This window comes from Sesamum indicum, linkage group LG8 (genome assembly GCF_000512975.1).
Source record: "Sesamum indicum cultivar Zhongzhi No. 13 linkage group LG8, S_indicum_v1.0, whole genome shotgun sequence".
Taxonomy (NCBI): Eukaryota; Viridiplantae; Streptophyta; class Magnoliopsida; order Lamiales; family Pedaliaceae; genus Sesamum; species Sesamum indicum.
The window spans coordinates 18,347,441-18,470,773 of NC_026152.1; the positions used below are offsets into that span (position 1 = coordinate 18,347,441).

General features: G+C 34.3%; 17 protein-coding genes, 1 long non-coding RNA gene and 1 other non-coding gene across 23 annotated transcripts in view; 14 read left to right on the forward strand and 5 right to left on the reverse strand.

Annotated features, from left to right (window-relative positions):
• Positions 427–1,151, forward strand: LOC105169256 (sulfated surface glycoprotein 185). Its single transcript, XM_011089622.2, has one exon. It carries the CDS (start codon positions 537–539, stop codon positions 927–929), a length of 393 nt encoding a protein of 130 aa, XP_011087924.1. The 5' UTR covers positions 427–536; the 3' UTR covers positions 930–1,151.
• On the reverse strand, positions 2,523–3,942 carry LOC105169257. 2 transcript variants are annotated; one of them, XM_011089624.2, is made up of 6 exons: positions 3,673–3,942; positions 3,507–3,575; positions 3,243–3,325; positions 3,079–3,104; positions 2,840–3,016; positions 2,523–2,737 (listed from the first exon to the last, which is right to left on the reverse strand). In XM_011089624.2, exons 1-6 carry the CDS (start codon positions 3,885–3,887, stop codon positions 2,645–2,647), a joined length of 663 nt encoding a protein of 220 aa, XP_011087926.1. In that variant the 5' UTR covers positions 3,888–3,942; the 3' UTR covers positions 2,523–2,644. The 2 variants fall into 2 exon arrangements, with proteins under 2 accessions (XP_011087926.1, XP_011087925.1); XM_011089623.2 differs by lacking the exon at positions 3,079–3,104 and having other exon boundaries at positions 2,840–3,042.
• On the forward strand, positions 7,878–9,577 carry LOC105169258 (RING-H2 finger protein ATL54-like). Its single transcript, XM_011089625.2, has one exon. The coding sequence runs from the start codon at positions 8,076–8,078 to the stop codon at positions 9,318–9,320; it is 1,245 nt and encodes a 414-aa protein (XP_011087927.2). The 5' UTR covers positions 7,878–8,075; the 3' UTR covers positions 9,321–9,577.
• LOC105169259 (protein DMR6-LIKE OXYGENASE 2-like) lies at positions 10,825–14,776 on the forward strand. The gene is made up of 4 exons (XM_011089626.2): positions 10,825–11,289; positions 11,387–11,622; positions 13,544–13,871; positions 14,396–14,776. Exons 1-4 carry the CDS (start codon positions 11,029–11,031, stop codon positions 14,639–14,641), a joined length of 1,071 nt encoding a protein of 356 aa, XP_011087928.1. The 5' UTR covers positions 10,825–11,028; the 3' UTR covers positions 14,642–14,776.
• Positions 22,747–27,556, forward strand: LOC105169261 (protein DMR6-LIKE OXYGENASE 2-like). Its single transcript, XM_011089627.2, has 4 exons — positions 22,747–23,097; positions 23,195–23,430; positions 24,787–25,114; positions 27,159–27,556. The coding sequence occupies exons 1-4, from the start codon at positions 22,837–22,839 to the stop codon at positions 27,408–27,410; spliced, it is 1,077 nt and encodes a 358-aa protein (XP_011087929.1). The 5' UTR covers positions 22,747–22,836; the 3' UTR covers positions 27,411–27,556.
• Positions 32,333–33,849, forward strand: LOC105169263 (protein DMR6-LIKE OXYGENASE 1). Its single transcript, XM_011089628.2, has 4 exons — positions 32,333–32,641; positions 32,718–32,959; positions 33,105–33,432; positions 33,510–33,849. Exons 1-4 carry the CDS (start codon positions 32,387–32,389, stop codon positions 33,753–33,755), a joined length of 1,071 nt encoding a protein of 356 aa, XP_011087930.1. The 5' UTR covers positions 32,333–32,386; the 3' UTR covers positions 33,756–33,849.
• Positions 36,934–38,680, forward strand: LOC105169264 (protein DMR6-LIKE OXYGENASE 2). The gene is made up of 4 exons (XM_011089629.2): positions 36,934–37,243; positions 37,349–37,590; positions 37,710–38,037; positions 38,122–38,680. The coding sequence occupies exons 1-4, from the start codon at positions 36,998–37,000 to the stop codon at positions 38,401–38,403; spliced, it is 1,098 nt and encodes a 365-aa protein (XP_011087931.1). The 5' UTR covers positions 36,934–36,997; the 3' UTR covers positions 38,404–38,680.
• Positions 42,255–43,898, forward strand: LOC105169443 (protein DMR6-LIKE OXYGENASE 1-like). Its single transcript, XM_011089833.2, has 4 exons — positions 42,255–42,589; positions 42,687–42,928; positions 43,024–43,351; positions 43,453–43,898. The coding sequence occupies exons 1-4, from the start codon at positions 42,341–42,343 to the stop codon at positions 43,705–43,707; spliced, it is 1,074 nt and encodes a 357-aa protein (XP_011088135.1). The 5' UTR covers positions 42,255–42,340; the 3' UTR covers positions 43,708–43,898.
• On the forward strand, positions 53,438–55,024 carry LOC105169444 (protein DMR6-LIKE OXYGENASE 1-like). Its single transcript, XM_011089834.2, has 4 exons — positions 53,438–53,750; positions 53,848–54,089; positions 54,256–54,583; positions 54,685–55,024. Exons 1-4 carry the CDS (start codon positions 53,502–53,504, stop codon positions 54,937–54,939), a joined length of 1,074 nt encoding a protein of 357 aa, XP_011088136.1. The 5' UTR covers positions 53,438–53,501; the 3' UTR covers positions 54,940–55,024.
• LOC105169265 lies at positions 63,251–68,132 on the reverse strand. Its single transcript, XR_848403.2, has 3 exons — positions 67,528–68,132; positions 67,200–67,244; positions 63,251–63,539 (listed from the first exon to the last, which is right to left on the reverse strand). It is a non-coding gene; the product is annotated as an uncharacterized LOC105169265 (long non-coding RNA).
• Positions 68,142–68,225, forward strand: TRNAL-CAA. The gene has a single exon. It is a non-coding gene; the product is annotated as a tRNA-Leu (tRNA).
• LOC105169266 (pentatricopeptide repeat-containing protein At5g09450, mitochondrial-like) lies at positions 68,218–71,947 on the forward strand. The gene is made up of 3 exons (XM_011089630.2): positions 68,218–68,383; positions 68,484–68,760; positions 70,863–71,947. Exons 1-3 carry the CDS (start codon positions 68,349–68,351, stop codon positions 71,763–71,765), a joined length of 1,215 nt encoding a protein of 404 aa, XP_011087932.1. The 5' UTR covers positions 68,218–68,348; the 3' UTR covers positions 71,766–71,947.
• On the forward strand, positions 72,809–77,811 carry LOC105169267 (serine/threonine-protein kinase PEPKR2-like). Of its 2 annotated transcripts, XM_011089632.2 has the most exons (4): positions 72,809–73,144; positions 73,279–74,280; positions 75,699–75,995; positions 77,154–77,506. In XM_011089632.2, the coding sequence occupies exons 2-4, from the start codon at positions 73,530–73,532 to the stop codon at positions 77,504–77,506; spliced, it is 1,401 nt and encodes a 466-aa protein (XP_011087934.1). In that variant the 5' UTR covers positions 72,809–73,144; positions 73,279–73,529. The 2 variants fall into 2 exon arrangements, with proteins under 2 accessions (XP_011087934.1, XP_020551761.1); XM_020696102.1 differs by having other exon boundaries at positions 72,810–74,280; positions 77,154–77,811.
• On the forward strand, positions 78,302–80,270 carry LOC105169268. The gene is made up of 2 exons (XM_011089633.2): positions 78,302–79,694; positions 79,819–80,270. Exons 1-2 carry the CDS (start codon positions 78,612–78,614, stop codon positions 80,209–80,211), a joined length of 1,476 nt encoding a protein of 491 aa, XP_011087935.1. The 5' UTR covers positions 78,302–78,611; the 3' UTR covers positions 80,212–80,270.
• Positions 81,620–84,719, forward strand: LOC105169269 (root phototropism protein 3). Its single transcript, XM_011089634.2, has 4 exons — positions 81,620–82,142; positions 82,245–82,314; positions 82,436–83,740; positions 83,989–84,719. The coding sequence occupies exons 1-4, from the start codon at positions 82,030–82,032 to the stop codon at positions 84,526–84,528; spliced, it is 2,028 nt and encodes a 675-aa protein (XP_011087936.1). The 5' UTR covers positions 81,620–82,029; the 3' UTR covers positions 84,529–84,719.
• LOC105169270 (transcription factor bHLH143) lies at positions 85,563–89,231 on the reverse strand. Of its 2 annotated transcripts, XM_020696133.1 has the most exons (5): positions 89,076–89,229; positions 88,415–88,455; positions 87,673–88,293; positions 87,353–87,509; positions 85,563–87,260 (listed from the first exon to the last, which is right to left on the reverse strand). In XM_020696133.1, the coding sequence occupies exon 5, from the start codon at positions 87,241–87,243 to the stop codon at positions 86,077–86,079; it is 1,167 nt and encodes a 388-aa protein (XP_020551792.1). In that variant the 5' UTR covers positions 87,244–87,260; positions 87,353–87,509; positions 87,673–88,293; positions 88,415–88,455; positions 89,076–89,229; the 3' UTR covers positions 85,563–86,076. The 2 variants fall into 2 exon arrangements, with proteins under 2 accessions (XP_020551792.1, XP_020551791.1); XM_020696132.1 differs by lacking the exon at positions 88,415–88,455 and having other exon boundaries at positions 89,076–89,231.
• Positions 96,658–97,887, forward strand: LOC105169445. Its single transcript, XM_011089835.1, has one exon. It carries the CDS (start codon positions 96,658–96,660, stop codon positions 97,885–97,887), a length of 1,230 nt encoding a protein of 409 aa, XP_011088137.1.
• LOC105169272 (transcription initiation factor TFIID subunit 1) lies at positions 101,124–121,133 on the reverse strand. Of its 2 annotated transcripts, none has more exons than XM_011089638.2 (21): positions 120,957–121,133; positions 120,668–120,774; positions 117,543–117,605; positions 117,324–117,369; positions 116,241–116,501; positions 116,036–116,139; positions 115,483–115,651; positions 114,175–115,276; positions 112,706–112,908; positions 112,340–112,577; positions 111,250–111,586; positions 109,777–109,986; positions 109,409–109,501; positions 107,345–107,551; positions 106,526–106,729; positions 105,067–105,544; positions 104,165–104,355; positions 103,935–104,054; positions 103,540–103,596; positions 102,468–103,469; positions 101,124–101,826 (listed from the first exon to the last, which is right to left on the reverse strand). In XM_011089638.2, exons 1-21 carry the CDS (start codon positions 121,033–121,035, stop codon positions 101,476–101,478), a joined length of 5,622 nt encoding a protein of 1,873 aa, XP_011087940.1. In that variant the 5' UTR covers positions 121,036–121,133; the 3' UTR covers positions 101,124–101,475. The 2 variants fall into 2 exon arrangements, with proteins under 2 accessions (XP_011087940.1, XP_011087939.1); XM_011089637.2 differs by having other exon boundaries at positions 115,483–115,654.
• The window catches only part of LOC105169446 (periaxin-like), a 3,017-nt gene continuing 2,634 nt past the window's right edge, over positions 122,951–123,333 (reverse strand). Inside the window, exon 2 of the mRNA XM_011089836.2 lies at positions 122,951–123,178. Coding sequence (XP_011088138.2) covers positions 122,951–123,178 — 228 coding nt within the window. The remainder of the gene's footprint in view (positions 123,179–123,333) is intronic.

Below are 123,333 nucleotides of genomic sequence, written 5' to 3' on the forward strand. Positions count from 1 at the left end.
TGAGTAAATTCAGTACCCAAACTTGTTTTTTTTTATAATTACCAAAGATATTATACTTATATTAACAAACACCTAATCTTTTATTTTTAAAAGAAAATAATTGTTAAAATTAATCTCATTTATTACTTAGTGGAGAAGCACTAAATCAATTAGAATTAAATCAACTGGGGAAGGGGGGAGTTTTATACATACATACATACATATCACACACGTTGTTCTACAGCTATACAATAAAGCGTGTTTTCCTATACTTGGAAATTATTATTAATTGGAAATACCTCTCATCACATCTCCACCGTCCAACAATTCCCCCTTTTACACAGAAATTTCATCCAACGACGACTGTCATCAGAGGATTCCACAACTCATGCCTACTCGTAACTCTTCCTTTTTCCTATAAATACCGTATCCATACTACTCCCATCCTCGTACTCACAACCAAAGATCTTCTCTCTCTCTCTCTCTCTCTCTCTCTCTATATATATATATATATACTTCTCTCCAGCTTTTTGGGTTTCAAGTTTCCGAGTGTTACAATGGCAGTTTCAAAGGTTTTCTCGATGTTGATGGTGGCATTGCTGTTGGGATCCGCGGCTGCGCATTCGCCTTCCTCCGCACCGTCCCCGTCTCCTGTAGCCTCAGCACCCCATTCCGGTTATCTTGCACCGTCTCCTGTGTCGAAGCCGCCGAGTCACTCTCCATGGTCAAGTCCTACGCACGCTCCGGGAAAGTCCACCACTCCACCGCCCTCATCTCCTCCGGTTGCGGTCAAGTCCCCTCCTCCACCGCCGTCAGCCGCATCTCCCGCTCCTTCCGTCGCATTACCCCCGACCACCGCTCCAACGCCTTCTCCAAACGGCGCCATTCTCAACAGAGTAGGCTTCGCAGTCGTCGCCGCTGGCTTCTTCGCCGTCGCTTTGGTGGCGTGATCGGTCGGATAGTTGGCTTTCCTGCCTACTTTATTGAGTCTTTTTTCGGTTTCTTATTTCTAATATATTATCATTAACAGAGAGACACTTGAGTTTCATAGGGGGGTGTCTGATTGTTATCCCTATTAACTCCTTTGTGCGTTCGTGTGTGTGTGTGTGTCTGTAGGGGGCTGATCTATTATTTAATATTTATTTTTTCAGATCATTTGATGTGCTGAATCATTGTCACCAGTGTGTGGTTTCGTCTGTTGATTTACTATTCTTTTTTGATAGATATGTGTTTTATTTATATTGTGTTTGAATGGGTAATTTTTAATTTATAATAACATATTTATGATACTTATTAAGATATTCAATAAGCTTTTAAATTTTAATTTTGAATAAAGCTTTAAATTCATTTAATATATAATAATTTAAATTTATTATTTCAAATCCTCATGGAAATGCAATCTTAATTATCGGTTGATTTGATAATTAAGCAGTAATTACAGACAAAAAGATACAACTATAAAAGAAGAGATTAAAAAATTATAGATAAACAATAACAATGGTGATAAAACTAATCTTGTATTAAATCGTAACACTCAATTTCGTAAAATTAAAATAAAAAACACCATTTTAATTTGAGAACACACACATATGCATAGGACAAAAATCTCCGTATAATGTAGTTATTTGGAATGATTAAAATTGGTCCAAGAAGATGAAAATGTGAGTGTCCTACTTTTGACTGGTTATCTTATGTTGCCTTTATGGGCAACAAAAATTGAGGACCCGTGTCCATGATGATGGTCGAATTCCCATATTGCCAATTTCGATAATCTTTTGATGACTAATAGTCTGAATTTTAATTTAATTAAAGGTATGAGAATGAGCAGCATATGGTGAGTGTGTGTGTGTGTGTGTGTGTGTGTCCTTATCTTTTTTTCTGAAGGCTAATACTTTAATGTGTTGCAGTGAATATGAGTGGATTGAAATTGGTGTTGCAATCCAATGACTGTAGAATAATTTCATATCTATTGGCTATGGGCTTCATTTGTTAGATGATGGGCCCTTTGGATTCTGAGTTCAGCCTATTATTCTCCTTTTCCACTAGCTCCTACAATATTTCTATGGATAACTTATGGCAAATTTGGTAAAATTATAAATATTTACTCGTGTTTGAAAAAGTAAAAATATTTTTTTAAATAAAAAATAATTGTGTAGTTTTAGATGATGAGGCGGACATTAATTTTTTTTAAAAAAAATTGAACGTGGGTAAAATAAATAATTTATTGAGCATGTTCATATTTTAAAAAATTCTAGAAAATATATAAAATTATAATTTATAATTCAAAAAATATTTTGGGTGGTTCACCACACAAGAAGAATAAAAATTTAATGGAGGCATGCGGAATTAGTTTGTTGTTGGGATGTTGAATCAAATGAATATTTATAATTTTTCAAGTCATGAAAATATATTTAAAATTATGTTAAATTTTAGAAGATGTGACTGTAATTTACCCATATTCGTTATATGATTATTGATGAGTGGTTGAGATTACGTATGAAAGTTCTTATTCCAATATTTCTCCAAGAAAATAAATGCAGGTATGTAGGTAATTTACAATTTATTTGTTATTTGCTCCAAGGTGAAGAAAATATAATTAATTGGAACATTGAAGAATTACAGGTCGGTGACTCCCACCATAACTGGGGGTTCCTTCCATATCCTTCTAAGTTTTTGGGTGTTTCCCTTGCACGATCTTATCAACAATTGGCTCAACCATTCTTTCCAGCTCTTCCAAATCTTGCTTCACGTCACCAACCTGTTACCCATTAATACAATTAGAACAGCCACTGTAAAAATTGAACTTGCATAGACCATGTTTTCTCCTAGATTAATAGATCATATATATATATATATATACCTTTTCGATTATATTTTCAATGAGTTGGGCATCATGGGAAGCTACGTTGGATACATGTTCCATCACCTGAGCTGCTTCCTTGAGTTTACTCTTGTCTGGAAGCTGATTTGCCACCTCCGTCAGCGCCTTGTCCGCGGTGGTCGCCACCTTTTCCACCACTTGTGCCACTGCCTCCACCTCCTCCGCCACCTCTGCCGCCTCTCCTGGCATTCAAATTCAAATTCAAGGACTTTCTAGACCTCCTCCGCCACTTTTGCCGCCTCTCCTGGCATTCAAATTCAAATTCAAGACTTTCTACGCACAACATGCATGTATTATATGAAATGCCAAATGGAACTTTCATTCACAATAAGATTCCATCTATTACATTATGATACGGATGACAAACTATCTTCTTTATTACCTTCCAATGTCAGCAAGTAGTCCCATTTGTTCTTCCAAAATGGCATCAGCAATGATACAACAGACCCCAAAAGCCATTTCACCCTGAGCAAAACAACATCATTTTTATTAATTCCGACAATGATGTCATAATTTTTGACAAATCAATGATATTTCCAATACCAATTAATTGTCTGTTAACGTTGTTTATATAATTATATATATGCTATTCATCAGAAACTACTAGGTCAGATATTTGCTTTATTGTGCAAGAATCAATGTGTACCAATTAGAGAAGCCAAATTTGGGAGGAGCTGGTAATGGTGGTTGATCACTACTACTTTCATCCTTTTCCCTTCAAGAATTACAATTAAAACAAAGTGAGTATATAGTATTAAAAATAAAAGAAAAACCTCAATAATGCACTAATTATATGCATGAAATAGACCTACATTCCCAACTGGGGTTGGCTATACGCCCTGGAGTCTGCGCTTATGAACCTTAGCCCTTGATCCGCAGAACCTTCACCTCCCGGCTTATACGGTGGCAGATCGCGGTGGTGGAACTGGCGGCACCGCCACGAGCTGCCACTCATACCTCTGTAGCGGTACAGCAGCTTGACCAAAGTTTGGAATTTGTACCAGGATGATGGGTTTCTTGCAGCCATGCGCTGAACAAGTATTATTTCGTTCTCCGATTTTCAAAAGTCTGTTCCATGTACGTAGTGGTTTTATAACAAGTAGCAAGAAGTTTTGACACACACGTCTGAGGATGACTGAAGCCAATTCTACCTTTGCAATTACGCTAATAAAACGTTTGCATTGCTAGAATGAGCTGATGAAATGCCTGTAGAGGACCCTAACACGGCAAGAAATGATGTGGCGGAGTCTAATTGGTCACACTTTAAGCCAAAGATTATGGTTTATTTGGCCTAACGAAAAAGCTAGAAGAAGTCACCTGTTTCTTGCAAGTTTAAGCTTCAAAATGTGCCGCCTTCTTTCTTTTATTCACTTTTGTTTTATGAATTTCGGTGGAGGTTTAATTGCGGATTGAATTTTCTGTTGTAAATTATATTTCATGATTCATCTTTTACTTTATTTAATGTACACACTCATATGTCTAAGAGGACATCATATTTGATTTAGAAAAAGAGTTTATGTTGGAAGTAAACCCCTTCACTAGAGAATCCAGCAAAAAAGATTCCTAACTTAACTATTACAAGGAATCGTGAGTTATAAAACCCCAAATATTACAAACTAATATACAGAAATATAAACAGATTTTAAACAAAAAATATATATTTTACAAATCTAATAAATAATATAACAAAAACAAAAAAAGGGGGGTTTGGCTCAGAGAGCCAGATCCGAAGAGAAAAAGCCGACGGCCACAAAGACGGGCAACTTCTCACGGTTGCTTAGTATCCAAACAACGACAATAAAAAAACCCAGGCCACACAGACTCACTTGAAACCACAAAAGTTTTCCACACAAAAAATGATTCACAAAGAACGTTTCAAACGGAGCAGAAGAAGGAGAATGATAAAGAGATTTCTAAATGGTTACTCAAAGACCAGAAGCCATGGGAGGCTTTTACAGAGGCACAAAATTGAAGACAAAGGGAGAGAGAGGCTGCGGATATGAAAATCGATGGAGAAGAGAAGTCAGAGAGAGAGAGAGAGGAGAAGTCAAAGACAGAGAGAATAGGCCAGAGAGAAATGTTGTGGAAGAAATGAGGAGACAGAATGAATTAGAATTAGGATTTTAAGGTATAAGTATAATACAAGTGGGTCGGATCTGTGGGTTGGGTGTGGAGAGTGGGATGAGCCTTCCAAGTGTGAGGCTTTGCAGCAATGGGCTGGGCCTACCAATAAGGTTATGAGTCATTTTGCTCAATATTTTATAACGTAGTATATGTGTATATTGAATGAAATAGGAGATGGAATCCAATTTACAGTAAAAAAATTCACTCTTCTTTAAACATTCTATAATAATTAGACTCTTGGAAGGAGTTTTGGGTGAACTAAATGGATTTAACTTTTAAGAACAAGTTTGGGTTTTAAGTTTATGAGCATTATTAATGTACTTTGAGTTGATATAAAGCTATGATGAACTTAATGCAAACTATATAGGCCTTTATTTAGTCTGACTGAGTTTGAAATCATCTTTAATTTGACCCAATTTTTATTTATTTTGTTTTCAACTGGCCCATGATTCGAGTAGGCGGGTCGACATTAATTGGGATTTTGGTGTGATTAACATTCGAGCCAAATGGCTTGAATTTTGTTCCTCATATTTAGCTTTGGCCAATTTCCTCTTATTTACACCTCTTAATTGATCAAATAACCAGGCATACCAAAGTGCAGAACTTATGACATGTCAGTAGCTTTTTGTCTAAAATGATGCATCATTAATCAGTGTTCTTTTTCCTGTCTTCCATTGTTGTTGGGTAAGCGGACCGCCTCTCTTACATCAAACGGCGAGTCTCCGACTGAGAAGGTTTCACCGCTTAGGCGCAAAATTTCGGATATACATTATAAAAGTAAAAGAAGAAAATTGATTTTACTGTTGAAAGTTCTGCTTGTACTTATTAAATTCTGCTCGTACTTATCATTTTGTTCTCAGTATTTGTGTTTTTATTAATATTCCAGTATTTAATTTTTGTTGAGTCTGTTGCCAACTAGAGTTCAAAGTGAGTTAGTTTTCTTTTTTAGCTAAAACTAGTTTTCTTTTTTAGCTAGAATTCTATTCTTTATATATAGTTTCACACTTCTGTAATTTTAGAACGAGAGAGTTTAGATAAATAAAGTACTTGAGTTTTTATATGAATAAAGCCTAATTTTTCTTTTTCTAATTTATTGCCATGAATATACTCTATTCCCCCCACTTGAAATTTTAACATTGACGAGCTATCTTCTCTGGGTTTAGGGGCAGAGTAGGGTAGGTAAAGGTGGTGCTTGAAGCTGATCATGGTAAGTGTTTTTTTAAACGGTAATTACATACCTGATTATATCAATATCTCAATATTATCAAACAATACATAAATTTAATTAATAAATCAATACAATTAAAAAATAAATAAGTAATAATAATTCACAATAAAGTGAAACAATTAACCACACATCTGGTGAGACTTAGACCCATAACCTTGAATTTATTTATGGTACCTCACCTTTAAATACTAGACTAGACATTATTGGTGGTTCATGAAAAGTTCTGATCCTGTCAAAACAAGGAGGTCTAAATATAAGACAATATGAGATGAATTTTGAGTCGATACTAGGAGTTGGCGGGGGCCAAACCTTCTCCAAACCTTCCCAGATTTCAAGTTTAACAATTTGCTATGAAAAAATATTTATAGTTCGAGTTTTGAAGGAATACAATCTGTTTAGTTGAAAGAATCGGACAACCAAAGCTTAGGTAGGCTTTTCCATCAAGTGCTAACTCTTGTAATTGATTGAGCTCAAGTGCTACAACAAAATGTCGTTCTTGACAACAACATTCTCGAGTTTTTATATCCTTAAAACGTGCGAACCACAATAATCAAAATAAAGTGAAAATAAATAATCGACAAATTATACATCAGCAAGTGATGGACCTTCATTATTGTCACTTAATTGATAAATTTTTCTATGCAGAATTCTGCTAATGACAATCATTAGCACCAATATGAAATATGCCCGATATTTGATAATAGCTCAAAATCTGTAGTGCTTTAATTATTTTTAATCTTGTTTTTCATCAAACAAATATAAATAAACAAGGTTCATTATAAAACATATTCATCTCACTAGACTACTTTTACAACCCATACGAAAAAAAAAAAAATGGTCACAACTCATATTTGTTAATTAAAAAAATTAAAAAACAGTAATTCCACAGTTACTGATCTGAATGGTATCAAATTAATATATTTTTTAAAAATTATATTTCATTATTAATACAAGTTGATTTGCAGCTCATTGTAGAAGACTTTGATTTATGATCCTCATCTTCATTTTGAGATCCTGGTTTTGGTCCCACTCCCCAGGAAAACCAATCCAAGGAAAATCACAACTGTAGAGGAACCAAAGCCGTGAGTCTAGTACGAACTTCTTGTCCAATTGGTCGTGTATGAAACCTTTCCTAACAAAACCAATGAATGTGTGAAAACAAACATGGTTTCTTCTTGTTGACCAAACCACACCTGCCCTCGGGCCCCGACCTTAACTACAGCCATTCATTAAAAATTCGTACTCGTCCTGGAACTTAATATATTTCTCACCAATATTTGTCTTCCTATTATTACTACAATTAATGTTGCTACAGAATTCGCCAAATCCAAATGTTCCGTGAGGGTTCAGTGTGTTTGATCCACACGGGAAAAAGAATTCCTACCCATTTCAACACCAGGGTGTACGTTTCTAAGATGTTATTAATTAACAAACGCTGGTAATAAATAATTAGTTTTCGTCTTACGAAGCAAATATTTTCTGGATGATAAAAATGAAAGAAAGAACCAAAACAAGAAAGTAATGTGTTGCAGTTACGAATTAAACTTCAAGCTGATGTAAAATCATTTTCTTGATAGTGACTGGAGTTTTAGGTTCTATCTATTATTCAACACCAACCACGACCAAATTATGGCCGGGCCGGGTTGTGGAGGCCCAGTCCTAGCCCGAAACTGTCAGCCGCCAAGGATTTTAAGACCTCACATACAAGTCAACAGGAAAATTTGCAAAGGAGGAAAAAAACATCCAACCCTCGGCGCCTCTTCATTATCGTCAAGAAGAATTGGCTGGTTCTTCCACAATAAAGAAAACCTGAATGAGTCTCTCTATCTCTCTCTGCAAGAAAACCAATTTCACTCTCTTCTGATGGCCTTTCATCACAGAAAGCTGCTGAATGAATCTGTGTTCGATACAGTTATAGATAAATTTTGTCAACCATATTGTGATGGCATAACGAAGCCCGAAGGCGTCTGCCCGGTTACGTGTATAGATTTGTGCTTTCCTGCTTGTAGCATGCCGCTCTTGCAAATCCCACCACCGCCTCCTCCTGTTCCTCCTCCGCCTCCGCCTCCGTCGCCTCCCTTCAGCGAGAGTCCACTGGGCAAATCTCAGATGCTTTCTCTTCCCCTGACCATCTCCCTTGCCGTCCTAGCCACCGCTTTTTTTTTCTTTACTTGCTACACCATCTACAAGTTCTATTCCAACTGGTACGGTTCGAGGAGGAGGCCCCCACGACGGGGCCAGCCCGGAGAAGAACAGGGTCGTGATGATTTTCTTGATGAAGATCACGGGCCCGTGATTGACCACCCAATTTGGTACATAAGAACCATCGGGCTTCAGCCATCAGTCATCAGCGCCATCACAGTGGTTAATTACAAGAAGGGAGATGGGCTTATCGAAGGCAGGGATTGCTCAATTTGTTTGAATGAATTTCAAGATGATGAGACTCTTAGGTTGTTGCCTAAGTGCAATCACGCTTTTCACATACCCTGTATTGATACTTGGCTCAGATCACACACCAACTGCCCCATGTGTCGGGCCGGAATTGTGAACAACGCAGCAGCGCTGCCGTCAGAAGAGCTTGTTGTTCAGAATTCGGGCCTGGTGGAGGAAGCCGGAGTGCGAGTATCAGGGAGTGACAGGGAAATCAGAAGGGATCAAGAAAATGAGGCTTCTGAGTTGAGAATTGGGATTGAAGACCACGGTAGTGCATCTCTTGCTGAAACCGGGCTCAAGATGAACGAAAATCTTGGAGAAGACGAAGGTAACAGAGATAGACAAGGCTTAGATGGGGTACAACCTATGAGAAGATCAGTGTCGGTGGATTCTTTATCTGCATCTATGATCAGTGCTGCCGTAGCCAATGCTTTTTCAGGACAACCCAACAGCAATTCAGGTAAGCAAATCGTTGAACTGAAAGAGCCAACTGTCGGAGTAATTGCAAAGAGAGCTGGATTCAATCAAAGCTTGTTAAGATTAGTCGGGAGCCCTTCTATTGGAAGGTCCACGCAAACAGGGGATTCTTCTTTGAAGAGATCACTTTCATGTAGCGCAAAGTTGCTTCTATCAAGGGATAGCAGCAGGCATCGAAACTCAGTTGTTCCTGAGTAATCTTCAGGTACATACAACCTTGATTTCTGGAGAACTCTCAACAAGATGAGTTTTTCAGGCCCGAATAAATAGCGTAAAGATAAGTGTGTAAGAGAATTGGGAATGCCTAATTGAAGAATAGGCCTCTTCCGAGATTATCTGAGTGTCATAGGTGAAGTTGCCTGGTGATCAATCAGCAAGAAAATGTAAGTAAAAGTTTTGGAATTGTTCTTATAAAATGGCAAAAAGAGGAATCTTTGTGTATGATTTTCACAGTATTTGATTCGCAAACCGGGCTGTATCTGTTGGCGACTATACTCACATTATTTTCTTAACAGACATTATGGGATCACCAGAAACAGCAAAACATGAACATGTGCTTGTTCCTCTGCCTTGTCCTAAACTTTACATATTATCATCCTTTTCAGCAATCACACACGTTTTGAATTGGATTCTTATAATCAACACATTGACAGACGGGAAAATTAACATTGCAGGATCTGATAATTCTTTTGCCTCCATTGCAAGAACAAGAACAGATAGGAGTTTAATTATAACTTCAGTTGAGTTACTAAAAACCTTTTTAGAGCAGATTCCTTGTCCGAAGGCAGAAAAAAACCCATTGGTTCCAAGTCGTGTCAAGTCTGTCTGTTATCGCAAAACTGTTATTTGTGTTCTCGGCTTGCACAATATAGCTGAAAAGATCCAATCCGCAGTCCAAGTTCAAGGTTGAGACAATGTTTTGAACGATGATCAGCGTAATCCCCCATGGATTCTTGAGCAAAATATGGCAGGATCCTTTGGTTTTGTTCAAAGAGATTAATATAATTTTCTGGACAGCTGAAAATCCTACTTCCTTGTTTTCTGCTTCCAGTAATTGACAACAGAATTATGCACATAGATCAAGAACCTAATTTTTTTTTTATTTATTTATAATAGGATTTCAATTAGTGAAACCTGGAAATGCTTTTTCTTGTGATCATACCAAGTTTTCCCTCTCATAACTGAAATTTTTTTAGGATTTTCTCCAGATAAATATAATTTTAGCCCTCAAATATAGACATACTTATGCCATTTTTGTTCTCAAATAATTTGAGACTGCAATTTTGGTTCTCAGAATTTTTGTTTTTTTGGCATTTTTAATCCTTCTACTAATAAAATCGTTAACTAATGTAAGATGTGTAGATATTTAGCGGAGTTGCAGTTCTTGATTCTTTCTAAGATTTTGACTCATAAATTATAGGTTTCCTTGTGATATTGAAAATGAGTAAATTGGCCCTTATAAAAATAAATAAATAACAATTTTTATCCTGTGCTTATTAAAACGAAGCAATTTACTTTCTTAGACAGGAAAATAATTACTTCATTTTAAAAGATACAGATGATAAAATTGATATCTTTTTGTTTGTAGGGAGGTAATTTATTGCATTTTGTCCTAATAAACCTATAGGATGATGATGACTTTCTAACTATTGCTGAAATAAAAGCATGAAATTATTTATTGGAGTGAATGCTTAACTTCACTTACTAATTTTAATATGCTTGCAAATGGGAATCGTAGATGACGACAATTACTGAGGTTTCATGAAATTAGATAAGTGGAATCCACCGACTGATCAGCTTCAATCTATTGCAGATACGTTCAACTCCTGTCGTATACCTACACCCCACATTCATTCAAGAATAGATAATCTCTCTCTCTCTCTCTCTCACACACACACACACGAAGATGGCAGAAACATCTCCTCAGCTCGGTCAGCACTCAGCCGCAAGCATTACATGCGTGAAAAAGCTTGCCGAATCACCTGATCTCGACTCCATCCCTTCGTACTATGCCTACTACACCAATCCCGCTGAAACCATGGCTTCAGACCCCCATGACTCAATCCCCATCATCGATCTCTCGCTTCTCTCCTCCGACAACCCCGACCATAGGTCCAAAGCCATCCACGACCTCGACAAAGCATGCGAAGAATGGGGTTTCTTCATGGTAATCTATCATCATCAGGAATACATAATTATAACACCAAAGTTGTCAAATTCCCAAAACTAAACATCATATTTCCTTTCCCTGTTACTATATATAGGTCGTCAATCATGGGATACCAGAACAGCTGATGAGGGATGTGATTGATGTTACTAACGAATTCTTCAATCTGCCGGAGGAAGAAAAGCCAGAATTCCAGCCTGAAAACGTCTTGGAACCAATCAGATACGGAACCAGCTTCAATACTGCGAAAGAGAAGGTGTTCTGGTGGAGAGATTTCTTGAAGGTTTGTGTTCATCCTGAGTTTCACTGTCCTCATAAACCTCAATCTCTCAAGTAAGTTCACAACTATGAAAATTCTTACATATTTTCTCATTATTAGTGATTTTTTACGGGTTTTCCGATCAAATAAATCAATTTTCTCGTTCAAAATCCCTTACGTAAATGACTCAGCAAGGTTAATAGATAAGCTATTTATTCTTCAGGTTGGATAATTACAGTTTTTCTCTTCATCTATTTAATTCCACCATATTTTGCTTCATCCACTGATTTCCAATCGACAAGTTACATATTTCTTCCGGCATCTTCTTCTGCTTGTGGTTTTCTTGATTCTATCCGTTTCTGGTATAATAATAATTCATTGCATTTAATAATTAATAATATTGCAATGGTTTGATATGTCCTTTCACGTTAACAATGACAACATTAATGCACTGGTAAGAACAAAAGGCCAGGTAAGGTCCACAAAAATCGTCAATTGTTGCTAAATTTCGATCCTCCATTATGAATAATTATTGGGGTTGTTTATTTTTATGCGTGGGATAAATGGTTGTCATGGTTCAACAGAATAAATTAATAATTTTTATTGAGTGTTACCCAATTAAATAATATGTGAGATGAAATCGGAATTACACTATATACCCTAAGATCAAGGGCAAAAGATAATTTTTGTCCCATAACTATAGGCCATTTTTGTTTTAGTCCCGTAAGTATCTAGGGTTTCAATTTGATCCCGTAAAATTGAAAAATTCGCAATTTCAGTCCAAATTTCGCCGGAAAATTTTGTGGGTCGCCGGAAAAAGTCACATGCGATGCATGTGACTTTTAAAATTGGGGGCTCGATCCTGATTGGCTGGGGAAGCTGATGTGGGGCATATGTGGAAATTAAAAAAAAAAAAAACGACTGACGTGGATTAAAAATCGCCCGCCAGTCGCCGCCACCTTCTCTCTTCAATTCCGCCGCCGTTACTTGGAATTTCTGGCCACCACATATACCATTCAATTCCCCATATCAAGGAGAACAAAACCCCTCAACCAATTTTGAGATCCCACCACGACAGCGACTGGGCTTTGAAATTGACCGCCGCGGACAATTCCTGTCGATTCGCCGGCGACAGGATCGCGGATTGGTACCATTGGATTCGTCTCCTCACTGCGGTTTTAATGGGACTAGTCTCATCCATTTTCATCAACTAGGTGCAAAGATCCATCGTTTTGAAGATCTCGGTCGTCGTCCGCTTTGACTGGACCTTCCGCCGGCGTATTCTCCTTCGTCTGAACGAACCACCTACTCGGAATACCATCGTTGAACGCCTCTCGTTCTGGCGAATCTTTTGAGACCAGTCCCATCAATTTTGGTCACCTCTGTGCAAAGATTTGACGAAAGCCATCCTCCGCCTTTGCTGACTGTCGCGAACTCGATTTTCGTCTTTTTTTTTTTTTAATTTCCACGTATGCGCCACATATGCGCCACATCAGCTTCTTCAGCCAATCAAGATCTAGCCCCCAATTTTAAAAGTCACATGCATCGCATGTGACTTTTTCCAGCAACCCACAAAATTTTCCGACGAAATTTGGACTGAAATTGCGAATTTTTCAGTTTTACGGGACCAAATTGAAACCCTAGATACTTACGGGACTAAAACAAAAATGACCTATAGTTGTGGGACGAAAATTGTCTTTTGCCCTAAAATCAAATAAGTAATTATCGATCTTCATCCAATGTTCGTACTTGACCTTATGAATGACTAGCGAAGTGCTATTTTTTATAGTAAATTATGAATAAGGGTGAATTGGAAGCTCAATCCATCCTTATCCGACATTATAAACAACCCTAACATGATATGATATATGAAACAACAAATTGCGGCAAACCCAAACCGTGACATGTTTCCCATAAGCCTGACTACTAAGAAAAATATATATAGCAGCACTAAACAAAGTCAAATATTATTTTGGGTAATTCAAATGAATGCAGAGAGGTGGTGATGGAATACTGCAAAAAAAGTCGACAAGTGGTGAGGAAATTGTTGAAAGGTGTTTCAGAAAGCCTGGGGATTGAAGAGAGCGAAATGGAGAAGTGTTTAGGGTTGGACTCTAGTTTACAGATATTCGCTGCGAACTTGTACCCACGTTGTCCAAATCCTGATGTCGCAGTGGGCGTAGCACCACATTCCGACCATGGACTTTTCACACTTCTCATACAGAATCAGGTTGCTGGCCTGCACATACAACATAAGGGCAAGTGGGTTCATGTCAATCCCCTTCCCAACTCTATTTTGGTTAATACTGCTGATCATCTCGAGGTAAATTCATTTTTTGTTTCTCCAGATTATGTAAGTTTAATATTTTAGTAAATTACATAAACGTTTCAGACTGAAGATTGAATATAGTATTGAAGAAAAGAAAATTAAATCTTCGAAAACTCTGTTTTGATAATTCTGCAATCAAATTTTATATTAGATGTTTGGTCTTTTTAAAAAAATAATCTTTTTATTTGTACTATCTATACCTTTATATAATTGAAAAGCATTATTTTGGTGTCTTCAATATTTATGGTATGTCATTTTTTAATTATTTTTCTCTCTCTTCAACTTTTCAATCTCCTCTCTTCTCAACCTCCCCATTCTTTTTCCTCCTCAGAATCTTTTCCCAATAATTTTCATAAGTTAAAATTAATTATTTATTTTACTTTTTCTCTACATTTAATTAAATAAATATTATTTAAACACGTTAAATGTGCTTCATTTATTAACAAAAATATATATGACTACAACATGTGTAGCGTAATCTTTTCAGAAAAAATCGATGATTTTTCTTTTGCCCCCAGATATTTAGCAACGGAAAGTACAAGAGTGTATTGCACAGAGCAGTGGTGAATAACATGAAGGCAAGGATTTCCATTGCCGTGGCCAACGGCCCATCAGCCGACACAGTTGTCTCCCCTGCACCACATCTTCTCAAAACCCAAGGCTGTAGGCCTGCATATGTTCCGATGAAGTACAAGGATTACCTGTTGACTCAACAGGGCAGCCAACTCAATGGGAAATCTATTTTGAGACGAGTTCAGATCTAAGACTAGTGCATTTCTCTTCCATCATGTCCCAGGGAATCGGTCGTGTATTTTGCTGTATAAATACTGATGTAACTGTATAGTATGTTTGGTTTCGTTTATACACATCGATGAAGATCAGTGTGGTCTTTAGAAAAATTCTTATCCAAACAAGTTTTAACCGAACCAAATAAATTACGCAAGTGTGATTCACTTGCTATGTGATTGCCACTTTTCTTAAATTGTATGTTGGGAAAATTTGGCCCAAACCAAAGGTGAAGGGCCCTCACTTCGGACGGCCAAATCACACTTGGCCCAGTGGGCCATTTACTCTCTTGACCCGACCCACTAAAGGTTCGACCCATTGATCCTACATACTTATACCTAATCCCGGTCTAACCCTAACTCATTTCTGCCTCTTCCTTCTCCCTCCCGAACCCCTGCTCTCTCTCGTCTCTTCGGGTTCTTCCCATAACCCCTGGAGTCCTGTGTAACCTCCCCTTCCCAACAATGGCCGTTACCCGGCCATTAATAGACAGCCCTTTTATATGGCTGGTCTGTTCTGGTTCGTGGGGATAAGCCGAATACCGAACTCTCTCTTCTCCTCTCTCTAATACTCTGATATAGCCTTTGTGGCATAAACCTCCGTGGTTATCTTAAAGCCTTTGTGGCATTCTCCTTTGTGGGTTGAAATAGAACCTTTGTGGTTCGGTTTGCCTGAGTGGCTTGTGTGATTTGAGCAACCAGTGAGGTGCTCAACCTTTGGCCTTGTGTAGGCCTTAGGTTTTACGGCTCCTGAGCCTTACAGTTGTCTATGACCCCGTTTACTGTTATCTTATTGTTTCCTGGTTTATTTCTGGTTTCTGTTTTGCTATTCCTTAGATTACTTGTAATTTGTTATAGGAAAGCCTGTAATATTAAGTTATTGTAATTTCTGTAACTGTGTAACGAGTTGTAAGTAAGTCGGAGATCGGTCCACTCCTTACAGTGGTATCAGAGCACCAGGGTGTGTCTCTGGCTTGAAAAGCCAAAATGGTAAACTCGCTTCAACTCTTAAACTCCTTTAAATATCGGTCCCAGTTCCCGACCCCTTACTGCTAACCTCCCTTGGCCGGGCTCGTGAAGCCGTCGGGTATTTAGTGGAGGCGTAGTCAAGGTCCCAGTAATATTATCTGTATATTTATTTTCTGCAGTTTTTTGAAATATTCTGTGTTTGGGAATTTGCTGCTGTTTAAAAATCTCTTTCTGTTACTTAAACTGTGAATTTCTGTGACATTACTGTGAAACTTGCTGAAAATGTCTGGTTATAATCTACAACCGTTTGATGGAAAAACTGATTTTTCTATATGGCAACAAAAAATGAAAGGCATCTTAATACAGCAGAAAGTTTTTAAGGCTATTGAAGGAAAATATTCTGAAACTATTTTTGAGGAAAAACGGCTTGAAAATGATGAGTATGCTTACAGTTCCATTATCTTAAACTTATCTGATTCTGTAATAAGGAAAGTTGGAAAACAGAATTCGGCTAAAGAACTTTGGAATAAACTTGAGGAACTCTTTACTGAAACTTCACTTCCTAGCAAACTTTTTCTGTTAGAAAAATTTTTTAGGTATAAACTTGATATTTCTAAAAATATTGAGAAAAATTTGTATAAACTTGATATTTCTAAAAATATTGAAGAAAATATTGATGAATTTACTAAATTAGTTCAGGACATTAAATTAACTGGAGATAAAAACATAGATGATTATACACCTATTGTTTTATTAAATGCTATACCTGAGTCTTATAGTGATGTTAAGGCAGCGATAAAATATGGCCGTGATAATGTGACTCTAGAAACTGTCATTAGTGGTTTAAAATCAAAAGAAATGGATTTAAAAACAAATACTCCTAGTACTAGTAATAATGAAGTAAACTTTGTAAGGGGAAGAGCTAAGTCTAGGAGTAATAATGATAATAATAATAAAAATCACAGATTTAAAAGACACAGTAAAAGCCGTAGCAGAAGTAGGGGAAGAAGTCCATCTAGGAATAAGTACCAGAATAATAAGAGGACAGATGATAAAAACACTAAAAAGGATTATAAGTGTTATAATTGTGGGGGTAGAGGTCATTTTATAAAAGATTGTAAGAAACCAAAGAAGAATAACCAAAATGACTCTGCAAATGTTTCTGAAGAAACCTCTGATGAAGTTTATATGATTTCTGAAACTAACCTTGTTAATAATTCCAATAAGTTTGAGTGGCTTGTAGATTCAGGGTGTACCTTTCATATGACTCCCTATAAAGATATTCTGATGAATTTTAAAACAGAGAAATTAGGATCTGTTTCTATGGCAAATCAAAAACTTTGTAATGTTCTTGGTTTTGGGGATATTTTTCTGAAATTTGAAAATGGTTCTAAACTTACCCTTCGAGGTGTTAGATATGTACCAGACCTTGCCCATAACTTATTATCATGTTCAGCCCTTGAAGAGGATGGGTTGGAAGGGAAATGGGGTAAGGGGGTAATGAAAATCACCAAGGGGTCCTTAACCATTTTTAAAGCAGAAAAGAATAGAAATCTCTATCTTTGCAAAGTACAATATGATTTATTCTCTGGAAATGTGACTGAAAATACAAAGTCTGATTTATGGCATAAGAGATTAGGTCACATAAGTTTAAAAGGTCTTGAACTGCTGCATAAAAATGGTTTTCTGCATGATAAACCTGCCACTTTGAATTTCTGTGATGAATGCATTCTAGGAAAACAGCATAAAGTTAGTTTTCCTACTTCCTCATATCCTGTTCCCACATCTTTAAAATGCATTTTAGACTATGTGCATACAGACGTATGGGGTCCTGCAAACATTGATACACATGGTGGCAATAGGTACTTCTTGTCCATTATAGATAACTATTCTAGAAAAGTTTTTGTTTTTCTTATGAAACAAAAATCTGATGTTTTTGAGAAATTTCAGAACTGGAAAAACTTAGTTGAAAATCAAACTGGCTTCAAACTTAAAGCCTTGAGGACTGACAATGGATTAGAATTCTGCAATAAATAATTTTCTGAACTTTGTGATAAGTATGGCATTAAAAAACATAAAACTACACCTTATACCCCACAACAGAATGGTGTAGCAGAAAGAATGAATAGGACCTTGCTGAATAAAGTCAGGTGTCTTTTAATAAGTTCAGGATTACCTAAAACATTTTGGGGTGAAGCTTTATTAACTGCAGCATATTTGATAAATAGATCACCATCTGTGCCTTTGTCTGGAAACATTCCTGAAAAAGTATGGTCAAACTGTTTATCTTCTCTTCGCATTTTTGGATGTTCTGCTTTTTGCCTTGTAAATGGTGATAAATTAGATCCTAGGTCCCAAAAATGTGTATTTATTGGTTATCCAACAGGTGTTAAAGGTTATAGACTTTGGTTAAGAAACCAACCAGGTTTTAAAGTAGTGATAAGTAGAGATGTAATTTTCAAAGAATCTGAAATGCCTTGTTTGAACACTACTTCTAAAACCACTGAAGATTATAACATTGAAAATACCTTCAATAAGGTGGAATCCAATGACCTAGATAACCAACAAGAGGAAGAAATAGAAAACAGAGAAGAAAATCAGGAAGTTCATAATGAGACAGAAACTGAAAACTCTGAAAACTCTTATCAACTAGTAAGAGATAGGGAACCGAGACATCGTAGAATTCCCACTAGATTTAGAGACTATCACTTAGCCTTAAATGCTGAAACTATTGAACCAGACTCTTATGAGGAAGCTTTAGAAAGTCCATATTCAAAAGAATGGTTATCTGCTATGCATGATGAACTTAAAGCTTTGAAAGAAAATAAAACATGGGTTTTAGTTCCTAAACCTGAAAATGTCTCTGTGATTGACTGCAAATGGGTTTTCAAAGTAAAAGAAGAAGATAACAACAAAAGGTTTAAAGCAAGACTAGTAGCTAAAGGCTTTACTCAAAAAGTAGGAATAGATTACACTGAAATTTTCTCACCTGTAGTTAAATTCACTACTGTAAGAATTCTGCTTGCCTTGGTTGCTCAATTTGATTGGGAACTTAAACAAATGGATGTGAAAACCGCCTTTCTGCATGGAAATCTTGATGAACAGATTTATATGTCTCAGCCTTATGGTTTTATTGATAAGAAAAATCCAAATCTTGTTTGTCTGCTTAAAAAATCCTTATATGGTCTAAAACAGTCACCTAGGCAATGGAACAAAAAGTTTGATCAATTTATGCATTCCTTAGAATTTAAAAACAGTGCATATGATCCTTGCCTGTACTATAAGTATGTCAATAATGTGCCTATTTTTCTTGTCCTATATGTAGATGACATGTTAATTGCTAGCTCAAGTCTAAGCATGATTAAAGAGGTACAGATAAATTTGTGCAAAACTTTTGAAATGAAGAACTTAGGAGATGCTAAAAGGATACTTGGAATGAACATTGAAAGAAATAGGTCTAATTCATCTATTTTCTTAAATCAAGCACCTTATGTTCAAAGTATTCTTGAAAAGTTTTCAATGTCAACTTCTAAACCTTCTCCTGTGCCTCTTGCTGCTCACTTCCAGTTAAGTAAGGATCAGTGTCCAAAAACTGATTCTGAAAAGGAAAAGATGAATAATGTGCCCTATTCTAATGCTATTGGCTCTGTCATGTACTTAATGGTTAGTACCCGACCTGATATTGCTTATTCTGTTAGTTGCTTGAGTAGGTATATGTCAAACCCTGGTTCCCCCCATTGGGAAGCCTTGAAATATCTTTTAAGATATCTTAATGGTACAAAGAATCTTGGTATACACTTTTCAAAAAGCCCTAATGGAGCTAAACTTGTTGGGTATGTAGATTCTAACTATGCAAATGATAGGGATAGCAGAAAATCTACCACTTCATACATTTTTACTTTATGTGATGCATGCATAAGCTGGAAGTCTCAGCTACAAAACATTGTGGCCCTCTCAACCACTGAGGCTGAATATATTGCCACTACTGAGGCAATAAAGGAAGCCATTTGGTTAAAGGGATTACTTTCAGAAATTGGTTTTCTAAAAGAAAAACTCACTGTTTTCTCTGACAGTCAGTCAAGCATCCAACTTTGCAAAAATCCAGTTTTTCATTATAGGACTAAGCATATAGATGTAAGATACCACTTCATTCGAGATGTGATAAATAAAAGTTTGATAAATCTTGAAAAAATAAAGTCTGCTGATAATCCTGCTGATATGGGCACTAAAAGCTTATCTTTGGAAAAGTTTAAAAACTGTCTTGATATACTTAATATCTGAACTGTTATTCTGTAACCAGTTTCTTTCTTGCAGGAACCATCCTTTAGGCAATGATGAAAGCCTGAAACCCACCATCTTGGTTTGGACCAAGGTGGAAATTGTTGGGAAAATTTGGCCCAAACCAAAGGTGAAGGGCCCTCACTTCGGACGGCCAAATCACACTTGGCCCAGTGGGCCATTTACTCTCTTGACCCGACCCACTAAAGGTTCGACCCATTGACCCTACATACTTATACCTAATCCCGGTCTAACCCTAACTCATTTCTGCCTCTTCCTTCTCCCTCCCGAACCCCTGCTCTCTCTCGTCTCTTCGGGTTCTTCCCATAACCCCTGGAGTCCTGTGTAACCTCCCCTTCCCAACAATGGCCGTTACCCGGCCATTAATAGACAGCCCTTTTATATGGCTGGGCTGTTCTGGTTCGTGGGGATAAGCCGAATACCGAACTCTCTCTTCTCCTCTCTCTAATACTCTGATATAGCCTTTGTGGTGATTTGAGCATGAGGTGCTCAACCTTTGGCCTTGTGTAGGCCTTGGGTTTTACGGCTCCTGAGCCTTACAGTTGTCTTTGCTTTGAGCAACCAGTGAGGTGCTCAACCTTTGGCCTTGTGTAGGCCTTGGGTTTTACGGCTCCTGAGCCTTACAGTTGTCTATGACCCCGTTTACTGTTATCTTATTGTTTCCTGATTTATTTCTGGTTTCTGTTTTGCTATTCCTTAGATTACTTGTAATTTGTTATAGGAAAGCCTGTAATATTAAGTTATTGTAATTTCTGTAACTGTGTAACGAGTTGTAAGTAAGTCGGAGATCGGTCCACTCCTTACATTGTACACCATTTTTAATAAGTATATTGCATTACTCGTATAATTAATTTAGATTTGATCAAATCGAATGTGAGTTATGTTGAGGAAGGAATTCGTGAATGGCATCCTGGTTAACTTGGCAGCAACATTGCAGCAGAATTGAAGCAGAACAGAGCAAGCTCCATTTCTGTGAAGAAGAAGCGTTCTTTGTGATTACGTTTTTTGATATAGCACTTTTATAAGTTATTGACTAGGCATTTGGTGCTTACGTGTACAACCAGTTAATTTGTTCAGGAGTTTGTTTATTTTCTGTTTTCTGTCATTTTTCTGTATTTAAACATTGGCTATGGCTGTTGCTTGGCCGAGAAATACAGAAATCATTTTTGCTCCTGAAATCAGTTTTGTACAGATCTTCACTCTCTTGATTTGCTATTTCAACAAGTTAGAATCTCCCATCATATTTATATTTATTTTTCGAATGATTGTAATTCCATTCAACAGATTTTGTCCACACAGTAACTCTTACCATATATATTTGCTAAACATCAACATCATAAGATGTCAAGAAATTTAGTGCAGTCGCGGTTCTATTCTAACTCATATAAACTATATCTAACTGTTGGAGAATTAGAAGTTATGCTGTGAACAAACATCTGTTGAAAATAAAATTCCGATGCTACTGTGGTGTAGATAGCGTAAACAATTCGATCCCTAAGATTAACACAATTATAACTCTCTAATACGCACACTCGTGGTACAAAGCTTGGAACAACGAACTAAAAGACACTCAGAAAAGAGGAGGAAGACGAGAGAAAGAGTATAGGAGTGCTTAGATGAGAAACAGTAGAGGAGAGCTCAAAATGAATCAGAAGTGAGGCATATTTAGAGGAGCCAGCTCGATTGGTTTTGAAAAATAAGCAACATGACTCTTATCAGCAAAAGCACGGCAAGTGAGGAAGATTTTCCACAACCTCCAAGACTTGGTCATCTTAAGAGTCCAAAAAACAAGAAGAATGAATGGTATCAATGTAATTTTCCCAAAAAAATATATAACCGCATGTTCCCACCCAGACCAAGACGAGACGGGCTGGCGTACATGTGTGGTAATTTTACCAAAATCCACTTACACACATTTCTCATTTCAAAGATAATAAGTTAGCTCAATATATATAGGAGAAAATGAGCTTATACTATCCATGTGGAACAAGAAAAATTACATTAGTCATTCCCAACAATAACTAAGCATGCAAATAAGATAGTTGACAGACAATTAGTGAGGTTTCGTGAAATTTAAAGAGAAGTGTAAATCTCCTAATCAAACTGCGTGTTTATAATTCTGACCACACAAAGGACAAAAGTAGCTATCACTACAGGACTTAGTTCGGAAGCAGAACAGCATTGTTGATAGGTTAAACGTCTCTTTTTTGGGATAAGTTAATTTTAAAAAAAAAATTTAAAATTACAAGCTGGATGCATTTAGACACATTATATTTATGTCCTCTCTAATAATTGCAAGACAAAGTAAAAATAACTTTATTTATATAAGTACGTTGCATTAAAATTCAGCCGACTTAGGAATTGAATATAAAACAATACACTATTACGCCCAAGAATTCTATTTTTAATTTTCCGCAACTCAGTGGAATTCCAATGTTTTCACGACAACACACATGAAGCAGTTGAAAGAGAAAAAAGAGTGGAAGACCATTTTATTTAGTCAAAAAGTTGTCGGGTGCATTGGTTGCACCTGACAGAAATGTCTAGTAATTTTTTAAAAAAACTAAGGGGCATATACGACATTGGAAATCATAGATTGAGGACAAATTAGGCAAACAAAAGAACTCAGCCTAGCGTCGGCCCATCCATAGATTGCAATCCGTATTGTGTTAGGCGGATTAAAATTAGCTCTCAATCCACAGTTGTACCAGGCTAGCAACCATATCACGGGCTCAACTAATAAAAACTAAATGGATCACAGGCCCAGATTGGTCGGCCAATTCAGCCTAATCAAATCTATTAAAGTTATTTTCAAATTTGGATACACCACACAATCCAGGAAAAGCTAATTAACTTGCAAGCCTCTCTCTCTCGCTCTCTCTTACACAGCACACATACACACGAAGATGGCAGAAACATCTCCTCAGCTCGGTCAGCACTCAGCCGCAAGCATTACATGCGTGAAAAAGCTTGCCGAATCACCTGATCTCGACTCCATCCCTTCGCACTACACCTACTACACTAATCCCGCTGAAACCATGGCTTCAGACCCCCATGACTCAATCCCCACCATCGATCTCTCGCTTCTCACCTCCGACAACCCCGACCATAGGTCCAAAGCCATCCACCACCTGGACAAAGCATGTGAAGAATGGGGTTTCTTCATGGTAATCTATCATCGTCAGGAATACATAATTATAACACCAAACTTGTCAAATTCCCAAAACTAAACATCATATTTCCTTTCCCTGTTGCTATATATAGATTGTCAATCATGGGATACCAGAACAGCTGATGAGGGATGTGATTGATGTTACTAACGAATTCTTCAATCTGCCGGAGGAAGAAAAGCCAGAATTCCAGCCTGAAAACGTCTTGGAACCAATCAGGTACGGAACCAGCTTCAATACTGCGAAAGAGAAGGTGTTCTGGTGGAGAGATTTCTTGAAGGTTTTTGTTCATCCTGAGTTTCACTGTCCTCATAAACCTCAATCTCTCAGGTAAGTTCACAGCTATGAAAATTCTTACATATTTTCTCCGGGTTTTTAAATAATGCTACTCAGAAGATATTCAGATGGATAATTACGGTTTGTTGCTGCATCTTATTTCCACCGTATTTACCTCTAGCTCATCCCACAAATTTTATTCTATTTTCTCTGATTTCCTGACATGCGGCAGATCATTTCCAGATATACCTTCGCTTGTTGATAAATGATTCTAATATCATCCTGAGATATATCTTGCCTTCTGCGCATGCAGCCATGCACAACCCTCTGAGGCCTAAACACACTTTAGACTGTCGACAAGTTGCATCTTTCCTCCGCCATCCTCTTCTGACTTATTGGCTTTCTATCCCTTTCTGATATAACAATAATTCATTGCAACGTTTTGATATGTATGACAACATTAATGGACCAGCTAAGAACAAAGGACAGGTAGGGTCTACAAAAATCGTCGGTTCTTGCTAATTCTTTTTTAATCTATATATGTATACAAGTCACATAAGTCGAGAGCGAGGATGGGAATGGGAGAAAGGCAAAAATCAAATTTCACAAATGCATGCAGGAGGGTCTTAGAGTGTCTATCATAAAAGAATTTTAAAATATATTATATGTAATAAAATTCTCGAAAGATAAAATATTTAAATAATTTAAGTAGATCTATAGTTAAACACAAAATACATTCCATAGAGTAATATATTAAGTAAAATTTGATATTTTTAAATAAAAAGAAGTGGTCCGATAGTTTGTAAAGCCCATGGTCCAATATGAAGAGAGCAATATTTAAATTGTATTTGTACTTATCTATGAATCCCAAATAAATAATTAATCGAAGATATTTTTACAAAATAATAAAGCGTGACTAGTAAATTTTAGGACGCCACCGTCACCCCAAAGTCGCAAGAGTGCTGCCACCAATAACGAACTATGTTATTAGGGGGTGATACATTTAATTCAAATATCGTTAGGAGAAAATTATAACATCAACAAAATTAACCAAATAATAAAAAGAAAAAAATAAACTCCAAATTAAATAAGTTACACATCAATCTTGTGTTGATTCTCGATAAATTTAGCACCTTTTAATGACGTCTAGACAAAATGTGCAATGTTTGTTTTTTTATTATAATCCTCAATTTTAAATTTAAGATCGAAGAGAACAAAATAGTGTTGCCTCTCCTATAGTTACATGATTAAAATTGCATTTTTCGCTCTTTATTCTCTATTTGGAATAATTCTTTACAATATAGTTGGTACAAGAATTACAAGTTTTTTGTAAACCTAAAAACCACGACTTTTTGGATCGACATTTTTTCTGTAATTAAGTCTGACTACTGACCTAATTAATTGATGTAGAGAGGTGGTAGTGGAATACTGCAGAAAAAGTAGAGAAGTTGTGAGGAAATTGTTGAAAGGTATTTCAGAAAGCCTGGGGATTGAAGAGAGCGAAATGGAGAAGTGTTTAGGGTTGGACTCTAGTTTACAGATATTCATTGCAAACTTGTACCCACGTTGCCCCAATCCTGATGTTGCTGTCGGCATAGCACAACATTCCGACCACGGCCTTTTCACACTTCTCATACAGAATCAGGTTGCTGGCCTGCACATACAGCATAAGGGCAACTGGGTTCATGTCAATCCTCTTCCCAACTCCATTTTGGTCAACACGGGTGACCATCTTGAGGTAAATTACATTTTATTTGTTTATGTAAGTTTAATTGTTTTAGGAAATTACATAAACGAATCTAAAGATTATATATATATAAATTACACCCATGACCGAATTCCTCAAATCGCACAAAAGTTGAAATCTAATTTAACTAAACTGACACCTTCACAATTAGTATCATGAACGTGTCACCCCTAATATATTGGATGAAAATTGAAATTTAACCCGCATTTGCTCAGAAAAATAATTTGTTTTAGGAAGTGTAGGTAAAAATTTCTCTTTTTAAAAAAGTGATTTGTCAAAAAAGTTGAAAGTTGTAACAGAATTAAAGTAGATAGTATTTGTAAAAAAAGTAAAAAATAAAAAAAATCTAAATTGGATAGTATTTGGAGAAAAATCACTTCTGAAATAAACTTAGGGAGTTTTTGCAAGCGCTTTTCAGCTTCTGGCTCCCTAAAAGCACTTTTCAAGTTTCTGGGATGCCCGTTTCTGCTTCTGAAACGACTAAAAAAAGCACTTTTAGACAAAAAACTAGAAGCACGTTGATGGGTGTTTTTAGCTGCTTTGATTTTTTTGTAAATAAATTCAAATTTACTTTTTACCCTTATTATAATAATCTAGTCAAGTTTACCATTTTTCAATTTATTTTTAAAATTGTATATTTAGAGTCAAATAATTTTAATTTTAACAATAACTAAATTTACACTTTCATATGTTTAATGTTTTAAGTTTTTTTTTTTATATATGTGCTATATCATCTAATTATATTATTTCATTCACATATTTTTATTTGATAAATTAATAAAATAATTATTTTTGGCAATCGTATAAGTTTAAATATTGTGTATGAATGAACAACTATATCACTTACTGGGAACATTATTAAATTAAATATATTTTTTATTATTTTTAAAACATAAATATGAAATACTAATCGAAATAAAAATTTATGATTTTTTGTGGAAAAATAATTATTCGTGACAAACAACAAGTGAAATAATAAGCAAAAGAACAGTATCTTTTTAACACATAGAAACAAAATAGTCTTTTATCAATTAAATATATTTTAGAAGTGATTTTTTCTCAAACACTATCTAATTTAGCTTTTATATGCATTTCACTTTTTCTACAAAGACTACCCACTTTTAATTCTACTACAACTTTCAACTTTTTTTTTTAGAAAAATCACTTATCTAAAATAGAAGATTTTGCAAAATCCTCCCTTAATTGATGAAAGACTGTATTGTTGCGATGTGATGAAAAAATATTATCTTTTTGCTTATTATTTCATTTGTTGTTTGTCACTATTAATTATTTTTTCATAAAAAAATTATAAATTTTATTTTGATTAGTATTTTCATATATTTTTCTAAAAATATATTATAAAAATATATAATTTAATAATGCCCTCATTAAGAAATATAATTATTGATTCATACACAATAATTCAACTTGGATGATTGCAAAAAATAATTAATTTATTAATTAATCAAATAATAACATATGAACAAAATAATCTAATTAAATGATATTAGCACATAAAATATAAAAAACTTAAAATATTAAATATGTGAAAGTGTAAATTTAACTATTATTAAAATTTAAATTATTTAAAAACTCCGATATCAATTTTAAATATATAATTTTAAGAATGAATTAAAAATAATAAAATTAAATTAAAATTATTATAATAAAGGTAAAGTAGTACAATAAAGTTGGATTTATTTAGAAAAAAAATCAAACCAGTTAAAAGCACCCTGCAATGTGCTTTTAGTTTTTGGCCTAAAAACGTTGTTTTTAATCGTTTTAGAAGTAGAAACTGATATTCCAAATACTTCAAAAATATGTTTTAAAACTAGAAATTTAAAAAAAAAAAAAAATTGAAACGTGCGCAAAAACTCCCTTAATATGTTTAAACCTCATGAAATGCCAAGGTAGGATCCCATTGATTGAATAAATATGTTGTCACGATACTACGTTTTTTTCAATTCCATAAGAAGAAATTCATATTAGATCCGTTTTTTTTCTTTTGTGGTGCGGTTCTCTCTTTTTTCTTCAGATATTCAGCAACGGCAAGTACAAGAGCGTATTGCACAGAGCAGTGGTGAATAAGATGAAGGCTAGGATTTCCATTGCGGTGGCAAACGGCCCATCAGCCGACACAGTTGTGTCCCCTCCACCACGCCTTCTCCAAACCCAAGGCTGTAGGCCTGCATATGTTCCGATGCAGTACAAGGATTACGTATTGGCTCAACAAAGCAACCAGCTCAAGGGGAAATCCATCTTGGAACGAGTTCAGATTCGAGACTAGTGTCGACTCTCTTCCGTCACGTTTGAGCTGTGCAATACTATGCCGTATAATTACTGTCGTTTTGGTAATTAGCAGTTGTCACTATATATTGCTGATATTTCTGAAACTGTTGTTCCGAGATCGCCCATGCATGGGGCTGTGCTTCATTTCAAGCTTCCTTGGCTTTATATATCTTTCCTCAAATTGTAATTGGACTGGGCCTTGAATGGTTTTCACGCTGTTCCTAAAAGCCCAAAGATAAACTAAAACGCCCAAACAATTGTCTGAAATTTCATAATACAAAAAGTATTATTTAAAATTATTTTATTAATTTAAGTTTTCTCTAAAAAGATATATTTATATGTAGAGTAAATTAAAATATTTTTTTCTAAAATTTATCATAATTACAAATACACGTGTCTTCATACTATGTTAGGTTGACAGTCAGTTAACGTAGTTTCTACCACAATTTTCTCCAAATTTGGTATATTTCTAAAAGGTAGTGTCTTCTAGAAAAGTAGTTAATGTGCGAGTTGTTCACCCACCCTACAATTCTACCTTCCTTATTATTAATTACAAGTGATTCATCTTTGAAATTTATTGCATTATAGTTCTTGATATCTGGCCTACCAATGACCATTAACAAAGTTACCCATAAATTGATATTACATCAAATTCACATTAATTAAGACATATATCTATTATAATAATTACACATTAAGTGAGACAAATACCGATACATCTAGTGGACTCACACCTATAAACTCGAATTTATTCATGCGACATCTGTCTTAATTATTAAGTTAAGATATTATCGATAAAGTTACCATATTTTTAATTAAATGTATTAATGTGGGACGTTTATTAACACCAACAATATTAAAATATTCAAATGAAATGTATAGATTTCTAAAAAGTTTTTAAATAAATATAGAGGAACACGAGCACCCTCTTTAAGTCAATCTTATTTTCTTTGCTACCCCGTTTCTGAATTCCTTCTGTTGCTCGCTTTAATGGCGTGCTTCTGGAATAGAGTTGTTCTAGAATGCTTACATTGAAAACGTGCAGGCGCCTTTACCCATACTCCATTTAATATGACAAGTGACAACTGTTTTGGTTGTTGGATCAGCAATAATGCTCATCAACATCATCTGCCCTTTTATTTATTTTGATACTATTATAATAACAACGGAACCTTTATTTATTTTTATTTTTTTTTAAGTTTTGGTACTTAAACATTTAATAATTTACAGATCTGCTAAAATATTTGATTGGTCGCTTAGAAGCTTATAATTAGCAGCAAAAATTAAAAAATAAAAAAGAAATTTATCTATTATCTTTTGAATGTTAATATTTTATTTAAGTGAAAACAGCGAACTATTATATATTACAATCATTAATATCAAGTATTAATATCTAACGAATATCAATCATATACTATTTATCAATATCAATTAAAGTAGAATTATCCGTACATTGACGGGATCCAAACGCACAACCTTAGAGTCATAGGACTTTAACTTCACTACTTGAACTATGACTCGTCGATTCTTGAGATTACTAGTGTAAGAGTTATATTAATTGTTAATTTGACAATATTAAAAAAAAACAAAAGTGAAATAAATCAAAAGTAGTAAGTGTGGCACATCCCATGTATGTGTATAAAATATTTATATGAATTGTATTATTAGTTTTTGTAAGTTTTAAAAAGTATCTAAACATATATATTAAGATAATAAATTAATATAAATATTCTGATTTATAACAAAAATTGACAAACAAAGATAATAAATAGTGTATGAAAACTATAAAAAAAAATGTATGAAAGAAAATACCCACCAAAAGGTAGTTATGACCATTAATTAATTAATTTAAATTTTTAAAAATAAATAACATATAAAAATTAAATGAGACATCAAAAGGGTACTCTCGTTTAAAACGAAAGAAAGCGTGGTCTCAAGTTTGTTGACCAAATTTACCATCTTCGATGGTGGTCGGAGTTGTCCCTCTTTGCCTTTCCAAGCTTTCTTCTATAATTTATTTCCATAATTTCAACGAATAGATACGAAAATTGTGATTCATTCATAAAAATAGCTTGTTTTTGTCACTGTATTAAATATTTGTTTTTAAAACACTTCGAATTAATAAATAATAATCATGTAAGAAAAGAGAATGTCCCTTTAACACGTCATCAATAAATTATGTTTATGTCTAATTCCAAGTCCAATTTCGAGACTTTTTTTTTTTTTTTTTTGGTAAGGGAGATGAATTGTTATTAATTAAAATAAATTAATTATAATTATTTTTGTTGGATGTCAATATTTAATAAACCATTACAACAATCATGCACTGATCAATAATATCAAATACACTAAACGCCTACTATTGTAATAGAATCATCACCTAATATCGGACCCAATATGAATATAAATTATAAAATAATCAAAGTTTCCAATGTATTTATTTATTTATTTATTTTTGTGAATGATGGTTAAATGGAGTGATTTTGAGCATGAGACCAAAGCAAAGAGATACAATCAAATACATTATTGAAAACATTAGTTCAATTTAGTTGACTCATGGAAGCGTAGTATTTTCAAGATGACATCATCTTTGAAATACTGAAAGCCGTCCATCATACCTCGTCTTCCAAGCACAAGGGTCGGATCTAGAAGCCTCGCATGAACACATTCATTTTAAATTTGGTAAATTCCAATTATTACTCCTAAAATTTAGTATAATTATAAATATTTTATATTATTTTAAAAATTATAAATACTTTGTTTCGAATGTAAAATAATTATATAGTCTCTAGATGATAAGATTATCACTTTATTCTTACTGATTTATTTTAAAATATATATATGTTTGAGAAAATGTGAAAAAAGAAAATTAAGGCTAAGTTAAACAAATAATTCATTTAGCACTCCTGAAATTTACTCCCGTTTAAAAAATAAGTCCCCCCATTAATCAAAATTTCTCGAATTTATTGATATTAATAAAATAGAAAAAAATATATATTTCCCTCCGATTGGCTTATTACTGATTTATTGCAGGCAAATAAGTATTTTTATAATCAAATTACCCTCATACGTCATTACGCATTAATGTATGATATGAGGTATATTTTCATTATTATAAGGGTAGTTTAGTTATAAAAAAATTATTTGACCTGCAATAAATCAATTGAGGGTAAATATAAATTTTTATTCAAGTTTTTTTTGTTAATATCAACAAATTTAGTGAATTTTGATTAATTGAGGAACTTATTTTATTATAAGAAAACAAACTTTAAAAATATTAGATGTAATTTTTTAGATTATAAAAAATCTATGTATAATTATACGAAAATTCAGAGATGGTAAATCAAATTATCCCTTAATTTTATGACCCTTACGGCCACGACAAGTATGGTAGTTGGTGTATCAAAATTTGAGCCCATCAGCTTCAATGTGCTCTTCTCTCTATAAAAAAAAGAAAAAAAAGCTTCATGTGTTATTTTTCCTATTATAATAACATGCAGTGACGGAAGCACCTGTTCTTTTCATTCCGTAGTTAGGTGTACTTGTATTAATTTCAGCATAAATATATATGTTGAGTGCCTTAAGACATTATTATAATAAGAAAATAAATTATTTATACATGGTCTTGCTGGAGTTCTAATGTAATTAACGCATTATTCTTTCGAATTCCAACTCGATTTAAGAGTTATTATAGGAATAAATGCAATTTACTTTAAAAAAGAGCGAAAAATCCTGTTAAAAGAAAAGGGCAAATAGCTATTATTAGTCGTAAAAATAGACGAATGAACTACACTGTCCAGCAAATGTGTAATATACTTTTTTATTACAAGATTGAGGAGGTTTTTTGTCCTTTTATTTTTTTTAGGAGATTTTTTAGCCATTGTTCTTATAAAACATATGAATACAGGTAATTCTGAAATACGGTCTAACACAGATCATAATTCAAAATCGTGTCCAATTTTTTGTCTTGAGGGGTGGGGGGCAACCTTAGTTTTTTCAAGAACACATGGTATTAATGTCCATGGTGGTCGACTGTACCTCATTTAAATTAGGGCACGATAACCATTGGTGGGCGTATCGGAATTGGAGCGCATCAGCTTCACCATCTCTTTTCCTATTATAATAAGCGTCAGGGAATCTCTCGTTTTTCTTATTTTCTAATTTACGTAAAAGTGAAATGAAATTGTTACCCATGCATTTTTAGCCTAATAGTTAAAGTTCAAATTTCATGAACAAATTTAAAATAATGAGTTCGACTCTAGGTATTTATCTCACTTTATGTGAGTTTATTATAATTTATTTATTATATTACTGCCAACTTTATTGAGTTTATATATTTTTATTCTTTTATTTTTTAAAATTAGTTATTACCGAAGTCCTAGCAATAGGAATAGGAGGGGGTACGAGCTTCTAGAAGGGAAATTAAAAGAGAGGGTATGATTTAATGGTCTTCAGCTAATTTTTGTGGTTAACCCGAGTCAACAGCAGACAGCTCCACGTCATAATTCATTTTTGTTAGTTTCTGTAATCATGAGAAAATTACCAAAAAATAAATATTAATTATATTTTTTTCCTTTTTAGAGTTTGGGAACATTGTTTTTTGGGCAATTAATGAGATAAGTGCATGTGATGTGAGTGGGTCTCCATCTGTCAAAATTTATTCCAAAATTAAATTATCCGAAATACAGATTATAATTTTTATTAGGGTTCTTAATCAAATTTCGATATACGTGCCCACTTTTAAAATTTTAAATTTAATAAATAATATAGATATAAGTCATTAAATCAAATTGTATCACGAGTAGAAAAAGAATATTTTTAATACGAAAAAGAGGGGGAAACAACAAAAAATATGCTTGGTGGACGTCATGTCTCTCAATTCGTCTATGGTCTGTGTCTATATAATCCAAAGCAGGATGCATAAAGCACGTACACTTGACAAGTTCCATCTCTCTCTCTCACACACAAAGAGAAATGGCATTACCATCAGTTGCAGCGGCTTCAGAACATCATCCGTTTGAGTTTGAAACTGCCCTCAAAGACTTGGCTAATTCTTCTAACGTCAAATCCGTTCCTTCCAAATTTAACTTCATCAATCAGCCCACTGCTTTAACTTCTGATTCTATCCCCATCATTGATTTCTCCGCCCTCACTGCCGACGACCCTCATCCACGCTCCAAAGCCATACACGACCTCTCTAAAGCATGCCAGGAATGGGGCTTTTTCATTGTAAGACAATCACATTAAATGTTTCCTAATTTCCTCCTTCAAATACATAAGGTTTAACGTGTTCATGTGGTTGCAGCTGGTGAATCACGGGATACCCGAGGAGTTGATGAAGGCAACTTTTACCGCAATTACGGAATTTCTCAGTCTGCCTGCGGCGGAGAAGAAGCAGTATGAAGCCAAGAGCGCTTCGGATCCCATAAAGTGTGGCAATTTCAACGTTGCCAATACATCGAACCAGATAATCACCTTGTGGAGGGATTACCTCAAACTCTACGTGCATCCTGACTTTCACTGCCCAGAAAAACCACACCTCTTAAGGTAATTATTAATTAGAAACATCCTTATTCAAATTTTATACAACTAGCTCCATCATTCATTGATCATATACTACTTTTCATGCTATGGGTCACTCTCAGGCAGCTTTTTTTGTTTTTAACAATTATAGTTGTGTACGAAATTGTAGGGAAGTTGTGCTGGAATACAGCGAAAGGACCCGAAAATTGGCCAGGATACTACTGGAAGCAGTGTGTGATGCCCTGGAATTGGAACAAGACTATGTGGACCAAGTTTTGAAACTGGGCTCCAGCTTTCAAATGTTTGCCGCAAATTACTATCCGCCTTGCCCTGAACCCGACCAGGCAATTGGGCTCCCACCACACACGGATCCAGGTCTCTTCACCTTTCTCATTCATAATGGAGTGGCTGGCCTACAGATCGAGCACAATGGCCACTGGTTTAACGCTGATTCTCCACAAAACTCTATTTTAGTTAATGCTGCTGACCAGCTTCAGGTACTTCATCAATAATCCCCATACACACGAAAATTTGATTGATTAATTTCTACTATAAATTAGTATTTCATTTTCAGATTTTAAGCAATGGGAGATACACAAGTGTGAAACACAGAGCTGTTGTGAATAGCGAAAAAGAAAGAATCTCAATTGTCGTTGCCAATGGTCCGGCAGGGGAGGCGGTGGTCGGCCCTGCCGCGCCCCTCGTGCAGAAAGACGGACATCCATTGTACCGTTCGATGAAATATTTGGAGTACCTTGAGTCACAGCTGCTGAAAGACCGAGTCGGCGGCAAATCCCTCTTGGAACAGCAGAAGATATGATACCTCAGACTCAGAGGAGAATCTTTAATTTTAAATGACTCGTTAATTAATCTTTTTTGTAAAATTTATATATGGAATAAAAATTTATTTAATAAGAGGAATAAAAATTTGTTTAATAAGAAGATGATGATCATCATTCTCAATTTCTCCTTATATTTGGGAGAAATTATCAATGTAATTGCAGACTTACTCTGCTTCTTTTTTATATTAATGACTGCTGTTAATTATGGTGATCTTTTTATTATTTTTTTAATTGTTGATATGCTTAATTTGTTTGCTAATTTTTCCATATAAGGAAAAAAATCCCAGAAAAAGAAATTTTCTTTCTTCAATTTTAGTTTCTTTCTTAAATTGTACCTTCCAGAAGGAGAAGGAGACTATTTTTTATTTATTTTTTCCTTTTTTACTCCTTGGACAAATATGTTAATATTTTTCCTTATAAAAACTAATTTATATAAATATAACTTAAATAAAATATATAATAAAAATATAACGAGATGCGAATTACATCCGCAATTCGAATTTAATAATATATATTTTTTTAAAAAATGATCAAGTCGTGAATTGGGACCACGACTTCTTTTTTTTTTTTTTTCAATTAATTTGATTTTATTTAAGTTAATTATATAAAATTAATTTTTAACAATATATTAAAGTTTAAAAAATTATAATATTAAAATTATATTAATTTAAAAAATACTATTAACTATATAAATATAATAGTGTATATATATTTTTATACAATTTTAAAAAAATCAATAAATTATAATTTTTGTACACAAGAAAGATTATGTTGTTGAAAATGGTTCCAAAGATTATAGTTTATTGTATTTTTTACAATTATATAAAAAACATATACACCATTATATTTGTATAGTTAAATATAAATTTTTAAATTAATACAATTTTAATATTATAGTTTTTTGAAATTTAATATATTATTAAAATATTATAAAATCAAATTAAATGAAAATAATAAAGAAAAAAGAATCGTGGATTAGAACACGACCTGAACATTTTTTATATATATGGTATTATCTTTTAGTTTTGGTCAGTCCTCTTAATGTTCTTTCGAATTGATTATACCTTCTAATAAATTTAATTAAAAAATTCCGAAGCTTTTTAAACATATAGTAAGCTGACATCCCTTCTAATAATCCTTAATTATAGATACGACCCCTAATTAAGCACGTTATGATCCTTAAAAAGTCTGAAATATTAAAAGCCACGTCAAAAAGGGGAACAATAGATTTTCAGTGCAATTTGGCTTGCGTCAATGCTTTATGTGCCAAGATTAACTTATGGGATCAGTTTTAATGATAAATGATACCTTTGTGTGTAATTATTTAAAATTGAGGGATAATTTGTATAATTTAACTATCATTAGGGTGTTTGATATAACTATTCTTAAAATTAATCAATGATATTAGTTTCTTTGAGAGCCTGATAAGGTTTTATTTAATTGCAGTTCATGAATAACGGGATATGCGATGAACTGATGAATGCGACTTCTAAAATAATTAGGGAATTTTTCGATCTACATAAGGTAACGAAGAAGTAAGATGAAGCTACGAGCATTTGGGATCTCATAAAATGTGACAAATACAAAATCATCAATGCTTCAAACTAAATATCAACAATGTGGAGGTATTATTTCAAACTCTAGGTGCACTCTGAGTCGGGGAATGTTTTGGGCCACTTGAAATGTTTAGGCCTTTCTTTGTTAATCTGTTCTTTGAGAGATACCCGTAAAGGTCGTCTGCTAGGTCTCCTTAGGCATTCTAATGTGTTACAGGACTCTCACGACCTGGGCCATTTTGGAGCATTATGAGCGTGGGACCTAGGCCTCCTGGAGGGTACCATATGCATTTTGTTTCTTTTTTCATTTTGAGCCGCTTATTTTTAAGCATATCACCTCTAATATTCGATAAAATTATATAATCTTGACGTGAAGGTATAAAATAGACAACTATGCATTACTATTATTGAAGTCCTAGCAAGAGGACATGAGGAAAAGAGAAGCCAAAATGCAATTTTAATTTCTTTGAAAAATAGTACTTTCTAGTAGGGAAAAGAACATATTACAAGGTAATGGTCCCTCCACAAGAATGGTCCCTCCACATATTCTTGTGGCTAGCCTGAATCTGCCGATTTGGATCAGGTTATTTTAGAATATTAAGTAGGCAATGTGGTTCGAAACTAAATAGAACCATTAGTAGATGGCTATACATCTTAAATTTTGTAATGGTTTTTTCCTTTTCTTTCCTTTTTATAATTTTATTTTATTTTATTTTTTGTATAATTAAAGAGTACATCGTTTACAACATCAACTCAAAAATATATACAATTCTAAAATTACATACATACAGCAAGTCAATGCACATAACAAGTGAAGACGAGAACTACAAAACCAAATCTCAAACTTGTAATTATGACCAAGTGCCGCGGCCACAAAGATTATTCATTTTCTTTTGTCGTCACTCTCAAGCATTTATATCAAATTTCAAAATCGTTTGTCATCTCTTTTTTACCTTTTTAAAATGGGCTACTATTGTAAAATCGTGTCGTTATTTTCAAAGTTAACTTGTAAGAATTTTCATTTAAATTTATAAAATTAATTTATCTATATTTTTCTAATCTTGTAATTTTTTGGGCATTAAAAAAATTTATGTGAATAATAATATTATGAAAAAAATGTTGATGTTATATAATTAAGGGAAAATTATTTGTTCCGTCCTTTAAATTTGTTTATTATTAATTTTAGTTCTTTAAGTTTATCCATTTTAGTTTTAGTCCAATAACTTTTAAAATTACTTAATTTTAGTCATTCGATCCAATATCGGATAATTTTACTCTTACACAGCTTTTCAAGAGCAATTTTAGTTCATATATATCCATTCATTTTGATTTCGTACTTGATACTCGCCTAAAATGATAAAAGAGTGATTTTATTCAATTACATTTAGAGCATTAGCATTGATTATTAATCTTTATCATCAAAAGGACATAAAAATCATAAATTAGACTAAAGGACGAAAATCTACATAAAATTAATAGATAAATTACTAAATCTAATATTATGAAATATAAAGGACCAAAATAAAAATGTGTCCAAACGTATCTTAAATTAACATACCTCCACTTAAAGATTATATATATATATGAGCCATCATTGGCACACAAACTCAGAGTAAACTTATCTATCTTCTTTTCCTAGATCTGAACACACACTGAGCATAGAAATGGCGGCAACAGCTCCTACGAAGCCATCCAATATTGCTCAGAACTCATTCGTTAAGGCTTTGGCCGAGTCTTCTACCCTCAATTCCGTCCCTTCTCAGTTCTCTTTCGCCAATGATTCCAAAGCCTCCCACTCTGACTCTATTCCTATAATTGATTTCTCCCTCCTCGCCTCCGGCACTACTGATCGACGGGCCAAAGTTCTCCGGGACCTTGACAACGCATGTAGGGAATGGGGATTCTTCGTGGTAAGCAAACAGATAAACGTAATCATGACGGCATAAATTAGTAGTGTAACTGTGTGTAGAGGATATATGTAGTCATTAATTATTTGGATTGATTAATTCTTGCAGCTGGTGAATCATGGGATTCCCGACAGTCTTCTGAAGGCCATAATAGAGGCGAGTTTGGAGTATTTCGAGTTGCCGGAGGAGGACAAGCGGCGGTACGAGGCCAAGAGTGCGTCGGACCCCATCAAGTCCGGAAGTGGCAGCGTCATTAATACGGCTAACCAGAAAATTAACTTATGGAGGGATTTTGTCAAGTCCTATGTCCACCCCGAATTTCACTGCCCAGATAAACCTCATAAGTTAAGGTAAAGATTAAAGAGACAATTATATAAAAATTTATAAGCAGCGCTACTAGCTAAAGTCCCATGCCCATAGTTGGATGAAAATATTTACTAGAGTGATTCTCTTTTTAATGTTATTACAGGGACGTTCTAGTTGAATTCTCTGAAAAAACTCGATCCGTGGCGAGAAAACTACTCCAGGACATCGGAGAAAACCTTGGACTGGAAAAAGGTTATATGGATGAAGTTTTGAAGCTGGACTCTTGCTTTCAACTGTATGCCGCAAATTACTATCCGCCCTGCCCTCAACCCGACCAAGCTATTGGAATCCCAGCGCATACCGATCACGGCCTTTTGACATTCCTCATACACAATGGAGTTGCTGGGCTACAGATACAGCACAACGGAGATTGGTTCAACACTAACTCCCCTCAGAATTCTATTCTGGTTAACACCGCCGATCATCTTGAGGTAAATTTATTATCTAGACAATTGGTTATATAAATTCTCAAGGGACAACATCAAACACTTCAAGTCTGGTTATTTGACTTCCAGATATTCAGCAACGGGAGGTACAAGAGCGTGAGGCACAGAGCCGTGGTGAATAATAAGGCAACCAGGATATCCGTGGTCATGGCTAACGGTGCAGCACCCGATGCTATTGTGAGCCCGGCCGTTCCGTTGGTGGAACGCGATGGCCGTGCATTTTATCGTCCGATGAAGTTTATTGAATACGTAGAAACAATGCTGAGCAATCGTTTTCAGGGGAAAAGCAACTTGGATTGCCTCAAGATCCAGGATGATACTGAATTGAAGACTCACTGTTCAACTTATTAAACACGTATAATTCATTCTTGTGGTTGAGAACTAATAATTGTGGTGGGATCTCCATCCTTATCTTTAAATTTGTATTTTGAGTATTTTGTTTTATATTTTGAAGATAGGCCATAAAAATAGAAATAAATAAGTGTGTATTGAAAATAGATGGTATGTTTAGATTTCTTTTTTGAGGTAATTTAAAATACTTTAAAATAAGTAGTGTAGATTTGATGTTGAAATTTAGGAGACAAAAATCACTGTTCATTGTCAAATCATATCTCTTTTGTATGTTTAATATTGTATTTTTTGGAGAAAAAAATCACTGTTTATTGTCAAATCATATCTTTTTTATATTATATATAGAAAGTTGAAAAATAAGAAAACATACAAATAAAGTATAAAAACACAAAAATAATATTTTATTTTGTCTCAAAACATGAATCCAAACATTACCTATATGATTTACTTCTTGTACTTTTGTTCTAAATTACATATATATATATATGGGATAATTTATGTCATCTGAATTGTCTATTTATGGAAAAAATATATATTTGAAGTACAAGTCAATACTCGTACAGAAAACATATTACATCACCTATAATCATTATGTTTTCTCCTTACCTAACACCTTCTACACATCAATCACATCAACTTTTACGATGACCTAAAGTTGGGGTTATTAGAGCTCTCGTTTTCTAAAACTAATTGAGGTTAGCATTTTGCTTGAAGATATGATGGAAGAATTTGAAAAAAAAATATTTAAATTGAAGAATTTAAAATCTTTTAAATTTAAGATTATTAAAATAAATTAAAAAAAATCATTACGAAAATTTCAAATCTTTCAAATGCCTTGTTGTGTGTAAGTGGCCTTACATAACATGATTCCAATTATAATTAGTACTCACTAACACCACTAATGAAATACTTCTTAAAATCATGCATGGCTGGTATTTTTTTACGCAGATATCAAGGAAAAAACTAGCACAAATTAAAATATATGTAAAAATCAGTCACTGTGTTTGGTTTTATTTTTAACTTATTTTGGTGTGTTCTATGGAGATACAGAAAAAAATAAAGATAAATAAGTATATGTAAGAGATAGTGTGTATGTTTGGATTTGTTTTTGGAGATAATATAAAATAAGTATGGTATGTTTGATGTTGTTTAGTGGGAGATAAAAACTACTATTCATTGTCAAATCATATCTCTTTTGTATATATTTATATATATCTGTGCGTATGTATATAATCTTTTTAGTTGTATTTTGACAAAAAACAAATGAGACACTGTTTCAAAACATCTCAAAATACCACCAAAACTTCCAAAACAAATCAAGATGAACATTGTCCATATTTTGGCCCAACTCATAAATGGGTCAAAAATGAAACCAAACACTATGAGTATTTGTGTGGAGGGCTTTGATCATTTCGCGAAAAATCAAATTATAATTTGAATATACGTTAAAGATGTAAGGTTATTTTTCAACTGCAATATTACTCTGATTTTCGTGGCAAAAGATCAATTCAGAAAAAAAATCAAGAGCATAGGTAGGAATTAGTTTGTTAATGATTATTTATCTTTGTAATAATACACAAAACAATGAAGGGTTATCTATACACTTTTTGGAAATGATGGGGCATCAATTAATGTCGCTCGTATATTTGGCGGAATTTAAATTTATGATCTCGAATTTATTTGAGAGATCTCAGACTTAACTATCAAGTTAAAACATTATGGGTGAAGTGGAGTCTATTTCAATGTTATATTTATGCACATCAACTGTTGGCCCAACTATTTTAATAGAAATTGATATGAAGCAATCAACTTGGCAAATATATATCAACAGGAATTAGCTTATTGACTGCCCGAACAATACTATAAGAATCAATACTGAGCATCCCTCCTGCAATTGTACAGGCTCCCATAGCAATATATGTATAAGTAATGCATATTTTAAAAGTTTTAATATTTAAAATTCTAAAATATGCACAAATAAAATTAACTTTAATTAATTTTATTTGTTGCATATTTATAAAGTTGTGATAGTATTATTCTTTTAAAAAGTATATTTTTTAAAGTGTCAAATAGATTAAATTGGATCTATTGGGTCCACCCTGTCGGGTCATGATTTCTTGGTAGGTCGGATCTCAAGTTTTGGCAAATTTAACCTAACCTATTGACATCCTACACATAACATGTGATACCATTAGCATGTTGATTAAACCACAACAGCGCGCTTTCGGCACTTGAAAAAATATAATTTTTCATTAGTATTAATTATTATGGTTAAAAGTTAAAAATTATGGCAAATCATAATTAACATGGTTGCGCAACAACTTAATTGTTAATTATTTGCAAAGGTGACCAACACATTAACTATAATTAAAAACTATGGTTAGTTACAATTAAAACCCATCTGAAAATGAAAAAAAATAAATAGTCATCTTTTGTTTTTTTTACTTACTAAAAATATTGCAATAATGGTGTTGACCTCACCTATATATAGAAAGTAAAAAAGGTACTAAAAAATGACTAATTTTTGCATTTGTAAGTAGCTACCTTTTGTTCAATTGCTATAATTGGGAATAATATATTATTATGATTACACCCTTTGACTTTATATATATTATACTCCCTTATAAAAATAAAAAAATTATATTAGAATATTGAATAAGGGATAAAATTAAAAAATTATGTAACTTTTTTGCTGATATCAATACTTTCCGTTCAAACCCTAATGTAAGTAATTTTAAATTTTTTTGAGGGAAGTATAATTTTGCAAATTTAGAGGCGATCTTACTGTAATTAATATTAAAAATTATGATAAATAATTTAGCTGTAAAAGTAAAGTCATAACAAATATTGATTAACTCTTGTCAAAATTAAAGTTTTTACATTAGTTTATTTAATTATGAAAAAAAGAAAATTTTTGTCCTATAATTTTTGTTTGAATTCATTTGGTCCTCTATCTTTAGCAATATTAGATTTAATCCTTTATCTATCAATTTTGAATAAATTTGGTCTTTTCACTTAATTTATAACTCTTTTGCCCTTTTAATGATAAAGACTAATAGTCATCATAATGCTCTAAGTATAATATAAATAAATATATATTTTTTCAATAAAAATAGACTCTTATACCATTTTGGGCGAGTATTAACTACGAGATTCAAAATGAAATGATATATAGACTAAAATTGTTCTTAAAAAGTTGCGTAGGGGTAAAATTGTTCGAAATTCGATCAAAGGACTAAAATTAAGGAATTTTCAAAGTTATAGGACTAAAACTAAAACAGATAAATTTAAAGAACTAAAATTAGTCACAGACAAATTTAAAAGACTGAACAAGTAATTTTTTCTTTAATTATTTAAGTCGCAGCGATTTATATATATATACATATATATATATATATATGTTTTTGTCTTTTGTTAATCATAGTACTAACCAAAGATGACATCTACTTTTCTAGCGATGAGCCATTCCAAACACGTTGTCCTAAAACCAACATTAAAAAATCAAATTAACATATCTAACTACCTACTATCAGTCCCAACATGTGCTCGTAGTCAAAATTTGCACGCTCAACACTTTTTGCCATCTTTTGGAAACTTCCGTCTTGAGCTAATTCTAAAATTTTAGTATAAATTTGAATACATAATTATGCATAATTGATTTTCTAAATATATATAACGTAAACATTACATACATACTATAATAGAATATGCAACATGTACACTGGCGTGGCCGTCGAGTGCGGCCCCAGATGCGTCCTCTAATTATATCCATTTTATTACATTGCCAACCAAAAAATAATTGAGGACAGGAGACTACACTATTCCCCTTTCACTATATATACACCACCACATCACATACTATGTCGCAATAAACTCATCCTCTCTCTTCTTCATTCATCTTCTTCCTCTTCCGTCACACACACACATATACATACAAATGGCGCCGGCAATAGCTCCGATGAAACCATCTAACATTGCGGAGAACTCATTCGTTAAGGCGCTGGCTGAGTCTTCCACCCTCAATTCTGTCCCTTCTCAGTTTGCTTTCGCCAATGATTCCAGAGGCTCCCACTCTGATTCTATTCCCATCGTTGATTTCTCCCTCCTCGTCTCCGGCACTCCTGACCAACGCGCCAAAGTTCTCCGGGACCTTGACAACGCCTGTAGGGAATGGGGATTCTTCGTGGTAAGCATGAGAAATCATGATGGGATTCAGTAAAACTGTAACTCTGTGTACAAGATATATGTAGTGATTAATTTTTTGGGTTGGTTAATTCTTGCAGCTGGTGAATCATGGGATCCCCGATACTCTTCTGAAGGCCATAATAGAGGCGAGTCTGGAGTATTTCGAGTTGCCGGAGGAGGACAAGCGGCGGTACGAGGCCAAGAGTGCGTCGGACCCTATCAAATCCGGCAGTGGCAGCGTCATCAATACGGCCAACCACAGGGTTCACTTGTGGAGGGATTTTGTCAAGTCCTATGTTCACCCTCAATTTCACTGTCCAGAAAAACCTCATAAATTAAGGTAAAATCAAAAGGACTATTATATAATCTTAGTATAACTATTATCGCTACCTAAAAATTATAGGTGCTTAAGATTGTTTTTCAATGTTGTTGCAGGGACGTTCTAGCTGAATTTTCTGAAAAAACTCGATACGTGGCGAGAAAACTACTCCAGGACATCGGAGAAAACCTTGGACTGGAAAAAGGATACATGGATGAAGTTTTGAAGCTGGACTCTTGCTTTCAACTGTATGCCGCAAATTACTATCCGCCTTGCCCTCAACCCGACCAAGCTATTGGTCTGCCAGCACATACCGATCATGGGCTCTTGACGTTCCTCATACACAACGGAGTTGCTGGGCTACAGATACAGCACAACGGAGAGTGGTTCAACACTAATTCCCCTCAGAATTCCATTCTGGTTAACACAGCCGATCATCTTGAGGTAAATTTATTAGCATCAAATTTTAAGTCATACACAATTAGTTGTACAAATTCTGAAAAGGGACAACATCATCAAACACTTGAACGTTGGTGATTTACCAGATATTAAGCAATGGGAGGTACAAGAGCGTGAGGCACAGAGCGGTGGTGAACAATGAGGCAACCAGGATATCAGTGGTCATGGCTAATGGTGCGGCACCTGATGCAATTGTGGAGCCGGCTGGGCCGTTAGTCGAACAGGATGGTCGTGCATATTATATTATCATGAAATTTATTGAATACGTGGAAACAATGCTCAGCAACCGGCTTCAAGGGAAAAGCAACTTGGATTGCATCAAGATACAGCAGCATGACTGAATTGAATAATCACTACTGTTGTTTATAAGATTACTGCGTATGTATGATTAAAAATTCCCATATATAGTTGTTAAGGTGATGGTAATAAAAGTTTACTATGTCTGATGAATATGGGTTAGAGAAGTTGTTCATTGGAATCTTTCTATGATTTGATATGATATGATATGCTGCGGCTTCTACTTTTATAATTCTTTATTATATGATAAAAATTCTCTGCTCTTTAAGTTTTATGTTTCCTTTGGTAATATGATATATTAATCCTAAATTAATATTCTACTTTAAACCCATTGTATTATTTTTTTACTGCAAAAGAAAAACAATTAATTTAAATTTGTAATGTAAATTGAATAAAAAATTCAAAGTTGTTTTGCGCTCCTAATTTCTAAGCCCTTCTCTTTTCTCGTGGCCCGAAATCAAAGTAAAAAATTCATGGCCATCAATCTTTGAAAACAATATTCCTCCAGCAGGCTACACTTATGTGAATAATATAATATTATAAGCATTAATTATAATTCAAGTCCTAACTTAAAGTCGTGGGAAGACACGAACATTGAAATTTAAATTATGGTCGAGACAAATTTTGTTGTCTCCTGTCGCAATCGAGAATATTAAAATTGTGTATAAGTTGTAAATTAAAACTTGTATTTTATGGTAAATTTTCATCCTGAAATTCTATTTAATGTCATTTTCATTAGAGTTTTCCTTTCCCACCTACTTCTTCCCCTTTTATTTCCCGCATTTACAATTCAGTAGATATAATAATTAGAACAAAAGGACCCATAAACAAAGTAAGATAACTCCGAACTTGCATCTATAATATGTCAAAGAAAATAAAATAAAAACCACAAGTGTTAGTAATTTTTGCCAAGAGTAGTGGTGGGTATATATATATATATAGGTGAATAGCAATTTACTCCCTATGATATTGAAAATGATCACATTATCCTCTATAAAGAAATATAGCAATTTACCCCCCTATACTTTTTAAAATGAAGCAATTTACCTCCTTATACAGGGAGGTAAAATGCTCCATTTTAAAAATCATAGGGGGATAAATTGTTATATTTTAAAAAATACAGAGAGGTAAACCACTATTTATTTTTTCATAAGGGGGTAATTTACTCATTTGCAATATCATAAGGAGGTTGCTTGAATTTTTTCATATATATATATATATGTACTGTGCAATAATTACTGGAGTTCAAGATGGAATTAGGTTGCTTCGTTTGATAATAGTATAGATGAACAACAATTAAAAATGTATACTTTTCATATTTATATTAAAGCGAATAATTACTATTACCCTGACAAAATATTCGAGAAAAGTTCAATAAAGGAATCCCCATTAATGGAACAAGAAATTCCAATGTTGACATTAATCTAGAAATAATCCTATCTACGACCAAAACAAAAAACATATAATAATTTATAATTCTTTGTTTCAACTTATGAACCAATCATATTTTTTGGGGCTAAAAACATGTAATATTGAATTTTATTCAACTAAAAGCGTCACCTGCCATAGTTGTGGTACCAAAAGAAATTCTACTCTTATTTTATAAGACTAAAAAAATATTTTAATCTAAAATTTTAGTAACTTAAAATTATTTTAGTATAATATTAACTTATTTAGTACAAAATGATAATATAATCAGTAAAATTTCAAAAATTAGTCATTCATTTTCAATCTATTTTCCGCAAATCAAACAAAAAAAATATTTAAAATTACTCTCCTTTCAATCATATCAAAGAAAAACTATTAATTTTTTCCTCCTCTTTCTCTCCCTTTTACATTTCCTTTCATCTCGTCGAACCAAACCAACACTTAATAGTTGATGTTCTAGACACCTTAACCTTATAAAAATATACCCATCCCACTACTAAATTTAATATTTTAGGAGCTCCAAAAAATTGAAAAATAAGACGAGTATTCATTTTCTTGATCAGATTATCTTGACCTAATTAAATACCCCAACATGAAAATTTAATTTCACATCTAGCTATAAACTATATCCAAACTCATTTATATTATTTTATTTTATTTTAAAGAAAGAACAACAATCCCATCCCTAAATAAATTTTTAAATTTTATAACACTTGTGCCCCGAAAATGAAAATTAAAAATTCATGGCCATCAATCTTTGAAAAACAATATTAGCAGGGTACACGTATGTGAATAATATAATATTATAAGTATTAATTATAATTTAAGTCCTAACATATGTCAAATTAAAGTCCTAGGAAGACCCGAATATTGAAATTTATCCTGTCACGACCCGAAAATATTTTACACGTTTTATACGTCGCAAATTAATATTCTTTTTGAATTTTATGGTAGAGACTAGAGAGACCAAAAATTCTAATTGATGTCACGTTAATGTTGACTCTCTACATGTAAAATAATTGTAATTTCTAACGTAGATCGGTTTTAATCGAATTTGAATAAATTATACAACAAATGCAATATGGTGACCAATCACATAACAAATATATCACACTTATTTTATAATTGATTTAGTTTGGTGTTATCTAATTTGAATAAAAAATTTTCATGAATGACATGAAGAAATCTAGTTCTGATTTCCCAGGTACTTCTTCAACTACAATAAAATAATATTAGTGATAATAACTCCAAAAAATATATATCAAATGATAATAATTTTATTTTTATTATAATATAATTATTAGTGACAATAATTATATAACCTCCGGAAAAAACTTAAAGATAATTTTAAAGTCCAAACTGAGCCTTAACCATAGTTAGTTCAACTACTTGAGAAAATGAGGGAAACAAGAAGTCCAATTAATGTAGGATTTGCCTATTCTTCGTGAAAGTTAAGACAAATTTTGGTAACTTAAGGACAAAGTGGAAAATGCATGTAAATGGACTTTAGTACTAGTAATAATTGGAACATGAAAAGCATGTTAATATATATAATAATCCAAGAATATAATTAAATAAAGAATTTATAGTTGTAATCCCACGACTGTTTGAAAATCGTATTGAACTCATAACATATTCATACATACTAAATAATATTTTGATTAGTAGTCAAGTTCTATGAGCCCGACTGTAAAGAATAAAATCAAATTGGAACTACAAAATGCGTGAGGATTCAGAATAACAAAGAGGGTGTTCGGGTGAGTATATAAACTTTTAAAAACATCTTATAAGATATTTCAAAATTTATAGTTAGGATACTGAAAAGTGCTTGGTAATCTTTTTCTTAAAAAACGACCTTATAAAATTTAAAAATGAGATGTTAATTGAGAGATTATAAGTTGGAGATATCATGACCTTCAATTTTGATTATATAAATTACAAGAAATTGTTATGAACAACGAGTTATAATCTATAAGATTATAGCTGTCCTAATTTGCTTTTCGCACGTCTTTATGACTAAATGCAATGTCCGTGTCCGAGATTTTAATGAAAAATTAAAAAATATTACTACCCTAAATTCTATATATATATATATATATGTATGTATCATGGTCAACATATACAGCTTGTTTATTGTAAGTAGCTATCTGGCATGCAGCAATAGTTAGAAATTATTATAACAACCTTGGTGACAACATTATTTAGCTGGTACACCATAATGTGAACATTTGAATATGTGCGAGAAAAGATGCAAAAAGTGTATTAAGTCAATTTCTGTCAACCAAAAATAATAAATTAGATATGATAGCACATTGCACATGTTCTAGAATCTCGTAAAAAAAAATATGATGCTAAAAAAATTAATATATATGGACATAATATATAATCTATAGGACGGGTGGGTAGACCACCTCGTACAAATGGAACCTCACACTCCAACACATATTAATATATATTACATGTTGGTGCCACACATTAATGTCTCATTAAATAAATAAATAATAAAGATATTGAAATCACATATAATATTTGTATAAATATGATATTAATAAATGATATAAAATCATTTACCGTTTCTTGAACAACCACTAGCCAGCACTTGGGGTTTTTGGTCCCAATATTTGGAACTTACCACATTATATTCAGATAAAAACATGTAATTTCAGTGAGTTTTGACATTTATTTATGCTTTAAATTTTGTTTGATTTTTTTGTTTCTTTCCTGTTTTTTTTTTCTTCGCTTATTTCATCTGAGCAATATAAATATATGGAATTTAGAGTTATAATACAAACGTATTTAAGAATTTAGAGATTAAAAATGATTATTTCATTAATGTATAAATTTAGAAACGAATGAAATATGCGTATATTATTTACATAAATTTCAGCAAATCATGACATTTTAATTTTCACTAAACATATAAAATATTTAATTACATTAGAAAAAAATATATAAATTATTTGAATAAATTTTTTTTTATCATATATATATATATAACTTTATATTTATTATCATACTTTAAAAGAAATTGACGTAAAAATATTTTGAATTTATATGTAGAACAATAACCATGAGATCTTTGAAGGGAAAAATAATGTGAATTAAGGCCTAAAAATATAAATTCAACTGAAATACATCTCCAACAAATCAAGACACTTGGGAAAATTTTATGAGTATATATATATATTATTATAGAATCTTTACTTATATCTACAAAATATTAAAAGTTTATGATTATTTTAAATATTTGCTTTTAAGTTATTTAGTGATTTGTTATATATTAACCAATATTTTGTTTTTCAGTATTGCTATTTCATAATAGGACTGAAAAATTGCATATTTTATTAAAACTTGCACATGTTGATGTTGCACATTAGGTTGGTTCATCGTACCAATTCTGTTAAAAAAATTAATCAAGTATAAAAATTGTGCTAAAATTGCACATTTTTAAAGCTACAGCGCCTAGTATAGTGGGTCCCATAATATTGAGACCAAAATTGCAAAACGAGACTTAATGCAATCTATTCTGTATTGCAAATGAGCAAATTAACTTTTTATGATGGAAAAAAAATAATAATTTATTTTTATGTGCTTTTTATTTTTAAAATAAAGCATCTTACCTACATATCTAAGGAGATAAATTATTTTATTTTAAAAAATACAAGTAAATAAATCATTACATTTTAAAAAACACAGAAACGCATATTGCTATTTTTTTGTAGAGACCCCACTTACTTATTTGCGATATTACATAAAGTTACATGCATTATTTTCCTACAAAAAAATCTTATTTTATAGGATAAAAAGTGCAATTTTTCCTATAAAGTTGAGTACTTCTCGACCAATCAGCCACAAACAAACATGTTCGCACAAAAGCAACATTCAGAAATCAAATTTTCACACCTAACTACTGTCACTCCCAAGTACTACTGCGACAGCTACATCTCCTCACAGTCAAAATTTGCACGCTCGACATTTATTGGCCTCACCGGAAAAATTCCGTCTATTCTCTTGAGCTAATTCACACACTTTACTGTTACATATATTCTAAATTTTATTTCGTCTTCTCACTATATAATTATTAATTAATGACGAAAATGTGTACAAATTTATTACTATATATAATATTATTAGTGATAACACAATATAATGATATTAGTTATTTGTTGTCGTTAAATCGTCACTATATATTTCTCACTAACAATTTTTAGTGATACTTAAATGTAACTTTTTATTATTATTTATAGTAATAACAACTTGAAGGGTATTTTAATAAAACATATATAATTTTTGGTATAAGTGGTATAATTAATAACCACACTTTTGTATTGTATCTATAAGTCCCCTTCTCTTTATAATAGTATAGATGAGCAACATTTAAAAATGTATAATATTAATTTTTATATTAAAACGAATAATTACTATTACCCTAACAACCTTTTTTTTTTTTTTTAATTTTTTTCTTCAGTTTTCAGTTTTGGACTATTGCCACAACAACCTTAAAATCGAAGGTGGTAGTTTTTTTTGTGGGAAAAAAGCTTTGTTGTGTGATCAAAGAAAAGATGAGTAAATGACTGAGGGGTATATCGGAACTCTAGACTCAATGTTAAAAACTAATAGTTATATATAGCTCAACAAAAATTATAAATGTAAAATTTTCGTAGCCCATTTATTAAGAAAATTTGTACAGAAACTAAAGATCATAACATGCTTTTGAATAATTTATAATTATAATGATAATTCTCGATCCAATTTATAATATGAAAACTTTAAATTTTCGTCGATATTATTGTCACTGATCATTAAATATGCTAAATTAAAAATTACTTTTGAAGAAAACAAAAAGAGGAATTTCAAGAAACGTAAGTTTTAATATTTTCAAAGACAAAATATTCGAGAAAAGTTCAATAAACGAATCCACATTAGTGGAACAAGAAACTCCGATGTTGACATTAATCTAGAAATAATCCTACAATTTTACAACTTGTGACGTGGGTTCTATGACCAAAACAAAAAACATATAATAATAATTCTTTGTTTCAACTTATAAATTAGGTACAACCAATCCTCATGCTGCAAAATGTTGTTGAACTCATCATCTGGCGTCGGAATTTGCTCATTCTCCAAATCAAAATCGTAATGCCTACGTACTCCATTCTTCCCACCTTATTTCTCACTCATTTTACAACTTTGTTTGCTTGGGAAGAAGAATAAGTGTATAAAAAAGGCTAAAGTAAAAATGAATATATAAGAAAAATATTTGGTGTTTGGTTAAAGAGAATAGATAGAGGCAAAATAATTATAATTGAATGTATATGAAATTCTCTTGAGTCCAATTTTATTTTCGTTTAAAATTTGGGGGAAAAATGAATATTTTATTTTTATTCACTCTATGTATCATATAATTTCCCTCTATTTTGTTCTTTTTTTCCTTTTTCTACTAATAACACGTGTACCTAAAAGATCACTTCTGTTCCTGTTTGCTGAATAATTTTATTAATAAAATTTTGGACAAAATACTTTTTAAGTCCCATAAATTATGGAAAGAAGCTATTTTGGTACCACAATTTTGACATGCGTCGCTTTTAGTCCCATAAAACTCATAATCACGTATTTTGAATTTCTATTCTTCGTGAAAGATAAGACAAATTTTGGTAACTTAAGGACAAATTAGACAATGCATGCGAATGGACTTTAGTACTAGTAATAATTGGAATATGAAAAGCATGTTAATATATATAATAATTAAATAAAGAATTTATAGATGTAACCCCCACAACCATTTGAAAATCGTAATGAACTCATAACATATTCATACGTACCAAATAATATCTGGATATAAACATTTGCCTTTCGCATGTCTTTATAACTAAATGTAATGTCTGTGTCCGAGATTTTAATGAAAATTAAAAAATATTACTACACTAATATATATATATATATATGTATGTATCATGATCAACATATACAGCTAGTTTATTCTAGCATGCAGCAATAATTAGAGATTATTATAACAACCTTGATCACGACATTATTTACCTGGCACACCAAACTGTGAACATTTGAATATTTGCCAGAAAAGATGCAAAATTAAAGTTAATTAAATCAATTTCTGTCAACCAAAAATAATAAATTAGACATGTTAGCACATTGCACATGTTCTAGAATCTCGTAAACAAAAATATGATGCTAAAAAAATATATATATATATATGGACATAATATATAATTTAAAGGACGGATTGGTAGACCAACTCGCTCAAATGGAATCTCACACTCCGACACATATTAATATCACATCGTGCCACACATTAATGTTTCATTAAATAAATAATTGGATATAATCTTTTTTAGATATAAAAATGTATAATTAAATGAAAGTATAATTAAAAGGTATTGAAATCACATATAATATATGTATAAATATGATATTAATATGTGATATAAAATCATTTACCGTTTCTTGAACAACCACTTGCCACCACTTAGGGTTTTTGGTCCCAATATTTGGAACTTACCACATTATATTCAGATAAAAACATGTAATTTTCAGTGAGTTTTGACATTTATTTACGTTTTATTTTTTTTTTATTTTTCGCCTATTTCATTTGAGCAATATAAATGTATGAAAATTTAGAGTTATAATACAAACTTATTTAAGAATTTAGAGATTGAAAAATGATTTATTTTATTAATGTATAAATTTAGAAATGAATGAAATATGTGTATATTGTTTACATAAATTCCAGAAAATCATCACATTTTAATTTTCGGTAAACATATAAAATATTTAATTGCATTAGAAAAATATATATAAATTATTTGAATATTTTTTATCGTATATATAAAAAAACCTTTATATTTATTACTGTACTTTAAAAGAAATTGACCCAAAAGTGCATTTTAAAATTCATTAAGACTTTTGCGAATAAAAATATTTTGAATTTATATGTAGAACAATAACCATGAGATCTTTGAAGGGAAAAATAATGTGAATTAAGGCCTAAAAATATTTTTAATTTATATCTACAAAATATTAAAAGTTTATGATTATTTTAAATATTTGCTTTTAAGTTATTTTGTCATTTGTTATATATTAACCAATATTTTATTTTTCAGTATTGCTATTTCATAATAGGACTGAAAAATTGCATATTTTATTAAAACTTGCATATTTTGATGTTGCACATAACGTGCATCATACCAATTCTGATAAAAAAATTAATAAAGCATGAAATTTGTGCTAAAATTGCACATTTTTAAAGCTACAGCACCTAATATACTGGTCCCATAATACTGAGACCAAAATTGCAAAACGAGACTTAATGCAATCTACCCTATATTACAAATGACCAAATTAACTTTTTCTATGATGAAAAAATAATAATAATAATAATACTAATTTATCCTCATGTGCTTTTTAAAATAAACCATCTTACCTACATATCTAAGGAGGTAAATTATTTTATTTTAAAAGTATTTTAAAAAATACAAATAAATAAATTACTACATTTTAAAACATGCAAGAATGTAAATTGCTATTTTTTTATAGAGACCGTACGTGCTTATTTGCAATATTGCATAAAATTACTTGCATTTTTTTCCTACAAAAAAATCTTATTTTATAGGATAAAAATACAATTTTTTCCATAAAGTTAGAATACTTCTCGACCAATCAGCCATAGACAAACATGTTCTCACAAATGCAACATTCAGAAATCAAATTTTCACACCTAACTACTGTCACTCCCAAGTACTACTACTACAGCTACATCTCCTCATAGGCAAAATTTGCACGCTCGACATTTATTGGCTTCACCGGAAAACTTCCGTCTATTATCTTCAGCTAATTCACACACTTTACTGTTACATCTTATATTGTATATTCCACAAAATCTATATTATTACATATAAATTTTATTTCATCTTCTCACTATATAATTATTAATTAATAACAAAAATGTGCACAAGGTTATTACTGTATATAAATTACTAGTGATACATGTACGATGACGACTTAGTGATAATATAATATAATGATATTAATTATTTGTTGTCGCTAAATTGTCACTATATATGTCTCACTAACATTTTTCAGTGATACTTAAATGTAACTTTTTATTATTTTTTTTTTTTGCTAATAACAACTTTACAAAATAATAATCACTATTAAAATTATAAAATTCACTTGTGTGCCTCGTGTCCTCTGATTATATCAAAAGCGGACATCTGACCAATTTTGAATTACATAGCCAGCCAAAAAATAATTGAACGCCAGAAAATTGAATACTTCCCATTCGCTATAAATAGCACCCCATCACATACTATGTTGCAATAAACTCATCTATATATCTTCCTTATTCATCGTCTTCCTCTTCTGTCTACCCTCACACACACACAAATACATAGAAATGGCGCCGGCAATAGCTCCGATGAAACCATCCAACGTTGTTGAGAACTCATTCGTTAAGGCGCTGGCCGAGTCTTCCACGCTCAATTACGTCCCTTCTCAGTTTGCTTTCGCCAATGATTCCAGAGGCTCCCACTCTGATTCTATTCCCATTGTTGATTTCGCCCACCTCGTCTCCGGAACTCCTGATCAACGCACCAAAGTTCTCCGGAACCTTGACAAAGCCTGTAGGGAATGGGGATTCTTCGTGGTAAGCATGAGAAATCATGATGGGATTCAGTAATACTGTAACTGTGTTTACAAGATATATGTAGTGATTAATTTTTTGGGTTGGTTAATTCTTGCAGCTGGTAAATCATGGGATCCCTGACACTCTTCTAAAGGCCATAATAGAAGCGAGTTTGGAGTATTTCGAGTTGCCGGAGGAGGACAAGCGGCGGTACGAGGCCAAGAGCGCGTCGGACCCCATCAAGTCTGGCAGTGGCAGCGTCATTAATACAGCCAACCACAGGGTTCACTTGTGGAGGGACTTTGTCAAGTCCTATGTCCACCCTCAATTTCACTGTCCGGATAAACCTCATAAATTAAGGTAAAATTTCAGGGACAGTTGTATAAAAACTAGTGTAACTACTATCCCTATATAAACCTCATAAATTAAGGTAAATCAAAAGGGCTAATTATATAAATCTCAGTGTAACTATTATCCCTACCTAAAAATTATAGGTGCTGAAGATTGTTTTTTAATGTTGTTGCAGGGAGGTTCTAGCTGAATTTTCTGAAAAAACTCGATCAGTGGCGAGAAAACTACTCCAGGACATCGGAGAAAACCTTGGACTGGAAAAAGGATACATGGATGAAGTTTTGAAGCTGGACTCTTGCTTTCAACTGTATGCCGCAAATTACTATCCGCCTTGCCCTCAACCCGACCAAGCTATTGGTCTGCCAGCACATACCGATCATGGGCTCTTGACGTTCCTCATACACAACGGAGTTGCTGGGCTACAGATACAGCACAACGGAGAGTGGTTCAACACTAATTCCCCTCAGAATTCCATTCTGGTTAACACAGCCGATCATCTTGAGGTAAATTTATTAGCATCAAATTTTAAGTCATACACAATTAGTTGTACAAATTCTGAAAAGGGACAACATCATCAAACACTTGAACGTTGGTGATTTACCAGATATTAAGCAATGGGAGGTACAAGAGCGTGAGGCACAGAGCGGTGGTGAACAATGAGGCAACCAGGATATCAGTGGTCATGGCTAATGGTGCGGCACCTGATGCAATTGTGGAGCCGGCTGGGCCGTTAGTCGAACAGGATGGTCGTGCATATTATCATCCAATGAAATTTATTGAATACGTGGAAACAATGCTCAGCAACCGGCTTCAAGGGAAAAGCAACTTGGATTGCATCAAGATACAGCAGCATGACTGAATTGAATAATACTACTGTTGTTTATAAGATTACTGCGTATGTATGATTAAAAATTCCCATATATAGTTGTTAAGGTGATGGCAAATTGGTAATAAAAGTTTACTATGTTTCAACTTTGGTTAGAGAAGTTGTTCATTGGGATCTATCAGAATATGATACGGTGCTGCGTCTACTTCTCGTCTATATAATATTATATATATAATTGTTGGACGCAGTCCACCAGTAGCCAGCCCAAAAATAAATATAAAATCTAAGCAACTATTACAGAGGAATGTGGGTTTAGAAAACCCTTATACAAAATAATATCACAAAACAAGAGATTAAAAGAACAATATAAACAGATCTAAAGTAGATAGTAAAAGAAAATGACACAGCAAGATCAAAGCGAAAATATGGCTCAGGGGCCAGATTCGAAAAAGGGGAGCCCAAAGCTACCAAATGTCGGCACGACAACCACTCACGGTTGTTTAACCCAAGAACCACACAGTCACCATCAACAAAGGGCCACTCAAGTTTCCACTAAAGAAATGTTCACAAAAAACTTTTTAATTGGGAGAGAGAGGGAAATAGTATTTTTTTTGTTCGGTGTGTACTTCATCAGAAGTCACTGGAGGCTTAAATAGAGGGAGAGACATTGATTTCGGAGATATAGAAAAACAACGGTGGAGAAATTTGAGAGGAGAGTGATGAAAGAGACGAGGAGATGAAACATACTAGGGTTAGAGTTAGATTTTGCAGAATGAGAAAACAATATAAATAAAGGAGTCAGGACCAATGAGGAGTAGGCCGAACAAGAGAAAGCTGGCTGAGACTGAATAATGGGTCAAGCCATCCATGTGAGTATAAGGAAGAGTTTGGCTGGGCTAAAAATAATAAGGGACATAGGCATGTTTATTTTATCAATAATTGGTCTAATATTTAAGTTTTATATTTTTGTTGCTGATGTAAGATTCTATCTCTTTGAATTTCATGATGGAAATTATTGTTTTTAGAGATACAAGTAATGTGGAATATGGATATACATAATATGTGTATGTGAAGGACAACATATAATGCTTCAAATATGGACACTTTGCTAAGAATCACATGTGGATATACTGCTAATTTATTATTATAAAATTTAAAATTCTTAGCTCTAAAAACATCAATCCAAACACAACCAAGGAAAAACGAAAAACCACAAAGTTTAAGGTTAAAAAATTAGGATTAAATGTAATAGTCCTTCCTATAAAAATAATGATCGGCAAAAAATTTCTCTAAATAACAAAAAGAAAAGGCAGCGCAGAAAAGCAACACGACCCCCTGACGTGGGATGCAACAAATAAAATACAATTAATTAACCCTGAAAAAACTAATAATTATAGCTCACATAATAGAAATTTAATTAGTGATATCTTGTGCTAATTAAGAAAGACAAATTCTCGTGGCCCTTTGATTAAGAAAATTTAAAAACCTTATTTTCAACACCTTATAATTATAGCCTTTAAAAGAAATTAATTAAATATTTATATTACTTATTTAGCATATATATATATATATATTTATATAAATAAACCTGCATTCAAGTTATAAAAATGCAAAATTATTTGTTTGAAAAAATAAAATAAATGTAAACACAGCCTTAAGTTAAATAAAACATTCAATCATAAGATGATAGTGAAATTAAATTCAAACATACATAGCATGCACGTCGTATATATTTATGTTGTAATTTGTTTTCAATAAACCAAATTTTAGAATACAAAACGGTACAAACTTTGTCTTGTTAGCATAATAAATCCATTAATTAATAATATGATATATATCCAAATAATTACAAACTTCCCATTAGTGGGACATGAAATTCCGAAGCCCTATTTTATATCCAGACATTCTAGAAATAATCCAACAAGTTTTACAACTTGTGTCGTGAGTTTATGACCACAAGAAGTTAATAATTAGGTAGAAGCGGCTGCAGCAATTGTCCTAATTGCAGAAGAGTTGTTGAGCTCACCATCGGTCATAGAAATTTGCTCATTTTCCAGATTTCCCATAATGGCTAATTGGCTATCTACATATATACTCCATTCTTCCCCAGTTTTTTATTTACATGCGATGTTCTAGATGCCTTCAAAAAAGTATAACCAACCCCCCCCCCCCCCAACAAATATTATACTATCAAGAATGGTCGGCTCGTTATTAACCCATTAGCTTCCTCATGGCTAGTAAGTGACTAAGTGGCACGAACGTGTGAACAAAAAATTCTAATTCATTTTATTATCTATCTATGCTATATATTAAGTGAGGATACCTTTTTGGTACTTCTCTTATTTTTGGGTATGCTATTTTTTCCAGCCACTAACATCCTGTTTTTCCCTATTATCTATAAGTAGTAAAACTTGTTTTTTTAGATAGTTATTTATTTTTAATTAATATTTTTTTAAAATAATACTTATTTTTTTATAATAATATTTTTTATATTATTATTTTTATAATAAAAAAATAATAAATAATACTTAATATTATTTTAATTTTTCGTATAGATACGAATGTGTTACGTACAGCTAATTTGTAATTACTGAAGAAGGCTGGTCACAATGCACAGTTCTTTTTCATACCCATCTTTTCATGTCACTTCACAATCCCCTTCAATATAGTCATTATCTCTTACTTTTTGTACGAGAAACTTTTCAGCTACTTATTGTGCCGATATGTCATGAAATTAGGATCATAAATTATTCAAGTCGATCCAAATAAATTATTGTGTGAATTATTATTGAATATTTATTTGAATTTAATTTAATTATTGAAACTTAATTAAGGTTAAATGAATTTTAATTGAATTATTCGCAAATTGAATTCAAATAATTTAATTTAATAAAATATCTTTTGTTATTTTGAATCGAACTAATCAAATTGAGCTTAAAATTTCATCATACACAAAATTTTATTCAAATTTAATTTTTAAAATTTAACAAAATAAGTTCTAACAAACTTTTATCAATCGATTTTAATCAAGTATCAAATTATTTGATTTATTTTTCAGCGTTACGTGAAACTACCACACTGTAATATTAGCTTCATAAAACAACTAGATGCCTCACAATTATTAGGTGTGAGTGCAAGTTCCATTAATATGAGTAAATATCTAATTTTACATATTATTTTTGTTCTTTAAATTATTTTTCTAGTTTAAAATTATTAATATACGCTTAACTATTTTAAATATCTAAATTTATCAAATAATATACTAAATTTTATTAATTTAATTAATTAAAAATATATATATTGAATTCCCAATCAAGTGCAAATGAGGGAAATCGACAAGGAGCAAGTACGAGGAAACCAAAAGTTTTAATTTCTTCATGTTATTTAATTGTTAGAAAAATTGACCAAATGTTGAAATTTGAATATCCCGACCAAAGCATTAATTAAGTCAAATTTGTATCTACCATAAATTATACATTTTAAATGGACTTCATAAGATTTGCGGACATGTTATAAGCAAAAACAGATGTATTAAATTGAACGTCTGGTTGGTACGTATAAGTGTAGACCTTCGATTCTAACACATACACACACGTTGTGTGTTTATATAAACTAATAATTGTGAGAGTCACAATCACACATATGCGTAGTTTTTTAATATTATTTAAAATAAAATATTTATTGTTTAATTAAGAATATATAAAATAATAAGTTATTATCATATTTATTAAAAAAAGATAATAATATAATATCAAAGAGAAGAAGAATAGAAAGTTAGATAATAAATAAAAAAAACTAAAAATTAAATATTAAAAAAATTACACACTATAAAAATGAAATGCCAAAAGGTCCATCTTTTTTAATAGTAAAGTATCAATAAATACATCTAGAATTTATAATAAAGTACGCAAACACGTGGTGTCTTTCAACACAATTTAATCCCTATTTATAAAAATTTGAAATCCCTATTTAAGGTTTTAAAAAATGGGAGATAAATTAAGAAATATTTAAATAAGATTATCAATTTTGATGCAAAATTATAGAAATCTAAACCCCTAATTATATGTTCTTTACAACCTAGCGTATTTTTATGGAATGTTTTCAATATTAAAATATTAATTGCTAATTTAAGACATTCACTTTCTTTAAAATCATATAATAACTAATAAGAATTAATCAATAATCAACTAATGAAATTATTGAGTATTGTTGACCAATCATGATCCTTCCCTCTTTGATTATATATATATATATATATATATATATGATAATAGAATTAATAACTAAATATGGTTGATGTGTGTTAGATTTTTTTTCCATACTACAATGTCGAAGGATCTTTAAGAAAAAATTCTAAGATTAACGAGGATTACCCCTACAAAATAAAGATTAGCACTCTAATGCTTAAATCAGTAATGATTTGTTGAAGAAATAAAGAAAAAACTTGAACTAAAGTGAGAATCATGGTGAAATATGATGTGAGAGTGATAAATATTCGTGTGAAGTGCAAAATATAAACTCAAAATAACTTAAAAACCGAGAGAATGAGTGGGAGTTTGAGAATGAGGGGTGATGTTATCAAATAAATATATAAGAACTCTATTTATGAGCATTTACAGAGCAGGACAGGGGGTTGTTGCAGGGTGTTGTATGCGGTTGGAAAGCCCTTTGAGTTGGCTATCATTTAAAAAAAAATCGTTTATGATATTTATACTTAATTTGATTGAGATACGTTATGTGGACTGAGTCTTGCCATGTCTGCCGGAAAATTTGAGAATTGATTACTTATGGATTCCCAGCTCATTTTCCATCTATTTATAAGGAACTTGTGATTTTTATGATGATGTGTCCTAATATGTTGGCAAGCTATATGATCACGTGTCCGACTAAAATGAGCTCATTTCTTGGGCCTGCCAATTTAGTAAAACGGAAAGTAAGTTTGTGGGCCTAACCTCCCTACTGATAGGCTCGTTGGGCTGGTGTGCCTTGTTTTAGGCTTAATCTATGAAAAGTTTAAGGGGCATCATCACTTCCTCCCCTTCCCTTCCACTCCAGGAGTGGAAATCGTAGAGCTGGATTGCTGGTGTAGGCAGGACATCCTGCAAAAATAAGGGACCTTTCATGCTCATTAGTAGGACGAACCCCGCTGGGTTTGTTGAGTAATGCTGACCGGTCGAAGGATCCTAATAGGTGAATCCTTCTACCCAAAGGAACTAGAGCGTGTGGATCTAAGGGTTTTTTTTTTTTTTATAATTAAATTGGCTACTTGAATTTTCTGTTATGCTTTGTTGTTTCCGCTATAGGGCAGGGAATATTGACGTACTTTGTCTAGTTGATGCATGCCTACTTGTTTTATTTACTCCTATCATTTACGAGGAAAATATGATTTTGTTAGCAGAAAAGAATATATCTCACAGTAAATCATTAAGGATATAACTCAAGTAGAAAGTTAACCTAAGTAGGTTTTGTTAGCATGATAATGAAATAGATGTGCCAACAGAAGGCGGTTGGAAACTAAAGTGACTGAGTCATTGGTAGCTATTTCCATGTTGTATATGCTAGCTGGTGATGGCTGAGTTGGATGCATGCGCCAACTAGTAGCGGTTCATGCATGCACCAGCTGGTGGCAGCTTATGTAAGTGCGTACTCTAGCTGGGTCGACTTATTCGAAATGTGCGCCAACTAGGGGCGACTTATTAGGAGGGTGGCCGATTGGTGGTGACTTATTAGGAGCGTGTGTTGACCGGTGAAATCTTACGTAAATGTGTATGCCAGCTAGGATTGACTCATGTAAAAATATGTGTCAGCTGGTGGCAACGGATTATTTAGAGTTAGTTAGCAATTGAAAACTGATTCTGCAAGTAACACAAGATAGGAAGTAAGAATTACCTTTATTAATATAATATAATACTTGATTACAAGGATAGTGTAGATAGAGATTAGGGATTTCAAGAATAAAACTTTCTAAGGTTAGAAACATTCCATGGTCAAGAAAAGCTTCTAAGATCCCATGATTGTTCCTTGCCCTTGCAAGAGTTGTGGTGCGGGAGCGTTCTTCCTTTTACTTGTACCTTTATTCTTTGTAGTTTTTTAGGTAGCTGGTTTGTATAAGCCTTCTTATCTCTTGCCTTAGCTGGCGGCACCAGTTGGTCTCGTGCCTTTACTCTTTGTGATATCTGCAAAAATATTTAGATTTCACGAGCTAGGGACTTTCTTCTGAGCCTTTAGGCCATTGTAAGGCAGGATGCTGGTCAATTGTCAAGGGCATTCTAGCCGAGCTGCTAATGAGCAAGGTTGGAATAAGGGAATTGAAGCATCCTCTGGCTCTCTCTGCTCTTACTGGAGGAAGACAACTCGTTCTCCCTCGCTTATCACGACTGCTCTTCTTCACTAGCCAGACACCTCTATATTCATGTATTTTCCAGCCCGAGCCAACATGGCTAGGAAGTCGGTTATTGGTTTTTTAGCTAGATACTTAGAAAGAGGGCTTCTATGGAGTCTTTGGGTGAAAGCACTTACCAGTACATCCTAGTAAGTTGTTGGGACCTCAAATATGGTTGTGTTGAACTGTTGAACGTAGGCCCTCAAAATCTCGTTATCTTTCTGCTTCACCCCGAAAAGGCTGATAGCTAATTTTCGATACTTCTTGCTGCTAGGGAATTGGTGCTGGAAAAGGTAGCTAATTTTTTCAAAAGATCTAACTTATCCAGCTGGAAGTTGGTTGAATCATTTTTGAAAAAATTTTAATAGCATAGTAAGGAAAGCACGACATTGAATGCCTTTATTATACCTATGCTTTTCAAACTTACAGATATGTGCAACTAGATCAGTGGTACCATAATAAGCATGTAAGTACGAAGGTGCTAGAAAATGAGTGAGAGTTCCTCTACCGTGATGCGCTCATTGAAAGAAATGCCACGCTCAGCAGACCTGGTCTCTTTTGTTACTTGCTGATTAAGCTTGACTATCTCTTTTTTCAGTGATTCCCATATTCCAGGTGGATGTAAGGTGGTTGCTTACTTGCTGGCAAAAGTCAGGAGGCGTGGATTGATCCCGTTGAGAGCCCAACAGGAATCTGCTCGTCAACGCCTCGGCTTCCTGGTGTTCCACCTCTTGCAAAAAGGGATGGAAGTCCTGCTCCGCTAGCTTGAGAACCGTGGAGGGTTGAGTTGATGATCTTCATGATGAATTTACGAAGTTGCTCACAGAAGAAAGGGTTCGTAGCAGCAGATTAGCTGTTTGATCGAGAGTTGCAGCTGGAGCATTGGTGGCTCCTAAGGTTGGATTTGGAATGGGAGCATTAGCGTCTCTTGCAGTTGTATTTGCAGGTGGAATGGTAGGACCTGCTGCAACGGGTAGGGAAGAGTTTCCCTAATAGGATCCATTATCACCTCCATTTATTGAATTAGCCATTTCTCACCTCTTAAGCTCAAGTTCCCACAGACAGTGTCAATGATTCATACCAAATTTATTGCCATACAATTTAAAAAAATATTAACCCTATAAAACAAAGGTTAGCACTCTGATGCTTTAGTCTTTAATGATTTATGGACGAAATAAAAGGAAAAACTTGAACTAAAGTGATAATAATGGTGAAATAATATGTGTCCGACTGAAATGGGTTCATTTCTCGAAGTTGCCAGTTCAGTAAAACAAAAAGTAAGTTTGTGGGCCTGACATCCTTACTGATGGGCTAGCTGGGCTGGTATGCTTTGTTTTAAGCTTAATCATGAAAAGTTTGGGGGCACCAACGGTAGTGTATCATATTTAATATTGATGGTCTAAATTAACTACAATTGCGTATTAAAAATACACTTATTAACTTATTGTATTCAATTTGAAAAAGTATAACTTTTCAAATTTAAAGCAACAATGGATATATTTATCAATAATTAATAAAGAAATCAAAATTCTAAAATAGCTTAATAGAAGAAAAATAAGGGAGTCACCTAATTTTAATTTAAATAATTAAGTGAACAATATTATTTATATTAATTATGTATAGATTTGTCTCTAATTTGTATATAAGCCGTTTAGATATAATTTTTGTTTTGATTAATGTATAAAATAATATATAAAAATTTAAGGAAGATAAATTTTTTTTTAGAAAATTAAAGAATAAATTCTTATTTATTTGATCTATTACTCTAACAAAAAAATTCAAAATTCTAGAAATTAGAATTGAGTCAAAATTGCTCAAAAACATCCTTCAAATATATATATATATATATATATATATATAAATAGATTAGATTAATAGATGATAAAAATCTATCAATAATAAATGCATATATAAATTATAAAATCCCACGTTTAATGTTAATGAGTTTGCTAATACATAAGTGCTATAATAACATTAATTTGCTAATACATAAGTGCTATAATTGATTGTTCTTGTTCAATAGTGTTGTTTCAATAATTATGTTCTTCATAGCAAAGAGTCGGTACTTGTTTCTCTTTGAAGAAAATTTTCATTTCTTTGGATAATTTACAACAAAGTATACAAAGCTCCCTTGCACAAAGTATTCTAATTTACAACCAAGTATCTTTACATTAGACAGCTGCAAATGTCTCACAGGATAAAAAATTCTTCTCTTGTGTTGAGGCATCTTCAACTTCAATTTAATGGCTGCCTGAAAACGACAAAAGAAAAAGAATGAAACATGAGCAGCAATCGGTCTATACTCGTCTATTAAAGCTTGAGGGACCCTAAGTCTGTCATTGATTTGCCATGTGTGCTTACCTAAATAACCTCGTACTTCTAAGACTTGTGTAGAACATCTAAGGTTTATGTAAAAATTTAAACACTCTACTCAACACACGGGCTAAGATAATGTACCTTAACATCATTTAGAACCAAATTGCAACCTATGTATCGATCCATTTCTCTCTCTCCCTCTTCTTCTATCTTAAAAAGTATTCTATGTTCCTATACAATTCCTCTCTGTCAATTTCTCTTATGTTTGAAAATCCAAAAAGTTGAAAAACCATTGTTTTCCTCTTTGTACACTTCAAAACCAAAAGTCTGCTATAATTTCTATAAAAGCTCCACGTTCTCACTACTCTAATTTGAAAAGAACAAGTACATAAATTTTTTAAGCCTCCAAGAATACGACGGATGCAGAATAGTTAAGAATGCCTAAATTGGAGAACAGTTCTCCAACCTTTTGGCAAATTTATTCTCAATTGATTCATTGCGTTGGGTTTTGTTTCAAGGATTGCTTCTTAAAACTTTTCGATGTCATATATCTAAAATTTCGTACGAATTTTACAGATCACCATATTTGTCATGCCATTCACATCCGATTTTTGCAGGTGTATCATAGTAAAGTTTGTAGGAAAAACATTATTATACAAAACACAACTCAGTTTATTTATGAACTTCATTAATAAAACATCTGATACTAAAATATTGACGATTGTCTACATGCCAATTTGATTCATTTATTTCTCGAATACATATACAATTATCATAATTAACACACACCTTTTCAAAAGTGCTACGAACAATTTCAAAAACATTTGAGAATCAATCACCAAAACGTATGAAATTCATCAATTCAATAGGGAAAAAGGTCCCCTAAAGTGCTTTTTTTAAAATTATAAAAACTATTCCGTTGAAAATTATAAAAATCATTTTGTTATCAAAACAAAAATGAATTGGGCTTTTTGAAGAGTTCTGAACCATTTATCCAAAAACATTCATCACAAGATACTAAGAATTATCTGGATAAAAAAATTTGTGCACCACAAGCTGATTTGAGAAGAAAAAAATTGATCAAAAGAATATTAATTCATAAGCAACTAAATGCATGTGCAAGTGAAAAACTTGTTGAATTAACAAGAGAAAGAAAAAATTGAAATACTTGTGGTAAGTATAGGTTTTTTATAAAAGAAAGCATTTAATAAGAAAAAAGAATTGTAAACAATTTTCTAAATACAAAAATCATAGTACTTCCCATGTTTAAGATTATCAATTTGCCAAAACTGTATGTTCCTTGAAAATCACTCCTCAAATTTAAGAATTATATAATATTGAAGAAAGAGTTATCAAATCCCATTATAAAAAAAATAAAATAAAAGTGGCATGTAGACAATCCAATATTTTGGCATAGAGTTCTATTATCAAAGTTCACAAACAAATAGTTTATGATTGTATAGTAAAAGATTTCTAACAAAATTTTCTACAATACACCTGCAAACATGAAGATGTCAAGAACATGACACCATGATTTTCTGCACATTCATACAAAACCATAAATAAACAACATCAGAAAATTCTAAAGCAAGCCCATGAAGAGAACCCAACAAAATGAATAAACCAAGACTAAATTTGCAAAAAGAATGAAGTTCTGTTCTTCATATTGGCATTCAACACTACACATGCATCCTTCAGATTCTTAGCAGCGTAAAAAATTCATATTCTTGTTTCTTCCAAATTACAATGGTGAAAACGATAACACTTAACAGAAATCACAACAGGGCTTTAGGTTTTGAAGTTTACAAATTGTAAAACACAATGAATTCAACATCTCTTGATTTTCAAATGTGGGAGAAAAATCAATAGAGTAGAACGGAAAGGAACATGGATTACTTTTCGGATAGAAAAACAAGTCGAGAGGAAACTATAGATACATCGGTTACCATCAGGCTCTAAATATTGTTAAAATGCATCATAGTAACAGCTAATGTGTGTTTCAGTCGAGTGTTCAAATTTCTACTTAACCCTTTTGAATTCCACACAATTCATAAGAATATGAGATTACTTTAGTTCACACAAATTTTGACAAACTAAATTCAAGCCCCAGGCCCTCAATCTTCCAAAAACGAGTATAGATCACCTACACTGATCACATAATTTGATATCATAAATGCTCGTTTATCAATATATCAAAATAAAATGCTTGTTATGTGTTATGGGCAAACAAAATCAGATATTGCCTCCATATCCTGTAATATGCATTAGAACAGAATTGTGAAAGAAACTAGGATATGAGAAAAGAACAGGGAAAATCATTGTGTGCCACAGTGTAAACCTGTGACTCAAACCGTAGCTCATAGAATACTCCAGTGAAAGGGCATAACCAATATACCAATGATACTTCATAAACAAGAAACTTCCTATGCAGACATAAGAAACAGCGAAAATACTTCAAATTCAAGAAACCTCTCCAAAATGCACTTAAGAAAAGAATATTGCTGATCAATTTGCAAGCTTCTAATGATTTAAGAAGATTATTAAACTCAAGCTAAAATAGAAGTAAAAGAGAGTGGTTGAATGACACTTACATTACAGTGAAACCATATATATTAAGATAGGAGAAAGGCGAACCTAATTGGTAATATAGATAATAGTAGGAAAACAAAGGTTACTATGGCTCCAAAATTGGACCCGAGTCACCGACCAAAGTCAAGATATCACAACATGAGTTCCCATTAGCTTCGAGCAGTAGTCTCACTCTAGATTGTGTTAAACCACCAACATGGTGTAACCAACAAACATTAGTATATTTGCTAGTAACAAGTCATATATAGAATTAGACAACAAAGCCAGATTTATCATAACCAAAGTCTACATGAACCAAGGACAATTAGTTCCGAAATTTTGAGAAAATACCACTAACCTCTAACAAAAAAGGAAAATCAGTGTATTATCATAAACACAAAGGTAAATATGTAACTATAATGCATACAACAGTTATATTTTCCTGAGTTTCCTATCCCAATCCAGGGGGATCGCAAATTCAAGCCAATCCATAGCATCAATTTCAATAAAGAGCAAGAGTCGCGTATTATGAATTCAGGTGAATATGCTTAGCATTAAGAATAAGAGAAAAATATAACTAAGATAAGGAAACTAGTGACGGGGGATAGAATGAAACTATCATCATCTTCATTTCCCCCAGAAGTTCTTGAAGAACTTTGAGCCTGAAAATAGTAAAATATCTCCTGCACTTTTGTAACAAATCCACAACCACTAACAATCTCATATTTAATTCACAACAATTTGGTCACTGTACACATTTCTTCAACCAAAGATGAAAGTAACAGAGAAAGACACCTACATACAAACAGGAAAGTGAAATGGAGAAATTCAACACAAAAATGACAATCAACATTTTTTAAAAGGAATAAGCCGGTGAAGTTAAAATAAGCTTGACAATGAACAAAATCGTGTCCAAAATGATGTCTCACACCAAACTTTTCAAAAACATGTTGCTTTTCTCTCTGCATCTAGAAACATTCAACACACTTGAAACAAAAATAACAACAGGTCAATTAGGAACACAAACCTCCAGAATGCTTGAAGATCCAACCAAAATGAGCACTACAACAATCTGGTAGGCAAAAGAACTGCATTAGTGGACTTTTCAAGATTCAACGTGTCATCAAGAAACAAGCCAGAAAAAAAAGAACAAGAAAGGGAAAAAGAATCGGTTCATACAAGAAAATGACAAAAAACAAAAAAAAGAACCGGGACATTCATCAGACCAAGATAAGAGTTCACATGTTCAGTAATCAATTCGTAGTGCTCAAAGATTCACTTATTTCCATACTATATCAAGAATCAAACCAAATTCAAGAAAATTGGAAACAAAAAATTGGATAAAAATACAATACCTCTCTAAACTCCAAGAAGTGAGGGTGGAATCTTCACGCACAACTTAAAAGAAAAGAAGTGCTGAAAACCGCAAGGGTTGCGCATGCAACGGATCATTTTTTTTAAACTCGACCCAACCCTCTCGAAGATTTCAAGAAACAAGAACAGAAAAACCAAAAAGAAGACATGAAAGGGAAAAAGAATGGGTTAACTCCACAAAAAAACATGAGAAAAAGAGCAATACAAGAAAAAAAAAGAACCGGGTGGGGCATCCAATCAACGGATCTTTTTTTAAAAACTCGATCCAACCCTTTTATATGTAACGATAAAGTGCGACTTTCTGTAGTAGCTTCTTTGTTGAAATGCGACTCTCAATATAAAATGAGAAAGAAAAACCCTCCAGACTCCCATATCCCTGCTTGCCGAATTTGCACCCGACGACGTCGTTATAGGACCAGTCATTCGAAAAGAATAGCCAAAGAAGAGCAGAAATGGAAGAAACCCTATCGAGCACGGGAAGTCATTGGCAGCTCCCTTTAATTTTCGTGCTCGTAATGTTTTTCATACATCAGTTTTTGTGCTTGTTATATTGTAGGAGATTTGGTTAGAACTAAACCAAGATATCCCACGACCTGTCAGGATGGCCGAGTGGTCTAAGGCGCCAGACTCAAGTTCTGGTCCTCGTGAGAGGGCGTGGGTTCAAATCCCACTTCTGACATTTTTTTTTCTTCTTTCTTATCTTTTTTCATTTCCCAGTTTCATTTTTCAGTTAATATCTGCGTTCGTCGCTATTTACCTATACTACTCACGCAGCTGACAAGAAAGGGATCGAACTACGTTAATGGCGGCCCGCTCCCTTTTACTCACTCTTACCCGGTAATAATCTTCCCATTTTTATCTTACTTTTAAGTGTTTAATTATCTATGTTCTTGATCAATTTTTGGCAAAATTAAATTGGGTTTTCTGTATCTGTTAGGAATGCACGAAGGGGCAAGAAAGTTCCATTCAGATCCATTTCTTCAAGCATCGAAGCTTTTGAAGAAGGACCCATCATGAGAACACATGAAGATGAATTTACAGAAGAAGAAAGAGATGATTTAAAGAGCAGAATTTTCAGGCTCAGGCTGCCCAAGAGAAGTGTCACTAATGTTTTACAGAAATGGGTCAGCGAAGGTAACAATATCACTGTTGCTGACCTTCGGAGCATCTCCAGGGACCTCCGCAGATCACACCGCTACAAGCATGCCCTCGAGGTGTGTGGATTCTACTTACATTTCTTTCTCTCTTTTTTTTTCCCCCCTAATTTATTAGTGGGTGTTTGTGGGTTGAGCAGAATTTGGGATGGATGAAAAATTGAGTGTTTTTCGGTTCCTTTTCTTGATTTTCTGATAATACCATGCTGAGACTCTGAGTTTAGTTTGTGGTGTAGTACTACTGGTTGATATAATGAATGGGACAAGAAATTTCTAATCTCCATGCCGAGGTTTTGGTCTCATTTAGAATTGACCAGGAAAAGATTACAGTCTTGTTCTGGTTTTCTGAAGAATCAGTTGATTCACTAATGATATCATTCAATTTTGGAGGTTGGAGGGAACTAATTTTGAGACCACATGCTCCACCATTTGTTTGGAAAATATCATAGATAGTATGTGATCAAGCCGAGCATTATTCCCTTTTGTAAAAGGCAACATGGTTTAACCTTGAAGCATTCGCTTTCATGGATCCTCGGAGTTATTGTCCCTGATGTTTATATAAAAAATACCAGCTATTTCATTCCCAAAATGGCATCCTTCGGTTGGCTCTTGAAAATATTGACTTATCAAGCTATATCCTTGGAGATAGATGTAATTTAATGTGACAACATTGACCATCTTGAACTCTGTCATATTTTCTGGCTGAGTTTATTTTATTCGGTTGCGCTGAAGATGAGACTTTTTCTAAGACCTCATATAGAGAAGTGCACTGTTGATCATTCTTCTCTCAATGCATCTGGACAGAGGTGGTGGCATTTCACTATCTTTATTCGGTTGCGCTGAAGATGAGACTTTTTCTAAGACTAAATATAGAGAAGTGCACTGTTGATCATTCTTCTGTCCATGCATCTCACTATCTTTATATAGTTTATGCTGAAAAATGCAATCTACTGTAAAAACCTTCAGGTGCAGCTAATCTAGATGTTGCTACCTATTTTGGTGGCTTTGTTCCATCCTCTTCTCCGTTCCTTTCCGATTGATTATCTCACTTAACATTGAGGGTGTTTGCTAGCTGCATTTTTTAGTCCAAACATCTCAAAATGTTTAAGAGCATATTAGTTATCAAAGTTACTTGGTAAAATTTTTGAACTCCAGAAACAATCTTCTCACACCAGGCTTGTTATTCGTGAAACAATAAGCATCAAACTAACATCATGGATATAAACAGTCATATTTTTTTTAAACCTGAACAAGATTTTTGGGAGGAAAAAGGAAACGAGACCTTTCAGGATTGTTGTTATAGGGTGGTTACATTTAGGGGGAAGGTCAGGGATGAATGTCTAGTTCACAGTTGAAGGGAAGGCTGCAAATTGTTGAATTAGAATAAACTGTTATCATCCTCAATATATTAGGGATACTGTCTTTTCATCCGGAATTAGTGGACAGTTCCACAGCTGTATTTGCAATGTATAACTCTGGTCCTAATTGATAATTTGGTGCAAAAATTGTCATTGGAACTAACTTATGATTGTGTCGGAGTGGAAGACAAAGGACCAATGACTCATCCCCTCAGGCTTGGCTGTAGATCATCATGCTCTAACTTAGCCTTTATACATGTTATTATAAGTGCAGGATCATCAAGCTTCCTTCGGAATACCACCTCGCCATGTTCGCTGGTATTTGGGTCAAAGCAGGTCCTAATATATGGATGAATTCTGAAATAAGACATTGCCAAAAGACAGGACATTTCAATAAGAATAAATAAATAACTCCGTAACTTTTGCTTCCATTTTTCCTAATATAAAATAGAGAAAGAAATAGATGAGCAGTCTGTTTCATTCTTCTCTTTGTTGGTTTTGAATTTTCAAATACAAATAAATTTGTTTGTGGCTGGCAAGTGTTTCATGCTATGAGTCTCTGTCTATCTAACACGGAATTCAGGAGTGTAATTATTTGCTAGATGATATGCTTTGATACTTCTTCTGGGACGTAACATTTAGTTTCTTCCTGAGTTGATCTTCTGATCTCTTACAAACATCTGAGCCTTAGTTTTTAGACTAACAAAAAGAGGTTATCCATCTCTGCGGCTCTGCTAATTTGCTTCATATTTGGTTTTTCACCTACAGCAATAACAACTCTTTATGCACGTCATGAATTTGCAGATATCTGAGTGGATGGTTAATCATGACGAGTATCATTTATCTGACACTGATTACGCTATCCGCATTGATCTAATGACCAAAGTTTTCGGCATTGATGCTGCTGAACGCTACTTCCAAGCGTTGCCTTCCTCAGCGAAAACCACTGAAACATACACTGCGCTCCTCCACTCTTATGCTGGATTAAAGCTAATTGAAAAGGCAGAGGAACTCTATGAAAGAATGAAGGGAGAAAATCTCCCATTGACTTCCATCACCTACAACGAGCTCATGACTTTGTACATGTCAGTTGGGCAGCTGGAAAAGGTGCCATTAATAATTGAAGAACTGAAACGCCAGAATGTTGCTGCCGATCTATTTACATATAATCTATGGGTAAGTTCTTGTGCTGCCGCTCTAAACATAGACGAGGTTAGAAGGATTCTTGATGAGATGAGCACTGATTCGGGCTGCAACAAAACTTGGATTAGATATGTGCAACTCACTAAGATATACATTACTTCTAGTCACCTAGTGAACTCAGATTTCAGCTCCCTAGTAGAAAGTGAGAAGGGTGTTATTACACAGAGAGAGCTGATATCTTACGACTTCCTCATTATTCTGTACGGGGCCCTAGGCAACAAAGATAAACTTGACCAAATCTGGAAATCTTTGAGGATGACCAGGCAGAAGATGACAGGACGAAACTATGTCTGCATACTTTCTTCATATCTGATGCTTGGGCATTTGAAAGAGGTTGGTGAGATAATCGACCAGTGGAAGCAATCCGCGACTGCAGAGTTTAATGTGGCCATGTGTAATAAACTATTGGAGGCGTTGGAGGAAGTTGGGATGACAGATAAGGCAACTAGTTTCCGTATGATACTTGGCGAAAAGGATTGTGAGCCTATGGATGATTTGAGATGAGGTTATGGCCATTTCCCATTTGAGAGAGTTTTGTATGATCAGAGACTGTAATCTCAGGAGCAGATTTAGGACTTGCAGCAGCAACAAGAGAGAATAATGCCAAGTTGTCTTGGTTTTATCTGTTGATTGTATAAAACTTTAGTCGGAATGGAAAAGCATTGACAGAAATCTTATGATCACCATTGCATGTCAAAACATGGTACAATATCTGAGAATCTTAAAGATAATACTATCATGTTCAAGATTTTAATTTCTGGCTTTGTGTATAGAACAAAATGTTCTATAATTTGTGTTGACTCTCAGGTAGAAAGAACGCCATCATTCTTCTTTTGCTTTCATAATTTATTATTACTATATTATATAAATAACAATAATAAATTGTACATTGTCTGTATATTTAATATATATATATATATATATATGCACGTCACGTATTGAAATGTAACACAATATTCATTTCCAATTTATTATAAAGAAAATAGACTACAATATTCATCATTAAGTAGCACTATAAATCATGAAAGATAGTTATAACTTTCAAATATTCTTATATTTATATCAAATATATGTACATAAATAATATCGTGAATCCTTACTATCTTTCATTAAGTATAATTTAAAATTTCACGACATTTTAAATTTTTTATACCTTCATTATGAGTTCAAATACGTTTAATTTTATTTTTATTTAAATATTCCTTAACTTGTATTCTTGATTGCTCAAATTAAAAATTATAAGAAATTTATATATATATTTAACACCAACTCTTTTGCATACATTAGAAAATAAGGTGGTGGTAATGTAATTTATCATAAATCCATAAATACTACCATTAGATATTTACCCAAAGATTGAAGAAAAAGGATAAATAAATAAATAAAAGTGCATTTGATGGTGAACCAAAACGAGCCGTCTGATGGATCAGATCTAACCGGGTATTGTCAAGGCTTGTCTTCGGCCGTCGATCTTATTAGGGCTCACGTGCGTCCCTCTGTACTGTAGTACAGTGTGACCTGTCAGGGGAAAGAATTTAGACCACTTTAACCTTTTCCTTCCAGAGGGGAGTCTCTTGTTTTCAATTCTCTCTCTCTCTCTCTCAAGATTTCCTAAATTAATGCATGAAATTCTCTATATATTTGCACCACTGGGTCATTGTTCTTCCGTGTTGATTTGTGGATCTTCTCTTCGTATGGTTTCAAGATTTTCTTCAGGAGAGATTTTGGGGGTTCGGGTCAGGTTTTTCTAGGGTTTCTTGTATTAATTGATTATCGTGAATTTATTGAACATTGATTTTTGGGACGAAGGGAAAAAATTTATTGGGGCCCGTCTCCTCAAATGGGTCGCAGGAAAAAGTATAAGAAACCCTGTACATGCCAAGGTACGAAATCTTGGGACTTCTTAGCGTTTCCATCTGGAAGAGAATTGTTATGATGTTACTTTCTTTCTGAATCTTTCGGATGATGGGTCTAGTGAATCGGTTTTGATATGAGTATTCCATTGCCTAAATTGCAGGGATTTACCAAAAGTTGCAGTTTTTCTACAGTTGTTGTGACTATAACTTCAACGGTAGATTTTATGTTGATTGATTGTTATTAGGTAAAATGGTTGGTAAAGAGGAATTTTCTTGGGGCTAATTTAGTGTTTGATATGGGTATTTTTTAGGAGTGTTCAGAAAAAAAAAAAAAAAAAAGAGGTAAATTTAGTTTAATTTGGGTTCTCTATGATCTCTAAAGCTAGGGATAGGTAGTAGCTTCGATTGCCCTATGGAGTGTCTGGGGAAGAAGAGGAAGGGATTTGAGATCTCATCAGAGTGCCAAAAGGATTTTGATGAACAGACTGAATTGGCGATCCTGTGGTCACATTTATCACTTGAAGATTATTCAAGAAGGAAAAAGAAGTGCAAGGAAGTAGTAGTTTCTAAAATTGTTGATCTAGGTAGGAGTGTCGTTAACGGAGTAGTTACAGCCCCAGCATGTGGGGCTGCGAGCCTGGAATTACCAGGTAGAGGTCTTAAAAGGAAAATTGGTTGTATTGATGCTGCAACTCGGTTGGGTAGGAAGAAGAAGATTGACCAGGAGTATGAGTTGGCTAAAACTATTGGGAAGGGAAAGTTTGGTTCAGTGTTATTGTGTCGGAGCAAGGCGACTGGAGAGGATTTTGCATGCAAGACTTTGAGAAAGGGGGAGGAGATTGTGCACCGGGAAGTTGAGATAATGCAGCACCTTTCCGGGCACCCAGGTGTTGTGACTCTGAAGGCAGTTTATGAGGATACTGAATCTTTCTATTTAGTCATGGAACTTTGTTCTGGGGGGCGTTTGCTTGATCAGATGGCTAGAGAAGGGCTGTATTCTGAACAGAAGGCTGCTAACATAATTAAGGAATTGATGCTCGCTATTCGGTACTGCCATGAGATGGGTGTAGTTCACAGGGACATAAAGCCTGAGAATATCCTCCTCACTTCCTCTGGACAAATGAAGCTTGCAGATTTTGGATTGGCTGTGAGAATTTTAGATGGTAATACAACATATCTACTTTGCTAAAGCTTTCTGATATTCTAATACCCACCTCTTAAGTTGTCCATTCTTCATATTGTTCACAGGGACACTTTTTCAAAATATTGATTTGAATTCACCGTCAGGATATTTGGGAAAAATGGAAAAACAATTTTTTATCGGCAATTTCAAATACTTATTTCTTTAATTGGTATTTTAGTTGACTATGCAATTACGAATTTAAAGTCCATTTTGTGTGATTCTGCTTTTTGCAACTTTATCCAGCAGGTTTTGAATTGAACTTTTGGTTTGTGGACATGCTCCTGCTAAATTAAATTGTAGAGTTTTGCTCTTATTTTGAGATTTGGTTTTTGTACTTTTTTACTGACATCACTAACATGTCACTAACTGAGAAATTGCCCATTGACTTAAGTGGAATAGGTCTTTAAGGCAGTGGTCGGAGAGAAACATATTGCAGTCATTCTGAGCAGTTCTTCAACATGGTACATGCTAGAAGAGTTTGTTCTCCTCTTATGCATTCTGTTTCTGAGTCAAAATTGCAAGTGCTGGTTAGACTATCTGGGCATGATTTTTCTAATTTCCTAATTGGTTTCCCATTTTTTATCTGACCCTATGTAGTTGATGTATGTTAACAATCCATATCTGCTTAATGGCACTTTCAACCATTTTTTACTGGTTACAGATTTAAGTTGTCCTTGTTTTATTATCATTTTCCTACTCCGATGATGGTCATCACTACTGTATAATCTCATTTTCCTACAGTAAGCTTGTCCTTCTGTCTTCTCCCTTTCCAGTTTTAGTTTCCGGGCTTAGTACTTTATTACATAGAAAATACCATTCCCCATCTCCTAATCAGTCAGGAAATCCTGTATCTACCTACAAAAAAATCTTTCTTTCCTTTTTTAAGTCTTTAAATCTGCTGAATTTCAATCAAGTTGCTTCTTTTTCAGGAGTCAGTTTAGCCTTCCCACAACAGGGAGGTTGTGGATGTTCATTCTCAGGAGTGCATATATGCAGACATTAGTATTACAATATTAAGACCAGAAAGAGATGCTTTAGAAATAATACTTAACCTAGATATGCTTTACCGACAAAGAAGTGGAAGGATATGACTAATTTTAAACATATGAAGACAAATTATTGAAACTACTTAAAGATAAGGAAAATATTTCTTAGTTTTCTAAGGCGATTAGGGAAACTTTTGCCTGTCTTCAGAGTATGATTAAGATGCTACTTTGAAGTTGCACTTATCACTTGCTTTACGTACATCATACTATTTCAATTCTTTCCATGAAATGTTATGGAGTTATTGCTTTTCAAAACAAATGTTCAAGAAATGTACTTCTGCAATACTGTGTGAAGCAATCAACATCTTCTGAGGTGTCCCTAGACTTATACCTGGGTATCTTTTCATTGCAGGTCAGCGCTTGACTGGTGTTGTTGGAAGTCCTGCTTATGTTGCTCCTGAAGTTTTGGTGGGTAATTACTCAGAGAAAGTGGATATCTGGAGCGCAGGTGTCCTTCTTCATGCACTTTTGGTTGGTGTTCTTCCATTTCAAGGTGATTCTTTGGAAACCGTGTTTGAGGCGATCAAGAAAGAAAAACTTGATTTTACTGGTGGTGTGTGGGAGTCTGTATCACAACCTGCTCGTGATCTGCTCTCTGGAATGTTAACAAGAAATATAGCCACAAGGTTTACTGCCAACGAGGTTTTAAGTAAGTAAATCTCTTTTTAACCCTTCTTTCATTTAGTTTTGTTTTGCTGATGCATAACAAAATCTACATAGCTGGTGCTGTCAACTCCAAAAGTTACTTTAAAGAGATATAACTTGGGTTTGCTTCTGTTATCAGTATTTTTTATGATGTTATTTATTTGGAAACTGCAATCCGTAGAAACATCATACCTATGTGTTACAATAAGCAATACATGCAGCTAAAAAATTTCACCTGTGGGGAAAAAAAAGTCATTTTGGCCCTGCTAAGTGCTTCAAATCTTAGTCACATGAATAGTTTCCATGGTTTCTCTTGGCATGCATGCTTAAGTTGGATTATGTTTATTAGTTTAGAGAAAATCCTTAATCTTGTTTATGGGGTCGCCTTATGTGTAGTTTTCCAATATCTCTTGCTTGTATTGGTGCACCAGACAAGTTCCAGTGAAGACATTGGGCACAATTTCAGAGAACATAGATCATCTATTTCTCTCCTTCCATTTATGTATTAATTTAAATTATTGTTCTCATCAAAAGTATATAAAGTATACTACCTCATCTATATTAGAATTTTCATTTTCTTCAAAATTTTAACTCTTGTTTTTTTTTTCCCCTCGAAGTATAAGCTTTAAACTCTGGTCAAGAGGTAAAAGTTCCAAAGTTCTGGGTCATTTGTTGGGGTGTTATTTTAATTGCTTGTAAGCATGCTTGAGCACAAACATGCATAAAAGTTGAATGGCAATACAACTGAACATCTGACAGCTAAACTCAGTTAAATAGGAACGCCTATAGATCGGAATAGAGTGCAGTATTTGAGGGCCTCACTTTGAGCTATTGTGCAGATTCTGTGAATCTTATATTCGAGTAGTTAGCTGATGTTCTGTGCATTTTTTGGATTAAATATAAGTGGCTGCCTGAAAGTAAGAACTAAATTCTGAGTGAGTTGGAACTTGGAACATCGTATTGTATGAAAATTTTCTGAACTTCAGATTACAGTAGGTCTGTGGACATAAGCTTGCGGAGAAGTAAATGGAGCAGATGCGGTTAACATGATCGAACTGTGATGCTTGTTCATCCTTTGAAACTTATTTATGACGACATTAAACTCACTATGTGGCAATGATTCTATTCTTGATGATACGCTGATAACCTTTCTTTTCAACAGAACATCCTTGGATTTCTTTCTACACTGAACCTATGTTGAAAACCCGTGCTCTCAAACCAAACAAGAACAATCTGAAACCGACTTCGAGGCAGCTGGCTTCTATTCATGGAACAGAGTCAGAGAGAAAAAGGTTGGTATCCTGTAACATTCTCAATGATGACTCCAGTCCAAGTTTAGCATCAAGTAGTTCCACCGAAGCAGTTGATGGAGAAGATTGTGGTTTGGTTGATGTACTGGCTGTGGCAATTTCGCGTGTTCGAATATCTGAACCAAAAAGGAGCAGAATATGCAGCCCCTCGCAACAGGAGTGCTCCTCTAACTTGAAAACTAGCAACCTATGTACAGCATTTTGACTTCCTCTCTCCCCGGGTATAGCTTGCTGAAGTGTGTCAACAAGTTTACAAATATAGCTTGGATGAGTGATAACTTAATAGTCGTACATCAAAGCTGCCTGAAAAAATAGTGATGGTTGAAGTCATCATGGTCATGACTAAGTACTAACCATTTTAACACTATCAATAACAAGTTTGCATGGTAACCCTCAAGTATGTGCTGTGTTTGTGTTGTATATTTTTTGTTTACTGTCGTTTTAGCTTGTAATAACTAATATAATGAAGCTGATGTATGAAGTTCATGTATATAAATCATGTTCTGTTGATATCTGCTGTTGAGTGATCGATGTATGTCCTTTTGCTCTAGCAACCTCATGAGAATGCATAAGCTAAGTGTGACTGGAGAGGCTGCTACATATCAATATATAGGAGTGGTTGAACGTTGAATTTCAGTGTTGGTGGGGTTACTCTCTTCTTCTTTTTCTCTTCCCCAACGTAGTGTTTGTACATTGATCATAAATGATTATCTTATGTCAATAGAAAGATGTCAATGGTGCTGCAACTGCAAGGTGATGTGTGTTTCCTTGTTTTAGATTCTATTGAATGTAAATGGGTAGAAAGTAGAAACCCCTTTCTCTTTCATGTACATGTACGATCCTTTTTCTTTAACTTGCTGAAATACTGGTCGGGGTCCATGTGTCTTGGGGGTGGGCGTGGGGAATGTAATAATTATAAGTGATTATTTTATGAACTAAATTGACTCGTATATAGAACTATGTGAATGTAAAATCTTTAATTCTTTCATACACAAGAAATTAAATTATTTCGTAAAAAGAGGAAAACAGTATAAATATTACCTTAAACGAATGTTCTTCTGGATGGGCAATTTTAAACAGTTTAAGCACAGCAGGAGTTTGAAATTTGAATGTTTGGTACAACATATATATGTAACAATTTCACCACCTCAAAGCTGGCAGTCATTCAGAACCCAACCCCCCACACAATAACTCACAGCTCTGTCCCAATACCTCAAACCATATATTCAACTGATCGTATAGTACTCCAACCCACAAACTCAATAATCAAGAAGTAGTGTTATCATCATCATCAAATTCAACTGGCATTCATGGCCAAGCCATGTTCAGAATCAGGAGCTATACCATGTTACAAGCATCCACGCAAAGCCCCATCTTTCATCTCTCTTCATTCACCAAAACTCTTTATCTACCTACTTCCCATCTTCGCCATACTTTTCGTCCTCTTCCACATCCAAGCCCTTCAAACTCCGCCATCATCTTCTTGGGATTTCATCAGCACGGGCAGATTCTCAACAGTCTCCATAGACTGCACGATTAATTGCAGCCAAGAGCTCAAATCCATGGCCTCTAAGCTCCAAGAGGCAGTCACTTTTCTTCCTCTAAAGGACCTCCGTTACTCCAGCAGACCCCTTCAAGGACACACATGGTTCATGAGCTCCATGCCTGACACACATGAGAAGGGTGAAGTCCAATACCAAGAATTCCCCTCAAAAGCATCAAAAGGTAGGGTTTTGTGCCTGAAAGGCCGAGATACTCATGATGGTTCATGGAACTTATATGCACTTGCATGGCCTCAAATCTTACCCCCGAACGCCACCCTACTCAAAGGCCTCACGTTTGTCTCGTATAACCACTACAACTACGATAACATTTGGCACGGGTTATCGTCTGCCGTCCCTTTCATCGCATGGCACATCAAGAACAAATGTTCAGCTCCGCCAACGAGATGGGTGTTGTACCATTGGGGTGAACTGAGAACCACAATGGGACCTTGGCTGAATCCACTAATGGAGGCCACGTTTGGAGAGCCCTCAAACATTGAAAAATTCAATGGAATTGGAGGTGGATACATGACTGATCCGGCTTGTTTTGAGAAGGCTGTGGTAATGAGGCATAATGAAGGTGGAATGTCAAGAGAGAAAAGATTGCAAGTGTATGATTTGCTGAGGTGCAAGGCCAGGGTTTTCTGCAATGTCAGCTCAGAAGGTAGGTTTCCTGAGGTTGATGAAAAGGGCTTTCCGATGATTGGGATGACCTTGTTCATGAGGAGGGGGCCGAGGTCGTTCAAGAATGAATCCGCGGTCATCGGAATCTTCAAAAAGGCCTGCCGGAATGTGGATGGCTGTCGGCTGACGGTGGCCTATGCAAATAACCTTACCTTTTGCCAACAGGTGGTTGGAACATGGAGATTGATTTTAATATTAATATATCTGTTCTTGTGTTTTAATTTTGAAAATTTATAACTATAATTCAGTTACTAATATTCCTAATCACTGCTAATGAACTAATGTACAGGTGAAATTGATGAGCTCAACAGACATATTGGTGTCTCCACACGGGGCCCAATTGACCAACATGTTCCTAATGGACAGAAATAGCAGTGTCATGGAATTCTTCCCAAAGGGATGGCTCAAGCTCGCCGGAATCGGCCAATACGTCTATCACTGGATCGCCAGCTGGTCGGGGATGAACCATCGCGGCGCCTGGCGGGACCCTGGCGGCGACCGCTGCCCCTTCCCGGATGATGACCGCCGCTGTATGTCCATTTATAAAAAATCAAGAATTGGATATAATGAGAGCTATTTTTCTGAATGGGCAAGAAGTGTGCTGAGTGATGTGAAGTTGAGAAAGGCACAAGATATCTCACGCAAGAGTAGAATCCCTGTTTCAGGTTCTTGTGGTTGTTAGTGGGCTGTTTGTATTATGGTTTTTTTCAGATTTTATGTAATAAGTGGAGCATTTGGGTATATTTATGTTTAAGAATTATAGTTTATTAATTTCAAGAAGAGTTCATCGTGAACATATATATAGTTGTTTCAAGAAGAGTTCATGAACAGGCTTGAAATTAGAAGGATTCCTAATTATTTGTTCTAATTTCATGAGATAACAATTTACTAGCTAATGTTGGTTTGCTTCTTTTTATTTGGATATTTTTGGACATATGTGTCGGAATGCATAATGTTGAAGGAGGAGTAAAAAGACATAAAAGGAGAATGAAGAGATCTAGGAATAAAGTGTTGGTGGCAGTGGAGCTACCACTGCTTCTGCTTCCCTCTCGGTCCCATCTTATCTCTATCATTGTGGGGTAGGACTCCAAATTTTGATTTTTTTCTATTCAAATCCAAATATAGGGTTCAAATAGCTTGAAAAAGATATGGGCTCTCTACTTCTGGTAAATGACTTCAAGGAAAATTAAACCCTATTGATGACACTATATATGCTAGTTAGGATCCCAGAAAGGACCTACATATGTCTCTCAAGTGTAGAAGCTTCCTATGTTATCTACACATAAAATCAGACAAAACGGATAATCTCATAAAACCTGGAGGAACCGAATGCATAATGCTTCCACATATACCAAATTTTGCCTGACCTCTTGAACTTTGGCCTGTCAAATTAGAAGCCATAGATGGGGTCAGTAAAGGGAGGTATACATTCTTCATTAGAAATTGAGCATATTTTTCAATGTGCTGGTAGAACTACGCGATTAAAATGGATAGACTCGAACGAATTTTAGCGAAAGAAATATTTCCGGGCGATTGAATTCTCATAATCCAGACAGCTATAATATATATATATACATATACATATATACCTCTTTCAGAACACTTGCTGTCCTTATGGGAACATTATTACCCTGTTGATATCAAGAAATCATGTCCCCTTCTATTTACCAAGAAAATACTGTCAACAGGCAATTACTGTATGAAGGGAAAATTCATTCAAGAATCGGGTTTAATAATATTGCCAAATTATTGAATTATCTCATGTTTGAGTCGTGATAGTGACAAAACATAATATGAGGTACTTGGTGTTTTCATACTTGGTTCTTACAAGAATCTTCTAATAGTGTGTAATGAACTCCATAATTGCAATAATTTCAGACAAATAGACTTTATTTGCAATGTTAGTGCTGGATTCTGTTCCACCTTTACCAACACAATGGAGCTTAGTTATATCATATACTACCCAAAAGACATTGAGCAATCAGAAACAAGTGGTCCTCTCCTCCAATCACAGCCATAAATATCAAAATTATTGCTAAATATCATCTCCACCTGTTTCTTTCACTTTTCATCTTCTCCTCTCATCACCAGAATGTCCTAAGATAGTGATAAGTCTATATACAGTATAAATACATATATATATATATATATATAGAGAGAGAGAGAGAGAGAGTTTGAACAGGTGGAAGGATATGAGGCTCCATTCTTCCTAGTAGTACTATCTGATTCTCATGTTTAAAGAGAAACATTATTGTTAGTGAAGAAAAAATCCAAAAACAGTGGTGTTCTGCCCATTACTTCACAGCCTGTGGGAGGCCTAGAAATCCGTGAGAAAGCCGACAATTAGAGATAATTCCAAGCATTCCCATGTGGGATTCTCCCTTTTTACTCATCATCATATCTCTTCTTCTCCAGTAGTTTTCCGCTGCTCATTCTAATCAGTTTCTGTACACTTCTTCTGTGATATTTCCCACTTTCTTGAATAATTCTTGGTCTGAAAATGTGGGATTCAGAAACAGAATCTGTTGGAGGACGAGATTACGGGAATGGAGTCCTGTCCACGAGCAAACCTGGAGTCAAACCTGACGGGTTTGAGCAAAGAGGCCAGTCTTGGTATGTGTCAAACCTTTTCTTGGTCGAATTGTTCATATTATTACTATTAATGTTGTTAAAATTTCAATGAGTGAAAATGTGATGTTTGTCTTCTGCAAATAGGCATGTTGCAACTGATATTCCGAGTGATCTTTTGGTCCAGATTGGAGATGTCAGTTTCCATTTGCACAAGGTAGTTATATAGTTTAAAACCATAGCAATTTCATAAGTCTTTGTTGCAAAACATCGTTGGAGAAAACAATTTGTATTTGGTTTGTAATTCCAAAACTGAATGATGTTGTTTTCATCTGTAGTATCCTCTTCTTTCTCGAAGCGGGAAGATGAATAGAGCAGTATACGAATTGCGTGACACAGAGTTAAATAAGATAGCTCTAGATGATCTTCCAGGCGGGCCTGAGGCTTTTGAACTGGCAGCCAAATTCTGCTATGGAATTGCTGTTGATTTAACAGCAACAAATATCTCCAGCCTGAGATGTGCGGCCGAATACCTGGAAATGACAGAGGATTTAGAAGAAGGCAATCTTATATTCAAAACTGAGGCTTTTCTCAGCTATGTGGTTTTATCCTCCTGGAGAGATTCCATAATAGTGTTGAAAAGTTGTGAGAAGCTCTCCCCTTGGGCTGAAAACCTCCAAATTGTTAGAAGATGTAGCGAGTCGATTGCCTGGAAAGCTTGTGCCAATCCTAAAGGGATAAAATGGCAGTACACAGGGAAGCACCCGAGATCAGTTTCCAGCCCCAAATGGAACGAGATGAAAGAATCCAGCCCGAGCAGAAACACACCTGTCCCCCCTGATTGGTGGTTTGAGGATGTTTCTATTCTGAGGATTGATCATTTTGTAAGAGTTATTACCGCAATTAAGGTTAAAGGCATGAGGTACGAGTTGGTTGGAGCTGCAATCATGCATTATGCAGGGAAATGGCTCCCAGGATTGGTGAAAGAGGGATCAGGATCGGTATCAGGGGGGGCTGCTGATGAGGGAAGTAATAGCAGCAACAGCAATGGTAGCAGCAGTAGCTGGAAAGGGGGACTCCACATGATTGTGGTTGGGAGTAAAGAGGATTTGCCAGCAGTTCAGGCTAAAGATCAGAGAATGATCATCGAAAGCCTTATAAGTATAATCCCGCCTCAGAAAGATACCGTTTCTTGTAGCTTCCTTCTCAGACTGCTGAGAATGGCTAACATGTTGAAGGTTGCTCCGGCTTTGGTTACAGAGCTGGAAAAACGTGTAGGCATGCAGTTTGAACAGGCTACTTTGGCAGATCTCCTCATACCTTCTTACAACAAGCACGAGACATTGTATGATGTTGATCTTGTTCAGAGGCTTTTGGAGCATTTCCTGGTTCAAGAGCAGTCGGAAAATTCCAGCCCAAGCCGACAGTCGTTTTCTGACACAAAAATGTATGATGGAGCTCAACGGGGGACCAACCCTAATGCTAAGATGAGAGTGGCTAGGCTTGTCGATAGTTATCTTACAGAGGTGTCGAGAGACAGAAATTTGTCCTTGACAAAATTTCAAGTCCTGGCAGAGGCTTTACCAGAATCAGCTAGGACTTGCGATGATGGATTATACAGGGCCATTGATTCCTATCTTAAGGTAATACTTCTTATAACTTTGGTTGTTTTTTACTAGAAAATCAGGACAAGACAGGAATATCATACTACATACATATATTGTCCTAATCTATGTATAAGAATCAAACTCGTGCATGATTCTGCTCTTCATTATCTAGACTTTCAGTTTACTCTGTCATTGATGTAAGGAAATTGCAAGAAAATCTGTTTCAAGTATTCAAGAAATCATATTTAGTTCCTGTTTTCCGCTCAACAACACAACTTTTGCAGGCACATCCAACGCTTACAGAACATGAAAGGAAGAGGCTCTGCCGTGTGATGGACTGCCAGAAACTTTCAATCGACGCATGCATGCACGCTGCCCAAAATGAACGGCTCCCTCTCAGAGTAGTTGTGCAAGTCCTCTTCTCCGAACAGGTGAAAATAAGCAATGCATTAGCCAACGGCCTTTTGAAAGAGCCCGGTGAATCCCATTACCAGCCCTTAATAACTAACCGCAAAACACTACTCGAAGGAACTCCTCAGTCGTTCCAAGAGGGCTGGGCATCCGCAAAAAAGGATATCAACACTCTCAAGTTTGAGCTGGAAACCATGAAGACCAAGTACTTAGCACTTCAAAACGACATGGAAACGCTGCAGAGACAGTTTGATAAGGTGACAAAGCCAAAGCAAACATCAGCTTGGACTACAGGGTGGAAAAAGCTGACCAAGCTCACCAAAGCGGCAGAAAACAACGACATTGGACCACAGGTGCAAAATGGGGATTTGAGTAGGAAAACTCCTAGAAGATGGAGGAATTCAATTTCCTGAATCATCAGCAGCTGTCAAACGAAGAGATCTACCGATAAACCGTGTTTCCTTCATGTAGTTCCAATGTGTTTTTTAAGGTTTTCTTGTTTTGTTTTCCTTTACCTCTTGCAATATTCGTTGAAGTTTCTTATTCACAACAGGTATTGTTTCAGGAAGTAACATCATGTTTCAATTTGTCTGTAATTTGTTGATCTGGTTCTTGCATGTGTTTTCTGTTTGGAGATGGAGGCTCCGGTTAGTTCCCATTAAGCACTAAATGTTTTGCATTTAACATCAGAAGTTATCATGTTATTTCAGAACATAGGATTACATCGTACTATGATTCATCTGTATTACTATATGAACAGACCAATAGAAAAATTGTATTCGAATCAGGTTTGGTATATAAAACAAATCGTATTATAAAAAATTTATTGCACCCGTATGTAAATTTTCTTAAATTATACATTAATCATATAGTAAATACAATGCAGTTATCGTGTTGGGTGTCCACCCAACTATATGGCTGGGCTCTACTTATTGCAACATTGCCACTTTTGATTGTAATGAAATTTTTTATCTTAAAATATGGTGAATTATTGTTATATGTGGAATTCAAATTTGAAATGTGTGGATTATCAAAAATAATTATTTTATAATTGAATACAACTTGTTTAAATTCCTTTTACAAGTTTTAGTTTTAAGAGAGACAAAGAGAAAGCTTCAGTTCCCAACCCTTTCTACCACATACAATAATTTATCACTTAAGACACACATGATGCAATAAATTAGTATATAAAAGAGAAAAAGAGAAAGACTAATCATTGTGAAATAAATAATTAGTGGGATTAATCAATTTACTTGTCTTAATCATGGCCTTCAGTTTGATTCAAGGAATATTTTCCTTAAGCATGAACATGATACTTGTGGCAGTCCTTTTCATTCCGTGGCTAATAATTGTGCATACATACTATTACAAATTAATTTTTCCAATATTTTTTTTAGTTCTCGTCAATATGGATTGGCCCAAAACAACAAAATACAAAAAAATTGAATTAAACTGAAGTAATTAAAACTAAGACAAAAACACTCAAGACCCTGTAACAGCAACAGTATCATTACAAGCACACGACCTTAACATATAACAAGAAGAACACAAACATTCATCTCCTGATTCCCAAACACACAAATCTTACAACAAAAAGCTCAGACAACTGGTAGCAAACAAAAAGCATATAAATCAAGAATGGAGGGTGGACCCTCATCACCAAACGCGCATGCTCCCAATCCATGGAATTTTCTCAACAATGAGGGAAAAGGGCTCCTCATTTACAGCAATGCAATGCTTACTTTAATCCAAAAGTGTCAAAATAATCATTTCAAGTCAACAATTATAGGCCCCAATTTTCTTCACCACCTGAGTGTAATGAGAGATTGAGAGTAAAGCGAAAACTTTCATCTGATTAAGCTCGTCGCCCGTTGGCCCACGGTGCACTATTAGAATGAAAAGTGGGTTAAAGATTGAGCAAAGAGGAAGATCACCTTTATTACTTTCCAATCCATCCATAATTATTCAAACTCACACTTAATGGTTTTTCTTGCTACCTGTTGGTCCAATGATTCTGCTTCTGATTCAAACAAACCGTTGACATAAGATTGCTGATTTTTACGGTTGGGGAAGCTGAGCCCTAGAGTTTCTGCTTCCATTTTCATTGTTTCCAAGTAGACGATAGATTTCTCGATTATGGAGAGTGGATCACTGCTGTTTAATCCAGGAATAATACTTTCAAGGATCTTCAATGCTTCACGAGTTTTAATCTTCTTTTCTCTGTTAATATCATCGTGGGAGCTTCTAGGACCAGCACAGCTTGACTCCACATCATCCTCGTAACTGTATGAACGAGCCCCTTTCACGGGACTCTCAAAACTCGCTAATGATGATTTCTTGTACCTGCCATCAAGCAATCTTTGCCTTTTTGGTGACCCATCAGAACTTGCCACTTCTTCCGTGAATTCCTCAAGTAATGTGTCTTTATCGAAGTCCTTTTCAGTGCAAAACGGAGGGTGCCTCGTGCTAGTTACTTCATCATTTTCGTCATCAGCATCATTATCTCCATCATACTCATCATCACTATCAGAGTAGAGCAGAGCATTGATTTCTTCAGAATCTTCAAGCATATCACTTTCTCCATCATTCAAATTATTTTCATCCCATTTTTCTTCAACCACAGGCTTCAGCATGAATCGCGGATCTACTTGAGATGCCACTTTTTCACACACCCCGTTACCACTAGCAGGAGTCTTGGAGGCAACTATCTGATGTTGGCGAGAAAAAGAAGGGCTAATGAACAATCTTGTTTGATCCCCACACTGATCGAAAATGAGAAACTTTTTCTGAGGAGCAACAGAAGCATCAATTGGCTTATTGGAAACCCCAAGCCAGTTTGGCAGGGGACATGGGGAATCTTTGAGACACGGACTCCTGGTAGGATACAATGTATTGTACGGGGGTTGGAAATTGAAAATCCGGCCAACTACAATTGGCTGGCGGATGTTTAAATCACGTAAATCAGCATTAGGCTGTCCTGGAAATTCGGCATTGACAGTATGCATGGAAGGAGGAAAGTGTGGCATGTTATAGTTTTGCTCTAGCTGTAGAAATGCCATGTGATCCACGTCAGGTGATTTCCAAGCAGAGAACTGCTGACACGTTTGAGACTCTTTGGCTGTAACCATCCAGCCGAAGTAGCAACCTGGAAGACATGATTTGGGCAGTCATTCCAAAACTCAGAAAACGAATTAAGAAAAACTTGAGCAAGCACTAGCAAGATAATGAAAACAATACCAGAAAGATGCTCGTATGTAGTGCCGCGTTAGATCACTTTCAATTATGTTGAACAAAAAGAAGAAAATAAAAAATATAATTCTAGCTTGATGTGACGCGCAGGAACTTGGAACACAATCTACGTAACAGGTTTCAGCAATTGGCGGAAATATTCAGCCTGAAGCAGAAGAACAAAGCAAAATCAGCAGTCTTTTCAATTCTTATTAAGTATAGAAGTTGGCATTTTAAAGGCAATTAGTCAATGAAGCAATCACCAGATAGAATATCAAAGAAAAGCATATCAAATAAATGAAAAATTCGCTGCATGATCATGAACAAACCTGGCAATTTTGTAATGGTTGAAAGCATGCTATAACTCTAACAATAATGGTTGTTCTTCCTGCAATTCCGTTCTCATGTTTAAGTGCCCTAAACCTCGTCTGACTTGCTGCTTGGCACACCATAACTACTTTTGGCTCTTTAGTGGACTTCAAATAGAAACTAGAATGTGGGAAGCAACAGAGAGCCCTATTGAAGGAAAGATAAAACTAAGCTGAAAACAAAGTCGAGAATGTCTAGAAATTCTTGTTTAACAAGCAACTTGTGTAAAATTGAATGCTGACCAAGATCAAGAAGACAATGAACTAAATTTACAGATTGGATGGACTAGAGTACTTTAGAATGATGATGATATTTCCTGGCTATTTCTATAGAATATAGAAGAAACAAACACAGGAAGGAAAGTGGTTGGATCCCATGGATAGCTACTTAAAGAACTGCATAAACAAAGGCTACGTCACAACCAGAGAACAGCAGCTTATAGAATAACCCTGCAGTACAAATTCAAGGAGATAACATAACAAAACACATCAATTGACAAGCTCAGCCACCGCATATTGGTCTCCCCTATATCCAGTTGAAACTATAGTAAGTGTATGACTCAAGTTATATCCCCAAGGCACCTGAAAAAATAGCAAAAAGAGCATATTTGTGAGACTCAACAAGCCAAGTTAGCAGCACTTGAAACATGAATACAAGCATGTAAACTCGAAGTAAAAGAAGAGTGGAAATCGAACTGATTACTCTTTGCAGAAATGAACAATCTAATCTCTCTAAGTAAGGCCCTGAGCAAAGCAAAAGCTTGGGATCAGGAAAAGGCAGTAGAAATCTCAAGTTCCACGATTCATGTTTCAAGAAACATTTTCTCCTCATCCATGAATATTTAAACACCAAAGTTTATTCTTTCTTTATCTTCTCCAGATCAGGGGGGAGAAAAATCATCTACCAAGAAACTAAGTTATCAGAAAATCATGAAAGTAGAGAATTTCATCACTTGCTAAAAACTCAACACATAAAGAAAAGCACACAGTTATACTCAATTGTTAAACAAGAAAATAAGCCTCGAGGACAAACCAACACTGCCCATTACAAACTAAAACGAGACTGAAGATCTCCAAATACTGGAGCATCAAAATAATTGCGGAGGGACGTGTTGTTTAACTTTGTTTTTGGCCTCAGGGGATGTTGTAAACAATAGAAAACGAAACCCGTCAGAAAAAGATTATTGACTTCCTCACTAACCAAGAAAATCATGACAAATGACCCATCCAAATAAGCAATTCATCAAAAAACACCAAATCAAGAATATATACATATATAGAGAGGGGGAGGGAGAGAAGGGAAGAGAGAGAATAGCATTCTTAAGACAAGCTGAGAAAGGACTGCGAAGGTTTGAAGAACTTACTGATCCAGGCGCTAGAAAGTGGGAAATTTCTATGAAGAGCAGCTAGTTTATGGCAGCACTGGTACTCCCTGACAGATGAGTGGAAGAAAGAAAGAAAGAAAGAGGTGATGAACAGTAGTTTGGATAGCAGTTGAAAGTAGACACCAACTCAGGGGTTGCTCTGCTCTCAATTATATAACAAACTCCAATGACCACAGTGCCCTCTCTTTCTATCATATATTACAAAATCAGTGTGACTCTTTCGGTTTAATTATTTATTTATTATAAAAAAAAAGAAAAAAATTAAAATAATATTTTTTAAATAAAATAACATATTTGTGTCGAGTTGTGGATATTATACCAATTTTTTTAAAAAAAAAATTAAAGTGGCGTCCACGACTCAAGGTCGTGGATAGACAGCGTCCACAGCTCGATTTTTTTTTAAATTTATATGTAATAATAATTAATAAAAAATATACAATTATAAATTTAAATAATAAATTATAATAAATCATAATATTAAAATTGTATTAATTAAAAAAATACAATTACCTATACAAATGTAACAGTATACAAATTTTTATATAAATGTAAAAAAATACAATTATTATGGACAATCCCACACTAACACATTTGTCGTCTTGAAGAATCTCCTTTTTGTTGGGCTTGTTGCCTTTCACGCGTTTGCGCCGATCCATCTCGTTTTGAATACATGATGTTTGGTTTCGACCAGGACGTGTAGAGATACGATAGTAGTGTCGTGATCCAACTCAAATTCCCAGACATCTTAATAATCTTCCGACTGCAAAGGTTCAAAAGACTCAAAATATGATTTTTTGTAAGCTATCAGATCATAATAATCCTTAATAATTGATGCAAACATTAATATTGTATGTGGCACATATTTTTTTAGCGTGAGAGCAATGGGTGCCAAATTGAGTTTTCGGCCAAGTGCGACAACGTTCAAGGGTTCACGATTGTAAATTCATGCAATTATATCCCACATAGCACAGATCGAAGTTACTCCCTACACACAGCATGAAATTATTGTACAATATGCATGTGTAGTTGTATTGTTTTTGCAGATTTGGGCCTGGTCGCATATCATCCCCCCCCCCAACATATTGAATCATTTGCATTTTGCTCTCCAACCTTTTAATAAAAATAAAATAAATAAAACATAAAAAAAATAGAGAAAAAATTTAGCACATAATTTGCAGATAAATAACTTCACATTACAAGATAAAATCAAATAGAAAAACCATGATCTTTCTGCAATATCATGTATGTGAAACCCCTAAACCAAACAAGAAAACTTTAAATTTCAATCCACAAATAAAAAACTTCAACTCAAACATAAAATCAGCAAAACATTACAATGATTGAAAAAAATTCTAGAGAAAATAAGAAAAACTCATCGACCCAAATGAAGAGATTGAATTTCAACAACCCAAATGAAAAAATTATGAAAGATTGCAACTTCAAAATGAAACCAAATACCCCTCCGTGCCAATATTGTATAGAAAGAGGAAAAATTAATTGAAAAATAAAGGAAAAAGATCATGTATTTCTGTTTGCGCTACCATCAACCATATATGTATTATTTTCTCTGTACCAATATTAATCTTCCTTTTTAAGCCAAAATATTCCTAATTATGTGATTTTATTGCATATTCAGCAAAAAGGAAGATTACAAGGATATTTCTGCAGAATTGACAAAGCGTGCCCACGCTTAATGGAGTAGTCAACTCGGGATAAGGATAAGCACGAGCAATTTCCCAAAGAGATAAAGGAATCAAGTGTTTAGATTTAGAAAGGATTCTTTAAAGCTTATCTCTTGTAACTTATTTACCTTTTTAGAGTTTATCACGTATCTATCCCCCCACTGCGTCTAGATTCGTAGGGAACTTTTATTATAAATAGGGGGATCTCTTCATTAGAAGACGTTCAGTTTTTATCCTAGAACTCTATAGAATTCTCTGTTCATCTCTTCTTTTTTATTTTATTTTACTACCGGAATTAATGGAATTCCACTTTTTAGTGTGTTCTTCCATTAATATGTCCGGCTAAATTCTTTATTTTCTGGTTAAGGTATGGTGATTGCTTGATTCTCATTATATTGTGAGATCTAATCTGCGTTCTACACTTGTCAAACAAATATTCATGTTATTCTCTGTGCTTTAATTACAAACGTCTGATTTATGAATGATTCGGCCGGTTGTTCATTATCAAGAAGGTTTGCTTAGCTAATTGAACTTTATAAATTCGTGTAATTGTTTATTTAGTTCAATACTTAGTGGCAACGTAGCATGATTAGTTATGTCACAGTATTTAATTATGTTATGGGGAATGCATGATCTAGTTTAAATGAATTGTCCTCGTAGGAGTTTGTTGATTATAATCAGGCCTTTCTAATTCTTAATGCTGTTAATAGATTAAATCTTGCGGACGTTCCCAAGGTTGTCTGTTAATTAGAGATCTAGCCAACGGTCGTACCTTGGTTAACGAAAAGGTAAGGAAAGGTGAGGTTGTTAGGTCGTACCAACGATCATAACTGGTTTATTTGTCCATACATGTGTTATTCTTGCATCAATGATCAACTCACAAGAATCAAGCATAATCCTAGCCTTAACCGGGAAATCTCTCTCTCATATCTCTACCAGGTATTTTTAATTATTTAGTTTTTGATCACTTCTATTTATCACAACCTTCCCCCCATTATTTTCTATTTTCTCAAAGAAATCAACTTAAAGCCAATCTCTGTGGATCGACCCTACTCCCGCTCTCACAAGTGTAGTAGGAATTATTTTTTGTGACTTCGACACTCATTAGTGTATTTCAGTTCGTATGATGTGAAGTGATTTATTTGCAGATCAAGCATCAAATTTTCTAAAAAAAATTTCCTTTTTTCTCCATATTTTTTCTATTTTTTTAATTTTGTAAAAAGGTTGGAGGCAAAGTGCAAATGATTCCATTCGTTGGGAGTTGTATGCATTTAACCTTTACAATTAAATCGCCCTTAGGCACATGTATATACGCCAACGGAATATTCCATTATTATTTTTTCAAAAAATACAAAATTCAACAAAATTAAAAAATTGGGTAAAAAAAAAAAGTTGAGAGGTAAAATACAAATGACCCCATAAATTGGGTGTCTGCATTTTACCCTAAAATATATGTCAAGATGGAGAGACCCAGTCCATACTCTTCACACCATTTATACAAATCCATACTACAGCCCATTAGAACAACCATGTATGATCCAGATCTAGAGTACAATGATAATGATCCTTTAAACATCTATTTTATTTACCCATAATAATAATAACAATAACAATACGACATTAATTTTAAATTATTGATTTTTTTAAAAATAATATATAAGTCTTAAAGTTATCAAAATCATTTTTCTATTTTTTGACTTATTTCTTGATGGATCAGTCTGATTATAGTATAAAAATCAAATTTCCTAATTCATTGGAACGTCAATCATCCAAATCAATATATATATTTTTTTAATTTTTTGCGTGTATTTCATATTTTATTTCCCAACTCCCACCTCGTACGATAACCAATAATTTATTTTAATTTTGGATCACATGCAATGTCCTATTGCAACAGTTTGTTACACTAAGGGCCCTTGTCTTCCCGTGACTATACTATCGTGAGTGATAATTGCAACTTTGGAACCGAGAATAGTGGTAAGTGATCTGGATTCTAAAACATATTTCTATTAAAGACAATTTTTGATACAAGAGTATTTTATGGGCAGTTAAATTATCGATTTGGAGATGTGTTTGGAACTCCGGATACAACATTATTCGTACGACGCGGTGATATATATTTTTTCTGTATCTTTCAACTAATTTCACGTCACATTCATGTTCTGCAGGTGCTCCAGTATATGGGGTTTTTGAATATTTTACAGTATGGTCATATTGAAATTGATACACACCTTATTACTGCATTAGTCGAGAGATGGCGTCCCCAAACGCATATTTTTTATTTCTCGGTTGATGAGACAACTGTAACACTGCAGGACATCGCTATCATTTAGGCCCTCCCGATGGAAGGTAATCTTATTGTCATAAATGGTTGGAATTTATGCCAGATGAAAATTCTTTTAGATGGTCCAGAATAAAACTTCTCATAATGTTTGAATTCGTTTTCTGAGTGTTTTGTGGAGATAGAGAGAGAAAAACAAAGATAAATAAGTGTGTATTAGAGATAGTATGTATGTTTGGATTTGTTTTTGGAGATAATTTAAAATAAGTATTGTATGTTTAATATTGTGTTTTGGGAGACAAAAATTACTATTCATTGTCAAATCATGTCTTTTTTATATATATTTATATATATATATGTATGTATTTGTGCTAAAACAGTTTAAAACACCTAAATAAGATATTTTTTAATGATGACAAACATTGAGTATGTTTGACTTGTCTCAAAAATAAATTAAAAATGAAAACAAACATAGCTTTTATAGTTATGCTTTTGACCCACATTATTTTTATATTTCTGCTAAGTAATCGCGATTCTTTGTATTCTTTTCTATTTTAAATACCGCGATTACATATCGCGGTGCCATGAAACTTCAATTTCTTTTAAGAAAAAATTGCAGCACCGTGTTCTGTTGCCTATATCTATATAAAATTTAAAATCCCGCCATTTTTTAATTTTATTTTATTTTTACATTGTTTAAATAATCGTGCCTACATATTTTCATTCAAATAGAATCATTAATGATTAGGAGGGTTGTGTGTAAGGACAATGTTCATTTACAGAAAAAGGTGGGGAGGGGGGTGAAGAAATATAAATAATATTGGGATAATTATAGTCCGTTCTTCCTAAATTTGGTATAATTATATATAAATTTTTTGTGATTTGAAAAATTATATCTAACACCTCTGAGGTTTGCTTCCGTCCAATAAATAAATCCCCTATTAGTCAAAATTCACTGAATTTGCTGATATTAACAGAAAAATTGAATCAAAATTAATATTTACCCCCGATTGACTTATTACTATTTTATTGTAGCCAAACTATTTCTTTCAAACTAAATTACTCTTATAATAGTGAAGATATACCTCCTTATATGCATTAATGCATGAAGACGAATGAAGGTAATTTGATCATAAAAAAATTTATTTAATTTGCAATAAGTCAGTAACGAGTTAATTAGGGTAAAAATATTTTTTTGTTAATATCAACAAATTTGATGAATTTTGACTAATAGAATGTCTTATTTGTTAAACGGAAGCAAATTTCAAGGGTGTTAAATATTATTTTTCAAATTATATAGGATTTACGTGTAATTATACCAAATTTCAGGAAAGGGAACTATAATTATCCCAATAATATTATCTTAATCAATTATTGAAAAAGGAGTTGGGAATTCTTACACCAAAAAGTCGAATAATTATGACACAATTCAAAAGTAGGGACAGTGAATTATTAGTGCAGCGGACACCCTCAACTACACCTAATTCACTTATTTATGGGCATTTTATTTATCATTAAAATAATAATGTACTTTAATTAATAAATATTATAAATAACTCATTAAAATTACAAATATCGTAACAAATACCTTTTTATGGCAACTCATTGAAGAAATTATTTATAAATTTTTAAATAATAAAGAGATCTTTCTAATTAAGATAAATCTTAAAAAAAGCCCCTTGCAATTTACAAAAAATTTGGAATACAAAATCTTGGCGATTTGAAAACGTAACCAATTTTCGATGAGATTTTCACCAGAAAATCCGAAGAGAAAAAGATAATCAGTGGGACCAATTTTGTATTTTTTTTATAGTGAAATACTATGTACTAATTTTATATTTTTTTCACCCACATAATTGTTCAAAATACAAAATTGGCATCGCTGGTTTTTTGTTATTGTTTTTTTTTTTGGATTTTTCGGTGGAAATCTGACTAGAAGTTGGTTCGAACTACAAATCCCTAAGAATTTTGTATTTCAGATTGACAAAATTACAATTTGAGGGTGCAAATGCAAATAGAATATAATGTTTTTTTTTTTTGTTTTTTTAAAAAAAGGAAGGCAATAGAGTATAAATGGGGGGGTGTAATATCCAATTACCCCAAAATGTGTAGATGAAATCAAGTTAACATTTTTTACCAACAAAACCTAAATGCAAGGTTTTAAAACTCAACTAGCTCCGAAGATCGAACCGTTTAAACTGTCGATTGATTCACATAATGAGACAATTGTAACCAGAAAATTAAAACCGCTGTTCTCGTGAAAATCGTTTGACTTAGTGGTTCAATTAGTGAACTGTGTGATCCGATATTGGGTTGATTGAACTAATTAGATCAATAATCAAGTGTAAATACATGATAAAATCTTTAATTTCTCTTCCAAAATATGTATTACTATGTTAAGCATCTTAATTTTATATTATTTTTGAAAGGATAATATATTATTTATGAAAATGTACATTCCTTATGTTAAATTGGGATAATTCCGATAAGTTTAACTATTTTATGTTATCCTAATTTCTCTTCTCAGTTGAATTTTGCTATTTCTGATAATTTTAGTGTATTTGATTTTATGTTAAACTTAAAAATGTATAATATTATTTTTTGTATTTGATTTTTTTAAAATTTATTTTATTATATTTTATATCCTACTGAACTATTAATATTAAAAAAAGCAGCGATTCTTTTTAAATATTAATAATTATTTATAAAATAAATATGAGTCCAATGATAAACCAATTCACCTAAAATTTGAATTGGATGGAGGTGCTAGTTTCAAAACATGGCCTAAATGTTAAAAAAACTAGGGCACAAATCAGTAGGATCACCCCCAAATCAAATCAAACCCCTACCGCTCCTCTCTTTTCTCTCACACACACGACACACACTAGAAGAAATGGAAGCAGAACGACCGGTCCTGAAATCTAGTACCTACAGAGAGAAGGAGCACCGTAGAAAATCACATCTACGGCTAACACCCATTTGACTTGCCCGACGCATGAAAAACAGTTTCCCGCAGTATATATACATAGCCCATAGCCATTCTCATCAGGGAAAAAGAAGTCTTGATATATATATATATATACATACATATATATATTCACACTTTTCACCTCTTTCCCCCATCTCATTTTCCACACACCGTCTCTTGTTCTTTTGCGTTTCCCTGTTATCTCTCTCTCTCTCTCTCTTTTTCTCCCAGGTTGATGGTGGGTGGTGGAGTTTCAGTGAGGGATTGTTCTGTCATATGAAACGGAAGGGAGAGAACCCCTTTTGGATTTGGGAAGAAAAAGAGAGAGAGAGGAATATAGGAGAAATAGAAAGAAACGATCATGGAAATAGCTAGGATTAGGCAATTGCTGCTCCTCTGGTGCACAACCCGAAGTACTCGTGTTGCTCTCGTGGGTGGAAACCACACCGCTGCCAGATTTTGTACTCGCTAAGATTTCTCTCGGTTGCTGTGCTTGATTTTCTCTCTGCCTTTCTAGGATTTCGATTTTGTCCTCATCATTTGGGCGGTTGATCTGCCTCTTCAGTAAGTTCTCTGTGATTGACGATTGCGATTTTCGGTGATTGTTGTAGCTTGATTGGTGTGGAAGAGATGGATAAATTGGCTCGCGGGTACCGAGCCAAGAATGGCGGGTATCATGTGAATGAGTTGAATGGGGTTAGAGTCGGGTTGAATTCCGAGACCCTTTTGATTATTAAGCTGCCCGATTCGCGGGCGTTAAGCATTATATCGCGATCTCTGTTCTTGGCGATGGTTCTTCTCGCATTACCTTCGCTTGGCTCTATGATAAGGGCGGCTTCCAATGCGCCGCTGTTCGAGCCGGATGCCAATTTGGGTTTTGCTGATGGATTTGATGTTCTGCCGATTCTCCTCCGGGATTTGGTGGAAGAAGGCCTCATAAAGAAAGGCCACAAGGGTTTCGTTCTGGCCACCAGCATGCCAGAAACTGAAGATGATTTCGAGTTCTTGAAAAACGCCGGCATTGATTTGCTCACGGGAGCTGATCTGCGGCGGAGGAAGTTGGGTGAGCACCAGGTGTTTGATTTTGCTTTCATGCCGAGTTTCCATGGGATCCAGCTGATTGATGGGGTTCTCAAAGATGGCGGCCTGGTGATCTCACCATTGGACCCTGATCCCTCAGGCGAGCTGAGATTGCTCAGAAATTTCAAGATCGTGTACCTCAGGAGATTCCAGAACACCGTGATCGCAATGCGGAAAGCTGGGGCATCGCTGAATAGCATGGTGAGTTCTGCTAGGAAGCAAGCATTCTGCGGCGTTACACCTGAGAAGAAGAGAGCTGCATTGAAGGGCTTGGAGGACGTGTACCTCGAGCCCCCCAGGCAAGCAGCATTGGTGCAAAGTTCAAGGAAAATCAAATTCCTTCCTGATCTCTTGAAGGATTCATTGGAGGAGTATCCACGACGAATATTCATCTCAGACGACTTGAGTGCTGTAGACTGGTTTTACAAGAACTATCCCAGGGGGCATCAAGAATTTGAGGTTTATAATATGGAGGTTGAGATCAACAAAAATGGATTGTCCAAAAGAGTTGAGTCTCAAGAAACAGCTGTATCAAATTGGATAACGAAGAAGGTAAGGCATGAGGACTATGTCGTGATGAAGGCTGAAGCAGAAATGGTGGAGGAGATGCTCAAGGACAAGACTTTATGTCTTGTGGATGAACTGTTCTTGGAGTGCAAGAATCAATGGCAGCAGGATGGAGAAGAGGGAAACGGCGGCAAGAGGGCATATTGGCAGTGTCTAACATTATATGGCAAAGTGAGGGATGAGGGGATTGCTGTGCACCAGTGGTGGTATTGATTGTGAGGAAATGAGAACTAAGGTTTCTCAACATTCCCTATGCTCCTTTTTATTCCTCAAGTTTTAGAGATTTGTTGTGTGCTTTTTTTCTTGGTACCTTTGGGCCTTGATGTAATATGTAGAAGCAAGTTTCTGTTTTTCTCTGCTGATGGGCGTTTCTTAAATAGGATAGAGTTGTACTTCTTTGGTTTTTAGGGTCTTTCTGATGTTATGTAATGAATAACGAGCATATTATCTCAATCAAGATACTAATGTCTTAAAAGTAGACTTAGTAGAGTGAAATTTGTTTCCCAACTATGTTCTCAATTCTCTTGCAAATTCATCAACCAAATTAGATAAATACTAGGATGTGCCTTGTGCTATGCATCAGTTTAATTTTATCATAGTTTAAAAATTATATTTTTATAAGTTTTTAAATCATATGAAGCTACTTAAAGGATTTTTTTAAAAATTAAATTCATAATATAAATTAATTTTTATCTCCGAATCACTATCATCAAACCATGTAAGAGGAGATGGGGTCCAATAAAATTAAATTTTGATTAACTTTTTTTAAAGTTGTGGATATAACATTAATTATTTATAAATAATTGTTTACACTACTGCTCATGTAACATATTGCATACCAAGGTTACATCGTTTGACTATATAATTAATATTACTTTACTACATAATTTTCAGTCATAAAATTAATATTATGCTATCATTATATTTCATAAATTGTTTCTGAAAGGAAAAAGAATTACAAATTTATCAAATAACTTATGATGGATTGAGTACATATATAGCAAATTATTATTACTAGATATAAATATAATAAAAGAATACTAAAAAAATTGTTTTCAGCAAAAGATAAGATGATAAGATATTAAACATAATAATTTCTCTCCAAACAATATATATTATCCGTGTTGCAAATTAGGGTTGTTACGGAACCCCACCAAATTATAAGAAAAATATAACTATTGATTATAAATACCAGAAGTATATTAAATCTGAAAATCCACCAACAAATTCAATATATAGAATAGTCCATGTTAAAAATTAATCCAGCACATGTATGTGGTATGCATGTAACTATTTCACATAAATAATACAGATAGTCCCTTAAGTTTATATTTAAAATTATTTTAGTTTCTTAAATTTATCTTTTTATTTTAATATCTTAAACTTTAATTTTAATTCAGTCTTCCTGACCATTTTTTTACAAAAATATGGCCAAAATTGGACTCTTTTTAGGATAAAATAGTCAATTTAAGTTTATTTTTCACTTTAACTCCTTAATAAATTAATCTTTTTTTAAATGAGAAGAGTACTTTTTATATTTTTCTTATACCTAATATAATAATTATCTTATGTAAATAATGAAAAGTTTGAAATTCTAGAGAACAAATAATAACATATTATTTAATTTACAATAGTATTTTCTTTATTTTCAAGAATGAAAGAAAAACAAAAACAAAAACGAAAGTTCTGACTAAATTTTGTGAGATGATCTAGCCAAAAATATTAAAAAAAATCCTAGTTGGTAATAATTAATTTTAGGAGTTAAAACTAATCTAATCAAGTTATATTAACAAATACTTATTAAATGTAACAATTGGAGCTTCAAATAAATGTTGGTGGAATATATGTTTTAAAATAAATTTTTAGTGGATTTTATATATATGAAATTTAATTTAAGAGGATTTTGTAAAATATTTTCTAAAAAATTTGATATTAAAAAACATAGATATTTTATTATAACATATATTACTATGTATTATTTATTTTTATAATGTTAAACAAAATTAATCATTATTTTTGTTAGCATGCATCTAAAGATTAAACAATTTTGTTTCTTGTAGTTACTATATAAAGAGTGTATGTAGACCTATCTACAAATTTGCTCTTACGAATTTGACTTATCAAAAATACAAGGAAAAACACTTTGACAACTTTAATAACATAAGGGACTAAAGATATACTATCATACTTAGCATGTAAAAATATAAAAAGTATTTCTTCCACCTAAAAAGAATCAGTTTGATAATTTTATAAAATTAAAACATTAAAATAAAAAACAAACTTAATTAATCATTTTATCCTCTAAAATGTCAAAATTCAACAATATTTTCGAGAAAGGAGAGAGAAAATTAAAACACAGACAAAAATTAATATTTAGAAAGCAAAAATCAAGAAATGAATTTAAGCATTAAAGTAATTTTAAATAAAAACTTAAAAGACCATTTATACTATACACCCAAATATTTATTTATGTAGAATACGTCTGCAATATCCAAATAAATTTCCGTCACTAGTATATATAGCTTAAGTTATTATATAGCTTAAGTTATATAGCTTAAGTTATTAAGTATTCTTTCTAAATACTGATCAAGAATATATTTTTCTTCTAGTCAAGAAGTAATGCCATGCTAATTTAAAATATATTTTGAGAATATACAAACACATGACATAAGGGCTAATTTTGTCCAAATGATTATCTCGGAGAGTATATATCACATTTGCCAGTTGAGAGAGGCAAAGTGCATTCAACCCTTGCCACAAAACCAAGATCAGTTGTAACCTCAACCTATATATATATATATATATATATATACATATATATATATATAATAAAGAGATAAAAACCACAAAAAATCAATTTCTTCTCGTTTGAGATCAATATTTTCTATCCAAAACCTAACTCCATAGTGTAATGGTAAATAAAAAAAATTCAAAAAAGTCCAGATGTAGTTTACAACCTTTTATCAGACAAACGTATAATTACATTATTTCAAGGGAGATTCAAGTGAAACTAAACCTAATATTAAACAACCAAACCAACTTCCGACGCCCTTTCAACCTTTCAGAACGTAAAAACATAAAAAGCTGGTAACAAAGACTACTTCCATTATAAAGCAGAAAACCTGTCTTATAGAAAGCTTGCTTCTATGCGACATTGTTCAGAAACAAATACAATTTTCTATAGTGAAATACAATCTTTTCCCTGTGGGCAACAGTTGATAGCATTAGAAACATCGAAACAATTATACAATATTAAAATAACACAAACACACAGTTAATGTGTAGCCACAGCCAAACAGTACTTCCAAGTGCTAATTTACTCTTAAAATGTCCATAAATGACATGGGAGAAATATCAGGTACACAAAGGATGAGAAAAACTCATACAACGTAAATGACAGGAAAAGAAGAGCAAGAAACACTTTAGGCTGATTGGTAAAAAAGCAATCATACAACATTAAAACTCAATTGAAAGACAACAACATGGTCGGAAGCCAAGAATGAATATTTTAAGGCTGTTATTCACATATCTATACTATACACTTCCTCAGCTGTAATTCCGCTTAGGCAGCATCTAACATTCCTATACGAGTGCTGGGGATCGACCACTTTCATCAATATACAAACCTTGTCAGTATGTACACTACAAGAACTGGTAAGCTTCTTATCTCAAAATTGCCACGTTACGGGTAACTATATAAGTGATAGGACCCAATTGCAAGTAAAGAAGTTATTTGACTATTTGTGCTAAAAAATGACAACGGGATAAAGGAAAAGAAATCCATCCTACCATGGTATGTGTTTATTCAATGCCAGCTTCAGCTTCTGTCAACTCTGCATCATATTGATCTAACAAGAAGTCACAGAGCTCAAGAAGTTGATCCGCAAGAGGAGGAATACCTGGATTACGCCGGTCATTATATTTATGGGCATTGAACACGATCTGGTACACATCATGCCTGAAATCATCACGGCTTTTGTACTCCATCCTTCTTGCCTTATCCCTGATTGTAGATAAATCCATAGGATGACTGATAATGTCCAGATAGTCAGGGGCTTCCTTTTTCGTTACTGGCTTTATGAATAGGTAAGATATATCTTTCTTTCCTCTAAGCGTCTCCACAATGTTTTCCAAGATGTTTGACAAACCAACCTGAGATTGAATTATATTTCACATAAATTCTTCGTTCACCAGAAAAGAGTTTCATGATGTAGAGGTAGAAGTAAAGAAACACCCACATGCACAAACTTATTGTGGAGTATAAAGCATGCTCCACCTCAGCTGTATAAATGGATGCAGAAAAAAAATAGAGGTTTGCAGCAGTTTCAGCACAAACAGAGCATCTCAGAATAAGGACTTTGTGATCCATAGGCAAATCAGGTCAGAAAGACTTCTTGGTAATTGTGTTACTCCAAGTTGCAGCTTCTATCATTCTGAAGTAAACCAGTTTAATTTTACTTAAAGGATCATTTACAACTAAACACAGGAATAGTGAACTGACAGTGAAGGTTTGAGCTTGATTGTAAATATGTATGAAATTGTCAAACCTCAGAGGAGGTCGTTGTAGTTTAATAACAATAGTGAACACACAGTATTCCCATCATGTCTAAACTATTGTGTCCTACATTCCTACCTCATGTAGAAGATAGGATATGGTGGAATTTGTTCAGGCTGTTGAGAAACTGAACAAGAGCAACAATCTAACAAGTTCAGAATTCACTATTTTGTTCCACATGGGTATAGCAATATAACAATACAGCAAAGGAATGTTTGAATGAAGAGAAACCGCTCACCTCTCCTCCTCGTCGCCGCTTTGAAGCTTGGGCATAGTCTGGAGCATGCTTACCATACTCGGGTTCCGGCCTCCTCCGCACCATTTTGTCTCTCTCTTGTATCCTTCTGTCATTTCTTCTAGGTGGAAGGTCATCTAAGTAATCATCCTTTATTTCAGGCTTTCTCTTCTTTTTCTTCTTCGTCTTTGCCCTTTGGCGCTCTTCTTCTTCTCTTTCTCTTCGTATGGCTTCTTCGTATCTCAGCAACTCATATGCTGGCTGCTCATCAATCATCCTCATTTTCTCTGCCCTCCTGTTTCTTTCTTCTTGTTGTCTCTCAGCATTTCTCCTCTTGTCTTCCACCCACCACGGGTTATCCTCTGGATCTCTCATTCGTGATGACTCTTCAAAGAAATGTTTGTTATCATGCTCTCGGTGCTTGTCCAAACTTGACAGTTCGATTATTTTCTTTGTTTTCCTATAGTCAAGGCCAGGACTTCCATCCTGGCTATTGTCATCCAAATTAATTATCTCCTTTGGCTGTTTAATTATAATTTTCTTGCGAGGTTGGTCTCTATCCGCATCCACTGGTGGCTTTATTACAATGGAGGGCTTAGGGGTTTCTACCAGCATGTCTTCGGGTTTCGTCTTGTTCGAAAAAATTATTTTATTGACTTTAACAACAGATTTTTGTCCTGTTTCAGCATCTGAAATAACTGGCCGGTCAGAGCTCTGTGAAGTTGGGGGAGTATGTCTATCAGGAAGCTTGTCAGTTGCGCCACACTTGACCTTCAGAAATTTTGCCTTTGAAGTAGGCTTGTCATCTTCTGGTGCTTCTGACCCAGCAGTTTCTATCCCATTCTTTGGTGTGACCTTCTTTGTAAGAGGCTTCTGCTGGCACTGCTCTGCTTGATCTACAAAATTAGGTTTGGAGGATAACTTCTCAAGGTCTGTGCTTTCTGCTCGTGTTTCGGTGTCTTCCCTATACTTGGGGCAGTTCTTGTTGGTCCTCATATGACCAAGCTGAATTGTAAAGCAAAATTATTAATATTCAGCATTTTTTATGTAAACTGCTATCTGAACTGATGCATACCTGACGACATGCTCCACAGACAAAACTCTCTCTTGCTGATTTCTTTTCCTTGATCACCTATTTTTGGAGCAGCAGATGTCAAAATTGGCTTTATACAAGCCATGCCAGTAAAATACAAATATATAAAAAAAAAAAAAATCAAATTCAGAAAGCAGCACTGAACCCCTGACACTCTCCACCAACAAAAAGAGAAGAATGCACACACCTATCTGACATCAGCTGCAGCTGTGGCTAAATTCGCAATGTCAATTAAAATCAATCGAGAATTTTGGACAGAGTGTATAACAAATTAAATCAGTAGGCAGCATGCATATTTACAAACAAAATCCTATTGCCTACCTACAGATACCATGAGCATAATTGATCACACATCAAAGCTGCACAGACAAACTTACATTCATCCCATCCGCCAGAATTTTAACTTTTTTGTTCAGTAACCCCATCTGTTCAATCTCATTCTTCTTCTTGACTTTTAATTTACCCAGCAGAGGCTTTTTAGCAGACAAGCTTTCCACCTGCACCCAGAAATTGAAAATGTAAAGTTCATGATCAGAACTTTGGGATTCTAAATCAAACAGACTGTGAAAACATAAAAATCAGACACAAACGTCAAACAAGCAAGGACCTCCTTCTGATCTTTAGTAATTTTCTCCATCGATACAAAGGATCCCTCAGGTTGCACAATTCTCTTAGAAGCTGCATTAGTTTTCTTAATTCCATCAGCATTTTCAGGAATGGACTTTGACTTGTAAGCCAGCCCAACTTGCTCAACAGCTGCTCTTGTCTTCTTCTTCTTCTTTCGATCAGCTTCATCATCTGCAGATCAGTATTTACAGTAAACTATGGTCAGGAATCGCACAATTCATATCAACAGATATAACAAAATTAATTCAGAAGTTATAATCTCAAGGATCCTGTCGTGTGAAAAGAATAATTGAACCAAAACAACATAGTGTAAACCGAAAGGAGACTGGTTAGCATTTCACAGTGTACACTCATTCTCATTGTTGTATGTGTTCCTGCTTTTGTTGGAAAAAGTAAAGATAATGGACCTAAAGCATTATACAGTAGAGACAATTGCATGCAGGTCTGGTCCATGAACATGAGACAGAGCATCAATCATCTGATGTAGTTTTTTCAGAAAGAAAAATCAAATGAAAGAAACGAGCACTACCAACCTTGGTAATATTAGTTCAGCAGCCATAACAACAGACCAACTTCTCAACAAAGTAGTTCCACACTACCAGTATAACCCATATAATTTTTACCAAACCTATCTTCTTATTTCTACATTTTATGTACTCTATCGACAAGTTCATACTGTTCCACATTGACTATAAGTGAGCCTCGAGCAGTTGGAATATATATTGCCTTAGAAGCACAAACATCCCATAAATGAACAAAATGCTACACAAGGCGGTTATCATTTGAACTTTTACTACCCGACCAGAATCTATGAAACAATATCAATATTAGCAAAAGTTACAATTTGCAACTTGAAACTGCATACATATAAAAACTCTGTACCATCCATGAGCATTTTGCATAATTCTGCTGCTTCTGCTGCCTCGTCTTCAATTTCTTCTTCTGCCTGGGTTTGAAATGGGCGCCTTCTCATTTTTAGTCCCCTGACACCATCAATGTTATCATGCTTAGACTCATAATTATCCTCTTCACCCTCTTCTGCATCCAGAAGATTTTCCAGATCCCCAGCAAATGAATCCAAGTCACTATTAGCCTCTGATTCGCTCTCATTTTCTTCCCCATCACCAGAACAGAGACTTTGAACTTGTCGATCCCATATTTCCTGACATTTTTCTCTAGTCTGCTGCTGCAGTTGCAAGAATGACATTCTTTGTCCACGAGCAAACTTGCTGACAGTTGTTGGATCAACCTTGACACCTGATGCCGCTTGCTCACTTGACAGCTTGCGTATCAAAGCAATTCGGTGCCATCGAGTTTGTTTTGCAATCTGTTCCTCTGGAACATTGAATTTGAGGAGAAGCTACATGTAAACACAATCAAAACATTAGAAGCATGGTTGCTCACATATCTATAACACTATCATCAGATATTATTTGAAGATATATTCATCTCTGTGTCCCCTTACCATTTACCAAAGATGTGAAATAGGAAAAGGTACCCCAGAAAGTGATCCTAAGGAGTCTACAAAGTTACTTCAAGGTTTGAAGTTCATATAATGTATTCACAAGACCATCACCTAAAATAAGTATTTAAAAATCGCTAAAATGTTAATAAGATGGTAGGTTCCATGTCTCCACTAGGAGACAAACCTAATGCTGCACTACCAGGATACAAGGAACACATATAGATATGAGATTCAGTTCACAAGGGATACAACATTAGGCAGATCATCAGAAAACTTCCGATAACCCATAAATAAATTATCTTGCATCTAATAAAAGAGATGAGTCTCTTCTTGGGGATAGTTTCCTCATAATAGAATTAACCTGTTGGTATCAAAGATAGTATTTTGACAAAATGAAATCTGATCCTTGCAGGTGAAGCATCGTAAAAGTGCAATCATGCAATTAAACTCTCAAATATTTGCCCAAAACACATGCAATCTAAAACTCCAGTTCGATGTGTCATGCTTACACTTCTCCATGGTTCCACTGCCTTCACCAACTCATGGAGACAGGATTTAATGTCTTTTTTGTAAAGCATGCGGTTAAGCGGGGGGAGAAGCACCCAAATGCTTATAAATCCCAAACCAAGTGATAGTACAAAGCAACAAAGAAAAGGGATCTGTGTAAAAATGGAAATGCAGTCCAGTCTGATTAAGAATAGAAACATCAACAAACAAAACAATAAAAGAAATAAAAGGGCTTATCAAGAAATAAGAAGAGGACAATAGCAGAAACCACCACATAATAACAGCTGAGATAACCAAAACAGAGTCAATTATGTTCAATGTATAAGAGCTTCTGGTTGTGACATAAAACTCTCACAAAAACCAACACACCTCTCTAGCAGCTTCCATGCTCAGCCTGCGTAGATCAGCATCAGTTCCAGTCACAGTTGATCCTTTACCAACAACAGTTTTCTTTTTCACCATCGAATTTGAGATTGGAGCCTTAGGAGTGGTACGAACATAACTAAAACCTAGTCCCCTTCCCGAAGGATCACCAACACCCGTGATTTCCAGACGCTCAATATTTTCTCTATCCTGAGCATGAAAGGAGCAGATGTATTATTCCATGGATGATCTTTGAAAAGGATTTAACTAGCACAGGATCCATAAAATTTACAATAAGCATCAATATGCTGAATATCACACTTTCACAAGAAGAAGCTGGCTCAGGGTGCTTCAACTTGTGCTGACATTTACAATATTGTTGAAGAACCATAATCTAACCCTTTTAGATAAATACAGTGTACCAATTCTTTTTGTCTTTACATGAATAAAATAAATAAAAGAAGAATGATGTTGCTGGGAAATGCATATATAGCGGTTAAGTTTGAGACGTACAATCAGGATCAGGCCCCCAGAGCATAATAATTCGAATTTAAGTTCACTTGTTCAATCCAATTAAAGAAAGAGCACAAGTGACAAATGGATAATGAGGAGGTTTTCACATCAAAACTTCAGGTGTAATCACCATCTGCTGTCTGCCAGAATGCTTCTCAAGGTAATCATGAAAGCACACAGAAAGCAATTCAAACAATTACATATCATAGAAAGATACAGACTGCAATAAATGAACCCAAAATGCTCCTGGGGTTGCTCGAAGGGGAAAATTCATGATGTTCACAAAGGTAAAATCATGACGAAATTTCTTGCCTGGTTAGTGCAGGAAACAAAATTACTACTCAAGTTCCATGGTGTTATCTGCAGCTCCCTCTCAATATGTGATGCAGCAGCTAAAGCAATTGCTTCATCTGGAAGCTGATTCATTGCAGAAGAAAGCCCTGTGGGATGAGTCAGCCTCGTAATTCCCAACCTTTTCAGCCTGTACAGGCCAGCTTGCATGCTCTCATAGGCACAGACCTAGAGTGAGAAAGCAAAGATATAAGAAAGGAAAGTATTACACATATTCTACGGTAACCTATTGTGAGAGAACTTTTTACTGTAATTCATGCCCTTGCTTTGGTCATGAATTGAAAAAGTGAAGCTTATAAACTTCAAGGACAGTGCTTTCTTATGAGACGGTATTCAATCTCGCTCCATCTGATCAATCAAGGTGGTATTTGGTTGTACTTGTAGGAATATTTTTCACATCCGAAAAAGAATGTGTGAAAACACATTTTACTACTCCGCATCACCTATTATCATTATGCTTTCTTTCTCACCTAAGACCTTTTCAGCATCATTAGCAACTATTATTATTACACTTTTATGTCACATCCAATGACATATTCCAAAAAATCTCTCATCTCAATCAAACTCATTTCACCTCATTTTTTCTCACTGAGATGAGATGAAATCAAAAGCAATCACCGCCGAATTTTCTCTTTCTCAACTCCCAAATAATATTCTTAGTCAACCAGTTAAAGAAAATGAGATCTAGTCCCTCCAGTTCAACGTATTTGGTCTAGTTTGATCCTTGTGGAGTTTAAGATAAGAGTTGAAAAGGTGCAAGTTTTGTGTACTACATTGTCGTTGGTTTAGTGATTGAGACTTGCTGGTTTCACATGATTACCTTTAATTGTGATGATATTTTTTAAAAGAGAAAGGTTTAGGAATTATTGTCTTATTTCTGGGACGTCCAAAAAGGAAATGAGAGTAAAGAACTTATGGTGGGAGTATATAGGTATAGAGCTTATGTTTTGGGTAATACGACAGAAAATAGATTTGCATATAACAGGTTTAGTAAACAGATTTCCTGTCATTATTTATTTTGTTTTTATTCATAAACTACTTTACAGACACACTTGAAACAGTTGAACAATCAGGCTTTAGTACTATTGCCATTACTCGGGCCCGCTAGCCCATTGGACCCGAGAATTGCCTCTAAACCCACCAAGTGCATCCTGAAGTTCAGCTATGAACAACTCCCTGAAAAGAATATCCAATTAATGCACTTGAGTTCTTTGGCAATGCTTATATACTGCTTATCTTATTAGTTCATAATCCATGTGGAACGGGATATGATAATCACCCCTCCTTCAGAACGTGACATCCTGACGCGGCGTGACTTAGCCCGTGATCAGTCGCAGCCATCAGGAGCTAGAGGTGGCTCCTGCGCATGTACCACTTTGTCAACATGTTCAAGAGGTGGCTCCCGTGCACATAGCACTTTGTCCAACATAGCACTTAGTTCTCGACTCTGCTTCGCACTCTAATACCATTTATCACGCCCTGGGCCCGCTAGCCCCTTGGACGCAAGAATTGCCTCCAAACCTACCAAGTGCATCCTAAAATTTGGCTATGAAAAACTCATCGGAAAGGGATATCCAATGGATGCACTCGAGTTCTTTGGCCAATGCTTATATATGCTTTCACAACTTTTCTTCCCACATTCACCTTTTTATGGGTATCTTTTAAAGCTTGTAAATCTGATGTCACATCAACAATAGAGATGCCAAACCATTTTTAATTGTCACATTCAATCTACTTGGATTCTTCTAATGCAACTAAACAAATTTATACTCTACAATATGTAGAGTAACAAAAACACAAACAATGTTAACATAATTTCATTTTCTAGGACTCTTCAATGGCTTTGATACGGGATCATATTGGTCTGGTATTACAGCCCAATATAACCAATAGAACATCTCTACGAGTGTAGAACTCTAAAATGTGAAAGCTTTCAATTATCAATAAAAGTCACATATAATCTCTTCCTGCAGCATCTGAACCCCCGAAATGTGGTTAAAAGACAAAATTTATGAAAATACTCACATTTTCAGGTGTCACCATCCTTCTTAGTTCTTCCTCTGAAGGAATGCGAAAATTGCGCTTCATAACCCAGAGAAAATGCCCATTTGATCCTCTCTAGTAGACCAAGCAAGAAACAAGTTTACATAAGCAAAAGCATGGACAGGAAATAAAATATAAATGCCAATAGAACAAATAAAAGACGTGCATTTTACAGGGTTTCTTTCTCTTTTTCCTTGCTTCATGAACGTTTATTTTCTTAAATACAATGTTTCTTCTCTATTTTATCTTTTCTCATTTCTTGTTATTCTTCGTGGTGAGTGAGTATTATCTGTCTGTGCCCCAGGGGGTGGGGTGTTAAGGCTTGGGAAAGTAGTAGCAAAATGTATTACCTGTAGATCAGCACAATTTTTCAGCCTCTTCCGAAGAAATGCTTCAGACAAGCTTGGAAACTGTGAGAACAACTCGTCCGCACGGATAGAAGGACGCAAACCGCGTTTTTCAGCAGCTCGGAACTCCCTATACATGTATACCAATAGCCTGTTCATGATATAGAACTGGACGCCTTTGGACCCAGGAGACATTACCTCTATATGCGGCTCCTATTGATGACAATGACAGACAAAATTAGGAAACATACAATACCAAGGACATCTGATTCTTTGTTACACTAGAGTAGCAAATCCTAGCCAAAAGTAAAAAGAACTCATCAAATCCATGAGAAAATATTTCAGAATCCATGTTGAGGAATAGTTTTCCTACAAATAAGGAAATTATGGAAATAGAAGTAGCACAATAAGTAATTAGGATGGAACTGAAGTACATCTATGGTGGATAATGGTAGCATACTCCTAACACATTTATGTCTTCAACAACCAGAACAAGCAAATGAAAAGGACATCAAAGCACCTGAGACATTTATAATCCACACAGGTGATAATTGAAATTAAGAAGGCACTCTCAGTCCACAGATGAAGGTGACAGGACATTCTTATCCAGATGGTAAAAGCTCAAATGCACAAAACCCATGTTCCAATCATTCAACATTCTGAATATCAACAAAATATACCAAATGGGTGAAGGAGCACGACTTGAGAAAACTAAGGGAATAGGTTAACTTCACAAACATCTTAGGACCAATGAAACACAACCCAAAGTATTCACAACTCTGAAACTTAATAGGGTTTCTTTGTTCTTTGGTCTTTTACAAACAAAGACAAAATCTTACAATTGATCCTAGAAAGATGGCATTAATCTCCAGCAGGATAACTTTGGAGTTTGAAAAGTCAGCATGTTTGACTGATCATATGCATGATGGCCAATGACATAAATTTACATGATGTTCAGTTATTCAAAATTTATCCAAACATCTAGAAAAATGGCGTGAACAATGGAACTTGACAAGTTGGCAGTTTGCCACATCACATAGGGTACAGCTCAGGCCGAGTCAAAAACATTAGAAATCAACTTAATATGAGTAACACCCAAGCATCTTATGTTAGTCAGCATTACAGAGCTACCCATAAATTTAGTAAATAAGATATTATAGCCAAAGTCACACAAATAATAAGATGAACAGGATTTGGTTCATTAAGGTGACTTTTAAGACTTTCAAATGGATCTATTTCTTGAAAAATCCAAAGGCACAATCGTAGGGTCTTCCAGTCAGCATGAGTATACATAAGGCCTCCCAATGAGCACAGAAAAACAGGACTTTTTTCCAACAAGCAAGAAAACACTGAGCAGTTCTCCATGCATATCAACAGTTATCTAATGACTTCATTAGAAGTGCAGATGAAAAAAGATGGGAAAACATATAAGATACTGAAAACTAAAAATAGATATAACTAGGACATTAGTATAACCTGTTGTCCAACAACATCAATCCTGTCAATGCGTCTGATGGACAGCTTACCCTTTGAAGACCTCACCAATAAGTAATCAGTTGATGGCACTTTATGTTGAAATATGGGTGCTCTATACATGTTAGTTTCAAGGCATGATTGGCTGGAACCAGGTTTTATATCTCCAAGAAAAGGGGATTTATCAGCAGGATCAAGAATGATAACACTCCCCAAACCATTATTTCCATTCCGCAGTAAGTTTCCCGTTTGATCACCTGGAGCAGACTTTTGATAATATGTGCAGAGTCTTGCACCCATTCCAGCATTACCTAACAGCAAAGGTCTTTCCTCACAGTACCTGAATTATATAATTTACACAACGAGCAAGCTCCAGTTGAAGTGATTTATACAAAAAGCTAAGGTACATTCAGAAGGAGAAGACTCAAACAAATAGGCATTTGAGGATTAAACTTTAGCATACGGACTTTAAAAGATATGCCAATATTTTGCATAAACAGTTAATGATCTTGCAAAGGCCTCTTAAGCTAAGAAAAATGCCAACTAATTCTTTCATTCTCTTTTGGGTTCCTAAATTCTTCATAGCAGTTGCTTCCTCATGCCTAGTATTTTTATTCCAGCTGGAGGATCATTAATACTTAACCACACATGGTATTCTGTTTTAACCTAAAGCCAAAGTAGAACCATTAACTTTCCGCAAGTACTTGTCTCAAGAATATATGTATAGATGATGCAATCAGAAATGAAAAAGCACTCTACATAGACCTAAATCCAGAAAAACTAATTCACAAAAACTATGAGACATCATTGAGAATACCACTCCATAAAATCACTTGATCAAGGAGGGTTTTTTTCCCCTCAAATCAGATGAAGATAATCTTAGCCATTTCAATAAACTAAGTCTAGATCAAGTATTGTACAAGCATCAGCGAAAAATCCATATTTTTAACTCGACAAAAACCACCAAGTTTATAATACTTAGAAAACGCAAGCATAACATGGATTCAGAAAGGGATAGTCACCTGACTGATATAAGATGAAACACTTTGAAAACACAAACACACAGACACGGTGAAATACTGTGATGACTTACTCCATCAAGAAAACATGTCCATCCTTTACTGAAAGATCAGATTTCTTTTTAAATGCCCCAGGGGGACGCAGAGACTTGTTCTCGCCAGGAAGCTTTTGTGCTCGAGGCAAGGGATGTATTTTTGTGCGAATTAGGTGCAACACTGAGTTTGGATGAACATTCTGTTCAGCAATAGAGTTGTTGTCCTCAAGCTCTCTCCCAGAATAGAATATCTTCACTGGCTCAGAGAGTTTAAAATCTACATTGGAAAAAAGTTGGTTGTTAAAATAAATAATAAGTACTTATTATGTTTAAAAGTTTAACATATTCAGTCAGAGCACAGCACGCAGAAAGTAGAAGCCACAGTGAATAAGAGAAACAACCTACCTAGCTTCTTTGAAGCTTTAGCTTTCAGAGAGGCAATGGTCTCTTCAGCATCCACATGAAGTTTACTTCCTTTCCCACCCAAACTCTTCATAATGATTTTCATCGGTCCATGGGTGGCCAGCTTCCCTTGCTCCTTAAATGGCACCTCAATATCATGGGGATACCATGAAGCCTTTGGCCGATGAAAATTAGCAATATCTTTGCTGCAAAAGAGTAACTGCTTGACGACTAGCTCAGACATAAAAGACAAGGGTGCTTTTATTTACAAACAATGTGAAGAAAACTTTAGGCATAATAAACTAGCAAACCTAATAACCAAAAAAGCAAGAAACAAGAACCACCAGCATCCCAATCAAACAAAATGACATCCAGAAATAGAACTCGATTTCCAAGACAAAACACTGAATTCATTAGTACAGAAAATTACTAAAAGGTATGTATAGTTAGAGGATTTGTTGATTAACATCCAAAACTAAATCTTAACCTTGACGAGAGAGAAAGTTATTTGTTCAAGATAACATGAAGGGGCACATTTAAGCATCAAGCAATCAAAGTCAAAAAGAATCTCAACCTAGGATGTGCCAGAATAATCCTAAACCACGCACATTAAGAGATTATTGCCAAAACATTTAGGTTTTGACTCACACATGTTACTGAATCATGCATGAAATTCCTAGTCTCACTCTTCTTCGTTGTCTCGGTATCAGTCTTTCTTTGGTATCAAAGAAAGAGAGCCAAAAACCTCCGTACAGTAATAACCACCAGCCACCTCAATTTTAAGTCACTGAAACCAAAGGTTCCAACTAGAAGTGGATTCTAATCTATGACCAGTGGCACCACATTACTTTTCCTATCATAACTGTACTAAAACAGGCCACTTCCACGAAGAGACAAAAAGGTCAGCTCTTGGACCTATCTTCATTGATTTTTAACCTCAAATCAGGATACCATAAAAGCGAAGCCTCAAAATAAAGCACTATGTCGTGGCATGAGCCATTTTCTTATAAGAACTAACAAATAATGATGATTGAGTAGGAAATAGACCCATCAGACAATATGGAATACCATATATAACTTTCTCCTCACAAACTTCTACTATCATGGAACTTTGTTGCATTTCTCAACTTCTGAAGCAGGGTTCAAAGGGCATAGCAGAACAATCAAACAGTGAAACTATGCAACTGTACATAACACATGTAAACTTAATCAGATCCCCCTATGGCACACTAGAAGAGATACATGTCCGTCTCGGTTGGACAAGTTACAACATTGTTGTATGAATGGAAAAGGCATCATCAGTTTTATGCAAAACCTACACATCCACATTTAGTACCGACCGAATGCAATTTTATTATCAGATTGCAATATGATTCCAAAGGAAATCCACAGTGGATTTGATGACAGCGGGAATGCAAGCATCAGAACATTCAAAGGAAAGGGACAAGAAATAAAGGTTAAAGAGTTCCTACTTGCTTAGTTTAGCTTTCATTGTCTGCAGCTTAAGTGCAGGTATTGAATGTAAAACTTTGAGCCCATGAACAGTTCGCTTTTTGGAATGAGATCTCAGCTGCTGAGAGGATTTCCTGTTTGAATAGAATTTGTCATTAGAGATATTGAACCGTCCAGCTGATAGAATTCCATGATTATGTGTGTCGACTGAATCACCACCACTGAGGTGTAGAGAACGATCTATAATCATCGCCCCCGCATGTAGCTGCAGGTGTTTACCATCTTTCATATCTGAAAGTTCAAAAAGCATCTGCTCGTCTTGGAGATCAAGAATTAGCTTTGGTTTTACAATAGACTGGTGTGGTTCCCAGACAATGTTATCCAACCAAGATCCTTCCACTACATCTCTATTTTGTAAGGTGAGCTCACTAAAACGCCTTATAGCATCACTACAAGGTTTCGTTTCAGTAGCAACATCTTTTGCTCCTTCAGAGTTTGTATTATATTTTTCCAATTGAGACTCCAACCTTAGGAGCTGGGGATGACTTCTACTTTCTGAGATTGTAAGGCATGTTGACTGGGAGTATTCATTTGAGCTAAAAGGCTGCACCAGAACAGCACAATTACTCAGAAACGATATGTGATCCTTATCATGAGGTTCACTTTTGATTTCTGGATCGTAAGTTTGTGCTTCAGCTTTCAAATCCACTTCCTTATCGACTAGTGTGTCAGAATCAGGTCCAGACAGCTCACAACTCTCTACAAAATTATCAGCAGGAGAGTTATTCCAAACAATTCTATCTTCCCAATCTTCCTGATCAAGAGGATAGAATTTGGGTGGAAAAAGAGAGTTCCATTCCGGAAAATCAGACACCGATAGATAATCTTTCATTGGTTTAGCAGAAACACAAGAATCCTTCCTGCTCTCTTCAACTCCCAATGATTTCTTTCCAGATCCCCGAACAGTTTCAGATTTCACAGAGTCACCTTCAATATCCAATGTGAAAACATCTCTTTTTCTGTGAACTGGTCTCATCCAAGAAATATCTTGGCAAGGCGCCTTCATAAATTTCTCTTCATCTTCCTCAACAATGTCAGAAGCATCCATGGACTTGTATTTCTCTGTCAGAACGGAAAGAAAAATTGCTCGTTTCATATAACCAATAGGCCAAACAAACTTGATAGGAATGGAGATAACAAGTGTACAGCAATATCAAAGCTAGCAGACTCAAATCGAATGCATATGCCAAAGACACCTTTATGTATTGTACAAGGACAGACACAACTTCTGAAGAAGATCCTGTACAGTTGAACCAAACAATACAAACCTTTAGCTATCATATATCGGCAGTCTCTTTTCCCTGCCTTCTTTAAGGGCTCATGAACACCAAAAATCTCTGAAAACCGTAAGATTGCCTTCCCATCCTCTACATAAAGAACAGGAAGAAGTGGAGACATATCACCACCTGTCGACTCTTCAGAAGCATTTGAATCATCCTGCTAAATCATGTGTGAGTCAAACACCAAGTAAAAACAAAATCATATAGCAAAGCAAATAAACTACACGGAGAATACAAACTACATAACTCATAGTAGAGTCAAATATACCATGCCCAGCCCCAGCTTATATTTTCAGTTGATGCAATTATACATTAGATACTATGTATCACTGGAAAAAGTGTGAGCAAATTTTAGAAACAATGATAAAATGATGAGGCCAACAATTAAAATGTATAACTTTGACTGGCAAAATTTTATGGATGCTAGAAACAAATAAGCAGATAAAACCAAATTAGTAAAAGTATAAATGCAAAGGGGAAACATAACATCATTTTAAGATAGATCCTTGACTTGGAAGGATAGCGTAATAAAGGCACTAACCTCCTCAGTATCCGCCACATCTGAGTTTTCCATTTCAGGTCCATGAATGTCATCCGGAAGACTTTCCCCTTGAGAGAGCAGTTCATGACTGTAGTTCTGCTCACCTGCCAAGAGAAAGGTAACAACGACATATTAGAAAGGCTAAAACTATACAAGAGATAATTCAACAAAGATACTGAACAGTCATTGCAAAGTCTAGTTAAACCTGATGGAGAAAACTGTTGAGCTTCAATGTTGCCTTCCCCTGCCAAGTTTTGCTTTTCCAAATCCTCGTCTTCATCATCATAGTTTTCATCATCAAACACAGAAGTTGTATTCTCCAAAGAAGTAACTGAAACTTCCTTGGAAAAGAAATCCTTTTTTGGCAACAAAAAGTCCTCTTCAGTAGCAGTTTGGATCTCTGGTCCCTCATATTGCTCATCTATATCTTCATAATCAACAGCATTTTCTGCCTTCTTATCATAATCTAGTTTGCATGGGAGAGGAGCAAAAGAAAAAGAAAACCAATTAGAACAACATGCATAATGCAAGCAGAATGTGTTGGAGCACATTCTGGTAACAAAAGGAAAATGAAAAGAAAATACATCTGTCCACATATGACAATGGAATTCAAATTTGAAATTCTGAAAATGGAGTTAAAGCACAGAAGGAGGTCTTAAATGTGTTAATTTCAAAGATAAATCAAGCCTACGACAATTGTGTAAATCTGGTTACAGGTTGTACAATTCACAATTAGATATGAGATCCCAAAAATGATATGTGGTTAAAACTAACATAAGAACTTATATGAGGATTTCAAAACAGACACAATATTACACATAATGCTAAGCGAACATGTTAAGATGCACAACAGTTTCACCATCTATACCTCAATAGAGGTAATAAACGTGGTGCTAGAGCTGTAGAGTTTAATGACTTCTCAATCGCTTCCATCAAAGTCATATTAAATCTCCATGGTGCATGACATAGCAGCTCATGCAAATAAAAGGGCACACTTGCACATATCATCTTCTTCTAAGTAAACCTCCACCTAATCCGTATTTTTCAGGCATGATCACTTTAATAACAACACTAGTAACAATTAGCAACAAGGAATTAATTTATATATGCAACTCCAAGTAGCCAGGTAGCTTCAGAGATTGGTTACACTACTAAGTGCTGCTAGGGAAATAAACCAAGAAACATGATCATGATCATCTTTAACAAAAGCACTACACAGAAAAAGGAACAAATACTAACTGAAATTTGAAAATTTTATGAGTTAGTGTTCCCTGGTATACATCATCACCTTGATCTGTAGCATCAGATGGCGTCTGCGGTGATTTTACAGAAAGCTGAAACTTGAAAGAAAAGAACTCATTAATGCAATCATCATGAAAACAGGGCATCGAAACGAAAGTGCCAGCCATTAGTGTTAACAACAAGATATCAATCTAAAAAGAAAGTCCACTACAATCTGCCAGTTACATTCAAAACCATGGTTGAGATCAGATCGAGTTTTCCATACATCTATATCTGCAAGAGATGTACCAAGCTTGTCAGCCAGTGCAGAAAGATGCTCCTTTGCGTCCTGGGAAGAAAAAAAAAAGTCATGGTTTAGCATGAACATGCACATGAAAAGACCAAATCCAACAAAAGCGAGATACAATAAAATGGAGTGGCATCAAAGACCAGCTGCCAGTTGTACGTAAGGAATCAATATAGGATGTGAAAATCAATCCGTAATAACCCATTGCTTTAAAGATACTCAGTCGTAGATATAATCAAGTGCATATACAAGCCTCCGACATGATTTGCCTACAGATTAATAGAAAACGAGAAATTCTCTATCTTCAATCTGGGATCTCCATATTTTAATACCCGAAATTAGAACTTAGTAACCTGAACAGGCTACCAAACGCATAAATTGCACTATCTACTAAAACCTGATAACAGTGCTACCCAAACAGAATATTTCTTAATCCTAGAATTTCAGCAGCTTTTGCAACTATTTTATTCAGATTATCCAATTGTTATGTGGTCCTCTGTGGATGCAACAATGTTATAAATTATGATAAATGATGTATAAGCCAGTTCCCAATTCTGTTATAAGCAGCAGATGAAGTAACTAAGAGACCATACAGAATAATGTGTCATGGTATGTCATTAAAGATATATCCCTTCTGAAAATACATGATCTTCAGGAGAGAAAGAGAGAAGATGAATGCTGTAGAGGTCAGACCCACCCAAACAAACAGTCTAGTCGATTACACAAATGACGGTACCCAAACTCCCCAAACCAGGCACCATGGGTTATTCACATATCGACATACTTGAAACAATTAAAAGCAAAAATCCATCAAGAGTTAATATGCTCAAATGCTGTCAATTTGCTTGTATAAAGAATGCATAGTTGTTAAAGGTGCTCTAAAGCCATGGAGCACGACCCACCTTTTTGAATCACAGTGTATGTTTGCATAAACAATTCATATTTTTTTAACATTAGTATCAATTACCAAAATTAGCATGTTCATGATTAGGTTTTTGTTTTTTTAGCCAAAAATTTCAAGAAAAAGCACATCATAATAAACAATTTAGCAAGAAAAATCACAAAATTTATTTATTTAGCAAATCATTTACATATAGCAAGGAAATTGAGTTATGACATTAATAACAACAAATTATATCATAATAACGTAGTCAATAATTTACTAAAGTTTCAAGGACAAAAACACAAAAAAGAAAAGGAAAAATAAGAGGTAAAACTACTGCCTTCAACGGAATAGAAACTGCCGCAAATTAGGGTTTATTTCTTCAGCTTTTTTTGTTTTATAAATTGTCCAGCCTTTTAAGGCTGGGCTTTAGCCACGCGCTCCTCGCCCCAAAAAATGGCGTTCTGGTGCTCGCCACTGCTGCGCCAGGTGAAAACCCAGCGCCCTTTTATCAAAATGACAGTGGCCTCTCACTTTTGCGTCATGAACCATAGCATGCCATTTACAACTATTAAAGAAAGAATAAGTTCAAGAATTTCTCATACTACTCAAACTAGATACTAAAGACAGAAAACTGCCATCCCACCATCACCAATAATTCAAATAATACACATGTGCGCTAAAACTATCAATGAGCTCAAACCGATTTATTGCTTGTAAACTTAAAAAGTAAGCATAGTATGACTACCACCAACAAGTTGAGCATATATTTAACACTTAAACATAGTTAAATCTCTGTGACCGGATGTTCCAACCAATGAATCACAATTGAATCATATTTCATAAAATTAATACCACATGACATTATATGTAAAATTATGTTAGTCCATCGAACAATCATACAAAAGTACATTACTTATTCTGCATAGTCCTTTTACTAAATCATTGTATATGCTTTTCCATTATTCCAATTCTTGGTGATTTATGCATGTTCTTTTACAAAATCAATTCAGCTATTCACTTATGATAGAATTAGTATAAAAATTGATTCAACTGGTTACATATCATGATAATAGTTTTGGTTTTTTGCTCATTGGAATCTGTTAGAGCAAGCAAGGTATAGATTTATATCAATAGTGGTCAACTCTTACCGTAGAATTTCGGTTTTTGGCACGTAATACATAAAATTACATTAAAAAATTACAAGCTTGAGCTAACCCACGCTGGTCATCGAGCTTGTATTAAATTCAAAATAAAGCTTATTGTTTACTAGAAAAGGTTGGATAAATAGAAAAAGCGGAAAAGATATTGACTTTCACCACCATCCAATTTCCCCCTAAAATTTAATTTAAAGAAAAAAGGATGAAGAAGAAGAAAATAGAAAAATTAGCTCAAGTTTATACAAAACAGAGTAAGCCTAAGTTGTTTGACTTTATTGATACACATGAACATGGAAATACCATGCTAATCACTATCAAGACTCTAGAAAACTTAAACCCCCAAGAAGATGGGAATAGCTACACCATTTGATAGATAAATAATATGAGACAAGTACAACTACGGCCACTCTTTTTCGCTCAAGTAAAATTGCATGAAGACAAATCTTCATTCAAGAGATGAAAACAATGAAGATGGTACAGTTAACTAGAAGAAAAAAAATATAAACATCTTTCATGATAACTGTATATTCAGTACTTCTGATTTTGATAGACTACTCAGTACTTCATAAAGATAGAGAGAAAGACCAAGAAGCCTATTTAAGAGTATTTGGTATTCAAAGGCAGATAAAAATCAGGAGAGCAAAATACAAAATCCATCAATCGAACTTCAACCTAAAAATAACACTTTGATTTCCATTTTAAATTTGGCAAAACTGCTCCAGCTGGCTTTCTTATTATATAGACAGAATAATCGCCATTGTGCAAGTCACTGCCCTTCGCAGCTAGAATGTCTAACATTTTGGTTCATCTTCTTCACGGGGAATTTAAAACGGCTGCCTAAGTAATATTAGCAGTATACACGTAAGGTTAGAGTGCAGTTCTGCGAAAATTGCTCAGCCTCAAACACTCAAATACTTACTGATACTCGCACATACAAACAAGAAGAGATACAAAAAATTTTGAAAGGGAAAAAAAAAGGAAAGGCTTTTATCTGGTCTTTCATTTTTTAGCTCAATACCTCAAAAAACAAAATAGGCCACGAAATTAAAGAAACGCATCACCTCATCAAGATAATCAACATCAAGATCACCGGAGTTATCAACATTCCCAAACATGAACCCAAGGAGGCGGTTGCCCCCTTCAGCCTCCTCATACTCATCGTCGTCATCTGCAATTTCAAAAAAGAATCCGGTTGTTTGCCGAAGAAAAAGTATTTCAAACGTCAGAAGAACCCGACAACTAGAGACACACAGTTTGACAACAGCACCAGACAGGAAAAAAGCCCTCGCTGAGGTGCCCCTTCGTAAAGAAACCCTAATTGGGTTTGGGGGTTAAGAAATCAGCACATACCGACGGTCATGTCCTCGTCGGCGGAGGCGGAGGCAGAGGCGGAGGCATCTCCACCTGTTCCGTCGGCCCACCGCGTCATGCTCTTCCTCTTCTCTTTTCTGCTCCTCTATTCCGCTCTTCGTCTTCTCCTTCACTCTTTTCTTCTTCTTCTTCTTCTTCCTTGTTCTCCATCTCTGTGCTCTCTTCTTGCTCTTCTTTTATAAAAATTTATGGTCCGGGCTTGGCCTATTTCTAAACCAATTTGGGCCTTCTTTTCCAATGTACCCAGTAATTGGGCCTTAGTGACTCAAACATGGGCTTTAGTGATCTTTTCATTTTCATTGTCTTCCTTTAGATACATTGTCTGCCTTTAGAGTTGTTGTAAAATATAACACATCTAAAACTTTAGATACATTTTTAGTATTAAGAAAAGCCCAGCTTCAGGCTCCCCTTCTCCGACGACTTCTCCTCCTTTTTTCCGTCCGACACCTTCTTTTTTATTTTATTTCTTTTTATATATAAATTAAATTGTATATTTGTATACGATATTTTGAAAATATGTATGGTTTAAAAAGTATATAAATTTATGTTTACATATAAAATATATATAATTGGAGTTTTGGGAATATTTGGAGAATACGTGAATAGTTTAGTCCTTGGAGTGGCAAAAAATGCCTACCCATCTTCTACAAGAAAAAAAGTAATTTGCTTATTTTGAAAACACACAAAAAGCAGAAGTTAATGTAAATATTTCGAATAACACAAAGAGCTAATTCGTAATTTGTCCTAAAAAATTAGATAGATAGAATATTCTTTTCTGATAATAATAACATGATTGGATGTAGTAACAATTGTTTTTGTCATAAGTTCAAATTTAAAATTGGACACTCAAGATGTACTCCACTTTTCATTTATGTACGTGCTATTTTAAAGTACTAATCGTTCTATTTCTTATTTATTTCCTTAACATTGGAACAGATTCCTAAGTTAATATACATCAAATTATTATTATTACAATCCTCGTTCTCGCTGTTTTAATTGTCGATGATTTGTCTATTCTAAATACCAATTAGTCTCTTTGGTACGTCAATAACTTCTCCAATATATGTATATTTTTACATATTAATGTTTTTTCAAAATTAATTATAACAAAAAAAAATCAAATTTGATTAAAGGCCAAGATAAGTTTGAAATTTTCAATCTAGCACATCTCTTGTTAATTTACTAGTATAAGTATAGCCAAGATAAGTAATAGGGCTTGCATGAAATATACCCTGTAATTTTATCGAGGACGAATTAGAAAATTTTTGTGCTACTTGTTTATGTTTATGAAGTATTGAATGAATATTCAATGTGTTTCAGGAAAAAAAAGATAAGAATGGATATTTAATGATTTTATAAAAATAATGTGGTATAATTACGTATAATAGTTAGCAACTCTATTAGAGTAAGTACTAGGAACGACGTGTATTTTATTATGTCAGAAATCGAGAGTTTTTGCTCGTCAAATTTAGGACAAAGGAAGAAAAATTGATCTAGATTTTTTATTTCAAAATTTATTGTATCTTCAATTTTTATACAAGGAAAATTACAAGCAACCTCGTGTGATATTGTAAATGAGCAAATTACCATCTATGAAAAAAAAATAGCAATTCACTTGCCTGTGTTTTTAATATAGCAATTTACACCTTTATGTTTTTATTTTTTTTATTATAAGAGGGTAATTTACTTCATTTTAAAAAGCACATGAATATTTGCTAATTTTTTTGTCATGATAAAATAATTTGTTCATTTGCAATGTTACTGGGATAAATTGCATTAAGTAGGAATTAATAAAAATATTGAAATGAGATAATAAAAGAATAGGAGAAACTCCAGTTGCATGAGAAGGTGAAACCAACAACCATTCTTTGTTATTTTTATACGTACTACGTATCATACAATAACAACAACATCAAAGAACAAACATGTAGTTATGCCTCCTTCTCCAGGGATCAGCTCACAAGTACAAAGTCTCAAGGGCTAGGAATAGATGGTGGAGGTACGTAGAAGAAGGGGAAATACGGGACGACAGGATTGTAAGGAGGGTTTCCAGGGTATGTGATTGGAGGCGTGTCAGGACTTGGATAAGCAGGATTAGGGAGCAACGGCGGAAACAAAGAGGGAGACGGGAGAACAGTGGGAATTACAGGGAAATTCAGGAGCCGACGATTTCCAGATGCTGCTGAGGCATTGTCCAGGCCCTGGATTGACAGGGAAATGATGAGAATGAATGAGATGAAAAGCCTGGAAGAAGACATGGTGTGCTTGATGAGCTGGATTAGTGAAGTGTGGTAAGAATTATGTGAGAATTGGAGGAGTTTTATAATGGTGGGAAGGGGGACAAGTATTCATGAGT

Excerpts from the sequence above, each read along its gene's own strand:
- LOC105169270 (XM_020696132.1), bottom strand. The coding sequence starts at position 87,243 with ATGGTTACAGCCAAAGAGTCTCAAACGTGTCAGCAGTTCTCTGCTTGG.
- LOC105169267 (XM_011089632.2), top strand. The coding sequence starts at position 73,530 with ATGGAGTGTCTGGGGAAGAAGAGGAAGGGATTTGAGATCTCATCAGAG. Across the intron at positions 74,281-75,698 it reads GGCTGTGAGAATTTTAGATG|GTCAGCGCTTGACTGGTGTT; the intron begins GTAATACAACAT and ends TTTTCATTGCAG. Across the intron at positions 75,996-77,153 it reads TACTGCCAACGAGGTTTTAA|AACATCCTTGGATTTCTTTC; the intron begins GTAAGTAAATCT and ends TCTTTTCAACAG.
- LOC105169444 (XM_011089834.2), top strand. The coding sequence starts at position 53,502 with ATGGCGCCGGCAATAGCTCCGATGAAACCATCCAACGTTGTTGAGAAC. Across the intron at positions 53,751-53,847 it reads GGGAATGGGGATTCTTCGTG|CTGGTAAATCATGGGATCCC; the intron begins GTAAGCATGAGA and ends TAATTCTTGCAG. Across the intron at positions 54,584-54,684 it reads ACACAGCCGATCATCTTGAG|ATATTAAGCAATGGGAGGTA; the intron begins GTAAATTTATTA and ends GTGATTTACCAG.
- LOC105169259 (XM_011089626.2), top strand. The coding sequence starts at position 11,029 with ATGGCAGAAACATCTCCTCAGCTCGGTCAGCACTCAGCCGCAAGCATT. Across the intron at positions 11,290-11,386 it reads AAGAATGGGGTTTCTTCATG|GTCGTCAATCATGGGATACC; the intron begins GTAATCTATCAT and ends TACTATATATAG. Across the intron at positions 13,872-14,395 it reads ATACTGCTGATCATCTCGAG|ATATTTAGCAACGGAAAGTA; the intron begins GTAAATTCATTT and ends TTTTGCCCCCAG.
- LOC105169272 (XM_011089637.2), bottom strand. The coding sequence starts at position 121,035 with ATGACGCGGTGGGCCGACGGAACAGGTGGAGATGCCTCCGCCTCTGCC. Across the intron at positions 116,502-117,323 it reads ATCTGATGCTACAGATCAAG|ATTATGATAAGAAGGCAGAA; the intron begins GTGATGATGTAT and ends CATGCAAACTAG. Across the intron at positions 101,827-102,467 it reads AGCGGCGACGAGGAGGAGAG|GTTGGTTTGTCAAACATCTT; the intron begins GTGAGCGGTTTC and ends ATTCAATCTCAG.
- LOC105169256 (XM_011089622.2), top strand. The coding sequence starts at position 537 with ATGGCAGTTTCAAAGGTTTTCTCGATGTTGATGGTGGCATTGCTGTTG.
- LOC105169263 (XM_011089628.2), top strand. The coding sequence starts at position 32,387 with ATGGCATTACCATCAGTTGCAGCGGCTTCAGAACATCATCCGTTTGAG. Across the intron at positions 32,642-32,717 it reads AGGAATGGGGCTTTTTCATT|CTGGTGAATCACGGGATACC; the intron begins GTAAGACAATCA and ends ATGTGGTTGCAG. Across the intron at positions 33,433-33,509 it reads ATGCTGCTGACCAGCTTCAG|ATTTTAAGCAATGGGAGATA; the intron begins GTACTTCATCAA and ends TTTCATTTTCAG.
- LOC105169261 (XM_011089627.2), top strand. The coding sequence starts at position 22,837 with ATGGCAGAAACATCTCCTCAGCTCGGTCAGCACTCAGCCGCAAGCATT. Across the intron at positions 23,431-24,786 it reads CATAAACCTCAATCTCTCAG|AGAGGTGGTAGTGGAATACT; the intron begins GTAAGTTCACAG and ends TAATTGATGTAG. Across the intron at positions 25,115-27,158 it reads ACACGGGTGACCATCTTGAG|ATATTCAGCAACGGCAAGTA; the intron begins GTAAATTACATT and ends TTTTTTCTTCAG.
- LOC105169264 (XM_011089629.2), top strand. The coding sequence starts at position 36,998 with ATGGCGGCAACAGCTCCTACGAAGCCATCCAATATTGCTCAGAACTCA. Across the intron at positions 37,244-37,348 it reads GGGAATGGGGATTCTTCGTG|CTGGTGAATCATGGGATTCC; the intron begins GTAAGCAAACAG and ends TAATTCTTGCAG. Across the intron at positions 38,038-38,121 it reads ACACCGCCGATCATCTTGAG|ATATTCAGCAACGGGAGGTA; the intron begins GTAAATTTATTA and ends TTTGACTTCCAG.
- LOC105169268 (XM_011089633.2), top strand. The coding sequence starts at position 78,612 with ATGGCCAAGCCATGTTCAGAATCAGGAGCTATACCATGTTACAAGCAT. Across the intron at positions 79,695-79,818 it reads ACCTTACCTTTTGCCAACAG|GTGAAATTGATGAGCTCAAC; the intron begins GTGGTTGGAACA and ends ACTAATGTACAG.
- LOC105169257 (XM_011089623.2), bottom strand. The coding sequence starts at position 3,887 with ATGGCTGCAAGAAACCCATCATCCTGGTACAAATTCCAAACTTTGGTC. Across the intron at positions 3,043-3,242 it reads CTACTTGCTGACATTGGAAG|GAGAGGCGGCAGAGGTGGCG; the intron begins GTAATAAAGAAG and ends TTTGAATGCCAG. Across the intron at positions 2,738-2,839 it reads TTGAAAATATAATCGAAAAG|GTTGGTGACGTGAAGCAAGA; the intron begins GTATATATATAT and ends AATGGGTAACAG.
- LOC105169445 (XM_011089835.1), top strand. The coding sequence starts at position 96,658 with ATGGATAAATTGGCTCGCGGGTACCGAGCCAAGAATGGCGGGTATCAT.
- LOC105169443 (XM_011089833.2), top strand. The coding sequence starts at position 42,341 with ATGGCGCCGGCAATAGCTCCGATGAAACCATCTAACATTGCGGAGAAC. Across the intron at positions 42,590-42,686 it reads GGGAATGGGGATTCTTCGTG|CTGGTGAATCATGGGATCCC; the intron begins GTAAGCATGAGA and ends TAATTCTTGCAG. Across the intron at positions 42,929-43,023 it reads GAAAAACCTCATAAATTAAG|GGACGTTCTAGCTGAATTTT; the intron begins GTAAAATCAAAA and ends ATGTTGTTGCAG.
- LOC105169258 (XM_011089625.2), top strand. The coding sequence starts at position 8,076 with ATGGCCTTTCATCACAGAAAGCTGCTGAATGAATCTGTGTTCGATACA.
- LOC105169266 (XM_011089630.2), top strand. The coding sequence starts at position 68,349 with ATGGCGGCCCGCTCCCTTTTACTCACTCTTACCCG. Across the intron at positions 68,384-68,483 it reads CTTTTACTCACTCTTACCCG|GAATGCACGAAGGGGCAAGA; the intron begins GTAATAATCTTC and ends TGTATCTGTTAG. Across the intron at positions 68,761-70,862 it reads GCTACAAGCATGCCCTCGAG|ATATCTGAGTGGATGGTTAA; the intron begins GTGTGTGGATTC and ends ATGAATTTGCAG.
- LOC105169269 (XM_011089634.2), top strand. The coding sequence starts at position 82,030 with ATGTGGGATTCAGAAACAGAATCTGTTGGAGGACGAGATTACGGGAAT. Across the intron at positions 82,143-82,244 it reads GAGCAAAGAGGCCAGTCTTG|GCATGTTGCAACTGATATTC; the intron begins GTATGTGTCAAA and ends TTCTGCAAATAG. Across the intron at positions 83,741-83,988 it reads CCATTGATTCCTATCTTAAG|GCACATCCAACGCTTACAGA; the intron begins GTAATACTTCTT and ends CAACTTTTGCAG.